The 144,179-nt window shown below is 47.8% G+C and overlaps 1 protein-coding gene across 1 annotated transcript; it reads right to left on the reverse strand.

The window, feature by feature from the left end:
• Nucleotides 1–10,700: 10,700 nt before the first annotated feature.
• On the reverse strand, nucleotides 10,701–108,798 carry Igf2r (insulin like growth factor 2 receptor). The gene is made up of 48 exons (XM_052750850.1): nucleotides 108,482–108,798; nucleotides 84,292–84,431; nucleotides 77,495–77,619; nucleotides 76,515–76,613; nucleotides 72,823–72,955; nucleotides 70,387–70,516; nucleotides 68,552–68,657; nucleotides 64,339–64,501; nucleotides 64,027–64,192; nucleotides 63,102–63,205; nucleotides 60,342–60,506; nucleotides 57,961–58,101; nucleotides 56,765–56,908; nucleotides 55,748–55,885; nucleotides 55,065–55,212; nucleotides 54,241–54,418; nucleotides 53,358–53,473; nucleotides 52,766–52,934; nucleotides 51,696–51,875; nucleotides 49,888–49,989; nucleotides 48,436–48,537; nucleotides 46,590–46,785; nucleotides 40,349–40,513; nucleotides 39,614–39,757; nucleotides 39,351–39,526; nucleotides 39,086–39,173; nucleotides 38,169–38,384; nucleotides 36,345–36,475; nucleotides 36,079–36,176; nucleotides 32,713–32,849; nucleotides 31,591–31,784; nucleotides 30,364–30,490; nucleotides 29,647–29,766; nucleotides 29,142–29,398; nucleotides 28,586–28,804; nucleotides 26,479–26,628; nucleotides 23,867–24,028; nucleotides 22,384–22,591; nucleotides 21,982–22,128; nucleotides 20,973–21,207; nucleotides 20,296–20,432; nucleotides 19,220–19,334; nucleotides 17,946–18,092; nucleotides 17,232–17,419; nucleotides 15,761–15,947; nucleotides 14,972–15,115; nucleotides 13,847–13,916; nucleotides 10,701–12,412 (listed from the first exon to the last, which is right to left on the reverse strand). Exons 1-48 carry the CDS (start codon nucleotides 108,631–108,633, stop codon nucleotides 11,996–11,998), a joined length of 7,476 nt encoding a protein of 2,491 aa, XP_052606810.1. The 5' UTR covers nucleotides 108,634–108,798; the 3' UTR covers nucleotides 10,701–11,995.
• Nucleotides 108,799–144,179: the final 35,381 nt, after the last annotated feature.

Genomic DNA, 144,179 nt, shown 5'->3' on the forward strand with positions numbered 1-144,179 from the left:
CAGTGAGCAACTGAGACCCTCAGCCCTCAACCACAGGAACTGAATCCTGCCAGCAGTCAGGTAGGCTCAGATCCTCCTCTCTCTTTAAAAGCTCAAACACTTTCAAAATTCAGTCTCTTTAAATATTCAGTCTCAGCCGGGCAGTGGTGGCACACGCCTTTAATCCCAGCACTCGGGAGGCAGAGCCAGGGGGATCTTTGTGAGTTCGAGGCCAGCCCTGTCTACAGAGCGAGATCCAGGAAAGGCGCAAAGCTACACAGAGAAATCCTGTCTCGAAAAACCAAAAAAAAAAAAAAAAAAAAAGTTCAGTCTCCATGCTGAGGTCCATGGCACGTGCTGACGCTGGAGACCATGAGGAAGTCCCTGATCCATGCTCCCGCTGACTGTAGAGGGGAAGGAAGCTACTTTTGCAGTGGAGCTGATGGCTGCAGACCCACAGCTGAGGAAGAGGGATCTAGAAGGCTTCCGTGGCAACCCCTGCCCCTATTCCCCTCATCCCATTCACCCCCAAAAGAGTAACAGCCTAGACAGAAAGCTATCAAAGAGGACTCTTAAAAATTGTGATAAGGATGCTGAAATGTATCTATCTACAACTGATGGTCTCTGCAGGGGCGCTGGTGTGGAAAGACTCAGTTTTCTTTAGGGGGCTGGCCACTGAAAGTTTGACCATGCTCCACTGAGTATGTGGGCAACACAAATTGGACTTGTTTTTTGTTTGTTTGTTTCCTTTGGGGGGGACTACAAGGGTTGGGAGACAGACCTGGAGGGATTGGGAAGTGAGTATGGTCAGGGTTCATGCTGTGAAATTCCCAACTAATCAATAAAAATATTATATTAAAAAATAAATATCCAGTCTTCTTTAAAATCCGATGTCTCTGTGAGGCTGGACCTGTTGATACTGCGGTGGGCATCCATTTAGCTTCAGGTTGTCTTGTTTTTGTGTATAGTGGCATAGCATTCTGCTGACATTCTTAGTTGTGGAAAAGGGGGGAGGGGTCAGCTGGCATGAGAAGTGTTTGGATTTTTTTCTTTAGTTAAGTGCCGTAGATTTTAAACTCTTTTTAGACAAACTGTAGAACTCACCATTGTCAGCAAAGCAAGGAACTACTGCATCAATGAAAGTTCAAGAACCCTCTGTACCTAAACGCAATTTGCAACATTCTGTTATTTTTTGTATGTTTAGAATGCTGAAATGTTTTTGAAGTTATATAAACAGTATACATTTTTAAAAACTGAAAAAAAAAATCCGATGTCTCTCAACTGTGGGCTTCTACAAAATCAAAAGTAAGTTAAATACTTTCTTCTTTCAAGAGGGAAGAACCAGGCACAGTCACAATCTGAACAAAGCAAAAGCAAACTCTATCTATAAACAACTCATTGTCCAATGTCTGGGATTCACTCACCGTCTTCTGGACTCCTCCGAGGGCCTTGGGTCACTTCTCCGGCTCCGTCCTCTGCAGCACACACAGCTTGTCCTCTAGGCTCCGGCTGGCTCCACTCCATCACTGCTGCTGTTCATGGTGGTCATCCCATGACTCTGGCATCTCCAGAATGCTGGGGTCTTCAGCTCCAACCGGGCTGCACTTTCACCAGTAGCCTCGCACAGGCTCTCTTCATGATGCCAAGACTCGACTTCTCGGCATGACGCCTTTACTCCTTGGCCTTCAACTGCTACCGAGGCTGCACCTTCACCAATGGCCTCTCTTGACCTCTCACAGTGCCGAGCCTCAGCTGCTCTCCATAACCCCTTCATGTCTTCAAAACCAGTACCACCTAGGTGACTCGTAGATTACCAAGTTCAGCTGCCAGTGCACCATACAACCTTGGCCGTCTCTGGAACACAGGTTCTCTGTGCTGACCCTGAGGAAACACTTCCCAGAAGATTTCACCTCAGTGACGCTGGTCTCTCTTAACCACCACTAATTTCTTAGCTCCAGCTGGCCAGCTTCATTTTCCCAGTAAAGGTTTTACTTTGGTGTCTCTGGTCTCTTGTTATTCACAGCCGATTCTTCAGCTCCAGCCGACCAGAACCACAGACTCTTCACACGAAAGGTCTGGTAGAGTCTCTGCTTCCCTCTGACACTTCACAAGCCAGGGCTCCATCATCCGCACTGCTCTCAACATTCTTATCCCCCACGCTGCCACAGAACAGCTCACTGAGCTTTCAACTCTCAATGGCTTTTCTAACCTAAAGTTCCATAGTCCTTCCACAATCCTCCCAAAACATGGTCAGGTCTGTCACAGCAGTACCCCACTATCCTGGTACCAACTTGTCTTAGTTAGGGTTACTGTTGCTGTGATGAAACACCATGACCAAAAGAAAAGTTGGGGAGGAAAGGAAGCCTTATATTTCCACATTCATAGTCCATCACTGAAGGAAGTCAGGGCAGGAACTCAAACAGGGCAGGCACCTAGAGGCAGGAGCTGATGCAGAGGCCATGGAGGGGAGCGGCTTCCTGGCTTGCTCATCATGGCTTGCTCGGCCTGAGTTCTTGGAGAACTCAGGACCACCAGCCAGGGGTGGCCTCACCCACAGTGGACTGAACCCTCTAACATCAATCACTAATTAAAATTATGGCTTGCCTACAGCCTGATCTTACGGAGGCATTTTCTCAATTGAGGCTCCCTCCTTCCCAATGACTCTAGCCTGTATCAAGTTGATGTAAAACTAGCCAGCATACATTGCTCAAATTATATAATTTACAGTATTCAAGGTCTAACTAAACCTTAGGGCCAGGGACGTACCTCAGCTAGCAGAGGGTTTGCCAAGCATGCGTGGAGTCCTGGGTTCAATCCCCAGTACCTCACAAACCAAGGCTGGGGACTCATGCCTGTAACTGAGGAGGTGGAGGAAGGATGATCAGAAATTCAAGGTCATCACCACTCATAGTGTATTTGAGGCCAACCTGGGATACAAAAGATCTTGTCTCAGAAAGAGAAAAAAAAAATGTTAAACAAAGCTTAAAATGTAAGTGAAGTCTAGAAATTAAGCGTGTGAGTGTATATACAATCGTGCATACACGACATACATACACATACATTTGGGGCTCTAGGAGGACACACAACAGTAGGAGCAGGTCACTGTGATGGTTTAAATGAGAAAACACCACCAAAGGCTCATGCATCTGGACACTTTGTCACAGAGCTTTCGCTGGACTGGTTCTTGCCCCAAGGCACCTTTTTCCGATTGTCCCCGCCGTAGAGGAGGCCTCTCCTCGGTGGTGCGAATCTCAGGGTTAAGGTCACAGTCTCTCTCTCTCTCAGCCTTGGACGACTTCCCAGTTGCTCTTTTCGTCTCCAAACTGCACATTTTTTCCTTTCCTTCAGCCCTGCGTGCTGCTCTTAATTATGTGTGGAGCTACAAAAGGGTCAGCAGCAGGAGCCAAGCTGCAGACTCAGCCAGCGCTATGCTAGCTTGGCGTTTCCTCCGCCAAAGAAGTTAGTCCATTACTCTCTAATTCAGCTTTATGCAGCCAGAGTTTTCTCTGGTCCCTCCCAGCCCCGCAGTCCACGGCCACTTATAAAATAATCACTCAGAGGCTTAATATTAATTACCAATTATATGGCCTATGGCAGGCTTCTTGCTAACTAGCTCTTTCATCTTAAATTAACCCGTTTCTATTAATCTATGTTTTGCCACATGGCCCGAGGCATTAACGGTCTGCTGGCATCTTGCTGCTCCTTGGGCCTCGGCCAGGCGTCTCTCCCTCCTCTCCTTTCTTCTCTCCCGATCTCTGCTTGGATTTCCCGCCTGCCTCTAAGCTGCCTTGCCATTGGCCACAACAGCTTTTTATTTGTTAGCCAATGGGAGCAACACATATTCACAACATATAGAGAGATATCCCGCAGCAGCTTCTCAGACCATGGGTAGAATGCAGCCAGTTCTTCACCAAAGTGTCACAGGAATGAATGGTCTCTAGATCAGCTGCTAACAGAGTCCTTGTTCTTCTCTGAAACAGCATGAGCTGGGCCTCCATTGTCTGCCCTAATGCCTTCCACGCCCCAACTAGAAAGCAACTACATACAAAAGCTGACACACTGACACAACCATGACCCAACAGCGAGCTGGCAGCCACACCCAGCAGTTAGTTGTCCACATGGCAACAGTTTCGGAGGTTAAAAACAAATGCCAGATTACGGGAGCCATAGGTTCTTCCTCCATGGTTTCAGGTAGCCAAGGCAGCTTGTACCTGGGCCTGCATCTCTTCAAGGAGGCAGGGAGAAGCCATTGCCTGAAGCTGTGAAGGTGAAAGCCTGGGTTGTGGTGGAGACCCCAAGATGTTGGAGATGGCAGAGGCATGAAACATCTGCCAATCAGAGCTCGGTACAAGGAGTGGAACCAGCCCAAGAGAGATGTATGTCACAGGCAGCCTTGGAAAGGAGCCATCTGAACCCTTTGAAACTGAAGCCCCGGATAGTAGACAAAGATGTACAAGATTTGGGTTTTTTTTTTCTGTTTGTTTGTTTTTGTTTGTTTGTTTGGCCTTGGTCCAATCTTTCCTCACTTTACTTCCCCCTAGTGGGAATGTATACCCGTGCCATTGTCTGTGGGAAGTATAAGATCTGTTGCCTTTTTTTTTTTCTTTTCTAGGGGATCACTACTAAGAAATTGCCTTAAGTCTCAGAAGAGAATGAACTTTTGAAGTGTTGAAATTGTTAATGACTATGGGGACTTTTGAAGTTTACAAGTATTTTGCATTATGATAGGACCATGAACCCATGGATGTCAGAGGCTAAATGTGGTGGTGGCTTAAATGAGAACTGTCTCCCATAGGGGCATGCATGTGAACCCTTGGTTCCCTGCTGGTGGTGCAGTTTGGGGAGGTTATGGAACCTTTAGGAGGTGGAGCATTGCTGGGGAGAGTATGTCACTGGGTGGGGGTGGGGTCTGAGGGTCTGTAGTCTCACCTCACTTCCCGTGTTTTTGCACATGTGCTCACTCTGTGTTCTCTCTCTCTCTCTCTCTCTCTCTCTCTCTCTCTCTCTCTCTCCCCCACCCCCCTACCACTACCCCCTGTAGATGAAAATGTGACCAGCCAGCTCCCAGCTCCCACCACCATGCCTTTCCTATCATGAAGGACTCTATCCCTTTGCAACCATAAGCCAAAATAAACTCTTGCTCCCTTAAATTCCTTTTGGCCATGGTATTCTATCACACCCACAGAAGTAACACAGCCCTACACATGCACACAGGAACACTGAGCAAACAGCTCCACAGGCTACTCAGTGTGTCCTTCTTCCATTTCTCAGATAACATTGTATCCTTCTGGGGCCTTTGATGACCTTCCTTTTTGAAAAAAAAGGGAGGGGGAAGTGCTGTGGGATGTTCTGTATGTTAAATGTGTTGCTCTGATTGGTTAATAAATAAAACACTGATTGGCCAGTAGCCAGGCAGGCAGTATAGGCGGGACAAGGAGAGAGGAGAATTCTGGGAAGTGGAAGGCTGAGTCAGAGAGGCGCTGCCAGCCACCGCCATGATGAGCAACATGTAAAAGATACCGGTAAGCCACAAGCCATGTGGCAACTTATAGATTAATAGAAATGGGTTAATTTAAGATATAAGAACTAGATAACAAGAAGCCTGCTGTGGTCATAGTTTGTAAGCAATATAAGTCTCTGTGTGTTTACTTGGTTGGGTTTGAACAGCTGCAGACCTGGCAGGTGAGAGAGATCTGTCCTGACCGTGGGCCAGGCAGGACTGGGAAAAACTCTAGCAACACACATGCAAATCCCACCCCAAAGAAAGGTCAAACGATCAACCCTGAGCAGGGCACTTGTCTTCTCTGAGCCCCCAAGATGTTCACTTCCCCGAGAGGTGCCCTCATATGTCTGTGGACTTGCCAAGGTACAGAGGTCCCACTTGGAACACACTAGAAGAGAACAGAAACCAGCATCCCTCACCATCCCCACATCCCCTCCCACCACACTGGGCCCCATGCCCACCTTTCACTTATCCGTGCATATTCTCGGCCCTGGTCAGAAGGGGAGCTGTGCTTCCCATTCATTCTGCTGGCTCAGGCCTTTCTTCTATTTGGACCAGGGACCAGGGGTTCTTTCTTAGCCTATGTGGTTCTCTTTATCTTTACCTAAGTCCGTGGTTCCAGTCCACATGCAAATGTCCAGATAGCCCAGGCAGTTTAAATTGCAAGACTCCTTCCTGAGAGGGACCCATGCTCTGATGAATTCCCAGGTTAACGCCATGTTGTAGATGAAACCCCAAAGCCAGAAGGGCAGACGCTGTGGTTTGGATGTGTTCTTCTGCCAAAGTTCAGATAGAATTTTAACTGTTAATGGTATTGAGGTGTGGCAGGACCTTTAAGATATAGTGGGTATTGGTTCTCCACCCCCATGAAGGGATTAAGGCAGTGGTTCCCGACCTTCCTAATGCTTCATCCCCTCACAGTTCCTCATGCTATGACAACCACCAACCACAAAATTGTTGTTGCTACTTCATAACTGTAATTTTGCTCTTATGAATTGTAAATATCTGTGTTTTCCAACAATCTTAGGGTCATTTGACACACACACACACACCCCGGGAGTCTCAATCACACATCGAGAACTGTTGGATTAAGGTCATCCCCAAGAAACAGGCTTAGTTACTCCAAGAACAAGCTATCACACAGCATCCAGTACCCTTTGTCCCCTCTCTTTCACATGCCCACTGGCTCTTCTTTCTGGCATGAGTGAGCAGCAATGGGGCCACACCAGCTCAATATTCTTGAACTTTTTCAGCCTCTACTGTGAGTCCAAATTAACTTGTTTCCTTTAGAAACTATTAGTCTCCAGTGTTTTGTTATATGCAAACAGACTAAGATCACAGGTCACCTGCTCTGAGGAATCACGTCATGTCTCAATAAATCAATTCACCAGACACCAGTGACCCATTTTCCAAAACAGTCTATGCATCAGCTCAACTCACCTAATGTCCAGCTAGACACAAATTGCATATGGGTGCTTTCCGCCTGTAGGAAAGTGGACCCCAGGTGCTTGTACCTCCTGGAGCCAAGGAAGGGACAAAGGGACAAGAGTTGAAGCAGCTACAGGAACAAGGGTTGCGGGGGGCCATCCCACCCCTACTTTCCCCCACAGGGTACTCTTGAGCAGGAGCAGCAGGAAATATTAGATAAAAATACTGCTAGAGAGAGACAGAAACATAGAAGAGCCTCGGGAGGACCTGGATCCTTATCCATCAGGCCCTGACTGTCTCTGGCAACAGGCTTTTAAAGGAATGCCAAGGGGTGGAGCAAAAGACCTCCCCCCAGGCACAGCCAAGTGCAGACCCTTCCAACCACCTGGCGACCTTGCCCGTGGTCAAATCATCCCCTTATGCAGCTCTGCTGTGTCAGGCAAGCTCCGATCTCACAAGGAAACTTCTGTGGACTCCCACAAAGAACAGGGGCTGGGTTCACCCGGAAAGGGAGAAGCCAGGTTTGAGGACAAGCCTGGGTCCTATGAAGTAACTGGCTTCCTAGAGTGTTCTAGATATGACCTAGGGAATCCAGGCGAGCTTCCTAGGTCAGCCCCTAGTAAAATGGGGATGACCTAGTCCTGAAAAAGGACTAGTGATAGGATTTGGGGGACACCTAGGCTGGGAAAAGTCAGCAATGACTCAGCAGGAAGTGGCAAACGGGCTTCCGGCCTGCCCAGCGATCCCTGGGGTGAGCAGTCTCCCTTTGTCCTGTCATTTTTTCCCACATTCCTGCTGTTGCCGCTGTTCTGAAGTAGTCTAATGTAACCAAGGCGCTCCTCAAACTTGCTATGTGTGGTAACTGAGGTTGACCTAGAACTTGTGAAACTAGCCCTGAGTGCTAGATGACAGACAAGCACCACCACACCCAGTTTCTTCAGTTTTTGTTTGTTGAACCCATGTGTATAAGTGTGTTCTTTCACGTGTGCACATGGTGACCAGAGCTCAACAGTGGGCGTCTTTCTCTGTCACTCTCCTCCTTACTAATTTTATTTATTTATAGACAGGGTGTCTCAGTGAACTCAGACTGGCTCACCCAGCCAGCCCCAAGCATCTCTCTGTCTGCACCTTCCCAGCAACAGGATTACAAGTGGATGCAAACACACCTGGCTTTTAAGGTTTATGTGCTGTGGTAGATGGAGTTGGAGCAGGGTAAGGAGCAGAACTCCTGGGCAGGTTGTAAGAGTTTAAGAACTTTCTAGACTGAAGGCAACTAAAGAGACGAGGCATCTGGTCGCAGCAGTGAGGCATCTGGTCGCAGCGGTGAGCACCGTCTCAGCCCCCTCACTGTGACAAAGGCCAAACCTCTCCCTCAAACACCCCCCCCACACACACACACCCACAGGACTCTAGCCTTCGTGCTTGCACAGTGTAACATGCTCACACTCACTCTAGGAATGACAGGTTCAGGTGACAGTCAGGGACACAACTTCATCTCGAAGGACTGAGAGAAGGCATTCTTTATCTCGTGTGATCAGATTGCATATGTGCCATTAAAAGAAAGACGTCAGATGCCAAAGGCAAGGGCCTTCCTCCTGTCTCCTGTGTAGTGCGTGCATCACTGGTTCCATCATCAAACTTCCCCATCTGTACCAGGCAGCTTCTGAAACTATGGCTGAGACTGCTGCCCGCCCCAGCAGCTGCTTGACCCTCCCTCCCAGGGCTACATGCAAAGGCAGCTCCATTCTACACAAACCAGTGAGCATGGTGCCTCTGGTGAACACCTTGCCTGCTTCCTTGAGCCATGTGACCACATGGTCCTGATCTGGCGTGACTACAGCCAGAACCCACAGGAAGCTTAGGTCCAGGGTGAGAGGTCAACAGAGGAGCCCTGGCCAGACAGGTACACAACAGGACATGGGCAGCCTAAGATCTAGGACTCCTCAGGGGCTGAAATGGGGCTTCTAGAAAGTCATGTTCCCAACCGAGTCCGAGGGTCATGATTCCCAAGATGGCACAGAAGGGACCAATGGGCTCTGAGTTTTTGACTTTCATCTGCGGGTATTCTAACAAGGTGATTGCAGCCCTTCCCAAGGGTCTGGCTGTATAATGCTGTATAATGCTGTTTAGTGGCTGAAACCAGGGTTTACAATGTCCCTAATAACTCATTTCTGCTCTTCCATGATTTCCTCAGCAAGGGTTTGCCTGCATCTTCCTTAAATCCCCACTCATCCCATTAGCGTTCAACACTCAAAAAAAAAAAAAAAAAAAGAGGCACAGAAAACCTTGCTAAAAGCAAAATAAAATATAAAGGCAGTTATTGTGGGAATTATTGACGCCGGCCCACTAGCCAATTATAAAGGGCGGCTTGGTCCGATGGGCATAGTCTTCTCTGGAGAGATGAGCCAGATAAAAAGTCAAGGTGCGCAGATGTGCTCTCTTGAACTGTGGCGGGCTTGCTGAAGCCACAGCTTCGTGACCTTTCCCGGACCTTTTCCATTGCCCTTTAGGGACTAGAGGAGCGCCAGAAATCAGTGTCATCGTCACAGCTTTGTTCTGTACTGTGAGTGTATCGTATTGATTTCACCTGTTAATAAACCTGACTTGATCCCAGACTTCCATCCCTCAATAGGCAGTATTCTCACCAAGAAAATCCTTTCTCTGAAAAGATTTGAATTCCTATTTGCTGTCAGGCAGGTTTTGCTAAAAGATCCTGTACCAGCAGCCGGCAAGGAGGCGGGGCAAAAGCATCCATACCTCTTAGCACCCCCTCTGCCCTGCTGAGGGCCAGAGCTAAGCCCACAAGGCAAGAGCCAGGAAAGCCAATATCCTTCTCCGCTACGGAGCTTACCAACGGGCCTCTGCAAATGCCCGTGTATGGAGCGGAGGGGAGAATGGCTAGAACACCGCCCAGATAGAATGCCCGAGGAACGGGCTAGAGATATAGCTCAGTGGCAGATCTTGCCTCATACCACAAAGCCCTGGGTTGATCCCTAATACCACAAGACACGAGCATGGTAGCACACATCTATAATCCCAGCACTCAGGTGGAGGTAGGATCCTAAAGAATCAGAGGTTCAAGGTCATCTGTGGCTACAGAGCAAGTTCTAGCCTCCACTAGATGGGCTGCTGTCTCAGAAAGGGTGTGGGGGGCAGTTTGTATATGCATGCCACAGCATTGAAGGGTTGATCTGATAAATGACATGGCCACTGACTACGAGGTGTGTGAGTAGTGTACAGAGAACACACACACTGGACACAGACAATTCACATCCTAGACATTCGAGTGGAACACACAAGATTTCTTCCCATCACAAATGTACTACTTAAAACACATGAATAATGTCTAGTATCTTCACCTGGTCAACAGAAACTTCAGACAGCAAAACAATGACTATGAAGGAACAACTAAGGTCAGCTTTCTGCTTCCAAGTCAACTCAGGTAAGACAAAGACTGATGAATTTACTCAGGACTGGACTGGACCGCACAAAAAGGCTTCACTGGGCACGGGAAATGAGTGGCAGTTTCGCTTTGGTAGATGGAAGTGCAGAGGTTTATGTTGGAGAGCGGAGCCCTCAGATCCAGGTAAAGCTGAAGGACACAGACTTGACATACAAGTGGGCCAGCTCCAGGGAAAGGTAGGTAGCTGCTTTGCAGGACACTCAGGCAAAACCCAAATGCAAATGCCTCTTGCAATTTAGACAGAAAGAAAAAACAGGCAATCAGAATGGCCACTAGCTCAGCAAGTTTTCACACTGGGGGGTGAGGGGGAAATCATTTTCACCTAGCTAATAATTTATTATTTTTTTTATTGAAATTGAATACTTCATAATACAGTAAAGTTGATTGAAAAAAATGAAAAGAAAAATCAAATTTTAAAAATACACTCATGTTTAAATCAAAAAAAAAAAAAAAAAAAGCCAGCCAAATCGGCACAAACCAAGCAATCTGCAGGGCGGTTTGCTTTTCAGTATATAGATACCACCTATGTACAGTCTACAACATGAGAAGTCACTGAATACGTCAAGAAAAGCCCACACCGGGCCGCCCTTCCATCCTGGGACTCTGCCCGGGCACAGGTCCACACACAACACTGGCCCACTGGGGTTCACATGATGTCTGTAAGTCACCCTGTACAAATTAAGGCTTCTTATAGGTCAAGTGGGTGATAAACACTCTGTCCCCTTAAAAAACGAAAAAGCACAGTAAAGGTGGTGTCGTGAGACCCTGAAGAGATGAGGCCGACAACCCAACCTAGGTGCAGCTAGTCTCCGTGTCTCCTCAACTCCCGTCACATGGATAAAGTCCTTCTCTGGGTGAGCTGCTGGGACTCACCAGCTGGCAAAAGCCACACCCAGGAGGATGCTTGCAAAGAGCTGCAGCTACAATACGAGGCACGGAGCAGGTGGGCCTTCCCAAACCTAGGCACTCGGGGACCTGTGAACATGTGTGCCCTTACAAACTGGAAAGCAGAGAGGAACACTACACTAGTGTGTGCATCAAGGACCAGTTCAGGAGCCACACACAACCGCCCCAGCACACTGCCAGCATCACCTTACATCCCTGCTGGCAGAAAAAACTGGCTTTTTTCTTTTTTCTTTTTTTTGTTGTTTTTGTTTTTTGTATTTTTTTTTGTGTTTTTTCTTTGCAAACCTGAGTAGTAATTGTCAAAGTCAATAAATAGGAGGAGAGAATTACAATGCTAAATAGAAATGGTTGAACACCCCAGAGTCTAAAGCAGCAAGGGTTTTTTAAACACAGCCCTCTGTTATGAGATGCATGTGGCCTTGGCACCTGTTGGAAGCACACTGCAGCTATGCTTGTAAGTGAGGACCTGGGGCAAAACCCTGGCACAAAGTACCGCCCTTTGGCCAATTCAAGCAACACTTGTTCCATTGACTGTAAACGGTTGTAAAGGAGTGGTGCCCACCTCCCTCATCCTCTCCCCCATTACAAAAACTCTTCCCTTTGAAGCAGTTTTTGTTAAAGGCAAAATGATAGAAGCATCATCAAGTTGAAGTCTTATTTGGTTGGAGGTGTTTGGCTGTCCCGTGGCTCTGCATTCTCCTGTAGACACCGCGGAGTTAGATGTGTAAGAGATCCTCATCGCTGTCATCATGGAAGGACACGAGCTTGGTAGAGGTTGGTGACTTGTGCTGTCCGGGTCTAGGCTTCACTCTTCTGATCATCTCTCCTTGGACCAGGCCCATCCTATCAGCTTCCCTTTCCTTAAGGACCTTGAGCTGTGGGTTTCTCATGGGCTGTGGGCTCTCTACCTCGGCTACTCTACCTGAGTGAACTTTCACCTCTGGGATGGTCAGGACTTCATCTTCACTGTCCTGGTCATCCCCGCGCAGGGAAGTGAGAGCTTCTGCTTTCATGGTCTTGGTGGTGATGTGCCCGTTCTCTTGGCCATCTTTGACTAGTCTTGGGTTTGGCTGCTGGATCTCTTCCATCAGCCATTCCGTTTCATTCTCATCGGCCTCCTCTTCCTTGCTGACCTGTCAGGGAACAATAGCAGAGACCGTGAGACCCAGCCAAGACATCCGTCTGCTGTTGACCAGCTCTCCTGACACAGCCCACCACCCCAGGGCCTCTCTATGCTGACGTGAGATGAGAACTTGCAAAGAGCCACTGGCAAGAGCATTTGACATGGCCCGTGACTAGGAAGTAGTGCTGGCAGAAGGGGGCTCTCCTGGGCAGCTGTGTAAAGGGGAGAGGGCATCTGATGTGCAAAAGAAGCCACAGGAAGGTTTTATATCAGAAAGTCGAGTTTTTAAATTTTATTTCTGAGTATGTTCAAATGTGCACAGGTGCACATGTATGCACATATGTGTGCACACATAGGAAAACCTTGGGTGTCATTCCTCAGAAGCTATCCACCTTGGCTTTTTTGTTTTGTGACAACATCTCACACTGGCCTAGAGCTCATCACCAAGTAGACTGGGCTGGCTGACCAGCAAAGCCCAGAGCGCCACAACTTCTGAATTGCCCCTGTGCTGGCATTCTAGCGTGGATCACCATGCCCAGGGTTCCCAGGTTCTAGAGGACTGGGCTCCCCGTGTTAGCAAGGCGAGCACTGAGCCAACAGAGCCGTCTTCCCAGCCTCAGTTTAATTTAAAAGGTGATCTGGCAGTATGTCTGTGGAATACTCCTTTACACTGTGTGAATATATGTCACTGTAGCTAGGCAGGATTTTGGGGGCAGAGAGAATGCAGGGAAGAAAGGTGGAGTCTGAGGAGTCGGGAGGAGACACAGAGAGAAGCTGCTAGAGGAATGTGCCGTGCTAAAAGAAGGTACACATGGCAGAGGGTGGATAAGAAATATGGGTTGATTTAAGTTGTAAGAGCTGGTTAGCAACAAACCTAAGGTAGGGGCTAATCATTTATAATAATAAGTCTCTGCCGGGCGGCGGTGGCGCACACCTTTAATCCCAACATTTGGGAGGCAGAGCCAGGCAGATCTCTGTGAGTTCAAGGCCAGCCTGGGCTACAGAGTGAGATCCAGGACAGGCACCAAAACTACACAGAGAAACCCTGTCTTGAAAAACCAAAATAAAATAAAATAAAATTTCCTGGGAGTGGCTGGTGGGACAGGAAAACTCTGCCTACATATGTCTGAGGGCTACAAACACATCTGTGTCCTTTGGCCTCTTTTGAAAGTCTGTCTCGGAAAAATTACCCAGATGCTTGGTGCACAGAGACTTCATCATCGGGGCTTCTTCTAAGAGTTCCCAAAAATTTGGAAACAGACTATCAAACAATGTGAAGGAAATCAGCCACAACCATACTGAGAGAAACTCAAAGGCAGGAAGGCCACAAAACTGGTGTTAGAGTGAGGTTTCCCTCCCAATGCCACTCTCCCAGCATGCAGGAAGGCTCAGGCAGCACTGGGAAGTGCTGCAGGGAGCAGCTGCCCCACTCAGTGGACAATACCTTTGAGTACTTGTAGGACACGCCCGAGCTTCTTCTGCAGCAACTGGTCAGCTTGTTTATCACAATTTCCCTGTCAAAATGGAAGCTACAGTAAATAGACAGAAGAATAAGCAGAGACAAGGGACCCAGCTGGCTGGCCCCAAGTCCAGTCTGTGCAACTCCTAAGGGCTGTGTCCCACATACACGCCAGGGCAGGGCATTTGGAACGACTAACAACCAACTGTGACAGTACAGCTGGAACCACTGGGCCCAGCGTCAGCACAGAAACGCCAGTCTTGCTCCACCTGAGACTCCCAATGTCAGCAGCAGCAGGAACACACCTTCTGTGTGCCCAGACTACTCTGATGGTGGCCCCCACAGATGCGAGGATGGCTCTGCCTGAGCCCCATCCCTCCCTCTGAGTTCATTTCTGAGCATGGCTGGCTCCATTCTGTACACTCATCCACTTGCCCAGGACCTCTCTAATGGGTGACATAAAAATCTGACTGAGCGGGCGGTGGTGGCGCACGCCTTTAATCCCAGCACTTGGGAGGCAGAGCCAGGCGGATCTCTGTGAGTTCAAGGCCAGCCTGGGCTACCGAGTGAGTTCCAGGAAAGGCGCAAAGCTACACAGAGAAACCCTGTCTCGAAAAACAAAACAAAACAAACAAACAAAAAAAAAATCTGACTGAAAAAAAAAAAAATACGGTCATATGACAAGCCCTTCACCTAGCAAAGCAAGGCCAGCAGGAGAGTGCACCTAACACTCAGCGGGTGCTTAATGCTCACTTTGTGTGATGTGGGGAAGGAGGGTCAGCTGAACAGTAAGAATCTTTTATGAGCATTATTTTTGTAATTTCTTATCAGTCTTTGGACTTCACACAAGGTCGATGTGTCTTAAGACTCACCAGCACCAGTCTGTGATGTGCACATCCAGTGTGAACTTGAACCACATCGGCACCTATGAACACTGCCAAAGTTCTGGGCAATCTCATGCCATGTCATGGAAATGACCTTTAAAGGCAGTGGTACCCACTGCTTAGAATTTTTAACCTAGATGTTTGCTGTTGCCAGGCTCCAAACCCAAGCCCATATCCAAGAGTTGATGAACTGCTAGCCCAGCCCAGCCCCTCCTACCCACTTTACCTTCTCTCCTTCTTATAAAGCAGCACAGCGAGCAAACAGCCGATCAGCGCCACCAGGAGAAGGCTGAGGACTGCCCCGACCGCCTGACTCCGCTCAGAGAGTCCCTTATACTCTGGCTCAGGATTCTCCCCATCAAAGGCAAAACTAGAAAGACATCACAAAGAAAGGAAGCTATATCAGGAGCTAAGTATAGCAACACTTCAAGGAACCCAGGGCCCAGGGAACCAGCCCTACTGAACCCAGCCCGGGACCCGCGATCCACTAGGCTTAGAAAATAGCATCTAGAGTGCTCTGAGAATGCGTTTAAGGTAGGGGCCAGGCCTACTGACAGAAAGTACTGCTTTAGACATCAGGAAATACTAGGAGTTGAAGACCAGCCATGGACATCATCTCCTGTGGGTCAGCCTGTCACTGCAGAACCCTGCAGGCCAAGCAAAGGCAGGGCTTCTCCTGTACCGGGCCATCTTAGGATCTAGTCCTAGGGCTTCTGGGTAGAGGGAATATCTAAGGTACGAACACTGTAGAGCCTACTGGCTCTAGCCCGGCTGGCCTAAGAACACTACTATGGAATGGAGTAATTCCGTCACGCCCACTCAATGGCGCCAGTCCCAGAGGAGGAGGAGGAAGCAGGATGTCCAGGATGCTCAACACACAAGGGAAGCAGCAGCTGTACATGGACACAGGCTGACTTTCCCTTCTGCTCAGGAGGACTTAGCACAAGGACTTGACACTTCAGAGCTCTCTGGCCTTCAACAGTGGTGGGAAAGGGACACAGGATGCCACACTCACCTGAGAGGACAGACAGCCGCAGTGTACCAGGAGAACAGGTACTGGCAGTCAGCAGTCTCGTGGCTGAACTCGGGGATCCCTTCCTCCACCAGAGGGTCACAGTGGAAGAAGATGGTGGATGAGACAGACTTGGTCTTATCTTTCCCGCACTTGGAGGGTGAGGTAAACACCACATCCAGATCACCATCTGGAAAGGAGACAACCACAGCTCCATTACCACCCACCAAGTGGATACTTCCAATGTCCCATGTGCAGTTTAAAAACAACCTGGCATCCCAAGCAGGCAGAGTAAAGATTTTGACCTCATCTAACATGAGGTCTGGCCCTTGTCCTTGGCTAGTGAAAAGATTTACGGTGAGCTGACCAGGAGGTCTCGTTCTACTTGGAAAGTGAGATTGACCACCAGAGACCAGCAATTGTGCCTGGACAAAGGAACCCAGAAGTCCCGAACCGAGGCTCAGGAAGCACACCTAGCTAGCAGTGTTCCATCACACATCACAGCTCCACAGGAGGCCAGAGGAAGAGCTGTACCTGACTCCCGGTCCTTCCCATGAGCATCCTGCCATGGGTGGCTGCAATCTAAACCCTCCACTATAATCAACTGCAGGCACAGGACAACAGCTGCCAGTCAGTCCTGAGACTTCTCAACCAAATTTCCAGAAGGGAGTGAAGCTTTGGGAACCCACTGAACTAGCCCTTGGTGTTAGAGATAAAGGAGACTAGGTGGACCTGCTCTAACCTCACTCTGTCAGCTCACATTCTCTTGATCACCCGGAAACACGACATGGTTCAAAACAAGTTACAAAAGGTATATGGAGAAAGATGAGTTATTTAAAACAAAAAAGACACATGTGGCCTTCCAGAACATACTTGCGTGATAACGAGAAGGACTCTGGTACCAGCGTACAAACCTTCCCACATCTATTCTCACTCAGCTTGGTGGCATTCCTCCACTATTCCTTTTAATCCTTTTTCTTTTTTTTTAACATTATAAATTGTGTATGTAAACAAGGGAGCATGTGTGTGTGCACGCGTTTGCGTGTGTGTGTGCGTGTGTGTGTGTGTGTGTGTGTGTGTGTGTGTGTGTGTGTGTGTGTGTGTGTGCATACACCTATCATGGAGAATGCCTGGAGGTCAGAGGACAGCTTATGGGAGTTGGTGCTCTCCTTCCACCCTTTGAGTCTCAGTAACCAAACTCAGGTCCTCAAGCTTGGCAGCAGGCACCCTTACCCATGAAACTTCTTCTTCTCTAACTACTTAAAGGTTCTAAATAAGGAAGCAGCATGCATAATGCCAGGTCACAGTCATACTACGTGTCCCTGTCTCTGGCCACCAGGGCAGCACCATCTCACAAGGGGCTTTGGTTCTGGAATCCGGCTGAGATGCCCACGCAGTGGGTTTGTGGATGAGCATGCAAAGCTCTCCCTCTGAAGAGCTGCACATGAACCATTACCAGGAAGCAGCAAGTCACCTTGGATGTAGTACTTGGTCATGTCAGAGGTGCCCACTTTCCTGCTGAAGTGCTGGTCATTGGCCTTCACCTGGCAGATGCTGGCACCAGCGCATGCAGGGTTAGTAGAGCTGGTGATGGAGGAGAGCTGGATTTCATACAGGTAGTTGTCTCCATTGGCTCGCATGTCCCCAGAGGCTCTGAACAGCCTGAGGCAGAGGAGAGCACAGTGACTTACAAACCTGCCTGACAGTTCTTTTCTCCTGCATACTCTGGCCAGGAAGGCTTCCGTCATCTTCCGGCCCCCACAGTGTCACCTCCTGTAAAGACTACACCTTCTTACACACTGTAGACAGCACACGTATGCACTCTGCCCCCACATGGCCAAAGGACTCCAAGCCGGCTGCCAAGAGACGGGCCTTCACTTTCACCCAGCCCACAGCTCAGCCCAGAAGACTCCTTCTTCCCTACACTTCCTGAGATCCCTGGCTACAGTCCTGGGCTTCCCAGCGGTGAAGGGAGAGGGAGCTGCTCGTTACAAAGACTTGCCATCTGTGGTGTTAAACCATGAGAAACAGCAATACTTTGCTTTGTTTTAAGCACTACTTGGTTACTCCAGTAATAGGAACGGAAACACACGTATGACTTACCTTGCAGCACTCCTGCTAGGGAAAGTCTCACATTTTTGTTCACTTTGACTACATGTAAATGCCAAAGAGGCAATCTTGCACTTACTTAAAGTAAATATCCCCAAGGTTGAAGCTCTTGCCGGTCACAGGGTTGGTGAGAGTTCCGTTCACCATGCTCACCTCCTGAGGCCTCACGGCACAGGCAGCCCGTGAGTCCCAGTGGAAGTAGTAGGTGCAACTGTCAGTATCCACCCTGGAAGGGAGGGGCAGACACGGTCACCACTGGGCTACACACACAGAAAGGCTGCAAGACACACAGCTGGAGGGGCCTGAAGGAGCCCAGGCTGGGTTCTGAAGGGTCCTTGCAGCCTCAGCTATAGGTCCCCACAGCACACAGTGAGTGACAGCTCTGGACCAGGACAATTACCTTGGTCACCATGCTCCAGCACAGTAATAAAGGTAACATTTTCCATCAGGAGTATGGAAAAGTAGCATGGGTTTGGTGCCTGCTGACCCTGGGAACATAAGCCTGTGATTCCAGCCCCTCAGGAGGCAGAGGCAGAGGCAGAAGGTGCTAAGTGCCTGTCACAACTACAGAACAAATATCCAAGGCCACCTTGGGCACCTTAGTGACATCTTGTCTCAAAATAACAAAAGGGAGCTGGAAATGCTATATGAGAGCAGAGCACTTGCATGAGGCCCTGGGTTCAAGCCTCTGTATACCAAAAAAAAACAAAAAAACAAAAAAACTAATCTCCATAAAAAAAAGTCTTAACAAATAAAGCTGGAGATTCTGGACCTAGACTTTAAAATCTCACTTTTACAAGAGTCTCAGAAGTTAAAAAGTCCTTTAATAGTTTTATGGTTGCCTTTTCAAAGCACAGCTTCCAAAGCAGCAGCTCACATGCTCCCCCTGCTGGCCATACTCCCCCTAGACACCCAACACTGCCTGGAACACACTATGCAGTCCTTCAAGAACACCCCAGAACCTGCCTGTGGGTTCTAGACGGGCTGCTGGTGGTGGCCCTTAATTCCACCATGGCATTCATGGGCAACAACCAGCCCTATGCTGCCAGGCTAGCACAGGCCGCTCCAAAGCCAGTTCGGGAGCATGTTTCTTAAGGCAAACGGGGCTAAGAAGCTGAGGTGGCCTGGTTATGGTATATCTTGGCATTCGAGTGGGGGTGGGGTGCCTCCTGTGGGGAGAAACATCCGCACAGGACAAGACAATCCGCAGCTCTGGCCTCTAGGCCCCCAGTCTCAGTTGCAGCCCCTGCCCCCAAACACCCTGTCATCTGTGTGCATGTTTACCAGCTCCACTGTGGAAACGGGGGAAGGCATCAAAGAGCCATGGTGTGCTTGCACTGGACACTGTCTCACCTCTCGAATGTAGGCTTGCCCACAGTCTTTGCACAGGTCAACTCGATTACAGAGGAGGCGGTCTTATTCCCACCGCAAGGATAGCCTTTTGAGTAAGTGACAATGACTTTGTCATCTGAAATATAAAACAGTGAACTGGGGTTATTTCTAGGGTATCAGAGAGCATCAGGTTTTAAATTTACTGTGAAGACAAGTGCCGGGCGGCTGTCCAAAGGTGTCTGCCATGAGCAAAGACAGCACTGGCCCACACCACCACTGCCATGGCCATAGCAAGACCATGAGCTTCCTGGTTCCTCAGCAATGCTAAACCAACTCCACAGCTACACCTGCAGGTCTAATCCAGCTCCACAGGACTCTCAGGTTTGGGGGAATAGGATTCCTAAGATGTAAGTGTGCCCACCAGGGTTCACATATTGGGGTTTTAATTCCCAGAGAGAGGCACCTCTCTGGCCACTTCTGAGACTCGGGCCACCTGTCTGGGGACCCTGCCAATTGGTAGAACCTGGGTTTGTGATTAGCTCATGGTGATTCCCTCAGAATTCTCTCTCCATTTCAATATCCATGTCACCTTGTAGCTCGGTCAGCACAACTCAGAACCCCACTCTAACCTGACAGGCAGGGCAAAATGTCCAAACACCTCACAGAGTCTAGTCATTTTTAGCTAAGAGAGTATGAGTGTCCTTTAACAAGCAGATATATCTTCCTTTCAGTGACCAATGGAAGGTGAGCTTGTATTCAAACTATTAAAGAGTCATGCTTGAGGAAAGACACGCCAACCTGGACCACGTCCTGTGCAACTGTAGATTTCTTAGATGTATGCAGACATAGATTTAGAAACCAGGACATGATCGCCAGAGGTGCTTTAAACAGACAGGCTGGCCATGCCTCAGAGCATACAGAATGGCATGTGCTTTCATGTTCCAAAGTGGGTAGAAATGCTTCAATTAGTCATGGAGAACAGTCTGAAATCTCCACCAAAGCTCACATACTTTCCCCATTACACCAGGGACAGCCTCGCCTTGTCAATCTTGATGCAGGAAATGAATCAAGGACGAGAACCCCAGAGCCTTCCTTACCTATGACATCCAGCTTCTGTGTATGAACAAGCCCCAGAACCTGGACTTCCCCGGATGGACTCTTCTTGCAAACGCTGGCCCTTTCAGAGCAGTCCAGGGGCCCTTTATAGACGCCTTGACACAGATTGATAAAGTACCTATGGATGACATGAAGGGGCGGGAAGAGAGGGAAGTGAAATCCCTACCCTGAGATACTCCACGCTGCCTTGGAAGGTGACTTCTAGAGCAGCCTTGGCAGAGGAGAAGGAGCCGAGAGTAGGTAGCTACAGAAGGTAGCTGCCTGGGCAGGCTCACATGCAGACATGTCCCCATGTAGCCCTGGCCCAGTGCAGAGAGGAGAGAAGGCTGTGGAGACACTCACCCAAGTCCTCCAAATCACAGTCCTGATCTGCAGCAGGACCTGCAGGGCTCAGGGTGCCTGGCAGAGCAACTCCCACATGGAGCAGTCGGGGTAATTAGCTCAAAAGGCAAAGGCAGACCTAAAGACCTGGCAAAAATCTTAGAAACCTCATACTGCCCTCAAACCTGCGCATCAGGAAGTCCTTCCCACCTGTCAGTGAGTTCACCGGAACTCCCCACACTATGTCAGAGCCACTCAGTGACACTCTAGACCACGTCTCAGGCATGTGATGTTCCTATCTGCAAACCTGAGGGACCATGAGCAGTGGTATACTCACGAGGTTCCTTCATGGACTAAGTCCCAGGACCCTGTAAGGGATGAGAGCAACCGCAAGTCATAGGTTTTATGCTTCTGAATGAACTTGCACTCCATCTTCTTCGGAGGGCAGGCAAGTTTTGTTTTCCACTCAAATGTCACTTCACACCCACGAACTTCACTGAAGACTTCTGGCTTCCCGATATCCTCATTTTCGTCACATGTAAATATGATGGCAGACATCCGGTGGCTGTCGGCTGGAGAGCAGTGGTAATGGTCAGACCTAGGGTGGGGCACATACCTGGACCTCTCCCACCTCTCTCCTATCTCCTGGCCATTTCCCAAGTGGAACCCCGGCCATGGTTTGTCTCACTCCTGCAGATCTATCCACGGAGTCTCAGTTCCCTCACACCCCACAACACCTTAAGATTCTTCCTGGGAAAGCATTCAACATTTGATCACATACTGATGGCGACGACAAGAATTTAAAACTCCAGTGCCACCCATGGGCCACAGTATTGTCTGTAACACAAGCCTGGGAGCTAGTCATCTCTCATCAGTCAAACCACTGTCCTTGATCACTTAGAGAATGACACAGATGTTCAGGCTTTGGTGTAACTCTTCTTCCATCCTTAAATTGTAAAGCAGCCAAGGTGCTAAGTTTGGCTCTCCATGAACACCACCACCCCACAAGTGGTGTGTTCAGTGACTTGACACTCACTAGCCACACTGCAGACCCAACAGAGAATAGTCCAGCTGAGGAGTGACTCTGAACCAGAGCCGAATGCTGGTATGGGAGCACAGTCACTCCAGCTACTCAGTGGGCCAAGCTGGCCACTCAGCATGCCCATTCTCAGTACAGCTCCTCTGTGGTTTACATATACATTTGCCTTGCCAATCCATGGAGCAACTAAAGCGCTTTCTGTAACTAACAAGAACAAAGCCTGCACAACAGAGGCAGGGCCTTAATTAACTTGGCCATCCCAAGAACAGCTGCCGCCCCCGACCCACACACTCAGCTGCCCACTTACACTGTCTGCAGAAGCCCCATTCGTGGTCACGTTCGTAATCTGCAGTTTTGCTGCACCACAGCTTTGCCCGTCCCTCCAAAGCACAGTCATCGTATCTCTTCCCTTCGTACATGAAGGGGAAGACGCAGGGATCACCATCTTCCGTTTCTGGAAGGAAAGAAGCAAGATCATTTAGATGTATCAACACCTTACTAGACGCCACTGCCCAAAGTCACCCAACAAGGAGTCTAAGAAGCTGTCTCCCAGTCTGACAGCCAGGATTCACCAAACAAGCGGCAGACAACAAGCATGCTCCAGGAACGGGCATTCCTACCAGGGAGGGGACTATGGCAGGATGCAGTGCTCACAGATTTGAAGCTTCACACCTCAAGTCCTTGAAATGTACCCTAATGTGAGATTTACCTGCAGGGCAAGGATCACCATTCATATAACTCAGAATGACTGCTTCGTCCTGGTGCCTGTAATCCAGCTGCATCGATGCTAGGCGTCCAAAAGATGTCCCTTTGTTCCCAGAGAGCAGACAGACCCCACCATCCTTGCAGCCTCCCTGGTCTAAGCCAGCTGCGGTGGTGCACACCCCTATGCTGTATGTGCGAGAGTCCCGAGTAACCTGCACAGACAAACAGCATGTGTGGCTCCCAGTAAAGAAAGAAACATTACTTCAGTTCATGGTCCTGTACCTGGACAGCACCATGGCTCCCTGCCGTCTTCCTGGGCCCAAGGCCACCTCCAGAGGCAACCAGGAATGCCTGCTGGCACTCTAGGCAGTTCCCTCTGGCCACTAGAAGGTCACAATTCCCTCACCCCAGGCTAGTCTCCATCCCCGACTTGTTCTCTCCCCTGGGCCCAGGCAGCCAATGGGTACTGCCCCACTGTCCTCTCTGGCCGGATCCTGCTGCTCTGACTTCCAGGCTCCCCCTAGTCTTGAAACTAGTATTTCTTCAGCTGGGAAATAGGACAGGGTAAGGAATGAGTCAAGTAGCTGAGCAGATGTGTGGTGATATTTTATCTGTATGTTAATAAATAAAGTCTGCCTGGAGATCAGAGAACACAGCCAGCCATAAACAAAAGTCAGGCAGTGGTAGCACAGGCCCTTAATCTGATCACGTGGCAAGCAGAGTCTCTGTGTGTTCAAGGACACACTAGGAAACAACCAAGCATGGTGACACATGCCTTTAATCCCAGTACCGACCTGTACAGACAGGCAGTGACAAGGAAGTGAGGTAGCTGGGCTAAAAGCCAATGAGAAGACAGAACAGGAAGGCAATAAAGGCACAGGTTAGACAGGAAGAAGCTCTCTTGGGAAGCTATGGCGGCGTGGTGAGCTAAGGTTAGCTGGTGGCTCTCACTATTTCTCTGATCTCTATGGCTTTCACCCCTGTATTTGGCTCTGTGTTTCATATTTAGTAAGACTGTTCAGAAATCATCTACACAAATGACTCCACATGTAAACATGGGCCTTGCCTTCCTCACTCACTGTGGCCATGTGCGAGGGCCCTGTGCCCCAGGTACCAACTCCTGAGAAAAGTTCAGAACTCACCAGCTGTCGGGCACAAGCAGGTACTACGGTGCTGTAGTCCAGTCCATACACTGGGATGACTTGGCAATGACTGCACACCCCACCCTCCCAGACACACGGCTGAAGAGCTCTGCACAACACCACGTCACTCACTATCTCTGTGAAGGGCAAAATGCAGTCTCTCTACTTTGAGCTCAGGCTGGCAATTCTCTGTGGATTTCTGTAACCCTACTAATCTTGTCCTGGCCTAGGGGTGTGTGGTCCAATGCATATCCCCAAGCCACCTTGCCTGTCATCCACCTGTTCTACAGAATTTCGCTGCCCGCCTCACTAGTCGGAGCCCTTGGCTACGGAAGGCAGCCTTGCCTTGAATGTGCTCGTAGAGAGGCTGGTCAGGTTGAAGCTGTACAGCAGTTGCTCATCCGTCACAGCACAGCCCTGTGCCTTTACTTCGTCAGGACAGACGATCGGAGTCTCCCATTCAAACACAAAGTCACAGTCATTGGTCCTTATCAGCTTAGGAGTTCCCTGTGGCCAAGAAGAGCATGAGTCTTAAAAACCAGAGTGTGAGTACAAGATCCACCAGACTCTTGCCTGGGAGCAGTGAGCACACACACACCCCTGCCACACACTGCACAAGCAAGCACACCAAACCAAAACAGGTCTGCATTCTGCCACATCTGGACACCAGGATACTTATGAGGGTGAGATATAATGCAGCCATGTACTACACAGGCTAATGAACTTCGAATCGGAGCATCTCTCTCTCCCTCACTCAACAGCAGCAGAGGGCAGCCAGTTGTTTGGGAATTCCATTGACACTTGCTGATGAGATTTTTTCTGAGTCCTATGAGGAAAGAGCTTCTACTACAGAGAGCAAACACTGGGAAGGACAATCCTTCAAAGCCTCTCCCAAAACACCAACCACCTAGGGTACTGGGAATGGCATGAGTCCCCTCAGTGCATCCCTGCTGCAGGCCGCAGGAATATATCATAAGAACTCAGCTGGTTATGGCAAAGTCACTACCTGGAGGAATCAGGGAATTCCTCCAGAGGAAGCCAAATCCCAAGGAGTTTTTGGTGTTACTTGGCTTGTTATATATCAGCTGTATTCTGTTATGAAAATCATCAAGTGTGCCTTCATAGTTTTCCCAATTGACTTTTCCCTAAGAAGGGCTAACAGTGTGGACTGATCACTCTCTGGACATACACATTCCAGGTATTTGGAGAACAGCCTCAGGAAAGGCTTTCTCTGGAATCAGATATCTCCCTTAGCCACTTTCAAGGACTAGCAGTAATAACAGTCCACATGCAAGTCTCCTGATTTAAGACAAATTCCACAAGGAGACACCGCCTAGGTCAGGTGGATGTTCAGTAATAGCTTTACACAATTTAGCTCGGACCCTCCTTTCTTACAGCCTTACTAACTTTATAGACCTCTAACTCCTTATCTAACCACTTCTAGGAATATTTGGATAACCTTCTGCGCTGACAGCTATGCTCAGCCAGAACCCCAGTTCAAGCCTCCCTGTAATTATCATCATTAGCAGCATCCGGCCAGGTCCATCCCCAGATGGAGGAGAGTACTTTATCAGAGATACCTCTGTATTCTCTAAGAACAGACTTAACCATCCAGGTTACCTGTTTGAGAAGGCCTGGCGGATGTGCCAATTAAGCCTTACTTCCTCCTTTCCCAAACCTTACCTCCAGTTCCAGATCTCCCTTTAACTATCACCAGTGGCATCCAGCTGTACACAGGTTGCCTAGCGACTGAGCATACTTCCCCCCACCCTGCAGGAAAACGGCAGATAGCTTGGACAGATAGGAGCCACAGGAAAAAAGAAGACAGTTTTATTTTCTCCCATTGACTTAGCAACTTACAGATTCTTAACATTTTCTACCAATCACGTTTAAGATTATAGTTGAGCACATATAAGAGCCCTCTTCTTAGATATTACCTGAATTTAGCCTTTAGTTAATTCATTTCCCCATTGGTCACTTCCCTTTGGGGTTGCAAATGATAATTAACGGTTATTGCCTCCCTATGTGATTCTTATCACCCTTCCATTTGACCCTGGAAGCCTGGCTTGATATACCAGGACTTCCAGGGCACGGAGAGACGGAGAAGAGAAAAGAGAATGGAAGAACTAGACGGGTAAGAACTTGAGAGGAACAAACTGAGATGGGGAAAAACTAGATTGAAGGGCTAGAAGAGAGGACTAGAGGAACGAGATAGAAGATGAGGAAGAGCCAGATGAGGAAGAACAAGTTGAGGAAGAACGAGATGAGGAGAGAGAAGGAGATGGGAGAAAAGATGATATGGGAAGGAACAAGATGGATGAGAACCTAGAGGGGGCAGAACTAGATGAAGGAATTAAGATAGAACCTAGAGGGGACCGCAGACAAGTGTAGAGAGAAATCAGGCAAGGAAAGACCTAAATATGAGAGCAGAATATAAGCTTGTAACTGACACCGAATAATAAAGTATATGGACTAAGGAGTTTCATGTACATAGATTCATTTCTTCTCATCAAAGGTTAATTATCAGCTGGTTGTAGATTCTTCCCGGACCCTGGGAGGGGACTATCGAGGGGCTGGACCCCCATAGTCCCTGATACATCCCAGATGTCAGTAGTTCAGAGATGAGAACAGTTTCATTTGCTCATCTGGTCCTGACAAATAATAAGGCTATATAATGAATGAAGGTAGGTACCCTTAAGTCTGACCTCCTAATCAGAAAACCAATCACCTCATAGTTTAAAAAAAAGGTATTTCAACTTTGTACTGCATTCAGAATTAGTGCTAACTAAATGTGGCTTCTATCTGCAAAGCTTCCATGTTTTGAGTAACAGAAAGCATTTGTGTTAACTCAGACTTACTCACGCCCCAAGTAATGTTGTAAGTGGTTTCAATCTATCACTGAGGCAGGCCCCACAGCGGTGCTGTGGGTAAAGGTAACAGGTGGCGGGCACACTCACCATGCTGACCCCTCTCTTGCAGTGAAAGGCAATGAGCGAAGTGTAGTTCATATACTTGTCCGCTAAGCAAGGAGTAGTGCTTTCAAAGTTCAAGTAAACTTCATTGGCCACAGGGTTGAATATCGGAGGACCTGTGACTCGGCCAATGTCCTGGAACAGAAGGAAGCAAACAGTGCTTTATAACCATCCCAAGGGGGGCAGGTTAGGAACTCACATGGCACTGCAGTGCATCATCCGCCTTTAAAGCAGCACTTTCTGCTCTCTCTCTGTGACTGTCAAGCAAGCAGGTCGCCAGCGTGCAGACACCAGAGAAGCTTGGATGGGCACCAAGGCTGTCTCCACTCATGTTCAGCTTCCAGATTCTAAGCACTAGGGAGTTCTCCCCTCATTCATAGCAAGAACGCCACAGTCCCCAACCCCAGAAGGAGAAAGGCAGGAGCCTGATGATGTCCCTGCTGGTGTCCTGATAACCACACTGCCCTGAGATTGCTCCTTACTCAGCTCAATGGTGCCTACTGAGTAAGCCCACATAGGGGACAACTCTTGTTCACCATATATCATTGCTCAGGACAGTGGCTGACACACAGTGGCTCTTCAGTAAGTACTTTTAAGTAAGTAAATGAATGAAAGACAGATGGACTGGAAACATGCCTATATGTATGTGTATTATTAGTGTGTGTGTGTGTGATAAGTGTTGTGTGCGAGTATGTGTATACCAGTTATGATCATGAGTGTGTGCATATGAGCATGTATATGGTAAGAACGTGTTTTTTCTCAGGGTTTTATTCTCAGCTACAAAGGTCTTAAATCACCACTATGGGGCATGTTAAGACCACACAATATAATACCTTCACCAATGAAAGAACTTGAGGCAAAATGTTAATCTTACAAAGAAGGGCCAAGCAGAAAAACTCATCAGACTGGACCTCGGGAAATGATTCGCAATCAGAATGACTTGTCGGGATGCTACTGAAGAATTTCCTAGTAAAACATGGCCTTGGTCCTCTTCTGCACAATACTACACTTCACATCACTTTCAAAGGACATCTGATGTCCCACACAGAACTCACACCTGAAGTGACTTTAGAGCTGACACCACTGAGAGTGCTTGGCAAACCCACGCATACATCTGAAACACCCAAATCTACACCAAATGGCTTTCAAGGCTGAGTCTTCGGTTATTAGCATAACTGTCTTTGTCCTTCATTCTAACTCATCACTAAGGAAGGAACCTGCATTTCTTAGGTGTTTTAACTACACAAGTATGTGAAACAAAAACACAAGCTATGCCAGTGTTCTCCTGCTGCTCTGTGTAAACATCTCTCTTGGTCAGTTCCAATCCTGAGGCTCCTGACAGAATACATACATAGAAAGCATACCCAGGAGGCTGGAGGGAAGGCCTAGTGTTTAAAAGTGCTCATTGCTCTAGCACAGGACCTGGGTTCAGCTCCCAGCACCCACATCAGGCAGCTCATACCCACCTGTAACTCCAGCTTTCAGGAATCCAGTATCTCTGCCTCTGCTGGATACCCATACCCATTTGCATATACCCATACATGGACATATACACATAATCAAAAATAAAATAAAAATCTTGAAAGACAAAAATGTATCTGGGGTCTGGAGAGACGGCTCCGGTTAAGAGCACCGTCCACACTAACCAAAAGCACCCTACAACACTTTTACAAGCTAGCCCCTGTCATGTGACCACCAACCTGCAAATGTATGAGCGGACTGCCTGCACCTTGAGGATGCTTAAGCTCATGGCTAGCACCAACATCAGGGAAGTCACAACTGCTTGCAACTCCCCACAAGGGATCAAAACCCTACTCCCCACAGCATCTACATACATGTGGCATACACTCACACATGCACGTATTTTAAAAAAGCTCATCAAAGCACTGTGCAATCTTCCTGCAGCTTCGACTTCCTGGCCAGCACTGCTGGTTAGCTGCTCCATACACTTTTGCACTAATCTTCCCGAGCCGTCTGAGCCTACACTCACTACTCTTTCTGCTTGAACATGCCTCTGGGAGCACAGCGCCCAGCACACAGGCTACAACTAGACACTTGCAAAGATTCCCAACCCTTCACCTTATACACTTACTATCGGGGGCCCGTCCACAGGAACTTTGCACACTGCGGCACCTGCAGGGCAGGGCACTCCATGCATGGGATTCAGTGGCTGGCAGATGTTGATGTAGAAATCAGGACTGGTATCCGAGGTGCCATCCTCACTTTCATCATATGCTTCATAGCCACCAGTGCGATGGATGAGAGGGGACAGGTCAATCATTGAGCTTCCATTACGCACAGTACATTCCGTCTGTTTAAAAAAAAGAAAAGATTACATTTAAGTCTGCAAATAATTTTCCTCCAGTGACCATGAAGAACTTAAAAAGCTAAAGTCAGGTATGATGGAACATGTTTACAGTCCCAGAACTCAAGGGGCTGAGACAGGAGGATTGCCACAAGTTCAGGACTAGCCTGGGCTACACAGTGAGTTGAAAGCCAGCATAGGATATAGTATGAAACTTCCACCCCCAAGAGAAGAAAAAAGGAAGTAAGATTAGCTCAGGCTACCCAGCCTTGGACAGTGGGGGAGCAGGGAACTGGAGACTAGGTGCAGCTGCGTGACCCGGGCATGCTCGGCCTCCACTCACCACTTGCTCGCAGGCCAGGGGTGTATGCCAGGAGAAGAAGAGTGTGCACGTCTGCTTGTCCAAAGAGATGAGCATGGGCCTGTTGGTAGGGCCAGCCTCAGGCCGGCACACGAAGCTGATGACACTCTTGTACCTCAGGCCTGACTTGGAGGGACACCGGGACCCTTCCTCATACACCAGCTGCAAGACCTGATCCACGTAGGTCAGCCTCTTGCTGGCCTTGCCCACACTGATCCTGGTCTGTCCAAAGCAGGCCCCTGCACCAGACAGGGACGAGAAAAGCACCGTAAGGGGCCAGGGGCTCATTTCCTAGGAAAACTTCCTGCAGATCCAGTTAGATCTCAGCATGGCATCCCAGTCTGGTGTCACTTGTCATGCAGCCCCGTGCCCCCTAACCAGTGCGAGGGGTGGTAGTGTGGGTCTTGGAAGTGGGGAGAGGGCTGAGGCCAGCCCTAGGGACAGCAGGGAGGGACAGCAATCAGGCAAAAGAAGCCATGGCACTCACCCACACCAGAGCCGCAGTTCTCGTTCTCATCACAGATGCTCATGTAGACCAAGCCCCTCTCACTGTAGGCGGCCGTGACACCAGTCCTGCCACTTAAGGAAGTCAGGTCAAACAGATGGCCTGCAAGGTAGAGGGAGAGTGAGCTGAGACTCAGGAGGGTGTTGCCTGCCAGCTCAAATCCCATCAGCGAGGGTCCCTCTCACTCTTCAATACCACTCCTGCACACCAAGAGTACCCTAAAACATTCCAGCCAGCAGCACCGGTCACCTGACTACCAGTCTCCAGATGCAGGAGAGGGCCTCTGTGTACCAGCAGCACCAGTCACCTGACTACCAGTCTCCAGATGCAGGAGAGGGCCTCTGTGTACCAGAGCAACCACTCGGGTTCCCGAGGGCCTGATGCATCTCTTTGACCGTCAACAGCCTGCCACCCATGTTCCTCTTGTCACTTAGCAAAAGGAAGGGCCTTCTAGTAGCTGCCGCATTGGCTGAAAGGTGCCTGGCCCTGCAGGCCCCGGCACCAGGGGAGCCAGCAAGGCCATCCGGGAGCACAGCACCAAACAAGATGGAGGCTGGCTTCCGGAGGAGCAAGGGGCGCGAGGTAGCTTCCTTCTAGAATGAGCACAAGGCTCTGGGAAAAGGCCAAAGATGCCCGAATATCATCAAATGCATCTCCTAGATCCCTCCCTGGGCAGGGCTAGTGATGCCTGCCCCTCACCTGTGCTGGGGTTGGTGACTTGGCAGTCATCATGTACGTTGCTCTTCACAGGACAGGCAGCGGGTGTAGGCCAGGAGAAGGTGTACTCGCAGTCCTGCACTGCGCTGATGAACAGAGGCCTGGAGCTCTAGGGTAAGCAGAGAGGTCCCATTAGAGTAGCTGCTGCAGCAGGGGTGCCTGCCCATGCCTGCCCATGCCACAGGAAGGTTGCTGGGCAACGTCAAGCACAGTAGGTCCTGGGGTGTCTCTATGGGTAAGCACAAGTCAGGAAAAGTAAGGGTAAGGTACCCGTGGGCCTCAACAAACAAGTCAGCAAAATACCAGGGGCAGAAGCCAGCTGAGAGAGCTGACATTTCCTAAGGATAGCCCCAGGGAACCCAGGCAAAGGGACTCTGTGAGCAAACACAGACCTAATGCTTAGCTAGAGAACTAATGCCTGTTCCAGTCAAAATAAAAGGATCCACCAACAGAGTGGGCCACTAACACTAATGCTTCTGAGGCACTGGCTACCGCTCACTCCTGGCCTCAGGCATTTCCCACCATTATGGAACTGAGACCACTCACTCGACTGTACCCTCCTCTTTCCTGTACAGCTCTCAGCACTGACACATAGAGGCCCCACCACCCTCCAGTGTATGCTGGGCCATAAGGCATTTGCTCCCTCAGAGAAGAGAAGGAACCAAGCAGGAGGCCTAAAGCTCCCCAACCTCCACCCCTCACTCCCTTTGCCTGCACACACAGATCCTACTTTCCCAATGCAGATGTGCCCCATCACACACAGGAGCACAGGGAGTTCCTCCCTGTCAAAGATAAGCTCCCCATGGCATCCACATCTGCTGGATGCCAACAGCAGGCAACCAGGGAAGGAGGCAACTCAGAAGAAGACCAGCCCAGCGAGGCATGCCTAACACCTGACACAGGCACTTCTGGTCTCCTTTCTACATCTTGTTGACAAACACAGGACAGACAGATAGCCAAGTGTCAGCTGCCCTTCTAATCTTTAAGGAACCAGACAAGACTCAAAGGAATCAACTAACCCTGTGCCTGGAAGTATCTAGGTAACTGCCTACGGAGTCAATGAGGAGTCACACGTTCCCAAATCACAGACCTTCTCAAACAGCATACACCATAACCATGCCACTTTGAGCTCTTCAGCTTGCGCCCAAAGGAAGCCTGGTAGTGTCAATGGCCCACGATCCCACATTCTTCTGGAAGCCATTAACTCACCACCTGGCTGTCACTGCAGGTGAAGCGGATAATGGTGGACCTTTTCCGAATCTTGTCTGGACACAAGTCGCCGTCCACATACTTCAGGACAGTCACACCAGCTGTCCACTGAGGACCATCCTTCACCTTGCCAAGGTTCACAGGCTTGGAGCCGTCCAGCAGCAAACACACAGCTGCCTCTGGAGGGCACGGCTCTGCAACAAAAGACACAGTGTCTCCTGGGTGAGTGCAGTGGAAAGCGAAGCTTTACCTGAAGATTGTTCCAGAACTGCACACCACCACCACCACCACCACTCCAAGACGACCAGCTGTGTCCTCCACCAGTCACACAGATTTGACATTCATTTTTTGCTCATTTAAATGCAGCATAACCATAAATGGGCTGGGGCCAATGTGAGGTATGGTGTACGTAAGACCAAGCCCCCTCCCCATCATTTCTAAACACCATGTATGATAAGGCTAAGAGTCCTCAATGCCAGGGCCTACATTCTCACTCCTTAGTCAAGATCTTACTAAGAACTTCACTGACTTCCTATTCTCCAAGCACCTGGGCCCGATACCCTGAGGAAGGGCCCGCCCTGCACCAGAGCCACAGGCTGCCCAGAAGAACACAGCAGCAAGGGTAAGTAGGCCACGGCCTCCAGCATGCTGAGGATGAAGTTCAAGAAGCAGCGCCTGAGGTGACAGCATTTGTGCTGTGGGTGAGGCTGTACCTCACTCCCCCAAATCGGTGGCCTTCACCTTCAGCATTCCAAGGAATTCCCTGGGAAACTATTGGTCACACAGTACCCTCTAGTCTCCACTCTCGTCCCAGACCCTGGGGGAGCTTACCCTAAATGATACAAGTACCCTGTAGGATAAACAATGGGCCACCTAAGGCTCTCTAGTCCCCTCCCATCTCCTATCCTGCTTTCTTTCTACCCACAGCCAGGTCCTCATGATCAGAGAGGGTACTATGTTCCCTGCAAAGTCCTTGGCAACAACTGAGCCTAGGCAACACGGAGATCAGTCACCAAGGCCCTCAGCTCCTCTCCCTGCTGCTTCTAGGCCTCTCCTCTCTGTCTTCTGTCCCAGAAGGTTCACCCTGGACCACCACCTTACAAGGGTTCTCTTATTGCTCACCACTGCCAGGCTGTGGAGACAGAGACTTGCACACATTGATGAGGTAGTGTTCAGTGGCCCCAGTCCTGGTCACGGCCTCCCAGTTGTCACTGTATCTCGACAGTGAGGAGAGGTCAATGGAGTTGCCAGCCCCATCCCTGCAGGGAAGAGAACACCATGGTTAGGGTCCAGTTAGCTCCAAGGACATGTTTGGCACTTTACTCAGAAAGGCTCCAGCATCAGTCTATCCCTGATGTCCTGTGAGTCAAACTTTACTGAATGAAGGACAGAACTTTCTCTCCGTATTTATACAGAGTGAGCAAAACGCAGCCTTGAGCTCTGATGAGTCAAGATTCCCTTCAACAAACGAACTATCTGAAAAGCCAAGTCTGGCAAATACTGTCCACACACAGGCCAGTGAGAAGTGGACATCAGTGGTCAACAGAAATCACCAACTGACACTCAGAGCATCTGCAACTCACAGACGTTCCCAGGAGCTGCCCCACCAAGCCACCTGCGATCTAGACCTGAGATGAGGATGAGTTTGTGTGGGCCTTCTGCCTGGATGACAGTCCAGCACTACATACCTAGACACAGGAAGCTATGGAAAACTGGCCAGGTGTCACATGCTCACCAATGTAAGCAAGATAGGGCACGGGGGCCAAAAGACACCAGGTCTAGGTCCAGGTGAGGACAGGTGAGCACTAGTTCAGGGGATCTCTATATTCAAAGGAGAATGAAAAGGGCCTGGTCATCCAAAAGTAAAGGCTAAGCCAGCAGAGGTGAGCAAAACAACAGACGTAAAGGGGCCACTCTTACAGCGTTACACGGTTATTATGGGAAAAGGCTGCAGATAAGAGCTACATGTTAAATAGTAGATGACTAAAAGAGCTAAATGGGCTGGGGAGGGAAGAAGAGCAAGGAGAAGGGATCTAAGTTTGGAGTTGGTTGAAAGTTTAGACAGGGTAGCCAGACAAAGCCCTTTCCTTGGGGGTAGGGGAAGTATACCTGTTCACCTATGTTTGTGTTCATATAAGTGTTTGTGTGTATATGGAGACCATAGGTTGACAGTGGATATCTTCCTTGACTGTTCTCCATATTTTCTTGAAGCAGGGTCTCTTGCTGAACCCAGAGCTCACCGATTTGGATATATAGTTAGCCAGCTTTCTCTGGGGATCATGCCTCTGCCTCACGTGTCATACCCACTTGACATGTAGAAAGGTACTGAGGATTCTAACTCAGGTCCGCAGGCTTGCCTGGTAAGTGCGCTGTACCCAGAGAACACTCTCTGGGAGGGTGATCTCTGAATGAACCTGAAGCACTCAGAGCAAGCAGCACCCTGAAAACACATATCACAGCAGAGATGCAGCCAGAGCAGAGGCCCCGTGGCACTGAACACCCGTCATGTCTAAAGAATGGGAAAAAGTAAGCACTGTGGTTGAGCTGAGTGAGGGTGAGAAAGGGAAACAGCAGGAGCTGAGGTCATCACCAGAGGAGCACCATCGTGTCGGTTCTTGAGTCCCGGGAGGAACTTCAGCCAGCAACTCCTAGGAGATGACCGCACTGCAAGGCAGCCTCAGCCACCAGTCTGGTTGACACTGTCAAAGGACTCTCTCCTGTTCTATCCAGGGCTTGAAAAGTGCTGTGTGGCAAGTACAGAAGCAGTAGGGACATTGAGTGGCTATGCAGAGCTACAGACAGTGGAAGAGAGCAAGAGTCAGCCAGGAAGTGAAGGGACGGCCAAGGAAAACAGCCGGAAGCAGACCTCAGTGCAGTCTAACAGCCAAACAATACGGAACTAGAGAAGTAACAACAGAGGTGGCAGGCCTGAGGCGGCAGGGTCAGGTCAGTGGGTCATGGTCAGCCCTGGAGATCATGAGCTCAACTCGCTGTGAAGTCAAGACATCCAGAAGGCAACCCTGTGCTTAACAGACTGTTTCTCTTGTCACCAACCCCTCCATGGTGCAGTGCAACTGTTAGGAGGAGGAATGCTTTTCTGAGAGGTTCTACACAGCCCAGGCTAGCCTTCAACATAGGATTCTCCTGCCGAGATGACTTATGTGCGCCATACCACATCACTCTTTAGAGTGTAACAATTATTTAGCCAGCGCTACACTGTATAGAGTATCCTAAGTAATCTAGAAATGGCTTAATGTATACAGGGGACGTACACAAGTCACGTACAGACCACAGTACTTCACATGAAATGTACACATCCCCAGATACCGCAGGGGTTTTGGAACCAGCCCCTGCCCACCACATACAGATCAATGGATGAGTGGACATTTTTCACCTTTCAAGTGTTCAACAGCATTGGAGGCTGACAACAGAGGTAAACACACCATTCAGAGTTATGAAAAGTTCATAGAAAAGGCTGCATGAAGACCAGAGTAAGGCTGGGGCACAGATCTCACCTCAGCCGTTTTTGTGCTGGATGAATTTACTACTCTATATATGAACTGCTATTTTAATTAATAATGGAATTTCTTCTGGTTTCATTTCTACAGAAATACCTTTAGGAAGAGCTTTATATGCCCAGAAAAAAAAATCACAATTTTACTCCTGGAAAACTAAAGTCAACTTCAAATGGCAGTAGGAAACAGTACAAGCATCCTGGTGTCTGCACAAAAGAACAATTCACATCTGTCAGAATACAAAGTGCTCCAATTCGGTTCACATGAAAACATTTTGCCATTTAAACCAGAAAAGGTAGCATTGCCAAAACAATGATTTTGAGTCATACACAAAATTAATGAATGTGTGCATTTACATACTCTAAAGCAAATCACTCTAGCTACATAAAACAGATTGATAGCCAGGGCACGCGAGGGAAATAGAATCAGCCTGTCCCCAGCATGTGGGGATTATGCAGAATGGGAAGGACCCAATGTGTTCCTAAGTGAGCCTACAGAAATCCAGTTGTGAGGGGAAACCTCTCCCTAATCTTGGCAGCATGCTGGAGTCACAAGAAACCAACTGATAGAGACCAGGAGGGGCACCAAGAGCCAGCAGGACAGAGCTCCCTCACCCACCAGGCACCAATGTGTGTGGCTCCCTCATCAAACACTGTAAGTAAGGGTCGAGAAAGGGCCCACTGTCACCTTGGCCCTGGCTCCTGACATGAGCAGTGTCTTAAGGAACGGGTAGACAAAGGGCAGTGGACCACTCCATTGCTTACAGCCCTAAGAACCAGGAAGGCTTTGAGGCTCTGCTTCTGTCCCTGTCACCTCTCTATGTGTATCTGGTGCAACCAGTCCCAAATGCGGCCATCTGGAGCCAACCTTCCCAGTAGGAAAAGACGTGAATGGACTAACCTACACACCAGCTGTGAAGCCAAATTTTACTGAGGTAGGCTGACTCAAAGAGCCAACAGACACATGAACTTACTGGACAGAACACTCCGTCACGCTGAAAGGTGGGCAGGCATACTGTGTTCGCCACTCAAACAAATAGGAGCAGTCGAAAGTCTCCTTCAGAAACACTGGCTGCAAAGGTTAAGGTGAACATATATAAGCATGGGAGCACAAAGCAAGGGTGGCTATGCAAACGAGAATTCTGTAAATAATGCATCTTAGGCTCTGGGAGTAGACCAGCCCGAAAAGACTAGCAGCTGGAGTGGGGATGGGGGTGGGAATGGGAAACAGCAGGCTCACCTTCTGAGTAGTCCGGTCACAGTAGAAGTAGATGGTGGTGGAGCGCTGATACACCTGGTGGCAGGTGTCCCCCCCAGTGTAGTTAATTTTCAACAGTCCATTTTCGTAAGTCAGCTTCTGAGAAAGGAGCCCTGTTCCAGGAGAAGCACATCCGTGGGATTGGTGACAAGAGCCCCCGGGCTGTCACATCACACACTCATGGTGCTGGACTGCTCATCCTGCCCACATTACATGCAGAAGGATTGAAGATGGCTGCCCACAGTCTCAGAGTAACCACGGATAAAGTGGTATGTTGTCCTCTACAACCTGAGAGATGCCACCTTCACTATGGCTCCCATGAAGTGCTCCTGTTGCTCACAGCAGCCATTTCTGCCTCTTTTAAACATTGTTGAGCTGATTTAAATCTCATCTATCTGCTGAGATGGCTTAAGAGACTTACCAGTTGTCAAACAAGGGGTCGGGGGATTGTTGGCTAACTGAGACAGGGTCTCACAATGGATCCTAAACTGGCTTCCAACTCAAGAGTCTCACATGTCAACTCTGAGTGTTGGAATGACAATGGCAAGCAGGCACCACCATGCCAAATCATTCTAATCAGTTTTAGATTTATTTATTATTTTATCAGTGTTTTGCCTGCATGTATGTCTGTGCATATGCATATCTGATGCCCTCAAAGGTCAGAAGAGGGGGTCAGATACCCTGGGACTGTGTTACAGATGGTTGTCAGCCACCTCGAGGGTGCTAGGAATTGAATCCTGGTCCTCTGCAAAAGCAGTCAGTACTCTAACCACTAAGCCATCTCTCCCAGTACAACCTTGTCAGTTTTATAGCTAAACCTTCTACTAAATATGACCCCTGTGAGGCAGCCCTAAGATATACTGCTTGCAGATATACATTACTGTCTAGTTCAATGTCTCCCATAAGCTGGCATAAAGAAAAAACTATGGGCTTAAGCCGGGCAGTGGTGGCGCACACCTTTAATCCCATCACTCAGGAGGCAGAAGCAGGGAGATCTCTGTGAGTTCAAGGCCAGCCTGGGCTACAGAGTGAGTTCCAGGACAGCCAGGGCTACACAGAGAAACCCTGTCTCAAAAAACCAAAAAAAAAAAAGGGAAAAACTATGGGCTTAGGGTCAGAAATACCATGTGGTAGTCCCATACAGAGCCACCTTGCAGTTCATAGCCCACTCATCTGAGTCCTACCTCAAAAAAGCCTAACTTTTACTTCTTCTCTCTCTTTTACAAACAGCTAAGCCCAGGCCTGCTTTCCCACTTGCTATGCGCAGCAGCCTGCCCGCCTGCCTTGGGGCCGCTTCCTAACCCTCCATTGCTGAGTATGCCAGCATAAGGCAAAAGGCACAGATTGCTTTCCTCTTCTCCAATCCCCTTCTCCTGGCAACTGCCATGATTTCCAGCTTGCCTCGACCTGTTTTTTTCTTCCAAACTCTAATCAAATTGTCTTCAGTAAGCTGACAAGGTGGCTCAGTGGTTAAGGGCACTTACTGTCAAATCTGATGACCTAAGTTCAAGCCCCAGGAGCTACATGGTAGAAGGGGAGCCGACTCCTGCAAACTATCCTCTGATATCCACTTGTGTTCAGTGATACCCATCCTTCCTCCACATAAACTGCCCATAAGCTAGGAAGGGAGGAAGGGAGGGAGGGAGGGAGGGAGGGAGGCAGGGAGGGAGGGAGGGAGGGAGCTAGTTTGCTTGGTCGTTTGTGTTCTGGTTGAGTTGGCCCGTTCGTTCCTCCTGTGTTAGAGAAATGTGATCTTTGGTATTACATCTTGATATTTTACAACTCAAGAAGAAAAAACAATAGTACCTGTCACTTTCTGAAATCCCTGTGGTCCTTTCTTTTCCTGGCATGATGAGACTACCATGGATCCATCATGGACAGGACAGACATCTGAGGACAGCTTCCCACAGACCCGGAAGTAGTAGGTGTACTCGCCAGCAGTGATGATGGTGTCATTGAGGGCCAGGGGCCTCAGGTCATACAAATTGCCATGCCTGGGGTCTTTCACCTGGCAGTTGTCTCCTTCAAGAACACACAGGAAGCCAAGAGAAAACGCTATCACACATGCATTCCTATTTCCAAGGGGAAAGAATTTCTTTTGTAAATAAATTTCTTACTTACTTTGCTATACTGAGGATTGAACCTAGGACCTAGCACACCCTATGCAAACATTCTATCACTGTGCTACATTCTTAGCTCTATTTACTGAGTCGAGATTGTGTCTCATTAAGTTACCTACACTGGCCTCAAACTCACTTACAGCCCCGGGAGGCAGGCCTTGAATTTATGTTCCTCCTACTTCAACCTCCTGTGAAGCTGAGATTATAGGCCTGCACCACCAGACCTGGCAAGTATCAAAAAGTGGACTACCTCCATGCTGTTTTGTTTCTGTAAAAGACAAATGACAACTTTGGAAGGAAGCCTATAGACATTACCAAACTTCAAGAAGCCAAACCCACCCTTTCTGCTTTACTGGTTTCAAGAGAGACCAAAAATCCAATCCAAGTACAGGAGAGAAAGGCCAGTGGTAAAAATTAACAAATGGCTTAGAAAAGAACCCAAGGAGAAGCAGTTATCCACCCACCGGCACCTCCTGGCCCACCACCGGCACCTCCTGGCCCACTGGGAGCCACCATTACAGGGCTTCCTATCTGAGACGCCACAGGTTAGCGTCTACTACACCATAAGTTCATAGCAGCCTGGGGCAGGAGCCTGGGGCTCACCTTCCTCTCTGACCACAGGACAGGCCTCCACTGTTCTCCACACAAACACATATTCACAGTCTTTCACGAACTGGAACACAGGTGACCCCTGCAACAGAAGCCAACAGTTTGCTTTCTTTTCTACTTATGTAACAAAAAACAAGAAAGAGCCTTGGTTAATAGTCAATCTTTCACTTGCTTCAGCCAAGTATTCAGTATTTATGGAATAGAAGACTCGAAGATCACGGGGAAATGGAGAGAGAAGAGATGCTGCACGCACACTCACCGACATCTGGGTACACTCGAATATTATCCTGGTGGAGTAGCGCTGGTTTCCACACCTGTCGCCATTGACATACAGGATGCTGAGGGATCCATTCTCAGTAGCTTGAGGACTGATCTGCACCACACCCAAGCTCAAACTTTGTTCCTCTGACAACAAGCAGGACCCCACTGCATTGCCTGAGTGAACAAGAGTGGTTAATGAGTAGGGCTGACCCTGATTCAATCAGACTCCAGGAATGCAACAGAAAGAGGACTCCAGCTCACCATGGCATCGGGGGATGTAAGGGAGAGGAGTGCAGACACTCAGGTAGAAATTTCTCTTCTTCCCGTCCAACGAGGTGTCCACAGCGGTCCACGGCTTCCTGACCGTGCTCAAGGCACTCAGGTCATACTCGTTCCCAGCTGGGTCTGGAATAGAAGGAAACACCATGGAAAACCTGTTTCCTGTTTGTTCTGGTACCACTTTCCCCACCACGTAAAGACTGCCAGGATGCAGATGGAGCGCCTTTCAAAACATAAGGAAATGCACAGGAAGCCTGCCCTACAGAAACATACCATTGTCCCTGCTGGAAAAGCCATCACAGGGCAGTGCAGAGACTGAGGGGTCAGGGGACACAGCCAGGTTAGGGCACAACTAAGGAACTTTTGGGTCTTGTGTCTTTTTTTCTTCCTTGTATGAATCTCTGACATACACATCTGTATTTGATTTTCTTTTGTACTTGAGTTTTCTTCTCAATTCCTATGAGCACCTGACCCCCAAACCATAATTTAAACCTTAACTGTATGGGGGAGGGGAGTCTCTTCAAGAGAAGCATTTACATCACTAAGCAACACTTAAAAACACGCAACAATGGCCATATTACCTATGAAGCAAAGCATACAGGCCCCATTTATAAACAGTTATCTTGCATTCAAGCATGTAGACACTCACAGACAAATAAATATAGACACACACACACGCTCTCACTCAAACCCAGCCTGCTAACTCCTAGGCCTCACCAGTCACTTGGCAATCTACTCGAGAAGGAACACAAGCCAATGCAGTTTCAAACTCAAAGTAAGTGTTCCGGATCCCTCGTGTGGAGTCGATATCCTGATGCAGAAATTTGGCGGTTCCTGGGTAAATGTCATCGTTGCAAATGAAACGGATGATGAATGCTGTGCCTGTGGAAGAAGAAAGCCACTATTCAGCAGGCATCTCAGACTCAGGACAGCAAAGGCAGCAAGAGGCTTCATAGCCATCCCAGGACCACACAGCCGGGTAGCTAGCTGCTGAGGGGCCTGATCAGGGGATCAGAAAGCACTCACATCTCTCATCAGCATTATCAGTCCATCAGAAGACAGAGTAACTTTTATTTCCTGATTTTTTTTTCTAGCAAACCCTATATACCTAACCTACTACTCCCCCTGCAAGGCTAAAAGGACCAGAAGGTGCACCCTGAGTGAGTACAGAGACCAGGGCTGGGGTAAGGGAGACAGCACAGCAGACCTTCATTTTGCAAAATCATACAGGACAACAAGACCAGATAGGTAAAGCGAAGAGACCATCGCACACCACTGTGAGTGTGCTGGCTTCTACTCTGGGCACAACAGGGAGCCACAGGAATACTCTAGCTGGGAAGGAACTCATCTACTCAAACATTTTAAAAACATCACTGCTGCACTGAATGCAGACTCTTATGTGAGGCCCACCGAGGGAAAACCAAGGCAGCTGCTGTGGCGAGGTGGGTGGGGCGCTCACCCCAGCATTCCAGAGCTCTGTGCTCAGAGCAATCAGTGCGGAGCTCCCACAAAATTGGCTTCAGTGTCTGGGAGCAGCTCCACCTCTACTTTCCGCGGTTAAAGAGTAAGAACAAAACTAGGGAAGAAGCTCAAGCAAGGGGACTGAACCCACAGCATTAGCCCAGGCCTAGAGTCTCCCTCACAGCAGTCCTTAGATGTTCCCCAGTGTTAATACAGCTGGGTCAGAAATAGTTTCGAAATTCAAGCCTGGAAAGAATATGATAGGAAAATGATCACCCAATATTATTTTAAACCAGTGGTCTGCAATCAGAGAGCAAAGTAACTACAAAATGAACCACACCGTGGCCTTGTGGCCACTGAGGCAAAGCAGATGCTCACATCCTAACAGCTTTCAGAGACTGCCCACTCAAGAGAAGAATCATGATCCCTCCAAGCTGAGCTTCCCTCCCAGAAAACTGTCCAGGGCTCTAGCACTAGCCCCTTCCTCTCAGTAAAAGGATTGCAAGAGCCCTTCTTGCAAGGCATACTGAAGCAGTGCTCGCTGGATGATCGTGTGCTCACACAGCCCTTCAAAACACCCATGTGGAAGACACTGAAGGCTGGCCTGGTCACCGCGCCCCCCAAGGCAGCAAACATATCCTCACACTTTGTCTAATTCTCTTCCCTTCCAACTCCAGCCCATCGGTCCATGCCATCTCCAGCCCACCTCCTTCCCTAGTAGAACCCCTTCCAGAACAGGCGCTCTCAACCCTGCATTTACTCTCCAAGTTTATTCGAAACATTTTCAATTAGTTTTAAATTTACTTTTATTTCTGACTGCCACACAGTAACCTCGCATTCACTGGATACACAGTCTCATTTCAATCCAAGTATACGACAGGCAGTCATTAGATGAGAGCAACTGGAGTACTTCATCATCTCCTCAACCAATTCCTCTCTGTTAGAAACACCAACATCCCTCTCTACTAGCTACTTAGAAATACAATGGTGCTGTCAACTTAACTACCCCTGTGTGCTGTACAGAACATCATTCCTCCTCACCAACACACTCCTACACCCGCTAACCAAACTCTGTCCACACCTCCCTACCCAGACTCTGCTAACTACACTCTACTTCAGGTGTAACTCTACACTGCTTCAAGATCGAGTGTTTACCACAGCTCCCACACACAGGTGTGAACAGCAGCATTTGTCTGGGTCTGACTTACTTCACTTAAGATTTCTAGTGCCATGCAAACTGCTTCAAATGAGAGATTTGCACTCATTTTTAGTAAAAGCCACTGTATACACATTATATATTTATGTGTATACACCCATCTTTCGAAGAAAACCTAAGTTGATTCCATACATGGGCTGTTATGAAAAGGCTGTAATAACTGCATTACTGCTATATGGTGTCTGGGTTCAATACCCCTGGATATATAGACCACAGTGGGACTGCTAGCGAATACAGACACTGCTTCTGCACAACTATCTGTCTTCATTTTTGGACTTGAGTGTTTATTGTTTGTGTGTGACTGTGTGGCTGTGTACGCTTGCCATGGCACACGTGGGGAGGGCAGAGAATGACTTGATGGCATCAGTTTTCTCCTTCTACCTGTATGTAGGCTCTAGGGACCAAACTCAAGTCACCAGATTTACAGCATCTGACAGTTAATGATCTAACTGAGCCAACCATCTCATTGGCTCAAGGGATTGGGGTTTTGAAAACAAGAGCTTACGTGTATTCCAGGCTGGCCTCAAACTTGCAGTCCTCCTCTCTGCCTACCGAACACTGGGCACTGCAACCACACCTAGTGCTCTATTAGTAGCTTTTCAGGAATGTCCACACTGTCGCCCCAGAGCCTGACTACCCTACCGTTCCCCTGCATCAGCTGCTGTTCTGTCCGAGTAGCAGCTCTGGCTGATGCGAGGACATATGACTGACCTTTCACTCTGCATTTCCCCCATATACTTATTAACATTTCAATGTCCTGTTCTGATCCCTGCCCATTTTTAATCAGATTGATTTTTGCTGCTGAGTCACTTACATGTTCTGAAGACTCCTTTGTCAGAAGTAATTGCAAGTGTTCCACTCCACCCGATTGACTCTCCTCACTCTGTTAACTATCTTTGTTGCACAAAAATCTTTAAGTCTGATGCAATGGATGTGTAGACTTTTCCTTTGTTGCCTAAATTTTAGGGTTTTATTACCCACCCCACAAAAAAACAAACAAACAAACAACCTTTGCCCAGGCCTGTGTTCTGAAGTGTCTCCCTCACATTTTCCTCTATTAGTTTTGTTTCCAATTTGACACTGAAGTTTCTCACTCATTTATTTTTGTATATAGTTAAGACTGAGGCTCAGATTCCTTCTTTGTACACAAATTAATAGGGACTGTCTGGTTTCTCTATGTGTATGCTCATGCTGTCTTGGTGAAAAATCCGCTGACCATAAATAAACATGGGGCTTTACTCTGGGTTCCCTCTGCACCCTACTACTCTGCATGTCTGATGGCTTGCCAGCCCCACACTCCCCTGATGCAGGAACTGCCATGCCTCCTGCATTGTTCCTTTTGCTCAAGACAGCTTCGGGTATGCAGGGTCTTTTGTGATCCGACCCATCCTCCTTTTAATGTGCGTGTACCCACCTGACTGGTTATATCTTGTACCACATGAGTGCCAGTGCCCATAGAGGCCAAGAGGACATCAGATCCCTTGGAACTAGAATTACATGTAGTTGTGAGATGCCCATGGATATTAGGAACTAAACCCAGGTCTCTTTCAAGAACAGGGATTGCTCTTAACCCCACTGGGCTATCTCTCCAGACCTTTTTCCTTTGTTAAAAACATTGGAATTTTTATTTAAAAACAATTTTTATTTAAAAAATTTTATTAAAAAAATTTATTAAAAATTTTTATTTAAAAAGATTTATACTGAATCTGTGGGTCATTGGGATCCATGAATATGGGGTGTCTTCTCTCTTGTGTATATCTTCAATCTCTTTCCTCGGTGTTAGAGACTTTCACTGTAGAGGCCATGTACTTCCTTGACTAAATTTATTCCCAAGTTTGGTTCTGTTATTTAATTTTTATGCTGCTTATGAATAAAACTGCTTCCTGGTTCCTACTGTCCAGCCATTTCTTCCAATAGGAAACATTTTTCTACTGGAAAGGGTAGAGGCTCTTGAAACTCACCAATAAGTTACAAGCTTCACGGAGCCCCTAGCTGAGGCTACAGAGAAGTAGCAGTTGAGGCAGAAGGTTCTCCTGTAGAGCTTCCTGTACGGTGTACAGCATCTCCAGTGATGCAGCCTCCCCAGGTCCTGGGTCCACTCATGGATTCCAACGGTTTTCTGAGAGGGCTGAAGTTTTTCCCTACATAACATCATCCACTGCAAATGTGACCTCACATCTGACACCTGGAACTGAGTGCCAATACTGAGTAGCAGTCACTGAACATTCTGTCTTAGTCTTATTTTAGAGCCAATTATTTCAGCTTTTCCATTCCATATGGTGTAGGTCATGGCACCTGCCTTTATTTCTACTTTTTTGGGTTTTATCATGGAGAAATGCTGAACTTTGCCATACACTGTCCTGCACTGAGATAACCATGTGTCTTACTAACAATGTAGCTAACAATGTATTATAGTTCTCAATTTGCACCATGCTGAGCCAAACTTGACTTGTGATAAGGACACGGTTTTTAGGTATTGTGAGATTTGACTTATTATTTTGTTGACAATTTCTGCATTGTGTTCATCAAGGAGACTGGTCTCTCTGGCTCTGCTGCTGCTGTCATTAGCTTGTTTACACACGGGAGTGCTGGCCTGGCACAATGAATAGAAAGTGTCCTTCCCTTTCACTCTGCAGCAGCTTAAAGTTCTTTCACAGTTTGGAAGGGTTCAGTGTGAACAATCTGGTCCTCACCTCCTATTTAGCAGAGATTTCTTACTGCTAATCATGTCACCCATTACTGGTCTGTTCAAATTCTGTGCCTCACGGTCCAGTCCTACCCAGTTACAGTACCCAGAGCATATCCACTCCATCTAGTGGTCTGATGTTGGCACAGTTGTTCACAGCAGTCCTTAATGCTCACTTGTATTCTGTGGTACAAGCTGTTGTCACAGTGCTGCATTTCCAACATCTATGAACTTGAGATGTAAAGTAGAAAAAAGGAAGAAGACAGACTACAGTCTTCAGTGCTTTAAATAATCTAGGACGGCATACTCCACTCCTTCCTGGTGTCCCCTACAACGGCTGGAGCATGTCGAGCAACCCAGCACAAAAACATCACCTCAGTGCACTCAGATTCCAGTGATGGAAAGGCACTGATGTGGGGTCAGAGGGTCCCTCTGCTGCCTATGAACAGCATGGCCTGGGAAGTAACCACACCCCTGGGCCCCTTTCCTCATCTGTAAAAGAGAAACTCAACAGTTGGCAGAGCCGAGAACAGAACCAAGACCAGTGGGTCTCACTCTGACGCTATTCCTCGTGGACCACAGGCTCTGTCCCAGGCACAAGACCCTTCTGCCTTCCAGTACTACAAATGTACAAAATGGCAGTGACTAAGTTTCACAAAAGGAGGGTAAGTAAGCCAGGTGTGGTGGCCCAAGCCTTTGATCCTGGCAAGGCAGACACACATAGATCTGAGTTTGAGGGCAGCCTGGTTTACGTAGCCAGTACGAGGAAAGCCAGGGCCACAGTAAAGAGCCTGTCTCAAAAGGAAAAAAGAAAAAGAGGAGAAGACTCACAGAGCTGGCATGAGAATTGACCAGAGAACATATGTAGTGGGTAGCTAGTCCAGCTTTGACCTGGAGGTCCTAGCCCTAGTGTGGCTTCCAGTAACTGCCATGCCTACCTATGACCCACCCCTGGGGTGAGGCCGAAGATGGGAGCCCTTAAGACCCAAGATCCGGATGTGCCGGCCCTCTTGGTTCCTCGTGATCCTGAATGCTGGATGGTAGACCGAGCAGAATTCTCCAGAGAACCCCGCTGGACTGCACCTGACCTCTCCTGGATGCTGTAACCAACCCCCTTACTGGCTCTAAGTTACCCCAAAATAAACCTCCTTTTTAACTACATGGAGTTGCCTCGTTAATCCCACAATAAACATACATATAGCATCTTAACCAAGTTGGCACACTTCGCCTGCCAGAGCTCCACAGACACAGCTGCTGTCATTATGAAGGGCTCAGAAGTGACCTTGCACTTAACTAACAAAAGACGGTGACGATTAAGTACTAACAAGCGTAACGTGTGCAGACTGTTAAACAAGAAACCATACCACCATGATCGTCACCCATTGCTTCTTTAGTACCTGAAGAAATGCAATTAACACCCCACCTCTGAAGAACTGGTGTGCAAGATAAAAAGAAGAGATGGGCAATGTGTGTGCAAGTGCCCCCGAAGGAGGAGGTTGGTAAGCACTCTATGAGAGAGTGCCAACAGAGGATTCAGGCACAGACTTGCAGGACAAGAATCTCTTCATGACAAAGCCACAGGCCTCCCAGCTCACCTTTGTCTGAGGAAGCAGCCCCTTTGTAGGTCAGGGTGAGGAATCCCTCAGTAGACAACTGAAGGCTCTTCTCCATTCCAACTAGCCTTTCTGGTTTCAAGTTCTTCAATTCTTCTGTCTTGGTTCCTGCCTCACAGCCAAAGGCTGGCTTTCCTGCCATCATCCCGCAGGCAGGCATTGCACCACAGATATTGAACTGGAAGCCAGACAGGGAAAAAAATCACCCATTTAGAGTCCAAGACTTAACCACAGACAAGAACCCTAGAACCCAAAGTACCACTGGGCTACATGTCTGGTTATCACAAAGTTTATCAACTTTGGGGCAGCTAGGTCCTACACTAAGAAAGGCAATAAAACCCAAGTCCAAATAGCAATACCTATGCAAATTTAAAGTTTAGTGCATAGTGTTCTGCGGTCTTATTTATACAGCACTCTATCTATAAATGTAAACACTGCAAGTAATTATGAACCATATACTAGAGAGTGATACAAATCACTCTACAGTGTCTTTAATCACGTGGGAAAAGTGTACACAGCTGAGTCATAACTGAAAACAAAGCAATGCCCCTGATTTTTTAAAGATGCTGATTCTATTTAAGAAGCAGATATGTAGTTATGTAAAGAAAGCAGCTCTGGGAGAGAGGCCACCAAATGTGCAGGGCAGCTGAACCCAGCAGGATGGGGGACAGGGTTGGACAGTAAGGGGCAGGAGTCTGTAGCCCTGGCTGTGATGCCAAGTAATTGGCCGGTGGGCAGTGGTGGCCCCAGCAGACAGGTGCTCTTCCAGGCAGCTCACTTCTACTTGTTACCCACTGGCCTGCTACCCGAGACCAAGAGCCACAACAAGACACATGCTCCTAACAGCGTAGTTTGTGCAGAGGCAGGGCCTCTCTGGCTTGCTTCTGGTGCATTCTTTAGATAGTGCATGGTCATCTCTCTCAGCACATCCCCTATGTGGTTCAGCACCTGCCTCTCACACTAACATAGCTCTGACCTGTTGGAACCCTAATCAACGTACCACCTGGTACAAACCACACACTGCACAGCCAAAAAGCAAGCTACACTAGAGCTGACTTGAACACTGAGACCCTTCCACGTTTCTTAGCTGAGTGTGGACTGGAGAGAGCCCTATGGAAACATGCAGGAGAGTGGGGAAGAAGAGCCTCAAGGACAACTCCTGCCCAGTTTTCCGGCTGAGACAGTTGTCAGAATCCCTCTGGGCACTAAGCTATTGTAGGGCACTCTCGTCCCACCCTCCTGTTTTCAAAGCTCCTCGACTGCCAGACTGCCAGAAGATCTTAGAGCCAATGTTTTAGGAGCTTTCTCCCTTCATCAGTTTAAATGCTATTCCTGGGAAGACTTTCCATCTTACGGCTCTGGGCACACTCAGAAACAGTCTGTAAGGGAAGAGTCTAGAACCCAGCCCTCCAGGTAGCCTCCCTGTTAGAGGGCAGTCTAATCACATCTCTTCTTGACCAGTGTGTCTCAAACTTCAGTGGGCACCAAAATCATCTGATAGGCTTCCTGAAGCCGACTCCAGGCCCACCACAGAACTGAGTCAGGAGGCCTGCAACAGGGCCAGGAAGCTAAGTTTTAACAAGGTCCTAATTAATTGTCACTCTGCTGCTGCTTCTTGGAAACAAACTTCTGGACACACAGCAGCAAGTGAGGATTGGTAACTGTTCCCATCTAACTGTTTCAGGACCATGGTGAAGATGTCACTTCACTGCCCACCCCCAACCTGGACAAGCACTAAGGATGCCTGATCCCAAAACCCCAGCTGAGGTGCCTTGAGTACATTTAGTCTTATTTAAAGCAAACTACAAGTTGACTGTATCACTCTTACCATAAAAGTCTTTCCAATGGCAGAGACCACGTATCCATCAGAGTTGTTGAGTGGGTTAAGATTAAATACAAATCCAGTGTTGGGATCCCTGATAGAGCAAGCCTATTAGAAACAAGAAAGGGAAAGAAACACATTCAAACCAGTTCCACAGGAGCAGAAGAAACACGCAGGCTCCAGATACCCACAGCCACACTTGGCGAGCTGTACTTGCCACTCACTTTAAATCTCTACAGGAGCAACAGTGTGTTCATGTACTGTACCAATGTGCGATGTGTGTGCAGAAGAATGGAACTCACCTCATGAATGCTAAGCTACTACAATACCCAAATAAGACCACTGTTAATCCTAAGGTAGGTAGAGCTATAGCGACCTAGCTGTCATTTTTACATTCAAAAAATAAATAAAACTTAAGAATTCTCTCTCATTGCAATGAATACGCCGGTGGGATATGATTGGGTCAACTCATGGACAGTTTCCTCCCTTCTTCTAAGTGCGCCCTCAGGCTCCAATGTCCATAAAGTACAGGCGAGTAGTCAGAGCCCTAACCATGGACAGGGTGCGTGAGATGCCTATTGGCCCTGACCTGAGGTCATCCCTGTGTGTATCAGTCCAGGTGTCTGCTGCCAGACTCTATTGTCTGGTAAGAAAACAGAAGGATGGGGAGTGAAACATGTCCCACCGTAAAGAATGCACACACACTACCGTAACAACAACTCACTGCAGTTGCCCAGGAGGGCAGCAAAAAACTCCGAGAGCAGTGTACTGCTACACTGCACAGGACAACATGAAGCCAGGAGAAGCAGCCCAGACAAGAGCAGCCAGCAGTGGAAAGATGCTGAAAGCAAAGAGCTAGGGCCTTCAGCAAAGGATAAGTCATCTACCATAGAGACATCAGCACGAGGCACTGGGCTACCCACTGCAGGTGAAGGAGGGCACAGCAGGCATACACGCTTTATTCTGTGGGTGAGGTCCCAGCAGAACACGTGTGCTAACTCTAGGAAGGCAAGGTCCCAGCAGACGCATGGGCTTTACTCTGTCAATGAGATCACATGAAACACAGGGCTCCATCCCGTGGACAAGGTTATAGACTTCATGGGTTTCACTGTATCAGACACTGAAATGTTCTGAATGGAGAGCCACTAGGATGCTCTGGCACAAGAGGGGCTGTAGTGAGCCAGGCGGTGGTAGTGCATACCTTTAATCCCAGCACTCAGGAGGACTAATCTACAGAGTGAGTTCCAGGCCAGCCAGGACTGTTACACAGAGAAACCTTGTCTCGGAAAACCCCCCGAAAAAGAGGGTTGTAGGGAGCAAGGAGTAAAGCTGGAGGTGCTGGAGATCTAGGTGCCAACGGTAGGGAGGACGCAGAGGGTGATGACGTGTGAATCAGAAAGCAGGGTAGGAGGCAACACAAAGCCAGCCTCAGCAGGAGCAAGGTGACAACACACATACCTGGTCTGCATCTGTGATCGTCTGGATAGGGCAAGCAGCCTCTGTGTTCCACAGGAAACTGATCACACATTCCCAGCTGTATGTGAATATGGGGTGGGTGTTCTGAAAGGTCACAGGGCAGAGAGAAATCAGCAGGACATCCGCACAGCAGCTGAGCACCAGAGCAACAGGCTAGAACGCACTGACTGTCTACAGTGGGTCGGCACCTAATGTGCATTTCCTCCCAGCAGCACAGCGTTCTCACTATCCTGTAGGAGAGAGCAGTCATCTCATGTGCCTGGGCCTTAGCAACATCTGAGCTCTCCCAGCAGTAAATGGGAAAACTGGGGTCCAGACAGCTTGAATCGAAGCAACCAGAAAGCTACTGTACACAGTTGTAGACAGCAGCTGTATTTAGGCTTGTGTGTCAGGGAAAGGGCTGAGAAGCAACAGGAAGGGCCACAAGGAGAGCTTCTAGGTGGGGCACACACTGTGTTTGTGACTCAGGTGCTGATTACACAGATATGCTAATTTGTGGCTATTACTGGCTTCTAATTTGTGGGTTTCAGTGAGAAATCTCCTCCACGAGCGGAGCCGAGGAGCCGAGAGCCGTGACCCCTTCCTTGAATGCCACCTCCGTCACAGGCGGCAATGGCTCACTGTTAGTGGGACAGCACACCCGAGACTACATGGAGAATTTTACTGGTATTTTGTAACTGATCTCAGCCCACAGCCCACATAACAACACTCTCTACCTGTAGGCCCCACCCACACTCTCCCCATCAGCCCTAAGAGCAAAGCAGAAGTACCCTGGTTCCCCACGGTTAATAAAGTTCCAGGCTTTAGCCTGTGGTACACGCTGTGAACCTGACCTCTTATTTCCTTCATTAGTCTTGCCGGGGCCCATACTGTACACCAGGCCCACAGGCATGACCAGCTCAGCCACTGTGGGAAAGTACTTGGAAAACTAAGAAGGATCTGAAAGAATTTTCTGGAACTAAATGGCATTATCTAAATGACAGCAAAAAAAGAAAATGAGTAGTCGATGATAGGACTCCTACACATCCGGGACAAGGGCTGCCAAGAGCAGCTGCAGATGAAACCTGCAGCTGTCCACCCAAGTGATCAGGCTCATGGAGATCAAGGGAGTGTGTCTGCAGCCCACGGATCGACACTGTCCTGAGGGACCACAGGCCCAGGCTCAACCAGCCAGTCATTTCATACCCTCAGAGATCTGAACAAAGGAGGACAATCTTCCTGTCTGTGGGATACCTGGACACCAGGCCTCACATCCACTGGACTGGGCTCCAGCAGAAAACAGGAACATCCAATTCCTGTCAGCAAGTCAAACTCAACACTCATAGCGAGTTTCAGGACAGCCTGCGACCCTGATACCCGCCCCCCCCCCCAAAAAAAAAGCAGGGGAGGGAGAGAGGGAGGGAGGGAGTAAGGAGGGAAGAAAACTAGCAACAAGAAGTTTTGGAAAATAAAACTTCTAGGTATAAGACAGGCACTACAGCCCGCACCTTTAACCCCAGCACTTAAGAGGCAGAGCTGCATGAGTTCAAGGCCAGTCTGACCAGCCAGAGCCACACAGTGAGACTCAAGTCTCAAACAAACAAAAGCTGACCAAAAAAAGTTCTAAACACTTGGTGACAAGTGAACAACACTAATGATGGACAAAATGTTTTGGTAACTCAAAAATGCCTAAAATGACGAATTTTATGCCCTAATATTTTTATGCAAATTTTTCTTACAAGTATAGAATTGCATACACTGGCCCCCAGTGTTTTTCTGCAGGTCTTACCACACCCCTGCACAGCACTCACCACGATTCCCCGACCACAGACAAGATGGATCCTGGAGCTATAGGTGGTTAGCTGGCCATCGCTGGTGGTGCAAGCAGAGCCGTTCACATACTCTAAGACGAGGCTGCCACTCTCCTCCACCACAGGGCCGGTCTTGGCAACTCCCAAGTTACTGATGGATACAGTCTCAGCCAAGGAGCCCTGCAATAGAGTGTGCATTAGGCTTCTCCTGGAAACAGCTGCCTTGATTCCTCAGGAAATCAACTTGCTACTCACAGGAATTAGAGCCTATGAAGTCACCACTAACAACTGTGTGAGCGGGCACACAAAGCTGAGGAAGGCCTGAGCAGGAGGGGCAGCTATACTCTGAGGCCGCTGCTCTGGTAAAGAACACATACCCATACAGATACAGCCTCAAATGCCTCTGAAGCACCAGAGCACATCACTAGCATGTGCTAACAAAAGCAAATCCTCACACTGTTTCTGCAGATGTCAACTTCTGGAGTCCATGTACAACTTTCATGGCCAACCACATATGAGGACCACAAGGAAATATACAAAAGTCCTACCAGTGAGAGCAATCAACCACAGATGAAGCACTCAACAGTCAGAGTGACATTAACCCATGCACCTGTTCACTCCCAAGCAATTCTTTCAAATCCATTTTTTACACAAGTAATCCTGGAGACCTTTGGGTGTTGAGGCTATGGATGTCTACAGAATGACTTGGGCACCTGCATTCAGGCCAGACATCACCACCAAGAGCTTCTTCCTCTGCCATGTATGGATCAAAGGTGACCAGTGGACATTTTAAGACTGAACAAAGACTCGAAGCCTGTGCAGGAGGCTCATTTTCTGCGGGCACTCTCCTCAGAGGCTTCATCTGCGCAACAGGACTGCCATCATCAAGAGTTACAGAACAACTAACTATCTTCATACATTAAACCTCAGAATCAAGAGAGAAAACATTTGCCTAGCGAGCACAAGGCCCTGGGTTCGATCCTCAGCTCCGAGGGGAAAAAAAGAGAGAGAGAGAGAGAGAGAGAGAGAGAGAGAGAGAGAGAGAGAAAACGTGAGAACATCAGACACACCTCATTCTTTTCATATCTCATCTGGCAAACAGATGCATATCGATCACAGCCTGGCACAGGGTTCAGAGGCCGACACACATTGATGTAGTATTTCCTCCGTGTGGTATAATCCCGGGAGTTTTCCATGGCGTACCAGTTTCCTCCACGGCCGCCTTCAAATTTCACTAGACTAAAAAGTTTCAACACAAAGGTATGCTTTTAAAAATTCGAACCAGCTAAGGCTGGGCTGTTAATGTTTAATCATAAGGGAATTAAAGACATTCTCAATAGAGACATACTTGAATCAAGCTATAGATGGTGACTGACCCACAGGACATGTCATAACATTGACATTCTGAAGCCCTGCACGCAGAGGACCCTTCACTGAGCTATTGTTTTAAACATGAAGCTGCACACTGAACCTTTGCTATGACAAAGATCAATTGCTGTCACAAAGGTGACGAGGTCAGACCACATCCGTCTCCTTTCTGCTCTGTCTCTCCTGGTCCTGCACCCTGAGGCCAACACAGTACCTATCACCATCAGCTCAACCATGTGCTCACCAGTGACCACACTTGAGGAAGGGCCAAGGCCAGATGCTGGCTCTGCTCACCTGGAGAGGTCATACTGTTCCATCATGGAGGAGTCTGTCACCATGCACTCCAGGGGTTCTTCTGGGCAAGCATAACTGGTGTACCACCGGAAGTTGTAGGTCGAGTTGTCCTCTTCCTAATCCCAGAACAAGAAAGAAACATGAAAGGACAGCACAGACGTCTCCATCTGGAACATCTCAAAGACCACACAGGGAACCCTGGTCCCTAGCTGAACGCTATGGAGAGTGACACAACCCTCACACATGCGCACAACAGAGAACTACTGGAGACATGCTCAGTGAGGGGTGGCTCTTTGTTCCTTCCTTGCTCTCTGGTGCTTCCTGGCTGTGAAGTAAATGGTTGTGCCCCACCTCTCACTGTCAGGCCCACAGCAATGAGTCAACCAACCATGGACTGAAACTGGGTGGCAAAATAACCCTTTCCTAAACGAAATACCTCCTATGTGTTTGCACTAGTAACAGAAAACTGAGAATGGAAAAATAAAAGGAGATAGTATGCAAACAGCTCTTTTTAAAAAAAAAAGATTTTAAGTAAAAACTACATGAAAGAAAGTTCGCTTTCTCCATCTCCTTTCACGGAGCTAAGAAGACGGCCTTGTCAAAAACTATAATGGAATCTGGCCGTGGGTAAGGGAAATGGGAGGGTAACTTTTTTAAGCCTCTGCATGTTCTCTAACAGAACAAACAGGGCTGGGGACTAGTGTTAAGATAGATGGGCTTTTGAATAAGCAGCTTAACAAGTGACTAGATACCACCTGGGCACCCTGGAAACAGCAAAACGACCAATGACATGACGGTTTGGCCAGAAGACCAGACTAGCAGTAATAGCTCAGTTTCTACTGACCCAGGTCTGCCCAGGCAAAGTACCCAAGACCTTTCCCACCTGATATTCTGGGAAGCCCACTCCAGCGTCTCGGTCACATAGGAAGGTGATGAGTGTGGCTCTCGGTGTGTGCTTTTCGTTGTTATAGGGCGTACCGTCCTTGTAGCTCAGCTTGATCATCCCATCATAGTAAGAAAGCTTAGCATTACTTATCCCCAAGTTCCAAGACTTCTTATCTCTAAAATGAATACAGAAATGTCACTCTCCAAGGCTGCACAAATTGGGCAAATGCATGCTCAGGACCAAGATACTGCAATCCCTGGGGATCTCATATGCAGCTCTCTTGACTGTAGAAGGAAAAAGGTAAAACACACACACACACACACACACACACACACACACACACACACACACACACACACACAAGGGGTTGGGGGAGGAGCCACACACACACAGTTCTCTTGACTATAGGAGAAAAACAACATACACACATACAGAGCTCTCTTGACTGTAGGCGGAGAAAAGCAACACACACACACATACACACGAGCCCAACTTTTTCTCAGCACTACTGGCTTACAGTGCAACTCAATTCATTACACCTAACACTACTCAGTAAGGAGAAATACATACATAAATATGCAAGAACTGCAAAGCTCAAAGTTCACAGAAGAGGGCATCAAATAAGCCCAGACCTCTCTCCACCCCCTCGGATAAGGCTTGCCCCTTCTCTGGGAAGTTCAGATGAGACCTGATGAGGTCTCCTTCTCAGAATTTAAATGCTTGTCAAGCAATAATGTTCAAGGGAAACCTAGCTATTCCTTAATGAAACAGTCACTAGCACAAAATACCAGAGAACAAAGCCAGAGTGAGAGATCACTTGCCTTTTTGCTACCTGGCAGGCCCCTGAGTTTGGCTGACAGGGCTGCACGGATACAGGGCCACAAACATTTATGTAGAAGTCATACTTCTCTGTCCCAACTTTATAAGCACCATTCTTCTTTGTGAGGGGCGTCAAATCAAATGAAAACCCTAAAACAAGACAAGGGATGCACATCAGGGGAGTCGGAACACCGGAGGCAGGTGGCAACAGAACGAGGACACTGAAGAAGAAGGACCCTCCTCCGCCTTAGCCTGCATTCCTGCAGCGACTGCACCTACTCCCTCGGACACTGGCCTCGCCGCCGCCGCCGCTGCCCTTTTCATTGTGCTGCGGCCCCATTCGAACCTGTAACTCCAGGTCTCACAAACAGCACAGCCGAGCAAGGTGACCAGACTACGAAGGCCTTCTTGTAAGGTCCCCTAACAAGGGGGTCTGGCCTAGGACTCATACAAGTCTTTCAAAGGTTATGTGTGGATCCCCTTTGGCTCAAGTAAATCCAGCCCAGCCACAAATTCAAGATGGGCTCTGCCACAGCTCAAGCACACAACAAAAGATGCTTGGAATTCTAATCAAGTGGCATTAACAGAGTTCTAAAGCAGGTTACCTCTAACAGTCATAGAAAGTGTTTAGCGATCTGTGGTCCCAAGTTACACGACACAACAGAGGCATTGCTGAAGCACACACCTGCCTGGGCATCAAGGACTGTGCAGTTCTCTCCCTCTGTCTTCGACAACACACAGGCAGCAGCTGTGTGCCATTCAAATTCATAGAAGCAGCCATCAGGTCCAGTAGTTCTCAACACTGGGGCACTTTCTAGATCACCTGTCAATACAGAAAAGGGAGGCGGGAAGAGATCAACACTAATCTGTTCGTTCTAAGAATTTTCCCTGGTCTAGCTATTTTAAAAACCCCAGGAAAGACAAGGTTACAAAATGGTCCTATGGAGCCAGGAATGTGGTTCATTTAGTGGAGTATTTGTCTAGCATGCACACAGCCCTGTGTTCAATCCCCAGCCCTGCACAAAGCAGGCCTCGTAGCACACACCTATCTATAATGCCAGTACTCAGAAGGTGGAAATATGTCCTAGCAAAATAAAACAAGAAACAAAATAGTCCTAGTATGTGACCTTCTCCCGTGGCTGGGAATTTATACAGAGGAAACTTTACAGGATGGATATAGAGAGGATGTGAAGCAGCTGAACTCCCAGCGGTGAAACGCTTTAAAATAGTAAGAATGTGCCACGTCAATGGGAAATCCCTAGAAATTATAAATACAACTGTGAAGCATAGAATACACAAATAAGGGCATTCTGAGAACACTAAAACACATGCACAGATGCAGATCTTAGCAAAGAGGGCAGAAACATATCAGTTCAGTGAGAGATAAGCACATTTGAGATGGTGAGATACAGGAAACATTTGAAGGCATTTATGACCCTCTGGAGGAAGTTCAGCATTCCACACCCTTATCCTCTCTCAGACCTTAAGAACAGGATGTCAGGCAGAGACTCACGACTCCTCTGGAAAATTTCAACACAATTCCCTGAGGACAACATATGGTTTCTCCATTTCTAGGCTGAAATCTGATCTCATCAGCAGAGACTAGAACCGGGGGTGCTCAGCACTCCCCCCCCCCCCTCCATCCCACCCCACTGCAGAGATGATGGAGAATGTGCGCAGGCCTCTTCTTCTGTGACAGTACCTGGTTTGCACACGAGTGTGATGTTAGTTGTTATTTTCTTATCACTACCACAGTCATCACCATCAGAATAAGAGAGCTGTATGTGTCCTTTCTCTTTTGTAGGAGGAGAGACAAATTTTCCAAGGTTTTTACTTCCATTCTTATCTGGAAGAAAGAGAGAAGGGAACAGAAGATGTGCTGGAAAAGTATCATCATGTAGACATTAAAAATTATACCAAAACTCAGCCAAATCCATTAGGTCACCACGCTCTCTTCTCAGCCCACCTGACCGACTGGGACAGAAACAGGTTTTCTTGAAAAAAAGAAATAAACACAGTCATCTAAGGCCACCTCCTGCCTTAGCAGGGACAGGTGGGGACTGGCATGCGGGATCCCCCCAAGGGCACCTTATGGTCAGGCTGGTATGTGTACCACCACCATCTGTAAGAAACACTATTCCACGCTCAGGGCCTCAGCTACCCTGAGACACAGGCTAATGGGGAGCACAGTCAAACCGCAGGCTTTATTCACAACCAAGCAGAAACACACACATGTGGCATCCACATTGAATTACTGGTCCAGATGCTTTTCAAACATGTTTATGCCTGAGTCCTTAGTAAGACAAGAACAGACTTCACTCACTTTGAGACACATCCCTGGTTCTGAATGCCAAGGGTAATCCCCCAAATCCAACAAGCTTCACTAAGTCCTCGTCTATGTTCTTCGCACAACAGACTCTTCATACCCTCCTCCTGGCATTTTCAAATGGTGCCTTAACTGACACACACCAAACCTCAATGTCTCTTAGACAAACACTTCTGTGTGATACACAAGATCAACAGTGACAGCAAGAAAAAAACTCCAAGACATGTTGCTCAGCTGAAGGCTCCTGTGGATATTTGGCTTCCCCAAGTGTGTGTGACCAAGGGCTGCTAAAAATTCAAAATTAGCTTTACAAGTACTGGTAATATATTATTCCTCAGGTTACAAAATGAAGACAGATGGTCGAGCATTTTCCAACATGGCTCTTCCTGCTTAGTTACACCTCTGTTGACCACAGGACTTCAGGGTACACTGGTTCTGACACTGAAATTGTAGAATGCTTTATTGTCCTTAGTATTTACATCCAAAGGCAAGCCACATTCTAAGTCTCGCCCAAGGAAGCAGCTAGAGTCCACACACCCTTAGAAAGAGGGTTCCCCTCTGCCGTGACTCACCCACAGCACACACAGCAGCATCTTCAGGACAGCGCCTGGCCTTGCCCTCCTGCAGCACTCGGTGACAGACGTTGATGAAGAAATACTTCTTTTCTGATTCAGCCTGGCCGCCACCCACTGCTTCCCAATTCTTCTCTGATTCTGCAACCAAACCCAAAGTCCTTGAGTCCTTGGTGACTTTTTCCTTGTGGTCACATCTTAAAACAGTAACTAAGCCAAGGTCAGACAATCCTAGCGCTCCCTAGAAAGTCATGGCGTCCTCACTTTCTCACTGAGTGTGTCAGAGACAGGCCATTCCCAGTGTGCTTTCTGAAGAATGAAACCACAAGCTTCTCCCACACCCAACAGCACAGAATCAAAGACTGAACCACACCACAAGGCCAGTGGCTGTCTGGAGCCTGGTGGAAGGGAACTAACTGGTCACATGCTCAGCTTCTGGTCCCACTAGGGCCTGTGCAGCTAAGAAAGCTACTGCCTCTTCTTGTGCACAGGCTGACTGGAGAAGGACAGAAGGTGAGGAAGATTCCACTGACTCCAAAAACCAAATGAACAGATGCTGATGGGAAATGGGGGGTAGGGGGAAGGCAGTGCTGGGTGTTAAGGACACTAGGCAAAGAAGAGTAGTCATGAGAATGTCCCACAATACCAGTTTATGGGATGGTAGGGATATTCAGATACTCGTATCTGAAATATCCCCTTGGCAAGTTGGCAGCCAACACTTAGAAGTAAAAGGCCACAGCTTGCCAGTGACAATGGCACACAATGCTTCTGGAAAGCTAGGTTCCCAAGTCCATAACCTTGAAAGACAGTGTGTGTGCCCAAGTTTCCCCCAAAGCACTATGCATTGGCTGGAGCGGGGTGTGGGCTGCAGTCTCCAGGGTGGGACTTTCTGAAGCAGCATGGAAGATTTCAACTCTCAGCTCACAGCATCCTCTGGTCTATCTGGTTGCAAATGCTACAAAAACACTCCAGATTCTTCAAAAGCCAGGCTGTGGCACAAAGTCTGCTAAGTGAATTAATGTATCTCTGCATCATCCCTCAAGATCCCAATTTGTCTTGTAACCACACTGATACTTAAAACTTTAAAAAAAAAAAAAAAAAAAGAAAGTGTTCCTGACTGCAGGTGTGACGTGACCAGTCACCTATGCTCCTGTCGCCATGATGGACTGCATTCCTTCTTGAACTATAAGCCAATATACCCTCTTCCCTTGAAAAAAAACAAAACAAAGAACAACCAGAAAACTTCATGGGGCTATGTGTGGCTCAGAAGTATAACACATGAGATGGAGGAAGGGGAGGGAGTGTTGACTAGAGACCTCCTCTAACCACACTCATGCTTTCTTTAAGATTCTAGAGCCTGGCAATCTTTCTGAAGCCCACATTGTTGGCTAGAACTACAGAAGTCTTAGTAGGGTTCTAGTCCAGAGATTACAACTCTTTCCACATTGCAGAAACCCACCCTTTCATTAGCACACATATATGGGATCCAACCTTGGCTTCCTGAAGCTATTTTAACTCCTGTAGAAATTTTCTGTGTTCCTACAGCTTCCAGGACACTTAACGACTGAACCACGCCACGAAGATGACTTAACTGCTGAAGCAGTTACCTGATAGAGATCATTTACTATGGACCCTGAATTCCTCCAACAGCACTTTTCAAACAGATGGGCCTCCAAAGACAATGGGATAGGTAGCTACAGCTGGTACTGGTGCAAGTTAATTCTACCTTAGGAGATACAAGGCCCCTACAAAGCTACTCTAGAAATCCCCTAGGAGGACCGGGTATTTCTGGGCATCAGCTCTCATTCCTACCTCATCTATTCTCAGCAGGATGCCACCCATGAAGGTCGCTGCCAGTCACTAGCCCCATCCTAGTGCTTTCCATGTGACAAACGCTCCGCCAGTCCCCAGGATGGACACCCTCACACTGGCACACGCTGTGGTGCACAGAGCGACCGACCCATGCTGGACAACCCTCCCAGATCTACGGACCAGGAACATGCTGATCACTTTTCAGTGAAAGCAAAGAGGCAGCCATAAAAGGGCAGAAGCACTGGGTGTAGACACTGTGGAGACCAGCTCCACCAGCCTCCTCAGTCCCTGTGCTAAATGCAATCCCCACCTCAAAAGGCTGCCAGAGTGAACTAACTGCCTCTAAGCCCAGAGCACGAGGCCTGGCACCGTTGGTCCCTGGGAGTTCTAAATGAACTGGGAAGGTGAACCAAGACAACACAACTAGAAAAGGGGGGCTCAGAGGCAGGTAGTCCACCTCTTCACTCAGTGTTCCTTATTGTCTGTGCTACTGCTAGACGGGAAAGGGGGCCATGACCCCAAACCACTGGGTCAACTATCCTGTGGTTCCCCAAAAAGAAAAGCAATACCTGAGTGTCGAGCCAACACAGACAGGTCATAACGGTTTTTGCCATCCATGGCCCCGCAGAGGAGATCTTCCTTCTCTTTGACACAGGCGTATTTAGTGTCCCACATGAAGAAGTAGGTGCAGTCCACTTCACCTGTGAACACAGGCTCTCCTCTCCCGTTGTTACCTACACATGCAATGCCACAGGAAAGCATACAACTCAGTGATGGGACCCAAATGCAGGAACTTTTGAAGAGCCAGGGAAGAAGCAGAAATCAGGATGAATGGCAGCTGTCTAGCTGGTTGTCCAGGGATTAGAATGACTTCATTGAAGCTGGCAGGCCACATCGCCCACAGGCTTTACGGAAAGCTGCTCATAGTATCTCAGTGAAGAGATGGAAAGAGAACTTTGTGGGGTAACATGTACAAAGAAAAGAGGACAGAGACCAGAGCCCCAGTTCCAAGAGTACAGACTACTGATGAGCAAGGCCTGAGGTTCCCCAACACCTGCACCATGGAGGCAAATGGAGGCAGAAGCACAGGCATCCTGTGCAGTTACTTCAGCTAAAGCATGGCAGCATCTCCCATCACCCCACAAGTTCAAGGCACCTCCCATGCTGTGGGCACCCACACTTGCAGCCTGTCAGGACATGTGTCTGTCAGGTCCCACTAGAGTTAACACCACCCCGTCCTCCACCCACAGAGGCCCCATCCATTGCCCAGAACGGCATAGCTCTCCTCTTCAGAGGCCACTTCTTCTGAGCCTAGGATGGAGCAAAGCATTGCCCCTCCCTCTAGAAACCCTATCCCTTGGCCTTTCCCAGCTGGTGGGCCACAGGCACAAAGCTGCCCTTTTTTTCTACCTTTAGTTTCATAATCCCAGCTAGATGCACCTCCCACGTGTCTGCCTGCATCCCTGAGGTGTGGTGTCTGGGCAGTTTTATGTTCTGAAAAGGCCTTTGGCAATGAATTCCAATCTTAACTCACTCAACCTTAGCTCTCCATGGTCAGAGCCTTCAGTCACCCAGGACTCCTCCATCCTCCTAGGTCCTCTGCTGACTCATCACTCCACCTTCCCAGCATCCACAGTGAGGGCAGCCTGTGCTTTAAGACCTCAGCTCAGCTGCAGTGAAGGCCTGAGCAGAACTACAGGAGCACCCGACAACGTAATTGAAGCCAGAGGAGAGACCAGAGGAGCTGGCACCAGCCTGGTGTCTGCTGGCTGAGGACACAGAAGTAACAGCAGGCTTCACGGCCCAGGGATCAGGGACAGAATAGGATCCAGAACTAGGAGAAAGTTGCCGAGGGCCCATCCCGGTAAGGACGGAGAGCAGAAGAAGGGATGCGGGTGTGGGGAGGCACCCGACAACCGCTCTATTTCTCTTCCTCAGCCACAGGCACATCACAGCCCTACTGAGATTCCCCGTGACTTCACCCTGTATGAGATGGAGTCAGCCTCTCTGCAACACGTGACTTTTACCAGCCTTTTCAGGCGCCTGTCTAGGCAAGTAGCCACAGGCCTGATCACAGCTCCCTAGTCCATGCCTTTGAGGACCCCACATCCTGGGCCCTGCAGCCATTCAGGCACCAGGCTCACTGTCCCCATCCTGTAACCTCTGCTCTGGCTGCTCTCCTACCCCACTGACCTAGATGACCTACAGCCTCCCTGGGTAAGGGCAGATAACAATAGACTTTAGCTTTAGTACTTTACCCTATACTTAGCCATAAAAACCCTTATCTCTGTTTTCAGTCTGTTTACTCCCTGAGAACCATCTGTCACCCTCAGGCCCCTGTGGAGAGGGCCTTAGCAAACAGGCATGGAAACATGCAAGTACTGTGAGTGATAAGAAAGAGCCAATGAAAGACTCCAGTGGAAGAAGAGGGCCCCAGTGACCCACAGCCCTCAGGGCCCTTTGCTTAGAAACTAGCAAGTTTATGAGGACTTAACTCCAGGCACAGTGGTTGCCCCCAGATCCTACTATGAATCATGCAGGAACCAGCCACGATCAAACCACCCGAGACTGACCATAGAAACATACAAAACAAACACCCTCAAGGAGCAGCCCTGAGAGCTTGGACCAGTTGCACACAGATGAGAATGGAAACCAGGCCCAGTTTCAGGAAGAGAGCCCAGTACGGAAGCAGGTCAGCCAGGGGTGCCTGGGGCATAGCCAGAGGTGCTTGAACAAGACAGATCTCTAAAAACAGAACCTTATCTCCCTACCAGTGCTAGGGATGTCTGAAATCAGGATGTGATGAGCACACAAGCCAGTGACTCGGGGAACCCTCTAGTCACCCAAAGGGAGTCATGCCTTCAGCTGGGACTCATTCACCAGCACCCCAAAATTCCCAAGTTCAAACTCTACCAATCTATCACTCTGTAAAAATTCTTATGACGAGAAAGAAGTGGCTCACACGTGAAGCTGCTAAATGAAGCCACCTCTGCTCTGCCGAACGAACGGGCCTGCTCTGCTGAACGTGCCTGCAGCAGAATTTAAGACACAGACTCTCTTCAGCAAGCCCAGCACTGGGCAGATTCCCAAAACAAACATGGAGAGCAGAGGACGATGGAAACAGGATGTATGTATGCATCCTGGAGGGGAGTGGGGGCAGGGAGGAGGACATTCCTGTAACAAGAGAAGCCTGGGGACTGGAGGCAGCCAGCCCCAAAGGCAGCCAACTCACTCCCCTGTTCAGAATCGACTTCCAAGAAAAGACACACACGTACACACGCAAGCCCCTTAACACAAAGCGGGGGGTTGGGCAGTGCACACTCACTCACCTGCGGTTTTGTTGCACCCAAAGTTGATGACACTCATTCGCTGGAAGCCGGAACTGCACTCATCACCTCCAGAATAGATCAAGGTGAGGTCTCCATCTGAGTACCTAGATTTTCGTGAACACACAGTGCTTTACTGAACCAAGAAACTTGAGGTTTCAAAAACTGCTTTGTTAAGCCTTTTGCACACCACTCACAAATCACTACTGACATAAAACAGCAGGCTCTCCAGCCAGCTGGGCAAGCGTCCTGCGGAAATGAGTTCCAAATGTGCAGGCTGTCGGCCTCTTGCTGTAAAGTAGTAAGGGACCAGAGGGAGGGAGGCCACTTTGCTGGCAGCAAAAGACTGCTTTGGCTGTCACTCGGGGACTTTATGCAACATGAATAATGTCCACACATTAAACAGCCTCGCTAGCAACTTCCAAAGGCGCCATCTCGACAAGATCTGGTGTAAGACTCAATTTCAGAAAACTGCCTCTTCTTACTGCTTTTGGGAAGCCAACTGCCAAGTTAAGGTCCTGAGAATTACATTAAGTGAGGTTTTTAGCTCCTTAAAACTTATATATAATGCTAATGGTATTTCAGGTTCTCAAACTGCCAGAGGAGATTTAAAAAAGAACAAGAAAAAAGAAGACTTATCAGAAACACAAATTCCAAAAACAATAGCCATATAAACTGTTAACTACCTAAATTCCCTACAATATGGTTCTCAGAAACAATACATCTACAAACCAATAGTTCTAACAGATGTACCCTTATCAAAGGCAGGAAGCTGCCCAACTGCTCAGGGACCAATGGCAACTTGCCCACGTCTCAGAGGAAGACGTGCTAGGCTCTGACTGTCTTGTGCTCTGGGAAATGGGAAGAGGAAGAGGGAGGGGAGAGCCATGGGCCACAAGTACACACAATGCACTTGAGAATCACCCACCGGAGGGTCTGGTTCTGGTGTCTTCCTGCTATTTTGACTTGAGTGGAATCTGTCTTCTTCACTTGACAAACAACAGCATCTTTGTTATTACAGTGTGGGACCTTTGTGTTCCCACAGACATTCATGTAAAACGTGTACTCTCTTCCATCAGAAACATAGAGGGACCCTAGAGAAAGGACAAACAAGGGAGTGTTTGTTCACACCCGTCAGAAAGTGTGGCATTTCTTTTAAGCAAACCCAAGCCCATCTCTCCCCTCTCCCAGCTGGGCTCCTGTGAGGCACAGGACAGAACAGAGGTAGCCACACACATACCTTCCTGTTGGGCCAAGGGACTGAGGTCAATATTGATGTCATGCTGCTCACTGCTCAGGGAGCAGGTTTCACTCTCCAAGTAGTCTCTGTGGCAGGCGTACTCGGTAACCCACTCAACCTCATAGCGACAGTTGGAGTTGGCAGTGAGTTTGGGAATGGTGCCCTACAGGGAGCAACCAGAGTGTTAGAGGCAGTTCACAATCACACCTTCCATGTTCTGGGAAAGCCCAAAGACAGGCTGCTAGAACTTGGTATTTTTCTGTTCCTTGTCCCTGGCACATTTTGAACGTCTAATTCTATTTACTTTTACTAAAACTCGGGTTGGGGGGAGGGGGGCATGTATGTGTGCAGGTGCACTCACCTGTGTGTACATTGGGAAGCCACAGGTCAACTTCAGATGTCTTCCTCTATCAATTCACACCTTGTTTTTTGTGGGGTTTTTACAGGCAGAATACCAGATGAACCTGGAGAGTGCTGCTCTGCTAGACTGGTTGGTCAATGAGACCCAGGGACCTACCTGTCTCCTAACACACCCAGCACTGAGGTTACAGAAATGGGCATTTGGGGTTCAAACTAAAATCCTCATGCACAGAAAGCACTCTGCCCACTGGGTCATCTCAGCATAATCTAAAACTTGTTTTTAACCTTTTTTCTCCATTTGACTTGGAACAACTGTACTCACTTATAACCCTACATCCTTTCTTTCTGATGACCGTTGAGGGACACACAAGCTTCGGTTAGCAAGTCCACTCTAAACTCTATCATTGGAGAATCAGTACAACCCTGGTAAGCATTATGGGTGGTTCCAAACCATAGAGCTGAGGGAATACTGCCATCTAAGAGCACCATTATCCATTGCCCTCAGAACTTCTCTGACCAGCTGTGGTCCTGCATACCTGTTACGCATGCCAGCACTCGAAAGGCTGAAGCAGAGGCATTGCAGATTTAAGGTCTGCCTGAGCTGACCTACATACATGGCAAGACTCTCTCAAAAGAACAAAACCTGGGCTGGGAAACAGCTCAGTCAGTAAAGTGTTTGCTGTACAAGACAGAAGCCCCGAACTGAACGCCAAGACCATGGACCAAGCCGTGTGTGACAGTGTACACTCTGTAATCACAGTGCCGAGGAGGAAGCATCCCTGACCTGAGGCCCAATGGTTGGCTAACCTGGATGAATCTGGCAAGTCTCAGGTCCCAGTGAAAGATCCTTTCTCAAAATAACAGTGTAAACAGCTCCTGATGAACAATACCCAGGTCCTCTGTCCGTCATACACAATACTCTGCGCACATCACATGCATACCTCTGTCGCTGACATACACACACCTCAAAATGTACACTTAAGAAGTTCTTCTGGGGCAGGTGGGATGGCTCAGCAGGTAAAGGTGCCTGCTGCTAAGCTTGGCAGATGCCCTGGGTTCCATCTCTAGGACACACATGGTGTAAGAAAACCAAGTTGTCCTCTGACCTCCACATGTGACCCTTACACAGGCAGGTGCAATTAAACAAATGCAATTTTAAAAATTCTTTTAAGAAGCTGCTCTGGATGAAGCTCAGGTTTCCCCAGCCACAGCAAATGTACTCTGCCATCTTGTGCTTTGATCTTTGGTGGAAACCATGGAGGATAGCTAGCAGGTTCCCAGCTCATGAGTCATACCTCCTTCTTACCCTTGGGAACACTGGTCCCAGTACCAGCTGCTCTAGGCACCTTAACCCCTCAAGTGTTTTCTGCACACCTGATGGAGGCCAGTCATGGTTCACACTGATCACATCATGAGTTGGAAGAACTGCAGCCACAACCCTCCTCTGCTTGACTAAAACTTGATGCTTCTTCCCACCATTAGGCTCTGTACAGCCTGCCAAGGAGCTGCTGAGAGTCAACACCAGAGACCTACACACTACACAGTTTCATTCATATGAACTATCCAAAAAGGGCAAACCCACGGACAAAAAGCAGACTCATGTGGTGTGTACATTGTGAGAAGAGGAGGGAGAAAATAATTAATTGCTAATAGGCAAAAGCATGGAGGGGGGCATTTCTACAATTAGAAAGGATACACAATTATGTAAAAATACTAGGATCCATTGAATTGTATAACAAAACAGATGAATTTTACAGTACATAAATTCAATGATCTTTTTTAAAAAAAAATAACAAGATTAATGTGTATTAGATATCAGTTGCCAAAGCATTCAACAAGCCAACAAAAAATGCATAAACAAACTTCTCAAGGGCAACACAAGCACACATTCTGTCGAAACAACACCTTGAAGAACCACCTCCAGGCCCACAAACAGCACCAAGAAATGCCTTGGATCTCTTAAAATATGAAGGCGAGCAGACTTCTGGTAGTTAACCATTCTGGTGGAAGCTTTCTTTCCAGAATCTAGCAGCATTGCTGCCTAGAGAATCTCACCAGGATTAAGATTCCATGTCTACAGATACAACTACAAAGTACACATGAGCCTTCCTCAACATACACTCAGAATGCCAGAAAGGTACCCATTAAGCAACAGGATAGCAGATAGCAACAGGAAAACCAGATAGAGGTGCTCAATGATAAGCTGAGCCTCGACTGGCTTGTATCCCTGTGACCTCCACGCATGTACCAAGCAGGCCAGTGACTGGCCTGAAATCAGAGCAAGCTCCAGGTTTGCTCAGCAGTAGAATTCAGCCCTCTATTTCTACTACAAAATAGTAAAAGAAAAAATCAGGTGACCCACACCAATCAGGGGCAGAGGCCAAAAGGTCTGCAAAGATAAGACAAGCCTCAGAAGGGTCATAAAAACCCAGGCTTCATTCAAAAGGCTCAGCGGATGCTGGTCTCCAATGCACCTCAGCACACGAGAGCTATACACGTACTCTAGCAACAAGAGACCCTTCGGGTGACCAGTCTCCCCAGATCTCTGGCTCTGACCCTGTGGGGGTGAGTGTCCGGCACCCTGGCTGACCTGACTAAGCACAACTGAGACTATGTCAGCTGGCCTCCAACCTTCAAGGGACATCTGCAGTGGAGCCAGCGTCCACTCACTGTCCTGCCCACCAGTGGGTGTGGACGTGGGGGTTTGTGAGCACTGGGCCTTCAGACTTGCAACCTGCTTGGTGCCACCACCTCTCCCAACTGTCCCCGAGTGAACTCTGAGTCTCGGTGTCATCACTTAGAGCTGGATTGTCAGGTTGTTGGATTTATTTCACCTGAGGTGCCCCCCTCTTTTATGATGTATGGACAATAAACTATGCATCTGAAAAGGACATCTGACTATTTGCCTCTCTCCAAGATTTAAAAACAGCTCACCAGTAAAATAGCTGCTGGCATGCCCAAAGCCCTGATTCTTAACCCCAGCCACAAGCAAGTAAATAAATAAAATGAAAATTAAAAGCAGCCAAGAGACAGATTTATGGCTGTGAGTGAGAGGGATGGCAGGCAGGAGAGGAAATTGGGAGCAGAGAGACAGCGTGACTTTCTCCCTACAAGATTCTCAGGCTTCAGAGCTAGGAAGATAGCTCAGTATGTAAAGCTATTCCCATGTCATTTTCATCTCCAGAACCCACTGTAGTGCACACCTGTAATCCCAGGACAGGAAGGCAGACACTGTGGTGCACACCTGTAATCCCAGGACAGGAGGGCAGACACTGTGGTGCACACCTGTAATCCCAGGACAGGAGGGGCAGATGACACTGTAGTGCACACCTGTAATCCCAGGACAGGAGGGGCAGGCAGACACTGTGGTGCACACCTGTAATCCCAGGACAGGAAGGCAGACACTGTGGTGCACACCTGTAATCCCAGGACAGGAAGGCAGACACTGTGGTGCACACCTGTAATCCCAGGACAGGAGGGGCAGATGACACTGTGGTGCACACCTGTAATCCCAGGACAGGAGGGGCAGGCAGACACTGTGGTGCACACCTGTAATCCCAGGACAGGAGGGGCAGGCAGACACTGCGGTGCACACCTGTAATCCCAGCACTTGGGAAGCTGAGGGTCCACAAAAAGATCCTGTCTCTAAACTAACACACACAAGGAAGAAAACACTGGCCGCCAGAGGCAGCTGAAGCTCTTAGAAGCTGTTCCCTACCGAGAGTCCAAGGTCCCTTTAGTGTGTCACCCTTCCCGGCACCCACCCACGTGTCTCAAACACAGACACACGATCGTTTGCGCAAGTCTGGCTGAGGATCACATCTTCAAAGTCACTTAGAGACAAGTCACTCACCTCTCTCCGCTCAGATGGGCACACAAATGTTATCGTCACTGCAGGGCTGTGACCATTACAGAAGTCTGGCTTTTCTGCCTCTTCCTTCACATAACTCAGAACAAGCCTGCAGAAGCCATGTGGAAAAATTGTATTACAGAAGTGCAGATTACATTCAAACCGTTGCATTGCCCTGAGCAGTCAGTACATTTGAGGAATGGAGTACAGAGGAAAACAATAAAATGGCATTGTTCTATTTCCATTTTAAAAAAGCAGGAAAGTATAAACTTCAGAGTCTCTTCCTGTTGAAAGTCAAATGAATATACGATGGGTATGCAAACTAAACACCCTAAAGGAAGCTGTCGACATAACAGAGACCACTTTCGTAAGGGACCTACTAAAGCAAGATCAACCCAGCTGAGAGGCCTAACACGTTTTTCCTCACAAGGTTCCATGATCTTTCCCTAACAAAGAGCTGTATGTCAACCTGTCAGCCTGTGGCTGGTCAAGATGGCGGGCACAGCAGCCACAGGCTAGGGCTGCTGCACCCAAAGCCCAACCCATGTCTCTACCAAGGAAGCACTCACAGTCGTCAGCAGGCTCCTGCCTCACCTGTGGGCCATGCCCGTATCACCCATGCACCACCACACAAGTGCTGACTACAGACAAGCCACGCTCTGCATGGAATCCTACATTCCCTGAGCCCTCAGCCACCACCTGGGGCCCTCAATCACCACCCTGTCACTCTGGACAATCCCTCCCAACTCCAAATAGCGCAGCCCTGACAGACATGCTCCAACAGGTGATTACTAGGCCACAGGGACATTAAAGAGGTTAACAAATGATATCCTAATGCTACAGTTCTGTTGTTGAGAGGACATGAGAACGCAGACCAGAAGACTTTGTGAAGCTACAGGGAAAAGATGGCCTCTAACAGAACAAGGAGATAGGCCACATAAGAAACCAACCTGAGTTTGAGGACAGCCAGAGCTCTTACACAGAGAAACCCTGTCTCGGAGAAAAGAAAAAAGAAAAAAAAAAGGGGGGGGGGGTGCGGAGAACCTGTCTGGGACTCTTAGTCTCTGAAATTGCAGCTGAGGAAATAAATTCCTGCTGTTCAAATGCCCCACTCTGTGGTATTTGCTTATGGCAATGTGAGCAAGTTGACGCAGACACAGAACACTCTCAGCTTTTTTCCAATTCAGGTCCTGCTTTAACAGTACAAGTCTGCAGTCTAGTATTGCATCAGTCCCAACAGGTCAGAGAAAAAAGTCATGCTCCTGAAGTTGAGGCCGCAGGCAATACAGGAACCTGCACACGTAAGAGAGTGGTGGGGGAGGGTGTGCACCGTGTCCCAGACAGAAAGAAACTGCGTGCAGGAGGGCCACCAGCAAACTGCCCCACCTATCTCTCCAAAAGAAAGGCTACAGATAACCTGACGAGTGACAGAAACTGAGCAGGATCAAGAATTCCAAGCTACTTTAAGCTACACGGCAAGACTGTCTCACAAAGCCAAATGAATGTCACCTAGTAAATAAAACAAGTGAGCACCATGGAAACCAGCTTGAGACAGGACAGTGACCAACCAGCCTGCTGGAAATAGGGTGTGCTTCCCTGGCTCCTACAAGCCAGGTTCTTTCTGTTTCTCATCTTTTACCAGTATTAACTTACCAGTTATTAATTGTACATAACAACAGGTCTCACAATGACATTTTCACACATAAACACAGCATACACTTTGATCATGCCAGCACCCCCACTACCAGGCTTCCATTCCCTTCCCTTCTCCATCAGTCCCCCTAAAAGGCAGGCTCTTGCTGAGGACCTAAAATAAGCCAAGGTGGCTACAGACTGACCTGTCCTTGCTTACTAGCTTCAGCCCCTCCTTGGGCCGGCCAACATCAAATGCCTGGTTTCCCCTCAGCAGACAGGCGGCAGTACCAGCAGGACAGGCTCTTAGCTGCGTGCTTGGGTCTCGAACGGCGTCTGCAAAACATCACAGACCACTTTACAGCGACAAAGTTAGAACTCATGGGAATCCTTATGTCCAGGCTTCTAAACCAGCAAAGGGACTTTCACATCCACCCGTCATGTTCTGAGATTCCACATAATATGTGGGCCAAGAAGCACCAGGCACCACTCTGCCTGGCACACAAGGGACCCGCCTGACAGACATTCCTTTGTCACCTGTGGTTACGAATGTTCACGTGTGCCCTTAAGTCTAACTTTAGCATTGTCCCTTTTTTAAGTTTGAGTTGCTAGAAAATGAGGCATTCTAGGGACAAGACTCTGTAATGGAAAGAAAGAAGCCACAGACAGGTCTGGGCTCACATCCTAAAGGATGACTCCCTCCTTCCATTCCTCCCTCACTCCCTCCTTCCCGGCTTCCCCTTTCCCCATTAGACCTTGGACCACACTGTGCTTACTCCTCCACTCGGTACTCCTCCTCCCCAGCCCCAAGCTCCAGAAGGCAGAAACTTTAGGATGATAAAGGCTCTGATCGAACCGCTAAAGTAGCCAAGCCATAGCAAATTTTGGTTTTTTGTTGTTGTTTTTGGTTTTGTTTTTTCAAGACAGGGTTTCTCTGTGTAGTTTTGGTGCCTGTCCTAGATCTCGCTCTGTAGACCAGGCTGGCCTCGAACTCACAGAGATCTGCCTGGCTCTGCCTCCTGAGTACTGGGATTAAAGGCGTGCGCCACCGCCGCCCGGCCATAGGAAGTTTTGAACACTACTGCACAAGTAAGGAACCAGCAGCACCTCTCCAGACTTCAACAACTACCTCAGTCACAGTGGGAGGACACCCTGCCTCCTGCCAGCCCTCCAGAAACCCAACCCACTAGCCACGTACTTCCACACACAGCAACTGCTGTGCTAGGCTACTGCATCACAGGGGCTCGATGTTGGATACTCTGCCTCCTGGCTGCTCCCCAAACCCAACTGGACTCAAAACAGCCGCTTGCTTCCACACGTAGCAACTGCCATGAGGGGCAACTACTTCACGGAGCCGTGATGGCAGGCAGACTGCCTGCTTCCCAAAGGCCAAGGAAAGGCAAGTCAGTAAACAGCAGCCACGGGTCTAACGTGGGCATGAGGCTTTAGGGACCTTCAAAGTTAGTGTGAGGCAATTTCCTGGGGCTAAAGAAGGAGCAGCGGAGGACACAGGACCACCTTTAAAGACCATAAAGGCCGTTTTCTCCTAAACTGCCAGAAAATTGGAAAGAAAAACTAAGGTAGTTATTGAATTAAAATAATACTCAAAGGGGGTTGTTTTTAAGGAACACAAATTTGTTTTCCAAATAGGATTTAAGAACTAGAAACTTCAATGTTTTCAAAACTGAAACATCACATTTTTGCAGAAGTTTACAACCCAACTTAAGTTACTTTAACCTCGCATGGAAAACTTGAAATCACCACTGGTCACTGGCAGTCCTGGGTGGAGTCTAATTATTACTGTAAACTGTTAATCAGAATATACAAGTAAGATGGAATGTGTCCGTATACAATATAAAGAACTGTAGATCAGTTATATTCCCACCACCCACTAAGTGTCATGCACTGAACTTGGTTTTTTCCCCAAAATTTTTCTAAGACCAACATCTCATAAATATTGGAAAAGAAACGTAAGGAAAACAGAAAAATCTGGCCTCTTTCCTTCTTTCCTTCCTTTTTAAATTTTCTTCCTTGGCAGTACAATTTCTTTATGGCACAGTTGCAGCCAACACAGCAGAAAGACCAGTCCTGGTCTATAGGGCTTCCAGTGCTGAGACCATGAGGGAAGCACAAGAGTCCAGAGGCTTAGCAAGTAATAAATAAATACACAGTACAACTGTACAGCCCTCGGAGATAAAGGCCTTCATTTACAGCCTTTGGTTATCAAGGAAAGATATGCTGGCCTCTCACAGTTCTACAAAGAAAACCAGAAGTCATTCCCATGCCAAGCACACATCACAGACACATTCTCAAAGCCTGTGTTATCCCTCAGTCCCTTTTACCCAGCCTCCACTCAAAGCCGCAGGACTTGAGTAAACACAGCAAACTGAAACAAACCTCACCATGGAGCCCCAAACCCCCAAGTATCTGGCAGAGAAAACCTCCACAGAAGCAATAGCTTGAGTGGAATTTGCAGGGTTGGAAGAGGGTAGGATCAGCCTTGCTGAGGGAGATGAATGCAGTTGTCCAGAGGACACCTTTAGGACAACAGCTTTCTTAGAGAACTAATGGCGATGTGCATGTCAAAGGGGCCAGGGCATATAATGACCAATCCCCACCCTTCCCCCTAAAAAGACTCTTACCTATGTCTCTACACACGTTGATGAATAGAGATGTGTCAGCATCAGAATCGTCTACCAGGTAGGCACCACTCAACCTGATCAGTGGGTTTAAATCATGCTTCTTTAACTTGTCATCAAATGCATAGCAGGGCACCTGAGGAAGCAGAGGACAAGTGAGTCAGCCTTCTTTCATCCCACAGCTTGGGGCTTGGAGATCACACACTTGTGATGGACACCACACAACAGTGATTTCTATCCCTTAAGTACAAAATAAACATGGTTCTGTCAGGTGTGGTGGCAAAACCCTTTAATCCCAGCACTCAGGAGGCAGAGCAGGAGGAACTCTGTGAGTTCGAGGCCCACCTGGCCTACACAGTAAGTTCCCAGGCCAGCCAGGGCTACATAGTTGAGACTTTGTCTCAAAAACCAGTTCCGTCTTCCATACCATTTCTAAGGTTTTTGTCCCTTCTTAAGGCTGTGTGTCCGTAACTACCTCCTCTCACCTACCATCACTCATCTTTCACCAGTCCAGGACCACTTCCTTCAGTATGCTACAAAATCCACAGCCTTACAAGTGCCTCTCCTCATTGCTGAATCCCCCTCAGCTACCTTCCCGTCTCTGCAACTCAGGAGAAAACTTCCTCAACTGCCCCTGTCCTTGGTCTCCTCTTCCTAGCACTGTTGTATCCGGTGCCTGCCCCTCACCCCACCAAAGCCATACCTGCCCAGTGAGTTTGCCTATTGCCAGAACTGAAGCTCATTTCTTAGGCCTGTGATAAATGACCATAGCCTGAAGCCCTTCATTCCCCTTTCCCTTTGATGCCTGTCCAGAGGAACCTGTTTCCTGCTGCTCCTCCCCCCACCCCCCACCCGGGGGGCATCCTGGAAACCTCACCGTCTTCTGACTCTAAATGCAGAGGTGGTTCTAGTGTGAAGGTTCAGTCAGGGGAAGGGGCTTACCACACAAGCCTGGCTGGAGACCTGTCTTTCATCACTGGAACCCACATAAAGGTGGAAGGTGTCTCTTCACAGCAAGAGAAACCCTCAGACAGAGGCTTGAGGTATCCTTATTCCAGTCTCATTGACCACCATTCTCTCATCTCTGGGAGCTAATGACTATTTTATAATCAAATATCAAGGGGTCCACTATTGTCAGCAAAATCCTGTCCTTCAGAGTTTGACTCTTTTTTTTTTTTTTTTTTTTTTTGTTTTTTGTTTTTTGTTTTTCGAGACAGGGTTTCTCTGTGTAGCTTTGCGCCTTTCCTGGAACTCACTTGGTAGTCCAGGCTGGCCTCGAACTCACAGAGATCCGCCTGGCTCTGCCTCCCGAGTGCTGGGATTAAAGGTGTGCGCCACCACCGCCCGGCCAGAGTTTGACTCTTACATAAACAAAAACATGCAAGTCTAAAGATGTACCCAGGAGTGAAAAGGCCAAGGGAGTAGCTACTGGTAAAATTTTATTGGAAACTGCACGAAAAGAATGTATCCCAAAATAATAACTCTTTCCTCCCCAAGCTGCTACTAGTCATGGTATTTATCACAGCAACAGACAGCAGACTATTACACTGCCCAATGAAATGGTCTTAAAATTCACATTCTCTACAGTCATTTCAAAGCACATTCCCTGTAAGAAAACTTCCTAAAATTGTATCTCTTAGATGGCAGGGGATGGTACAACAGTTAACTGCATAACACCCAGCTCTCAAACCTGCAGGAAAGTTCTGTCCACTGATCTTTTCCCTAGACTTGACTTCAGAGATTTCAGAAAGAGCTAAGAGATCCTATCAAACCCCACACTCTTCTACTTCACTTTAGAGTGGCAAACTCTAGCCAAAGATAACCTTAAGCAGTCTATTATACCCGCCCTGCTTCTCTAAGCCAGGACTCTCTGATAAAGGGGTCGGGTGGAGGATCCTGTGACTGGAAGGAACAGGCAGAGGGGAACTCCAGCTGAACACCACATTCCCCTAGAAGAAATAGCAAGAAGGTTGCCTAACTGGGTTGCAGTCAAAAGCAACCAAGGTGCTGACATCCCGCGCTCAGAAGGCTGTAGAAGGAACTCCAGACCGCTTTAAAGAGCCAGAAAGAACAGCAAACCCACACCCACAAACCAGTGTCACCACACAAGCAAGGGAACACAGCAGCATTCACTCAGAGGGCCACGAGCTATTGGCTGTGAGGGTGGAGACCAGCAGCAGCCCTCCAGCCAGGTGAAAGGAAACCCGTGGCAAAGGAACAAGGTAGCAATGAGTGGAATGGAAGGCAGGCAGGGGTCAGGCTGGGGGGAAACCTGTCCCCAGAAGCCTTAGGGGGTTCTGTTCAAGAGGCTCTGCAGGCTCCCGTCAGGGACGCTAGCCATCACTCCATCAAGGCAGAGAAGACACCCTAGCAATGCTCCCCAGAACTGGAGCGTGGCCAGAACATCGGAGGGGTCTGCTGGGGATCATCCCTACCTCTTATCCTACCTATTACCACACTGTGCAGAGTAATGGAGGCATGCTAATGCATACATCAGTCACCATGCAGCCTGGGAGGAGACAGTTTTCAGGCTTCCCACTGAGTTAACACGTAGGTGGTGTTTTGTGCCCTATTCACCTCCCCTTCCGAACTCTAGCCAGGCTCTGCAATTTTTATGTCTCCCAAGGTGCTAGGATAGGGGATTCGGAGACAGAATGCTTGAAAACTGTCTTAAAACCTCTACCAGAACCTACTGGATTAAGCATTAGTCTAAAAGGCACCATTTGGGCCAGCCACCCGCTGGCTGAGGAGATAGCTCCAACAATGAGAACACAGCCAGGTGCAGTGGCTCCCACCCATCTGCAGTCCCAGCACTCAGGAGGTACAGTGGTTTAGTTACTTTCCTCATCTTGGAGGCAGCCTAAGGAGGGAGGGTTTCATCTGGCTCTCAGCTCACGGCTGTAGAGAAGAGGAGTGTGCGGCCACTGTCACATCCCATCCACAACAAGGAGGCAAAGAAAGACAGGTACTGGTGCTCAGTCCACCAAGCGCAAGAAACAAATGCTCCCACCCACATTTAGGATCTGCTTCCCCACCTCAGTTAATTCAATCTAGAAACCCCCAAGACATAGCCAGCAGGTTCATTTCCATGGGAATTCTAAATCTGTCAAGCAGACAGTCATGTTTAACCACCCCATGAAGGCAGAAGGATTACAAGTTTAAGGTTCTCCTCAGCCACATACCAAGTCTGGGGCCAGCCTGGGCTACATGAAACTCTGGCGATAAAAACTGGCAGAAAAAGAATCATCAAAGTGAGATCACCATGGGTAGGGAACAGGCGCAGGGGAAGATGAAGCGGTCAGACCCCAGGGCCCCAGAGGTGCAGGGCAAAACCTCAACGCAGGCCTGACTACACATAGAGTGTGCACCAACAGAAGCCAGCCTGGCAGACAGTTTTAACAATTAAATCTCAGAGCATCTCTGTGCAAATGGACCCCGACATCCACAAAAATAGGCTTTCACCCCAAGAGACTGCAGTAAGTATTTGAAATCTCCCACTGCCCTCGGTACAACCTTCTATGAAGTTTTTTTCTTTTATTGAAAAAAATTTTTTTCATGGAATGTTTGGATCATGGTTCCCCTCTCCCAACTCTCCAAATTCTTCCCCACCTCCTCTCCCATTCGAATCCACACCCTTTCTGTCTCTCAAGGTCTCCAGAGTGGATTTCAAAACCAAATAGTCTTGGACCCATTACCTCTTTATTAGCTTTAAATATGTCTTTCTTGCAGGCTGCAGTAGTCCTCCATTCAAAGTAATGCACACAGCGTGTGGCAGTTACAAATTCGGGAGTTCCCTATTTAAAAAAAAAAAAAAAAAGTCACCATACCACTTGATAACACAAGTTTTTAAACTTAGAATACTGTAAAATCCAGTGAAACTAAGGGTGTAACATGAAGACGTGTAATTGCTTTACATCAACAAGGTTACCAAGAACCTCCCCCCAAATGGAAAAGTTGGGAGAGGAGAGTCTCCAGACATCCTGTCTACTGACTGCCCAGCTGCCCCACTTTCCCAAGCAGAGTAAACTCATGGGAAGTTATCCGGCTTCCTCTCAAGAGCCCAATGTTCTCTAACCAAAAATCAGCAAAATCAAAGCCAGAAAGTATGATCTCATACATCCTGTGAGGAGGCCCCTAAGGAGCCCATAGTATCTGAGCCTGTGCAGACTCATAGCCCCTGCCCCAGGCAGCCCCTTCTGGCAGCCAGGGATGACTCAGATCAGTTTACCCTATGTAACCCTGCACATCAATAATTAACTTCTACCTCCCCAAGCCATGTGCAAAGCCCTAGGTTCACCTTCAAACCCTGTTTTTCATACAGTGAATATCAAACCCTTAAGAGCAATAAACAGAAGTAAGTCAGCAGCTAGCTTACTCTGCAACATTACCTCCACAGTTTATGCTGCCACAGAGATTTTAAGATCTCAGTGTGTACAATGAGCAGTAGTGGGTTGATCCAAAATTAATATTCATTCTACCTCAAGTTTCACTTCAATTCTAACCATGTTTAAGATTTGCTTACTTAGTGGTTCTGGATGGTGGTGTGATATGAATGTGAACTGGTGTCTGTGTGTTAATTTTGGCCATTTATTTCTCCAGTATCAGGACTTCTCTAACAAGCATGCCAGAAAGGGAGAATATTCATAACAAGAAGCTCGCAGAGGGCCCCACTCACCAGGGTCTTCCCACACAGAAATGTAATACTGGTCTGGGTTTTGTGCTGTGAATCTGAAGGCCGGCAGTCCGTGGTGGTGTTGAATTCCAGGAGGGATCTGGATGAACTTCTCAAAAGTGAATCACCTATTTGGAGAGGGTGAGGATGAACATACAGTGAACACACATATGGCATATAAGGTCTTCTGCTTACAGATAAGCACTAGGCAAATCAGGAGTGTTAAACATGCAGGATTCTCTCTTCAAATGGAGAGAGATACCCTGGCTTCCGGCCCAGAAGGCTGGGAACAGAGGTGGTTAATAGTTTGATGACTTCTGTACTATCTGTATGGCCAGGCCACACCAGCTCCCCAGACCCTTATCCTCAGCATTATTTACCTTGAGACTGCTTCCTTAATATATAGATTAACTCATCTTTATGGAAGATGCCACTTGCACTTTACAAGAGTTTCAATGTAGTCATGTCTTAAGCTTTGTTATGCACACAGGATTGAATTAATTATCACCAGAAAACTTTTTTTTTTAATTGTGTTTTGCTTAAATGGGCCTAAAATTAACTGTAAGACCTTCAAAGTTTGAACCAACACACCAGTTTCTGGCTAAAATTTTCTGGTCTTTCCCCAAGTCTTTCCTGACCAGCTCAGTGGGCAATTTACATAAACACTTTCAATGTTGTGGAAGAGCCTTGGAAGACCACCAGCATCATCAGGCTCCAGGCCAAGAGGTGTAGGGTAAAAGGGCCAGCCAAAGAAACACACCCTGACCCTGAGAACAGAGTGAAAGAAACACACTTTGGCCCTGAAACCAGAGCCAAAGAAACACACTCTGCCTCTGACCAACTCAGCACAAAAACCAACCAATCCATGAGCAGAAAAACTAACCAATCCGTTGAGCACGAAATCCAGCCAAACTTTGAGAGGTGAGGTGGGGCAGAGCAGAGGGGTATTAAGGGACACAGTTGGGGTAGAATTTAATACTCTCCACCCACCTGCTAAAGCGCCAACATTTATCTATCCCTCCTCACTCTTAATGTGGAACAGGACAGACAGGACTGCCTATCACCAAGCAGGTACCCTGCGGAACTCGCAGCACAGAGGGACTGTGGTAGTTGGCCCCCATGAATGTAATTGGCCCCCATGAACTCATAGGGGGTGGCATTATTAGGAGATTTTGGCTTTGTTGGCTCAACTGAATCACCACTGGGTCAAGGAAGAAATAAAGATATGAAAGACTTCTAGAATTCAATGAAAATGAATGCACAACACACCCAAACTTATGGGACACTATGAAAGTAGTACTAAGAGTAAAGAAAGTTCATAGCACTAAGTGCCTACACAAAGATTTAGAGAAATCTCACACTAGGGACCTCCTGAAACTAAAAACTGTTCTGTAAGGCAAAGGACATGGTCAATAAGACAAAATGACAGCCTACAGAATAGGAAAAGATCTTCACCAACCCCACATCTGACAAAGGGCTGATCTCCAAAACATATGAAGAATTCAAGAAACTATACATCAAAATACCAAATAATCCAATTTTAAAAATGGGGTACAGATCTAAACAGAGAACTCTCAATAGAAGAATCTCAAATGGCCAAGAAAGACATTTAAGGAATTGCTAAACATCCTTACCCATCAGGGAAATGCAAATCAAAATGAATCTGAGATACCATCTTACACCTGTCAGAATGGCTAAGATCAAAAACACTGATGACAGCTTATGTTGGAGAGGATGTAGAGTAACAGGAACACTCCTCCACTGCTGGAGGGAGTGCAAACTTGTGCAGCCACTTTGGAAATCAATATATGGCACTTTCTTAGAAAATTGGGAATCAATCTATCTCAAGACCCAATGATACCACTCTTGGGCATATACCCAAAAGATGCTCAATCATACCACAAGGACACTTGCTCAACTATGTTCACAGCAGCATTATTCGTAACAGCCAGAATCTGGAAACAACCTAGATGCCCCTCAACCGAAGAATGAATAAAGAAAATGTGGTAGGTACATTTCACACTCAACGGTTAAAAAAAAAAAAAAAGAACAACCCACAATGAATGACATAAAATTTGCAGGCAAATGGATGGAACTAGAAAAAAAAAAAATCATCCTGAGTGAGGTAACCCAGACCCAAAAAGACAAACATGGTATGTACTCATGACTCATAAGTGGATACTAGATGGAAAGCAATGGATAATCAGACTATAATCTACAACCCCAGAGAAGCTAGGTAACAAGGAGGACCCTAAGAGGGGCACACATAGAAGGGGAAATAGGAAAAAGAAAAGGGGGGGAAATAGATAAGATCTCTATGGTAAACTGGAAGGGGGGAATAGAGGGAGGGGGAGGGGGAGGAACAGGGATCAGGATGGCCAAGTTGAGGGAGGGACGGAGAAGGGGGGGCAATAGAAAGAGGTATTCTTCCCCCAACACCAGAAAGAGTTTCTCTGTGTAGCTTTTGGAGCCTGTCCTGGAACTCGCTCTGTAGACCAGGCTGGCCTCAAACTCAGAGATCTGCCTACCTCTGCCTCCCGAGTGCTGGGATTAAAGGTGTGTGCCACCATTGCCCAGCTTAGAAAGAAGTATTTTGATAGAGGGAGCCATTATGGGGTTAGGGAGAAACCTGGTACTAGGGAAATCCCCAGGAATCCACAGGGATGACCCCAGCTAACACTCCTAGCAATAGTGGAGAGGGTGCCTGAACTAGCCTTCCCCTATACTCTAATGAGTGACTACCCTAATTGTCATCATAGAACTTCATCCAGTAACTGATGGAAGCAGATGCAGAGATCCACAGCTAAGCACTGGGCCAAGCTCCTCGAGTCCAGTTGAGAAAGGGAGGAGGGACTATAGAAGCAAGGGTGGGTCGGAAAAACCAGAGAGCAGATCCGACTTAGTGGGAGCTCACGGACTCTGGACTGATGGTTGGGGAACCTGCATGGAAATGAACTAGGCCCTCTGAATGTGGGTGACATTTATGTGTGGCTTGATCTGTTTGTTGGGCCCCTGGCAGTGAGACCAGGGTTTATCCTTGGTGAATGAACTGGCTTTTTTTGGAACCCATTCCTTATGGTGGGATACCTTGCTCAGCCTTGATGCAGGGGGGTAAGAGGTTTGGACCTGCCTAAACTTAGTATGCCACACTTTGTTGACTCCCCAAGGAAGGCCTTACCCTATCTGAGGAGTGGAGGGGGTGGGGGAAGCGGGAGAAGGGGAGGGAGGGGGAACTGTGGTTGGTATATAAAATGAAAAAAAAATTAAATTAAAAAAAAGAAAAATTTGGAACTTTTATACATGATTTTATGAGGTTGGAATTTTATGAAATTCAAAATGATATATATAGAGAATGAAAATTCAAATATTCAAAAAGTATGATGCAAAGAAAAAAGAAAGAAAAAGAAACTAAGACAGGGGCACAGGGCCTAGAGCCGTTGTAAGGCGAGGGGTCTCGCTGAGTAGCCACGGAGCTGCCCCAGAGCCAGGCCTGCCACCCGCTCCCCTGCGGGGCCGGGCAGCTGTCGGGAACTGACAGGAATTGACACGTTGTTCTTCGGCACCCTTTGGCACTGGCTGCGTTGTGTAGGGCAGAGAGGCGTAGGGCAGGGAGGACCCCCAGCCCCACAGGGCGGCCAACCCTGCCCCAGCCGGCTCCACTCCATGGCCGCCCAGCCCGCCCTGCTGGCGCCACTAGATTCACGCCCTTCCTGACTTGTTCCCGGGTGTCTCAGGCCTCTCCGGTCCCGAGTGAGTGCGACGCCTAGTGGCAGCGCCAACAGCCGCGGCCACTCCTAAGCCCCGCAGCCCACCGGGTCCTGGCTCTGGGATGGGTCCCAGGAAAGGCCTCATCGTCCAATACCAGCCTCCCAGTGACCAGCCCTTGGGCCAGGAGGGGCTACAGGCTGGCCAATCAGGAAAGGGTATACCCCACAATCCCACCCCGCCTTAAGACATAACCCAAGCCTGCCCCGACTTGCTCTGACGTGTCCAAAGATGGCAGAGCCAATCAAATTTAAGTGTTGCTTGCTTAGCCAATCACGTTCAGGATGACCTCATTCCCCCAACCCCTCCTGGCGGCCTATAAAAGGAGCTGCGGGCTTCCTGGCAGACCCCTGAATGCTGGACCAAACAACGTTCTTCTGCAGACTGCGTACATCAGCAGTCTTTGTTTTCTGGGGTGTTCTGCCGACTCTAACAAGGGGACGAACTGAGCCGCAGGCAGCAGCGCGGAGAGGGAACTGGGCAGAGCCGAGCCGCGAGGGACCAGGCTGGACCTAAGAGACTAGCAGCGCTGCGGACCGGCGAGACAAGACGTGCCGTGCAGACCGAAGAGACTAGCGAGACTAGCGCGCAGACCGGCAGACTGAAAAGACAAGCCGCGCAGAGCGGACCAATGGATCAAAAAACTAGCCGCGCTGAGCGACCGGCAGACTGAAAAGACAAGCCGTGCTGCGCGGACCAACGGACCACAAAGACTAGCCACCCTGCGCAGACCAACGGGCCAAAAATATTAGCCGCGGGACCGGTGGACTAAAGAGACCAGCCGCGTTCCGCGGACCGGTGGACTAAAGAGACTAGCCGCGCTGCGCGGACCGGGGGACCGGTGGACTAAAGAGACCAGCCGCGCTGCGCGGACCGGGGGACCGGTGGACTAAAGACACTAGCCGCGTTCCGCGGACCGGTGGACTAAAGACACTAGCCGCGTTCCGCGGACCGGTGGACTAAAGAGACTAGCCACGCTGCGCAGACCGGTGGACTAAAGAGACCAGCCGCGCTGCGCGGACCGGGGGACCGGTGGACTAAAGAGACCAGCCGCGCTGCACGGACCGGGGGGACCGGTGGACTAAAGACACTAGCCGCGTTCCGCGGACCGGTGAACTAAAGAGACTAGCCACGCTGCGCGGACCGGTGGACTAAAGAGACCAGCCGCGTTGCGCGGACCGGTGGACTAAAGAGACCAGCCGCGCTGCACGGACCGGGGGGACCGGTGGACTAAAGAGACTAGCCGCGTTCCGCGGATCGGTGGACTAAAGAGACTAGCCGCGCTGCGCGGACCGGGGACCGGTGGACTAAAGAGACAAGCCGCGCCGCGGACAGGTGGACCGGTGGACCAAAAAGACTAGCCGCGCTGCGCGGACCGGTGAACCAAAGAGACCAGTCGCGCTGCGTGGACCGGTGGACCAAAGAGACCAGGCGCGCTGCGTGGGCCGGTGGACCAAAGAGACTAGGCGCGCTGCGTGGACCGGTGGACCAAAGAGACTAGCCGCGCCGCGGACCGGTGGACCAAAAAGACTAGCCGCGTTTTGCAGACCGGTGGACTAAAGAGACCAGCCGCGCTGTGTGGACCGGGGGACCGGTGGACTAAAGAGACCAGCCGCGCTGTGTGGACCGGTGGACCAAAGAGACTAGCCGCGTTCCGCGGACCGGTGGACCAAAGAGACCAGCCGCGCTGTGTGGACCGGTGGACCAAAGAGACTAGCCGCGTTCTGGGAACGGTGGACTAAAGAGACTAGCCGCGTTCCGCGGACCGGTGAACTAAAGAGACTAGCCGCGCTGCGCGGACCGGCGTACCGAAAAGACAAGCGGCACCGCGGACCTGAGAACTAAAGAGACTAGCCGCATAGCACGGAACGGCAGGCCTTTTTGAAAAGACTAGCTGCACTGCGCGGACCGGTGGACTAAAGACACTAGCCACGCCACGTGGACCGGCAGACCTTCCTGAAAAGCTAGCGCGTGGACTGGAGGACCGAAAAGATGCACCACACACGTGAGTGTGTCCCCATTCCTCAGCCCCTCTAAAGGCAATTAACCTTCATTCTGTGTGTGTGTGTATCTCCTGTATGTGGTAGCCAGTGGAAGTCAGGGTATCACAACCCCTGAAGCTGATACAGTTGTGAGCTATCATCCAACATGGATGCTGGGGGGGGGGGGGACGACAACACCGGTCCTCTGGAACAATTGTGTTCTTAACCACTGAGCATCTCTCCAACCCTAAATTAAATTTACCATTTTTAACTATTATAAAATTCACCTGGGTGTGGAAGAGATGGAGGCTTTCTATGAAAGCATGGCCAGCAGGTTACACAAAGTTCAAGCCTACACAGGGAGAACACCACTTTTTAAAAAAATTTATTTATTCATTATATATATAAAATATATTTATATATATATAAAATATATACATTATATATATAGCGCGTTATATATGTATGTGTGTATATGTATGTGTGTATATGTGTGTGTGTGTGTGTGTGTGTGTGTGTGTGTGTGTGTGAAGGCACCAGATCTCACTGTAGATGGCTATGAGTCACCATGTGGTTACCGGGAATTGAACTCAGAACCTCTGGAAGAGCAGCCAGTAGCCAGTGCTCTTAATCTCTGAACCATCGCTCCAGCCTGAGAACACCTGTCTTTAATTTAAAAAGAAAAAAAAATCTGGGCAGTGGTGGCACATGATTTTAATCCCAGCAGAGGCAGAGAAAGGTGGATCTCTGTAACTTTGAGGCCAGGCTGGTCTACAAAGAGAGTTCCAGGACAACCTGGGCAACTAAGTTCAGTTCCCAGCACCCATGCATGCCTGGGGACTCACAACCACCTTAACTCCAGCTCCAGGTGATCTTACATCTCTTCTGGCCCAGCAGGTACCTGGACCCACAGGCAAACACACAGACAAAATAATCTTTTAGAAAATGTCTACTATTAGACACTATATTAACAATCTATATTATATATAAACCATACAGTTGTGTACACTGTTATAGCCATGTAGTATGTTTACGTAATGGAGCTTTACTTACCCACTGATCGAAAAGTTTTTGTCTTTAAGTCACACATACAAACAGCACTTGTCGGCCCACACCCGGGAAGATCCACATTTCCACAAACACTGATTTTATAAACAGCATTATTTTTGGAATCAACAGCTTCCCATGTGTAGCTGGAAAGGAAGAAAGACAATTTGTCAATGTCATTGATCTGACAATTTCTCTCCAGTTGGAAATTCTAGCCATATTTGCTTCAACTACTATATATAAGAAGGCACTTTCATTAACTAAAAATACCAAGTCAAATGTGGCAAACATTTTGAAAAGTGGCCAGGAGAGAATCCACCAAGTGCCACCTGGCTAGGAGAACCTCAGAATGCTCAAATCCATCCTTATTCTAAGAACATTAATTCATTAGAGCAACTACTTGAGTCACACTGTGTGAGATGGGACCAGTCCAGTCACCCCAGAGTGCTGAAGACCCAAAAGACTGTTGCGTTTTGTTTTGAATTATTATTTTATATGTATGGGTGTTTTGCCAACATGCATATCTGTACATCACATATGTGCAATGTGTCCAAGGAGGCCAGAAGAGGATGTCAATTCCTCTGGAACTGGAGTTACAACTTTTGGGAGCTGCCATGGGGTGCTAGGAATCAAACCTAGCTAGGTCATCCCCTAGAACAGCAGTCAGGGCTCTTAACTGCTATGCTATCTCTCCAGTTCTTCCAAGGGATTGTCTTTAACTCTGAAGCTTTTTTACTTTTTTTTTCTTTTTTCTTTTTTTTTTTTTTTGGTGGAACTTCTGACGCCCCTGTCTCCATCTCCTAAGTGCTGAGATCACTGACTTGCACCACCACACCTAGACTTAACGTGGTCAGGGGACAAATCCAGGCCCTAGTTGCATATTAGGCAAACACGCCACCAATTGAGCTCCACTCCCACCTCAAGTTTTTTATTATTATTAAAACTGGCTATAAAGTGTTAAAGCAGGCCTGCTTCTGACAGACTACAGTCTGGACCCAAACTGACTCGCAGCTCTGCTAAGAGCTGTTGTCAGCCTCACAGTGAGACAAGGTCTACTTGCAGGCTGATGAGCTACGACGCTATAGAGCTCTGCAGAACCCACTCTGACTGTCTGCTGTCACAACCTCAACACCTGGAACAAAATCTTGGGGTTTTTTGGTTCTGCCCCAAGTAATTATGCTAATCTTCTACTCTTTCCTAGGAGAATGCTTTGCCCATTTTATAAACTGGGGTTCATTTCCTCAGCAAGGGTAAAAAAGAGAAAAGGGAGAGAGTGGGTAAGAAGTTTCTTGAGAATGTGCTTCAACACGCAGGGCAGTGGTGGTGCACACCTTTAATCCCAGCACTTGGGAGGCAGAGGCAGGCAGATCTCTGTGAGTTCGAGACCAATTTGGTCTACAGAGTGAGATCCAGGACAGCCAGGACTGTTACACAGAGTACCCCTGTTGGGGGGTGGGGGGGAGACACACACACAAAGAAAACCCTGGTTAACTTTCAACAGTTCTGATGAAAGGAGGGAAGGAGGGCTAGATCAGACTTGCCAGGATAAGCCTACCCAGAGGTAGAGTAGGGGTTCGGGTGTGAGACAGCTCCCACTGTTTCCAGTTGATCATAGGTGACCCTGTGAATAGTGCCTCACAGAAGTACCCAGAGACGTGCCTAGGGTTTCCCATTCCCAGGCACCAGGGCAAAGGCTGCCCCAAAGCCACTAGGACTGTCCGTGCCCTCCCTGACTAGAACTTACTGCTAGGTGGCACTCCTAGCGTCATGGGCAAGCAACTCACTTAACCTTGGGCCTGGGGTCCAGTCGGAGCCCCTGCCCAAAAGCAAGGGTGTGTAAACATCTGGCAGGTGACAGAGTGTCCTGGGAATTTGTGGCCACTAAGCTACTACAAACCTGAAAAACTGGTTACTTAAGTGCCAGGCCTTTGGGGTGACGTCAGGCTTTAAAGCAGTGATTACTCAACAAACAGATTAGTTACCTCCAGAGCCATGAGGATCATGCATGAGAAAAATCACTCAAGCACGCTTGCTGGCCCAGAGAAAATCATCAATAAAGCCTGTTTCTTCTTCCTCTGGCTGGGGGGGGGGGGGGGGGGGGGGGGGGGGGGGGGGGGGGGGGGGGGGGGGGGGTGTTGTGGTAATTTGTTTCATAGTGTATCCTTCTGTCTATGTATTCCCTATACCCCAGTGCTGGGGTTACAGAGGCCCAGCCACGGGGGTTTCCTAAGTATTCAATAAGAAAGGCAACAAGGTATAGAATGACAAGAGTCCCAGGCCCCATGGAGGGCCTCTTCCGGCCTATTCCGGCAGGAAGGAAGGAAAATAAATGAACATATGCACAAGACAAGCTCTGATGGAAACAGTCGGTGAGGACACGCCAGTGGACCACTAAGAATATGGCACAGCTCCATCAGGCTGAGAAATTACCCTGAGCCCTGACAGACAAGCAGTAGCGGCTTCAGGGATGGAGGGGAAGGAAAGGGGAGAGCAACTGAGCCAAAGCTGGAAGACTAAGAGGTCAGCAGCAGGTGGGAAGCCACAGGCGGGGACAGCCACGCCTGTCCTGAAGTAAGCAGTCTTGATTATACTTGAAAGTAAAGGTCACAGCACACAAACTTTCCTTAAAACTTTTAGCTAGTAATTTGCAGGATATTAGTACATTTTTATTATGGTGAGTTACAGAGAAAATGCTAATCTCTCATTTGGGAGCTGTGATTAGTTTTTCCAAGCTGGCAGGCAGTTCATGGAAAACCGTAGCCTGCCATCATTACTGCTCCTCACAGCCCAATGACTGAAGTACCTATGGGTACCACAGAAAAGAAGTCAGCAGTGAGAATCAAATCTAAAGAAATCCAGGCAGAGAAATAAAAAGGGGGAAGTGAACTACACAGAAGTCAGAGAGGAAAGGCTGCTTTCTGAACGGCATGCTTTTTTGTATTTCGTACAAATTTATCAAAATGGAAGTGGTGATGTAAATAGGGAGGGCAGATCCTATTACCTACTCAAGTCTTTGAACAGTTTCTTTGGAGTTGATTTAAGGGTTCACAGGCGGCAGCCCTCCCCATGCAGATGTCCTCAGCCATCAAATTTAACCCACAGCTCCTGGGAACATGTGCTAGCTCAGCTTAGTCACACCACTTAGGAGCACAGAAATGGTCACAGTGTCTTCTGAACTGAAACCAAACGATCTGCAGGCTGTTAGCACTTGAGAAGGTCTAATTCAGCGAACATTACAGCTGCTTAAAACAATCCAGAACATTACAGCTGCTTAAAACAATCCAACAGGCCTGGCACCTGTGCACTGTCGCTCAACTGAAATAACATTCCATGAAACTCACAGGAGACTAGTTCTGCAGTAGAGTGAAAGTGAGCTAACATGTAGATAATGTGACCTGGTACTATTACTTTAAAACTACTTTATAGTTCATAGAGACAGAAAAATTAGATGTTATCTCAAGATGGAGAAGAAAGGAATACAGAGCAATGATTTCCTACGTACAGAGTTTACCAGTTCATCTCTGTCAACTGGGGGATTGCGTAGATTCAGAAAATAATCTGTCTACTGTGAAGGAGAATTTGTGAAAAGAAGCTATGTCTGCAAAGTCTTACTGACTGACTGAAACCTCAGTGCCCGGAACCTAATTAAAACTTATCTTGGGCTATCTTTAGCACCCCTAAGGAGCCATTCCTTGCACACCACTGTGTCAGAACTAACATCCTGAGATAAGCAGATAAAAACCTTTGGAATGTATCTACTTGACAGAACCTTATCTCCACCAAGGGGCTAAACATGCTATTAGAGACCTATAGCTTTCTCATGTTTCCACCAGTGTATTTTTAAATGCCTTGATGTGTTACTTTCTTTGTTATAAAAACTTCTATTCCCTTAAAAAAAAATAGTTAGCCTGAGACTGGTAGAAATACATGACAGCACTTTTCAAGCAGTGCTGCGTTTAATAAGGAGGGCTGCATGTTTGAAGACAAGTGTGATGGTGCAGTGATGCACACCCAGGCAGCCAAGGAAGGAGGAGCAATAGTTAAGGACAAAATTGGCTACAGAGTGAAGCCTGGTCTCGCCTGGACTAGCTAAGAGTCCGTTTCAGGCCACGCATAGTGGTCCATGCCTTTAATCCCAGTGCTCGGGAGGCAGATCTCTGTTGAGTTTGAAGCCAGCCTGGAACAGTAAGAGTTCCAGGAGAGTCAGGGCTATGGTGAGTCCTTGCCTCAAGAACAAAAAGAAAAAGAAAGCAAAAAACAAACAGTCCAAGTCACATTTAAAATTTTAAACTTAAATGAATATAAATTATTGTGTGATAAATTGACTGTGTTCTGACAAATAAAGCTTGCTTGCAGTCAGAGGGCAGAGCCAGCCACTAGCTGACCTAAATTAACCATAGAGATTTGGAGGACTGGAGACAGAAAATAGTAAGGCGGGCCAGAGAGAGGCTCTTGGCCCTTTTGGACTGAGGAACGGTAGAGGTAGGAAGTGACTGTGCCTGCTCCCCTGTGTCTTTGATCTTTCAGGTTTTTATCCCAATATCTGAGGCTGCAACCATTCTTACAGTGGAATCTGTAAAAAGTTGAAAAATCAGCATGGTTGTTATCAAAAGTACCTGGGAATGAGGGCACTGGAGACTAAAGTGTGCAGTTATATCTCTGAGGGACAAACTGGTGTGAAAATTTATCTTTTAGAAAAAAATTCTATTTGAAACAAATATGGATAGCCAAAATTAAAATTCCACCCCACAGCAACAGTTCACTGCTAAACAAGAAAGGCACCATAAGCTGAGAGGCCCCCAGAAGTCCACCCTTTACCAAGTTCACACAAGTGCAGACTAAGAAAAGGCAGGCAGGGCGGACAGTCCATTAGCCTGAAGCCCAAGTTCTGAGGACACGGCCATCAGCTATGTTCACCGAGGTCTCCATCACACCTGAGTAATGCACAGACCGCTTCAGCAGTGCGTGCATCCAGACAGGAGTGAAGTCCAGGGGCCATGCTCACAACTCCTCTACTGTTTACTCACAGTCACGGGCTCCTCGCTGAGTTCCATCTCATTTGAGGGACTTCAATGGGCAGTGAGAAGGTGGGGCAGGGAGAAACAGAAAGGCCAGGGATGCAGATGGTCCACTGAAAACACAGCCCGGAACCTGCCCGCTGCCCCACCTCATTGGAAGTAGAACTGCCCCTCTGGGCACTAAACTACCTAGAGAAACCTTGGTTTTGAAAATCAGCAACAGTGCCTGAAGTGGGTAGTGCACACCTACAATCTCAGTCGTCGGGAAGTGGAAGCAAGGGTATCGCCACAATTTTGAGGCTAGTCAGGGCTAAAGAGCAAGATATCAGTTCAAAAAGAAAAGGAAGAAAAAGTTTAAGAAAAGCAAGCCAAATCCCCAATTTCCCATCTCATTGTAAAAACTAGTTTATAGGCTCACTCACCTCTGAAAAGCCCCAACTCTAGAAACCCCATGCCACAGTGGCACTGTTAAGCAATGGCATGTGAGTGGGGTCCTTAGCACGGCTTCGCAGTATCTGTGACCTGACACATGTTCTCTAGACTATAACTCCTGCCTCCGCAACCCTAGCCAGCAGGGACACAAATAATCCACAACCCCTTTTTCCAACATAGTCGGTATTTATTTCTTGTACAGAGAAAAAAGACAGACTCGGCTAAGGTCATCACTCAGCTGCTACAGTGCTTACCTAGCATACTGTGTGGTGTGCTGCAGGGGTTTGAATGAAAAATGTGCCCCACAGGCACATGCACTTGAAGATATGATCCCTAGATAGTGGTGCTCTTGGGTGGGTAATGAAACATTAGGAGGTGGAGCCCTGCTGAAGGAAACATGTCACTGGGGGACAGGCTTTCAGAGTTCACAGCCACACCCAGCTTCCAGTTTGTTCTGAGCTCCCTGCCTGTAGATGGAATGTCTGTAGATGGAATGTCTCTTGCTCAAGCCATCTACTGCCATCTTCTTCCACCATTACAGAGTATCCCTCTAGAACCTAAGCGGAAATAAACTCTTCTGTAAGTTGCCTTGGTCACAGCAACAAAAAGTAACTAATCCAAAGGCCCTGAGTTCCATCCCAAGTACCGTATGTAAACCAGGAATGGAAGTACATGCCCTGTTAATCCCAGCACATGGGAGATAAAGTCAGGAACTCAACACAAATTGCTCCATTACAAAGAGGACGGTTCTGGGATACAAAACTGCTCTCTTCAGTTAAGTTCTGCCACAACCACCTGAAGGTCGCCTGCACTTCAGTTCCAGGGAACTACTACTTACAAAACCATTAGGAAGGAAGGAGGGGGGGGCCTGAGGAGACAGTTAAGGATAGAGCCTGTTCCATACTAGCATCCATGAGGCCCTCCCTCCAGTCCTCAGTACCAGGGAACAGGAGGGAGAGGAGGACACCAGGCCACTGGGCTGTGTGTCTCAGTACAAGGCTCGTTCTCCCAGCACCAACCCTAAGTGACACCCACCCCAGCTCTGGCTCCATCTTTCAATTCCTCAGCTTAGGAAGCAAAGCACCAAGACTCAGGAAAAGCCTGAATTCCTCCAGTGCCACCTAGCTATGAAGTGGCTAAGCCAGGAACAAACCCAGGTTAGCTGAGCCCCAAGAATAAGAGCTATATCACTAGGGTCAACTGTCTCAGTTAGTCTAAATTTTTAATGTATTTTAAATTTTCCAGAAAATATTTAGTTTCAATGACAACACTGAAAAGCTCTCTAAAACTTTGAGTTCAACTTTGTCTCACATATGTACGCACCCATGCACGCGCACGCACACACGCACGCACGCGCGCGCACACACACACACACACACACAAACACACGCCATTAAGATGACAGATGTGACACAGATACTTCCAAGTTCCTGTTTTACCTCATAGCCAGCCATGCACAGTACCATTTTAGTCAATAACACACCATTAAAGTCACCCTTTTATAGGCACGCCCAATATAACTCCCTTTCCTGTGTATGTCAAAACTCATGGGGACCTCGGAGGAAGGCAACTTCTCAGAGTGTCCTCGGAGGAAACCCTGGGAGCAACACTAAGCCCAGAGCACATGGTGCTAAAGAGCAGGCTTCATGTGTCCTGGCCTAGAGCTGCCAAACTACACAACAGACTCCTCACCCCGGCAGAGTTCCTTCCCTCTGGCCTGGTTATTGGGGTCTAAGCTAGTAGAACTCTGAGCAGAGAATGCATCCTCTCTCCTGCTCTCAGACTCACTCAGGCCCCTTCCTTTAGATGGACTACATACACACAGCCATCAGTAACTTGGAGAAGGGCAGACAGCACACACATGACTTTGATGAGCTATCTCTGATTTAAAAGTGAATGTGGTGTTGGAAACACCTTCCACAGGACTGGTTAACAAGCACATGGGCGAAGTGCATACTTCACTAGAAAAACTGAGCACAGTTCAGTCTGAGAGCAACAGTACTCTCCTGAACTTGCCTAGCAGTCTCAAGCCACCTGTGCCTCAAGTGGCTATGAGGTTCCACTTTAACCTCATTTGGTTTAAATTCCAGAATATCCTCAAAGATGTTGCCAATCTACAGACTGTCAAGAAAGGCAAAGACAGGAAAATGCTCCTACTACTCTGGCAAGTGCCACCCACCAAACTTACCCAATGGTGGCCAGGCAGCCAAGGGCAGCGAATCTACCCAGGTGGCACTTGAGCCAATTCCACATGCCTGCCCAGGAGCAAGAAGGATCCAAAGACAAGGCTTGAGTATGCTCTGAAACTCTGATGGTAGGATCATTGCAGGACGACCCCACACAGATTCTTAGGGAAAAAAAAGTCCCAGAAGCACCTAGTGCAAGTGTCAACACCTCTCCAGGAGATAGAGGCCTAGTATACACAACAGAGAAACACAAGAACCTTGTCAAAACTAGAGGGAAGCCGGGCCATGGTGGTGCACACCTTTAATTCCAGTACTTGGGAGGCAGAGGCAGGTGGATCTCTGTGAGTTCGAGGCCAGCCTGGTCTACAGAGTGAACGGTCTCAAGAAACCAAAAAGAGGGAAGGCAAGGACACCCGAGTTTCTCCCTTGACCTTTCCATCTGCATACCTGCGCACACACAAACACAACAGGGTAACTAGTATGTGCACACGAATACTTCTATAGTCAAGCTGTTTGTATGCCAATCCCTTAATGAAAAATCCCTTAGAAACTTAGTGGGTCTCTTTCCTGTGAACTTGGTCTCTTCCTCGTTCACATTTGGGTATCCTCCTAGCTCCCAGCTCCTATGAGTCTTGAGATGACAGTTGACAGTCATGTAGCTGGTAAATATTTAATCACTGGCTTATAATTATCAGCACACAAAGCAGGTATGACAGAATCGGTCATAAAATTAACAAGCACATAATGAAACTGTAATTTAAAAAAAAAATGTTGGTGATCCACACAGCAAGACACACATACAGTGCTAGCTAGGGTGCTTTTCTTAATCCACAGTGAGCACAGGTCTGACTCATGGAAACTTTCCAACCTCAACTTCCAAATGTGATTCTGCTTTGGAGGTATGTACCCGAATCCTCCAATAGAGTGTGAGGGCTGTCACCTGTTCACCATACCTTATCACGTCTCAGCTCACACATGCAGCACACTGGCCTCAAAAGCCAGACCAGGTCTCTGAGAGATCAGGAAGAGACACTGTCCCAAGTGGACCTTGTGGGCTGTGTACCTGAAGAGACAAAATCTGGCCTGGCAGGGTGATTCACCCCTGACCAGACAGTGACACTGGGAAGCACATGAGTTTGACACAGCAGGGCTCAGGATCATATAGGAAGTACTTCACTTCCTATTCTAACCAACCACAAGACTGTGGATCAAGATAGGAAGCCTGCTCAAAGAAAGAGAGGGTGATCATGGGAGTGTCAGGCATTAGTCTGCTTTAGAGCTACACAGGATCTAGAAGCAGGAATCAATAGGGTAAGGAAGGATCCAGACTCAACCCCTAAATCAACCATGACACCTAAGTCCATTTCAGAGGCTAAGGAACCAGGGCTGGCAGGCAGCCAGGGCCCAATAATGTCTTTGAACCATGTCATAGTGAGTTATAGCAGAGGCAGGATGAGAGAGAGGAACCTCTGAAAAAGAACCATGATCACAGTGAAGACCACACAAACCTGGGCTCGAATCCTGTCCCTGCACTCCAGCCTGTAGGCGGGTAGAATTCATTTACTCTCTGAACCCCAACTTCCTTGTCCACAAACCAAGCAAACCCAAAAGGTCACGAATAGGGAGGAACCTAGATGAGGAACAGCACTTGAGAGCTGTGATTTAACAGAAGGTTTCAGATTGCTTAAGAACTGAGTTCACGTTCACACTCACACACACACACACACACACACACACAACTGCCACATGACACCGGCAAGGGGCTGAGGAGGGAAGGGAAGGGCAGACCCTTGTCCTGGGCCACACCCACCAGTATGCTGAAGAATCTAAGCCTCCAGTTAGAACTCCAGGGGCACTGAGACACGGCACAAAGATGCACATACAATGCTAGACAGCCTGTGCATGACTGTGACAAACATGTGAGAGATAATTTTAGAGGGAAGATCTACTTTGGCTCTTGGTTTCTAAGGTCTCAGTACATGGTCAGCTGTCCCAATGCTATGGCCTAAGCTGAGACCAAACATCACAGCAACAGGAATATGTGACGGGAGAAACTACTCACTCACCTCATGGCATCCACAAAACACAGGGAGGGGAAGTGGGGAGAGTAGGACACACAGGCCCGGGAGGATGGCCTCCAAAGATGTGTCCCTAATGGTATACTTCCTCCAACTAGGCACCACCTCTGAAAGTTCCTATCCTCTCCCAATCATTCTATGAAATTATGAGTGTATCTGTGAATTAAACCCTTGATGAAGTCAAAGCCCTGATGTAGGCAGAGTTTCTATGTCCCAGCAGCTGTTCCCAAGTTACCACTTAGAAACTTAATATGAATTATAAATGCTCAGCCAACAGCTCAGGCTTATTACTAACTAGCTCTTACAACTCAAATTAACCCATTTCCATTAATCAATGTGCTACCCTGAGATTCATGGCTTTTACCTCTCCTGCATGTCCTGCTTTCTCTCCATCTGGCTGGAAACTTCTCTGACTCCACCCTTCTTCCCAACATTCTCTTTGCCCTGAAAATCCTGCCTAGCCATTGGCCAATCAGCTTTCTATTAACAATGAGAGCAATACATATTTACAGTGTACAAAGATTGTTCCACAGCATCCTGATAAACCAGCCACCTCTCAGTGACTTCATCTACCACTAGAGACCAAGGTTTCAAAAACATAAGCCATTGGGGGGAAGGGAGAAGGGACACACTTCATACCCAAAACACACACACACACACACACACACACACACACACACACACACACACACAAAGACACCAGACCACAGAGACAGACAGACAGCTTCTTCCTGTTTTTCTCCTCAGGACAGGACAGCAGCTGAGCCTCCTCAACCCTCAACTATCTAAATCCAAGCACTAGCAGCTACCACCACAGAGTGGCCAAGTAAATCTGAACTGCCCAGTAGCACAGGAGCTAGGACTCTGATTCTCACAATTTTCACTATAACAAATGACACCAGCCCTCCAAGACACAAAGCCACCAGGAACTGCCCAGAACGTGGGTTTGCCCAGCTCAACTCCACCATACAGGCTGCAGGATAGTGTTGAGTCCTCAGCCCTATTCCATGTCGGTTTCCTGTGTCTAGGTAAATCAATGCATTCACCTGTAACTAGGATTGTGTTCTCATCCCAGACAGTAAAGATCTGGATGCTCTCTTGCTTTACTCCTAACTTCAAGGAGGAAAGAAGGGTGCAATGGAGCTGGATTAAAGCTCAGTGGTAGAGCATTTCCATCAATGTGTGATAGCCTAGGTTTGTCCTCAGTACCCACCCACCCCCACCCCCACCCCAAAAAAAGATCTGTGGTGGGAAATGGTACACAGGATCCTAGTTAGAAAAGAAGGAATCTAGGGATGTTGCTCAGTTGTAGAGTGCTTAACTATCATGCTCAAAGCCCTGGTTTCAGTAATGCCCAGCACAGTATAAACAAGAGTAGTGACATACAACTGTAATTCTAGAACTGGGCAAGTGGAAACAAGAGGGTCAGATGTTCAGGATCAACCTTGGCTATATAGCAAGTTCAATGCCAGTCTGGGTGACAGGAGACTATCTCAAAATGACACACCTGGGGCACGCCCTTCGAGACTTGTGAACATGATCACTTAATCCTCATTGTTCCCCAAGGAGCACACACTCTCCCCCATTCTTAGAGACGTGAAACTACAGAGCATGGATGTAACTTGGAATTGCCATGCTCTCTGCCCCAAACATAGCCACTTCCCACTGCATCCTGGCAGCAAAACTGTCACCAGCTTTAGGGACCTGAAAGACAAGCCACTCTGCACAAAAGCAAACCCATCAGACTTTTGGGGTTTGGGTTTGTTTCTGAGACTCACTCCTTTCAGTTCAGACTGACCTGGAACTCAGGGCAATCCTCCTGCCTGAGCTTGCCAAGTGCCACTGTGCCCAGCTTCTTAATTTCCACATCCTCTTGATCCCCCAATAGCTCCACAGTCATTAGTCACCTCTGGGACCTAGCCTCAGGCTAATGCCATCTCTCCTGCACCCAGCTACACGGGATTGAGCAGGCTGCTCCCACCACACTGACCCCTTTGGTCTCAAATAGGCAGAGTCCTGCAAGGCTCTTTCTTCCCTGTTAGATGCGGGTTACCCCCTCACTTCCTTCCAGGCTCCCTTTACATTATCACCTTTCAAAAGAACTTAGGCACAGTGGACCCTTGTCTCCAAGCCCTTTCAGACCCCCCCCTTGCTCCCCTGTGAGCCCCTCAACCCTCTCTCACATTATTAAGAATGCCAAGGCCCATGGCATCACCATTGGCCCACACTGCCTCCTCTAAGAGTCAACAGGAAGAAATGTTGGCTGGCTTTCACTTCAGAATGGAAAGCAGCACATCCACGGCTGGCCAGGTGAGAGGAGGGAGCCCAGGGAACAATAACGATGCCTCGGTGGGTACTGACTGCCCTTGTCACTTCTGTGTCAGTTCTGGTCCGGTGGCTTGGTGTGCTATCTGCAGGCCAGTCGAGGAGTAGGGAGTTTTTCCACACAAAACATCTGCTTTAAAATGTGTGGCTGATAGCCAGGCCTGTCAGCACAGACTTGTAAAACCAACTGCAGTGGAGGCTAAGGTAGGGAGATCACAAGCCTGGGGGTTGTCTCAGGCAACTCAGTGAGACCCCTGTCTCAAAGTTTTTGTTTAAAAAAGAGGGGGGGATTGGCAATACAGCTCAAGGGCAGAGTGCTTGCCACCTTATAATCCAGGCCCTAACTTCGAACCCCAGTATTGCCCAAAAAAGGGAGTGAAGACTGATTTTGGAGTCAGCTGGAATTAGAATAATCTTACATCCAGTCAAATCCACTCAGTAGCCCCATGGAAGCTCTGCGACAGCACATACCCAAAGGTTCAGCGGAAAAGGCCACCTCTGGACTTACCTCCCACCTCAGGACTTACCTCTGGACTTACCACTGGCCACTGGAGGTGAAGCAAGCTGGAGGCCCCTGTTGACTGGCTGCACACCGCCTGCCTAACTTTCCCTGGTGTCCCCTACCCTAGATCACAGCTAGGCCAGCAGCTCTAACACCTGCATGTCAATCAGGCCCTGAGGAACTTGCCCTCCAGCACTGACTGAGCAAGGGGAAACTCCTGCCAAAGGCCAGTGGCTGATCTGGAAGGCAGGTTTCACACCCTTGGGGACAGGACAGTGACATTTTCCTCCACGCTATCAGAGACCAAAATAGAACATGACACAGTCTTGGCACCTCAAAAACCTTGCAGTTGTAGGCTAGGTGAAGTGACCAAACATTTTCTCACTAACTTCTAGGGCTCTACCTACAGCAGACAATCCCAACTCCCAGGGAGCCAGGAAGTCCAGCTGATGGCAGGGGCCACTGGTGGGTACCTAAGTCAGCCAGGCCTTCCCGCTTCCCACTATAGATAAACAACCACAGGGCTTGGAAGGTCATGCCTTTAATCCCAGCACTTGGGAGGCAGAGGCAGGCTACCTTGATCTACACAGAGACACTAATTAAAAAATAAAACAAAAAACCACTACCTCCTTCTGCTTCCAGGAAGTGGGATAAAGCAAAAAAAAAAAAAAAAAGACACAGGGCCCAGCCCAACATGGGGCACCTGCCCCAACCCCACACCTACTGTGCCAGGGAGTAGCTTTTTTGTGTGCTGGGAAATAGCCTTGCAATCTGCTAACTCAGATCTCAGAACTCTTGAGTGTGAGGTGGGACTGCAGAACCACAAACCCACAGTTTAAAACCTTTTCAGAAAGGATCCTTTTCTTCCGAAAAAGGAAATTTCGACAAGCAGGCACTCACTAACTGAGGCAGAAACTCCTGGGCCACTAAGGGATACCACAGAGACAGTGACTTCTAAAAGTGGCTTCCAGCCAAGCATGGCAGCTCCAGTCTGTAATCCCAGCACTCAGGATGCTGAGGCAGGAGGATCACGAGTCTGGGACTACAAAGAGAGCCAGTCTCAAAACATAAGTAAGGTAACTAATTAACTGTGTGTGGAGGAGGAAAAAAGACCCAGAGATGGCCTGACACCAGGTCCACCATGCAGAACTGTCTCAGGCAGAGCCTACACAGACTGCCAATAAGCAACACCAGTGCTCTACCAACTGTCAACAGGGGCAGCAGCTACCTCCCGGCAGGAACAGCACTACTGGTGGGTGTCCCACAGGAGAATAAGAAAAGACCTCCTCAGGCCAAAGACAGACCAGTCCCTGGCTTGATCTACCCATCTCCCATCTCCCCCAAAACAATTTATAGCCAAGTTCCAACAAATGCTCCAGCCCTGCCTTGAGCAGCTGCATGGGACAACAGATGTCCAAGATGAGATCTTCAGTAAACAGCACAACCAGGAGCCACCCAGGGTCAGGGCAACATGAGCATAAGATAATAACCAAAGAAAAGGCCCAAGGGAAAAAGATAGAGCCAGGCAAACTTGGCATGGTACTACTTGCTTGTAACCCCAACATTCAGGGGCTGAGGTAGGATCATGAGTTCAAGGCCAGTATGGGCTACATAGTGAAACCAGGTCTCAAAAATAAATAAAAAAAATTGCTGGGTGATGGTGGCACACACCTTTAATCCCAGCACTCAGAGGCAGAGGCAGGCAGATTTCTGTGAGTCAGTCTGGTCTACAGAGTGAGTTCCAGGACAGCCAAGGGTTACACGTGAAACCCTGTCTCAAAAAAACAACAAATAATAAATAAATAGATAAATGGGATGTTCAGGAGGCAGTAGCAGGTGGATCTCTGTAGGTTCGAGGCCAGCCTGGTCTATACAGTGAATCCCAGGACTGCCAAAGCTATGTAGAGTGATCATGTCTCAAAAAGGGCATGGGGGGGGGGGGGGGTAGTGGTAAATGCCTGTAGGTAGAGACAAGAGGATTAGAAGATTTAAGGTCATCCTCAGCTACATATCAAGTTTAAAGCTAGACTTGGTACCCAAGACCTCATAAAAGATAGGAAGTTGTGAGTCTGTCTACATGACAAGGGAATTGCAGAGCCCCTAGGAGACTGGCAAACACCAGAGCCATGAACAAGGTGTAAACAAGGATCAAGTGGAACAGGAATAACTGAGGGCGGAGGAAGCTGGGCAGCACAACTAATAACTCTGATCTGCATTCACTGGCCACAGTGGAAAAGATTGATAAACCCTAAAATTCATTTATTGACTTGTCAGCACACTTTACCATAAAGAAATGACTGAGGCAGGCCAGATTCTGGCTCCTAGTTCTGAAGATCTGAGGCCAGAGCACCACAGTTTCCAGTACATGCAGTGTCACACTCATCAAGTATGGGGGTACACATGCACCTGTGGCTATTCCTCAGCCACAGGCTCCACACTAATGATCTCATCTAACCCTAATCACCTCCCAGAGGCTGCACCTCTGAACACCACCCTCCTAACACCTCAGGATGGGTATTTACATTTCAACAGTAAAGCTTTGGAGACCTAGACCTACATCTAAAGCACAGCACTTGGAAGTCTGTATAGGGTTAAATACTAGAAAATGGAATCATGAAGTATAAAACCACTAAGAGTGCTGTGAGCCTCAGGGGAAAACACAAAGACAGGTCTTTTTCTAACATTTCTTACATTTTATTATTTTAGGTGTATGTATGCATGCCTAGGTGTGTGTGTATGTACAGGTACCACACTAGATCCCCTAGAGTTGGAGTTATATAGATGGTTGTGAGTTTGCCTGATGTGATTACTGGGTATCAAACCCACATCCTCTGCAAGAGCAGCAAGCACTCTTAAATAGCTATTTCTGTAAAGCCTAAAGACATTCCAAGCTGGGCGGTGGTGGTGCACGCCTTTAATCCCAGCACTTGGGAGGCAGAGGCAGGTGGATCTCTGTGAGTTCCAGGACAGGCTCCAAAGTTACACAGAGAAACCCTGTCTTAAAAATCCAAAAAAAAAAAAAAAAAAGCCTAAAGACATTCCTTAATATAATGTAAATTAATTTTAAAGATTTAAGTTTTCGATTAAACTAAACTAAACATATTAGTTAGAAAGTTAGTGAGTGGGTATCAATAAAACAGAAAAAAAGTGATAATAGTGCATGAAACAGAATACTAGTTGTGGTTTGGGAAAAAAAAAAAAAAAGGCCCCCAAAGGGAGTAGTTTTATTAGGAGGTGTGGCTTTGTTAGAGTAGGTATGGCCTTGTTGGAAAAAGTGTGTCATTGTGGAGGTGGGCTTTGAGGTTTTATATATGCTCAAACCACGCCCAGTAAGACCACTTCCTATGAGTCAAGATGTTGGATTCTCAGCTACTTCTCCAGCACTATATCTGCCTGCATGCCACCATGTTGTACCATGATGATAATGGACCAAAGCCTCTGAAAGTATAAGCCAGCCCTAATTAAATGTTTTCTTTATAAGAATTGCCATGGTCATGGTGTCTCTTCACAGCAATAGAAACCCTGAGATAGAAGTTGGTACCAAGAGTGGGGTATTGCTTTGATGGGCCTGACCATGCTTTTGTTTGAAGGAATGTGGACCTGGGGACTGTGGATTAGAAAAGCAGTTGAATGATTTAAGTGCTGCTTAATGGGTCATCCTAGTAGGAACATGGAGGACAGTGATGCTATGAGTGATTTGAACTGTGGGGGGGGCTGGTTCAAGAGGTTTTAGGGGAGAAGAATTTTAATATGTTGCTTAGAGATCATTCTTGTGATATTTGGTGAAGAAAGTGGCTGCTTTTTGTCCTTGTCCAAAAAGTCTGAGGCTAAAGTGAAGAGTTTTGGATTAATTCCATTAGCAGAGGAAATCTCAAAACAGCCTAGTATAAACTCTGTCGTGTGGTTATTAGTGTTAACGCTGATAAAGATTTATAATGAAAAGGAGCAAGCTAAACAAATAAAAATACAAAACGTACAGATTGAGAAAAGGAGAACCAGGAAGTGGAACAGAGCTAAATCCTGTGTTCAAGGAGATAACGGATAAAGAAATGGAATAAAGGAAGTAGTGACCTCAGGGCAAGATCCCACTCACCTATATTTCCAACTTGTGAAAAGGAATTAATGAAAAGCTTACAGCTAGGTATGGTGGTGCACACCTTTAATCCCAACACTCAACGAAGGCAGAGGCTGCAGAGTTTGAGGCCAGCCTGGTCTATAAAGCAAGTTCAAGGACAGCCAAGCTTAGGCAGTGAAGGAAACCATGGAAAACAGAAAGCTGGTGAAGATGTAATTGAACAAGGGGACCATGTTCCAGCTCCCTATAGGAAGCAGCAGAACTTGGCAGCTTCAGCCACGTGGTTCTGGCTTTAGAATTAAAGATAGAAGAAAAGGTCTATGGAATTTGCTTCTGAGACGTTGGAAAGCCACTGAGGCCAGGCATGTGTTGGGGTGTGTCCCTGAATGGAGGCCCAGAGAGGTCATTGCATGAAACTGTGAAGGAGAACCCTAGATTGCCTTGGAGACCCCGAGATATTAAAAATGCCAGAGTCGTGGGATACCTGCCAAGGAAAGCTGCTAACAGGGAGTGGAACCAGCCCAAGATAAAGAAGTGTGTTGCGGTCAACAAAGATGAAAGGACTTGGAGATCTGAAGAGCACTTTGACATCAGACATGGAGATGCAGAGTTTGGAGTTTGCCCAGCTGGTTTTCAGTCTTGCTTTGGTCCAGTATTTCCTCACTATGTTCCCTTCCCTATGTTTTGGAATGGTAATGTATATCCTGTGCCATTATATGTTGGAAGTGTGTGATCTTTTTATTTTGATTTTATAGAGGATTACAGTAAAGAGACTGCATGAATCTCAGAAGAGACTTTGAACTTTGGATTCTTAAATCAAATTTGGTACTATGATAGACTATGGAGACTTTTGAAGTTAAACTTTTTTGCATTATAATATGGCTATAAGCCTTTGGGGGCCAGGGAGTAGAATGTGGTGGTCTGAAGAAAATGCCCCCCAAAGGGAATGGCATTATTAGGAAGTGTGGCTCTGTTGGAGTAGGTATGGCCTTATTGGAGAAAGTGTGTAATCGTGGAGGTGGGCTTTGAGGTCTTAATATATGCTCAAACCACACCCAGTAAGACAGATCACTTCCTGCAAGTCAAGATGTTGGACTCTCAGCTACTTCTCCAGCACCATGTCTTCGTGCATGCCACCATGTTGTACGTATCATGATGATAATGGACTGAACCTCTGAAAATGTAAGCCACCTCAATTTGATATTTTCTCTTTATGAGAGTTGTCATGGTCATGGTGTCTCTTCACAGCAATAGTAATCCTAACTAAGACACTAGTTCTTCTGAATTGACTAAAATGTAAACAAGCCTTTGGTAAATACAGTGAAGGAAGATGTGCACAAGTTAATGTCAAGAATGTCTTAGGAGCTGGAGAGATGGCTCAGTGGTTAAGAGCACTGGCTGTTCTTCCAGAGGACCCAGGTTCTATTGCCAGCACCCACATGGTGGCTAACCATTGTTTATAACTCCAGTCCCAGGGGATCCAACACCCTCTTCTAGGAACTCTAAAGACATTAAACACACATGGTGCACAGACATATATGTAGACTAGACACCTCATACACATAAAAATTTGAAAACATCTAAAAAAAAAAAAGCTAGGTGTGATGACAAAAACCACTGACTGCTAGCACTTGAAGACTAAAGATGTGGATCACAAGTTGGACAGCCTAGGATAGACAGCAAGACCCTGTCTTTAATTAATTTTTAGAGAAATTTTGAGGGTGGGAAGATGTCTTTGCCAGTAGAGTACTTACCTTATAAGTGTGAGAAGGTAAATTAGAGTCCCAGAACCCACGTTAAAAAGCCAGCAGCATATTGATAATCCCATAGATGAAGGGGATCGGAGTAGAGGAAGCAGGAAGATCTCTGGAAGCTCAGAGGCCAGCTAGCCTGGGTAGAGTACCACTCAGTGAGAGAGCTTGTCTCAAAGAAAAGATAAAAGGCACATGAGGTTGTCCTCTGACCACACACACATAACACCATAGAGGCAGGGGTGCACGCGCGCGCGCGCGCACGCACACACACACACACACACACACACACACACACACACACACATCATAGACACAATACATACACATGCACACACTTGCACGTGCCCTTTCCCTCTCTCCCTCTCTCTTCATCTCTCCCCAGCTCCCCCCACCCCCAGCAAAACACAGATTATCAAAACTAGCTAAAGAAAAGACAGGAAATCTGAATAAACAAGAATGTAAACCTGAAAGGTAACAAATGCTTGTGACTCCAGAGACTGAGGCAGGAGGATTCCAAGTTCAAGGCTTGCTACTCTACACAGGAGACTCTGCCTCAGCATAAATAAATAACTGATACCATATTCAAGCTCCTCCCCATATTCTACCCCTCCTTCCCCAAAGTACCAGATTATTAGAACATTACTGCTAAATTCTACCAAAATGTATGGAATAGAAAATGTCTAGTTCATACAAAAACTGATCCCAATGCATTTAAAAAAAAAAGTTGACTGATTCCATAAAACTGTCATATTCCTGATAACAAAAATGAGTTGAGAACACAGCAAAGAAAAATTACAGCATACCTTTAATCCCAGCACTTGGAAGGCAGAGGCAGGCAGATCTCTGTGAGTTCGAGGCCAGTCTGGTCTACAAATCGAGTTCCGTTTAAATTACACAAAGGAACCTGGGGGGGGGGGGGGCACAACTCAGCCAGCATACCACATCCAGGACAGCAAATAAAAAAAAAAAAAACACGTTCAGGGGCAAATGAACCCTCACCTTCTCCTCACAATACACAAAAAATTTAACCAAGATTCTAGAATTAAACACTGGAGAAAAATCTCTGTGACCTTGGGGTACTCAGTGATTCCCAAAAGGAGAAATTTTCATAGTTAGGGGGTTCATCTGAAATATCTGGAGACATTTTCCTCTATGTCACCCAGGTGAGGGTAAAAAGCCTTGGCACCTGCTGGGTCCAGACCAGGAGGGCTGCCTAACACTCTGCAATGCACAGGAAGGCCTTCCAACAGTGAAGTTCTGCCATGAGCTAAGATTCCTTAGGTCTTGTGATTAGAATGAGAATGGCCCCATAGGCTCTCATAGTGACTACTTGGTCCCTAGTTGGTGGTGACATTTGGGAGGCTTAGGAGGTATGGCCTTGCTGGAGGAAGCAAGGCAGGCTTTCCTTTACGCTACAGTTAAAGCCAAGATAAACTCTTTTAGCTATAAACTGTCTTGCCATGGTGTTTTATCACAGCAACAGAAAGGGAAGGGAGGGAGAGAGGGAGGGAGGGAGGGGGAGGGAAACACAGTACACATATCTAAGAAAGGACTTGACTCTGAACACCTTAGAAACTCTTAAATTTCTGCAAATATGTGATAAAAACAAACTGCTAAGGGGTCAAAAGACAAATTATGATCTACTAAATAAATAAATAAAGATGCTGTTTTAAGATCTGATAGAAGGTAGAGGCAAAAGGACCAGGAGTTCAAGGTCACCCCCAACTACACTACAGTGAGCTGTAGTGAGGGCGTATGAGACCCTGTCAAAAAAAAAAAAGAAAAACATAACGTCACCATAATTAACAATCCTAGCTAACACACACTTATGGTTAAAAGAAATGCATGCACACAAATGGATGCAATCCAGGCTAACATGTGGCCCAAATTAGGCATATAAGCATTGTTCTTTTGGAAAAATTGCAGGAGGGAAAAAAAAAAATCTCCCTAGAGATAGCAACTAAACTGACTGCAACTCCCAGCTGGCTTCATTATTCTCTTGTCCTCAATATAATAAAAACTCTCCAGCATTCATACCCAAACAATTTGGAGAAAACACATCCTGTATAAATTTTTCAAAGTAGGTACCCACTAGACCAAGCATTTTATAATCAGTTCCAACTGTTAAGCTTTCCCCCATGAAGAATACTGTAAACACCTAAATCAAGGGTGGAAATGTGCATTGAACATATGTAACATGGCATCCTGCAAAGTTTAAAGTAGCAAGAGCGTTCCTCGGTCCCGTCTGGTGGTTCTGCATGGCCTGGCCGCTGTCCCTCTCCTGTTCTCAATTACCCTGCCCCACTGACCTTCACATGTTCCCTACACCAGACTATCCAGGTCAGTGCCACCAACAGGTCTCACAAAGTAAGTTCTTTACACACGAGCTCTCTACTAGCACACCACACCCTGAGAGACCCCTGAGTAACTTCTTCCACAGCACATTGTCCTCCAGACATTTGACAAGTATGAATTATCAACCAAGCCAAGTCATGCCTGGAATCCTGGCTACCGAGGCAGCAGGATGGCAAGTTCAAGACCAGCCTGGGCAACTTAGAAAGCTTTTGTCTCAAAAGGTAAAGGCAAAGGGCCGCAGCTGGCAGATAAAGGACATCCCTACCAGGCATGAGGCCCGAGGTTCAGGGCCCAGTACCAGTGTGTGTACGTACAGTCTCTTCAGAGAGAAAGCAGTTGTGAGCCTCTGCCATGTCTGCTGTACACACACATCCCAGAGCAGGCCTGCCTGTCCACTGTGCAAATATCCAAGACCTGCTGCTTAAATGTTCCCTCCACTTGGGTCCCTTCGCTCCTCCCCAAGGCTAAATGCAGTAGAAACTGCACCCCATCCCAGTGGTCAGAGCACGAGCTCATCTCAAAGCTCGGAACCTGACACCCCAGAAATAGGCCAGAATTTCCCTACTGTGCTCTGAAAATTAGCCTCTCTTGGGAGAGGCTGAGAACCTATGGCTCGAGCTTAGGAAAGCCCTGTGATGCCTGGGCACGCCAATACCTTTACAGAAATAACAACTACAGGAATTGCCCTGGGCACCAAACCATACCACGTCCATTTATTTATTTATTTTAGCAAGGAAAAAGTAGTCTGTTTCAGTTGGTTTACAAACACCTGGAATAGTCCTCGTTACCAACTACAGGAGTCTACTGTTCACACTCAGGAGACCCATGTGGGCTACTTACATCTCAGCCATGGAGCCTGTGAAGAGAATAAACAAACGGCCAAACACACCATGCTCCCTTGATACTGATGCGACTTATACTGGATTTAGAAAGCATTGCTAACCTCCTTCCTTATACATGTGATCACCTTAGGGGACTTGAAGGCGACTTTATCTCACAGTACTCAAGTAACTGCCCACATTCCCAGGAAGTGGTTAAAAGCATGAAGAAATTCTAAAGGGCTGTGGGTATAGCTCAGTAAGAAAACAGCTGCCCAGCTTGTCCCAGGCCTGATCTGATCTCCCAGAACACAAAACTAAACAGGAACACACATGACAAAGTACATACTAAGTTTGGAAGAAACACTAAAATTGGTTCCAAGCAAGTTTCTACATACAAATGGAGCATAGTGACAGGCAGGGACAGATGTGAAGGACTGGGAAGATCACCCTCCCTGAGGAAATCTAGAGGAACAACCTTAGAGATAGTCTAAGACTATGGCGGGCACCTCTAACAAAGCCTTAGACCATGGCTAGCACTGGCAAAGCCATGCCACAGTGATAGTGGTCCCGGTATGCAGCCACAAAGGCCATTCTACCAGGTTAAGTACCAGTACTCCCACCCCCCACCCCCATGTGATGAATGCCAAAAGCTAGCTCACTATAGTGAGATGACCGTGCACAAGAGTGGCCCTGAGACACCAGTGTCTGTCTTATCAGTTCTCCTGGACAACTTTTAACCTATTAAGAAATAAACTCTAGGCCAGGTGGTGGTGCACACGTTTAATCCCAACACTCGGGAGGCAGAGGCAGTCGGATTTCTGAGTTCAAGACCAGCTACAGAGTGAATTCCAAGATAGCCAGGGCTACAAAGGGAAACCCTGTCTTGAAGGGGGGGAGGAAATAAAGAGAAAAGAAAGAAAGAAACAAACTCTAGGGTCCTGGAGGAGAGATGGCTCAGCAGTTAAAAGCCCTTGCTGCTCTTGCATAGGACCCAGGTTCAATGCCCAGAACCCACATGGTGCCTCACAGCCATTTTTAACTCCTGTTCCAGGGATACCATGAAGGCATGTGGTCAACAGACATACACACAAACAAAATACGAATGCACACAGAATAAAGTAAAAATAATTTTTAATTTTTTTTTTAAGAAATGAATTCTCCTATAGCCGCAGAGTGGTCTGGAGATGGGGGACCCAAGTTCACTTCTCTGCACCCAGACAAGCCGCTCACAACAACCTGTAACTCCAGCTCCAAAGGATCTGAGATCCTGTTCCATCCTCTGCATGGCAGATACATCTCTCTCTTTCTGTCCCTCTTTAAAAATAATAGTGTAAAAATAGAATCCTAAGGAATCCTAAGGCTGTAGGTCAGTGGTAGATTACTTGCTTAGCATGCCTGACCCAGGTTCGATCCTCAGTACCACCCCCCTCAAAAGAAACAAATTCCAATTAACTAGTAAGACCACGTCCACAGCACTAGCCCAGCTGTGTTAATTCTTAGTCACAGCAGTCCTTAATCCAAAATTTCCTGTTCTAAATGCCCCCCCTATTGTCTAAGGGGCAACCTTCCTCCATATTATGAAGTTACAGGGACAGCAGTTTCTCTTCGGGCAGCTAATTGGTCTATAAACCGCAGTGCAGCAGGCGCTCCCTCCAAATACTCTCCAAAATGGGAAAAAGAAGTCTGGTCTGCCTCATTCGCTCTACATTAATGATTCCTACAAGTTGTGAACTTCGGGTGAGAACGAAACTCTCTGATACAAGGGGGAAAGAGGAGCCTGTAACTAACATCAGAAACTTGAAGTTTGGCTCAGAAATATCTGACTCGCTTATGAAAGTCAAGGGTAAAAGCTGGCTTCAAGATTTTCAGCCCGCTTCCTTCTTAGCCAAGTTTTAAAAACAAGAAAAGGTTTGACTTCCCATCACCCTAAAGAGTACAAAGGAGGCCCTTCCCTAACTCCTGGTATTGGAAGTTCCCTAGGCCCACAAGTCTGTGTCCAACACCAACAAACTTCAAGGAGACTGGAGATTATACAACCTTGATTCCCAGAGCAGAAGACTACTAGAATAATCCACTCTGGAGACAATGACATCATGTGAGCGAGCAACCAGACAGGAAGCTGACTGGGAGAACTGAAGGGTAAAGTCTTGAAAGCCAACACAGATGACCACCCCTCAACCCCCATCAAAAGAAAAGGCATCACCCACTGACAAAGAGCAACTTTAAATAAGGAGAAAGGAGAACTGCCACTGACAGGATCTATCTGAAACCACCACAACCCAACTCCAAAGCCATCGCGTGGGCTCGCACTCCCTGGAGAGTCTGCACACTGGAGGGGACCTCTCTGAAGCCCCGCGGCTGGAACTTCAATGAAAACGTGCGTGCAGTGGGACAAAAGCCCAGCCGTAGCTCTGCTCCCTGCAACTTCCGAGGGGAGAACACCCGGCCGCGGGAGTCGCACAAAGCCGCCCGACTTATGACAGCCACAAGTGGCCAGGCACGGGGCTCCGTGGGTTAGCGCCACAGCGGCGGGTCCCCGCGCGTCGCCCTGCGGCGCCGCAGCCGCCACGCGGGCAACTTTCCCGCGGGGGCGGGGAGGGGCGGGCGTCTGCGTGTCCCCCGGCCCGCGCCCGCCACGCGGGACACCCACCTGCACAGAGCGGCCAAGTCCGGGGCCGGGGCCTGGGCCTGCGCGGAGGCCGGGGCCACCACGAGCAGCAGCAGCAGCAGCACCGGCAGCGGCGGCGGCAGGAGCGCGACGCGCGGCCCGGAGGGCACGGGTCCCGGCTGAACGGCCCGCATCGCTCGTGGCGTGGGGCTCACGGCGGCTGGCCGTTCCAGGCCGCGTCTGGGACACGGTCGCGCCGCAAGAGCGGAGGCGAAGCTGCAAGCAGAGCGGGAGAGCGAGAGTGAAGCCTAGGGGGAGTGCGGCGAGGAGGCGCTCCGCGGTGGCGACCGTCACGTGAACGGGGACGTCCCGCCCCTGCCCCGCCTCCTTCCACGTGACGTCCTTATTCAGGTAATCTCCGCCCAGCCCCGGGTCACGTGAGCTCCGCACCCGCGCGGGACAGGAAGTGTTGCGGGCCGGGCGCGAGCGCCAGGTACCTACTCCAGGCCTGGACGGCGTAAGGGGTGTCGCCTCAGAGCCCAGACCTCAGTTTCCCCGTCTAGCACCCTGGTTGCGTCGGCGCTTCCTAACTATCCCTTCCTCATTCTGGACCAGTACGGTGGCCGAGATGGAGTTAGGTGGCAAGGCCCAGGTTGCTGCTTAGTATTGCAAGTCGATGTGGGGTAACAGGTCAGTTTTTCTAGCATCCTGCACGGGAGTTTCCGGCTCACGCCCTGGAGGGCCTCCCAAGCGCTCTGTGGAAATGTGATTTCCCAAGCAGGGCTCTCTGCATCAAGTTAGGCGACACTGATGGATCAGTATGCCATGTACAGTAAACCAAAGGGTCACAAGTGACACTCAAAACTTTTAGAGACTGCTTCACTATGTGACTCAGGCAGGACTGGAATTCAGATCCTTCTACTTAAGCCTCCTGAGTGCTGGGTGTACAAGCGTGTACCACCAGTTCAGGCTATAAAGGTTTATTATTATGTTCAGATAAATCTGCCCATATTATGTACACCAGTGACCTAGTGAAAGTAAAATATTTAAATATGGGGCTTAGGAAATGGCTCAGACCGTGAAGCGTTGCATTAGAATGAGGGCCTGAGCTCCAGCCCCAGCACCCATACGATAAAGTCTGTGGCTGAATGCAAACACACATAACCTCGGTGGAGAGACAGACAGACAAAAGGGTCCCTGGAGTTTGCTGGCCAGCCAGTCTTGCTGAATCTGGCGAGGTCCAGGTACAGACTGTCCTGATAAGATGGGAAGGCAGACAGAACATGGTCCTCTGGCCTCCATGGGAGCATGCAAACATACACACAGAAAATAAGATAAATCTGCTGGCTGTGGTGGCATATGCCTTTAATCCCAACAGTTCGAAGGCAGGCATATCTCTGTAAGATCAAGACTACCCCACGGCTACATAGCGAGACCCTGTCTCCAAAGGGAAAAAAAAAAGATAAGCTATACCATGTGGCCCAGAGCTCTCCAGACGTCTACTGTGATTATCAAGAAGTGGTCCCTGGGTGGAAAGACTTTCTGGCTGTGACATATCACCTGCATTGACCACCTGGTTGATCAGCTGATCTACCTAACTAGGCAGATATTCCCCTTTCCTTCTCCACTCCATGTGCATCCCTCCTGGAGCTACCTGCGGATGGAAGAGAATGACCTGCCCCGACCAAGGAGGACCGATCTTGAGTCAAGGGTAGAGGCGTAGGTGCACCGCTAGAAGCTGAAGTTCGGGGTTTGCGTCTCCAGTGCTACAACTGATGCAAGCCAGGGTGATCACTGAAAATGTTAAAAGTTACTGTGGGTCAGAATGTGTGCTTCCTCTCAAAGTATCACTCCAAAGTACATTTTCTTTGGATAGCTAATGGAGCACCCCAAAAAGGCTCTGGTGATGAAGGCTTGCTCCCCAGGTGATGACACTACTAAGAGGTGATTGGGTCATTTGCCTTACCACAGTTTCAGTTTTCCCATAGACCATCTCAGATTAAAAATATTAAATTGAGCCGGGCGGTAGTGACGCACACCTTTAATCCCAGCACTTGGGAGGCAGAGCCAGGCGGATCTCTGTGAGTTCGAAGCCAGCCTGGGCTACCAAGTGAGTTCCAGGACAGGCTCCAAAGCTACACAGAGAAACCCTGTCTTGAAAAAAACAACAACAAAAAAAATTAAATTGAAAGTTCCAGAATTAATAATTCATCAGATTTCAATAACAATATATTGGTATAGTTGTTTTAGTTTATGGGTGGGTATGTTGTGCTCTTATTGTACCTGTTTTATAAAATAAACTTGGGGGCTGGAGAGGTGGCTAGTGGTTAAGAGCACCTGCTCTTGCAGAGGACCCAGGTTCAGTTCCCAGTACCCATAGCAGGTGGTTCACAATCAAGTCTTTTTTTTCTGGTGGGGGAGGGGCACGTGTTCTGAGAAAAGGTTTCTCTGTAAAACAGTCTTAGCTGTCCTGGAACTTGCTCTGTAGACCAGGCTGGCCTCGAACTCACATAGATCTCCTCCCTCTTCTTCCCGAGTGCTGGGATTAAAGGTTTGCACCACCATGCCTAGCCCAAACCTAAACATTGTTTTAAAAAAGACAGAAACAAGCTGGGCGGTGGTGGCACACACCTTTAATCCCAGCACTCGGGAGGCAGAGACAGGTGGATCTCTGTGAGTTCAAGGACAGCCTGGGCTACAGAGTGAGTTCCAGGAAAGGTGCAAAGCTACACAGAGAAACCCTGTCTCGAAAAAAAAACCAAAAAAAAAAAAAAAAAGGAGACATTATTTTAAGCCTAATTTGGTAGCACATACTTGTAATTCCAGCACTCCTGGAGGCTGGGGAAGTAGAATCAAAAGTTCAAGGCCAGTCTGGAATACATACCAAGACCCTGTCTAAAAACTCCAGATGTGAGTCCAGAAATGATTCTGGGCTAGAGACTGAACCTGGGGCCTAGTACACACGAAGTACACAAACTTTCATTGACTTCAACTGCTAGATTCTCATGTAACCCAGATTCACCTGGAACTCAACTGTGTAGCCAAGCATAGCTTTGGCCTTGAAATCTTTTTCCTATTTTCACCTTCCATGTGCTGGGATTACAGGTGCCATCACTCCTGGCTCCAGGAAATTCTTACACAGGAAAACTTTAAAACAGCTGTCCTAAATTAAAGGAGACTGAAGATGTAAGACAATAAAAGACAGTTCAGCATCCTTACTTGGAGCCTAGAACCAAAATGGAAACATTTTAGTACAATTTGTTGGGCATAGTAATCCCAGCTCTGGTGCAAGCAGGAGAATCAGACATTCAAGGTCATCCTTGGCTACATAGCAAGTTCCAGGCCAGCCTGGGCTATATGAAACCCAATATTAAAAAAAAAAAATAAGACAAAAGTCATTAGAAATGTCAGGCGTGATGGTACATGCCTTTAATCCCAACACTTGGGAGGCAGAGGCAGGCAGATTTGAGTTTGAGGTTAGCCTAGTCTACAGAATGAATTCCAGAACAGGATAAACAGGGCTACCCAGAGAAAGCCTGTCTCAAAACCAAAAAAGAAAAATGCTGTCACAGGGAAGTCCGGAAGAGGTTAGCACACAAAACCCTCTTTTGTGGGTTGAATTATGTCTCCTACTAGCTACTGGAGCCTAAGCCTTCTACTGCGCGGAGTGTGTGTGTATTTGAAAGTAGGGCATTGTGTTGGCTTATCCGAGATAATGTCTTAGAATAGGCTGGGCTCTTCAGGCAATATGGCCAATGTTTTGTAAGAAATGGGGAAGAGACATACGAAATGAGAACAAACTGAGGATGACACTCAGGGGAGGGGTGATGCCTCAGGTCACTGGTAACCCAAGAAACTCAGAGAACAGCCTGGGACCAATATCTCCTGAACCTTCAGAGAGCCAGGGCCAGCCAGCACCTTCATTTTGGACTTCTGGCCTCCAAAACCAGAAAATAAATGTCTTGTTACATCTCCCCTCCCCCAATGGCTCTCTGCTGTTACAGCCCTAGGACACAAATAGTCGCTCCAGCTCACAAACAGGCAGGCTCAGAATCCAGGTGACCCAACCACTGGATCATTATGCTGGTTCAACCTTTTTGTCCCTGCCATTTTGGCCTGACACTAGAAACACAGCTCAAATGGCAGATCACCCCAGTTTCATGTGGGGGGCAGTAGCAGGGGCAGACAAAGCTAACAGTTGCCCCTGTGGAACACTATAGCCCCAAGCTGTCAAGCTGACTGTCCAGAAGACCCTGAATCTCAAGCAGAAGCTTAAAGAAAATTCCAGAACACTGAGGAGGAAGCTGATTCCGCCAAGATTCTCAAAGCACTTTTCCATTCCATTTTCATTCCTTGCCTATGGTGATAAGTGAACCGTTTGTTTTTTTTTTTTTTCAAAACATTTGAGGGCAGATGGCATAGTTCAGTGGTACAAAACTTGCCTAGCATGTATAAGACTCTGGGTTCAATACCCAGCTTTGTCGTGAAAATTATATGGTAGGTAATATTTCATCAATGTTAGTGTCTGGGGTGAGATATTAGTATTTAGCTGTGCTGAAGAGTGGCCATGTTCTTAGGTGATGATTGGCAACTTTTGAATGCTTTAGAAAACACACATAGACAGAAAGCAGATCTTAAGAAATGCTTAGAGTTCAATGTAGGAGAAACTTACTGGTGACCTTGTACTGTCATGTTGCCTTTTCTGAAGGTTTGACTTTTTATTTTTTCAAATGAGTTGAGAAGAAGAAAAAAAAATCTTAGTGTAGAAGAGATAGCTTTGGAGATGAGCCCAGGAGAGCAGGTTGAAAATATAAAGGACATTGCAGCTGAGTGCAAAGTCACAGGGAAAAAAACAAAACAAAACATGAAAGACTTGTCTTTTATACAAGGCCTTTAACTTGAGAGAAGTCACATGGGAATAGAGGGAAACTATTTTTGGCCAAAAACAGTGCTACATCCTGATCATATAAAACATAATCCTTTCCTCAAGCCGATCAGGTTCAGACGATAGTCCATTTAATATAAATTTTGGGGGAAATGTATTCTAGCTGTTCCTAGAGGCTCTAGCTCTTTAATAGAGTGCATTTAATTAGCCGTAAAGTGGAAACACTGGCAGATGACAGTGATCCATAGTGAAGGCTCACTGTCAGGACCACTCTGATACCATCACTGCAGATGACAGTGACCCAGTGCCATGGGTCCTTTCATTCTCTTCACTTAACTTCGGTTGGTGTGAGGCTTGAAGAAGCTGACCACCTGGCCAAGGCTGTACAGTCGGAAAATGACGGTTTTCTGCAGCTCACCAATTTCATCTTCCGAGAGAGACCCGAAGTTCTTTTGCTGGGTCTGTGGACACACCTTTAATTCTGAGTTTTGCCTCTAATCTAGAGGCCTAGTCTCTTTAATCTCAGCACTCAGAAGGCAGAGGCAGTCGGTCTCTGAGAGCTCAAGGCCAACCTGGTCTCCATTCCAGGTTAGCCAGGGCAACAAAGTCAGAACCTGCCAGAAAAAGAAAAGAAAAGAAAAAGAAAAAGAAAGTTGTGAGAGACACAGAGCAAAGAGAGAAAAGGCCACTGGGATGAAGAGTCATCTTGTTGCAGGATTGACTGAAAGTTGCTTCATTAAAAGGATCAGGATTAGCAAGGTATAGTGGGCATTCTTATAATCTGAGTCCCAGTACACCCAGGGTGGAGGCAGGAGGATTGCTTTGAGTTCAAGATCACCTTGTGCTACACAGTGAATTCCAGACAAGACTAGGCTACAGTATAAAACCCGGCTCAAGCCGGGCGGTGGTGGCGCACGCCTTTAATCCCAGCACTCGGGAGGCAGAGCCAGGCGGATCTCTGTGAGTTCGAGGCCAGCCTGGACTACCAAGTGAGTCCCAGGAAAGGCGCAAAGCTACACAGAGAAACCCTGTCTCGAAAAACAAACAAACAAAAAAAAAAACCTGGCTCAAAACAATAAACAGGTGTGGTAGCCTACACCTCTAACCCCGGGAGGGAGGTGGGAGCCAGAGCAGCAAAAGTTCAAGATTATCCTTGGGTACACAGTAAGTTTGAAGCCAGCCTGGGCTACATGAGACCCTGTCTTTGAGAACAAAAAACAAACTTGCTGGCTGTGCTGGTGCACGCCTTTAATCCCAGCACACGGGAGGCAGAGGCAGGAGGCTACACAGTGAGATACTGTCAAAAAAAAGTATAAGATTCCTTTGTGTGTGTGTGTGTGCACACGCATGTGCGTGCGCACAAATATGCCATGGCATACACATAGAGGTCAAAGAACAACTCTGAGGAATCAGTTCTCTCCCTCCACTATGGGTTCCTCAGATCAAATCCAAGTTATTGGGCTTTCAGAACAAGTGGTCTTACTGGCTTATGCCTGTTGTCAGCCCAAAACTATCAGAATTAATATGAGAAATGGAAGCCAGGTGTGCTGACAGTTTTATGTCAACTCAACACAAGCTAGAGTTAGCTGAAAGGAGGGACCCCAACTGAGGAAATGCCCCGTAAGAGCTGGCTGCTGGGCATTTTCTCATTGGTTATTGATGTGGGAGGGCCCAGCTTATTGTGGGTGGTGCCATCCCTGGGCAGGTGGTGCCTGAGCAAGCTATGTGGAGCAAGCCAGTAAGTAGCACCCCTCCATGGCCTCTGCATCAGCCCCTGCCTCCAAGTTCCTGCCCTGTTTGAGTTCCTGTCCTGACTTCCTTCAATGATGAACAGTGATATGGAGGTGTAAACCATAGAAACCCTTTCCTCCCCAGCTTGCTTTTTGGTCATAGTGTTCTGTTTCATCACAGCAATAAAAATTCTGACCTAAGTCACCAGATATGGTGGCTCACACTTGCAGCACTAACATTTGGGAAGCTGAGGCAGGAGGATTTCATCAGGTTCCCATGCTAACCTGAACTCCATAGTACTAGGCCACCCAAGGATACAAAGTGAGACCATTTCTCAAAGGATGAAAATGTGAAGATAAAGAGTCAGCAGCCTTTTCTTCTCCAACAGCATCTATTTCCTACTTGGTAAACCTCTGGCTAGGACCAGAATCTTGGTCTGTAGCATGGAGCGGAGAAGAGAATGGGCAGGCACAGCTTGCTGCCTTCCTGCAGAACCCTTGTCCCCTTTGCAAAGGGCACCTCCAGATGGACAGTGTGTGGTCCTTGCTTCACAGCCATGCATACAACCAGAGCCAAAGTTGCTGCCCCATCCTAACAGTGTGACTTGGTAGCAGTGACCTGGGGCCTTCTGTCAATTTTTTTTTTTCTCCAATAGGATAAGATACAAGAGAGTGTGTTATATATACTAAAGAACTTTCTTGATCAGACTGGCCTGTGAGCATGTCCCTGTGGGCGTTTTCTTGATTGCTAGTTGAATGTAGGCAGTACCATCCCTAAGGAGATGGCCTGCAGTATGCTAGACAAAGGAGGGAGCCAGTCAACAGTGTTCAACCCTGGTTTCTGCTCCAGGCTCCTGGCCTTGAGTTCCTGCCCTGATTTCCCTCAATGAAGGACTGTGACCTGGAAGTGTAAGACAAACCCTTTCTCCCCAGATTGTTTGAAGTCATGGTTTATCACAGTAACAAAACCAGAACTAGAACACCAGCCAACCAAGTGGTAACAAAATGGAAAACATCAAAGTCCTGGCCCACACTGCTGACCACTTCCCTCAAACCTTAGAACCTCGGAACCTCAGACCAATAAGCAACGTTTGCCGTGCAGGAGAATCAGTACATTTGCTGAAGCCACATGTACTGGTAATCAGCTGCCAATACACCCTCATGGCAGATAGTAAACTTGCTTTTAGTTTACCTAAAGGAAGGTGGTGTTAAGCTTTCTAGCTTTCCAAGGGCATCGTAGAAGAGGGTCTCCTGCAGTTCTGGGCACATCCATCCATACCCGTGTGTGCTGGTCATCTGTTCCGGACTTGATGCTACACAGTGGCTGTTGTGTGACTTTTCCTGACAAGATGTGAACAAATGTCTACTCACTCCAGGTAGTGCACTGAGGGACAAACCAAAGAAATTACCTGAGTGCAGCTTGGAGAGCTGGTGACTTAACAGTGGTGTTACCTACAGGACCTGCGTCACCAAGCACACTCCACCATGAAAGCTGCATCCCTGGATCTTCCTGAAAAACACGCAGGCAGCCCCACTGGAAAACCCTCTCCCTGAGTCTGTTTACTGCTTGGAGGACCCTGGGGTGGGGGCCTTGTGAACCTTGCACGGACCAGAGCTTCCTGGATCTTAGGAGGCCCCATCCTTCCTCCAGGAGGGAGTTTGTCAATGGAAGGAAATAGCTAACAACAGCGTCTACTGCAAGCACAGACCGGCTCCAGCACAGTTGATACAAGGCGCTTCTGTTCCATGTAAGGTTGAACTACAGCTTCCTGTGGGATCTGAGCCCCTTCTACACTGTCCATTTCTGGGCCACCTCTCTGCACTGCGTCAGGGGACCCACATCAAGTTTCTCTGTATCTTCATACATACTCCCCTACTAGTTCCTTTTGTGATGATTTATTTATTTTTATTTTATGTACACTGGTGTTTTGCCTGCACGGATATCCGTGTGAAGGCATCGGATCCCCTGGAACTGGAGTTACAGATAGTTGTGAGCTGCTATGTGAGTGCTGGGAATTGAACCTGGGTCCTTTGGAAGAGCAGCCAGTGCTCTTAAGCATTGAGCCACCTCTCTAGCCCTCTTCTGTTAATAATTCCGTCTTTGGGGACTTTAAATTTCAAATGAAACACGACTTTAGTTCAGTTTTCTACTCGGGTTTCAATTAGGTTGTAGGGCAGAAAATTCTCACTCAAGCTCTGATGTTTAAGGAGACAGTTTGCATCTTCTTCATATCTGAAAATGTACTATGTAAATAGTTAATAATTTGTTATTAAACTTTCCTCAGCCAGGGATGGTGGCACATGCCTTTATCCCAGCACTCAGGAGGCAGAGGCAGGCAGATCTCTGTGAGTTCAAGGCCAGCCTGGTCCACAGAGTGAGTTCCAGGACAGGTACCAAAGCTACACAGGGATGCCCTGTCTCGAAAAATGAAACAAAACAACACAGAGGCAGGTGGATCTCTGTGAGTTCGAGGCCAGCCTGGGCTACAGAGAGAGTTCCAGGAAAGGCCCAAAGCTACACAGAGAAACCCTGTCTCAAAAAACAAAAACAAAAAAAATTTATTTTTTAGGCCAGGCAGTGGTGGCACACGCCTGTAATCCCAGCACTCGGGAGGCAGAGGCAGGTGGATCTCTGTGAGTTTGAGGCCAACCTGGTCTACAGAGCTGGTCCAGGACAGACTCCAAAGCTACAGAGAAACCCTGTCTCAAAAAAACCCTAAAAAAAAAACAAAAAAAACCCTTTCCTCAGGAAGTTTTCGTATACCCTTTACCTAACTTCCCCCAATGGTACCAACTCACAAAATTACATCATAACCACAGTTTAGAGCATAGATAGTAAAAATATCTACAGCTCTTTTTCAAATCCCCCCCCAGTTGTTTTTTTTTTTTTTTTTTTTTTTTTTTTTTTGTGTGTGTGTGTGTGTGTGTGTGTGTGTGTGTGTGTGTGTGTGTTTCTGACAGATACACTCCTGGACTCCCAGAACTTGGGAGACTTAGGCAAGAAAATCAAGAGTTTATTCAAGGCCATCCTTGACTATATAGTGAATTTGAGGCCAGCAGGGATATCTGAGACTCTGTCCCAAGCAAAGCAAAACAAAAAACAGTTGAAACCCTTCAAGGTTCCCTTTATGACCACTTCCCCCAATCTCCTGCCACATCTCTAACCTCTGCTTACCACTATCTGCTTTCCATATCTAAGGCTCGGTTTTCTGAAAACCATTATGCAGGATGAGCAGCGCATACACGCAGTCCCAGCTACTCAGGAGTGGAAGATGAGGGGAATCGCTCGATCCCATAAGTTTGAGACGAACCTGAGCAACACATAGTGAGATTCTGTAGAAATACATATGCACCAGTAGAATCATAGCATTTTCAATATGCCTTTCTAGACTTGCTTTTCCCACTCAGGAGAATTAAGATTCACACAAGTTTTCCTAGGTATCAGTAACTCATTCTCTTTTACTGCTGAGCAGGTGTTCCCCGGTGTGGAGACACTGTGGTTTATTCGTCATCTTCTCTCTTGCCATTACAAATAAAGCTCTGTGAATATTTACGTGCAAGTTTTTGTAGGTGCATAAGATTTCATTGACCTGGAGTATCCAAGAATCACATGGTACACAAATTTTTTATTTACTTATTTGTTTGTTTATTTTTGAGAGAACACCTTTGCATCGCCAAGGCTAAGCTGCAACTTACTGTGTAGCCCAAGCTAGCCTCAAACCCATGATCCTCCTGTTTTGACCTCAGGCTAGGACTACAGGTATGCATGCCCACATCTGAAATGAGTGTTGTTTTATAAGAAATTGCAATTTTTTTTTTATTTATGCCATTCATTGTGGTGCGATCCTATAAACCCAGCACTCAGGAGGTAGAAATAGGAGAATCAGAAGTTCAAGGTCATCCTTAGCTATATAGCATGTTTAAGGCTAGCCTGAAGTACCTGAGACCCTGTCTCAAACCACTTCCCACAAAAGAAATTGCAAATCTGCATGGTGGTATATGCCTTTACTCCAAGCACTTGAGAGGAGAGGCAGGTGGATCTCATGTGATTCAAGGCCAAGGGGCCAGCCTGGTCTACAGAGTGAGTGCCAGGACAGCCAGGGCTATGTCGAGAGACCCTGTCTCAGAAAAGAGAAAATTAATTGTAAATCTATAATCAAATACATGTAAATTAAGACCTTATATATCTAATACACTGTTATCCCTGTACAAATGGAAAAAATAAGTTTTAACACTTCTAGGCCAATAAAATTATGGTACAATATCAAATCAACATGGTAAATTGGGAGACTTTTTTCCGAAGTTGACAGCGTAGCTATAGTTTCTAGAAAAATCTGTTTCTCAGAGTAGCAGTTCTGACATTTGTCCTGAGGAGCAGTGTATGACATATTCAGTTTTTCACATCCTTATCAATACTGGGCATGTTTTTTGTTTGTTTTGTGTTTTTGTGGTTCCTCAGTTTGTAAAACTCCCCATCGTGGAACCCAGGAGCTCCCAAGGGCAGATCTGGGGAAGATACCTCCTGAGAAAACTTGCTCACAAACTTTAGCCAGAGTTAGATGGTGTATTAGACCTCCATACTGACCACCACCATCTTCTTTATTTACAGCAAAAATCGTTGGTGAGAGAAGTCCCTGGGGCTCCCTGAGTGACCACAAGCTGAAGACCTAAGGGCATTGTGTCTGTGCTTGCAGGGTGGCAAAGACAGGAAGCCACGCCCCCCTGAGAAACTCGCAGGTCTGAGACAGAGGAGGGAACAAGACTGACTGGTCAGTGTGCCAGGCAGGTCGCTTGAATAATTACCCACTGGGAAGGCAGGGAGACAGCCACCTATAATTCTAACTCTTTCTGCAGGAAGCAGAGGGATTCCCAAAGGAAGTGTTTTTATTTGGAGGAGAAAGACTGGAAACTTAATCTTTAAAACTTCATGAATAAGGGAAAGGGAGATGGCTTGGTAGGTAAACACACTGCCACCAAGCCTGACAAATGCTGGTAGTGTATGTGCGTGTGCGCATACTGGGTACAGACAAGAGTTGGGGCACGGTAGAGTGTTTAGGAACTTGGAGGGGTTTTGTTTTTTTGTTTGGTTGGTTGGTTTTGTTTTTTCGAGACAGTTTCTCTGTGTAGTTTTGGTGCCTGTCCTGGAACTCACTTTGTAGACCAGGCTGGCCTCAAACTCACAGAGATCCTGCCTGGCTCTGCTTGGAATTAAAGGTGTGCACCACCACCACCCGACAGGAACTTGGAGTTTTGTTAAAGGAAGTGAAACCCTGGAGACTTAGAGTCAAGTCACCACATAATCCCGTTTTCACCGTAAGTAGATCACAGTGGCTTTGAGATCTCTTCCCTCCACCGACTAGCTCACTTGTTTTCGGGTGCTTTTTTCCTAGAGTCTTGCCCCCTAACCAGATGTTATATATAAGTTCCACTGACCTTCAAGTGATACTGAGATTCCAAGCCCCATGATGTCAGAAGGTGACTGTATCAGTTGCTTGCTGTGACTGTTATACATATTCTGACCAAAAGCAGCTCTCAGGGGAAGGGCGGTGGTGGCGCACGCCTTTAATCCCAGCACTTGGGAGGCAGAGCCAGGCGGATCTCTGTGAGTTCGAGGCCAGCCTGGGCTACAGAGTGAGATCCAGGAAAAGCGCAAAGCTACACAGAGCAAGCTGGAGGCAGGAACTAAGCAGAAGCTATGGAGGAATGCTGCTTACTGACTTGCTCCCCAGGGCTTGTTCAGCCTGCTTTTTTGGTTGTTCTTTTTGTTGTTGTTGTTTATTTGTTTGTTTTGGTGTGTTTTGTTTTATTTTGAGACAGGGTTTCTCTGTGTAGCCCTGGCTGTCCTGGAACTCACTCTGTAGACCAGGCTGGCCTTGAACTCAGAGATCTACCTGCCTCTGCCTCCCAAGTGCTGGGACTAAAGGAGTGCATGAATAAAACTCAGGACTGCTTGCCCAGGGGTGGTGGGCTGGACCCTCCCACATCAATCCATAATAAAGAAAAATATCCCACCTACACGCTAAAAGGCCAGTCTGATGGAGACATTTTAGTTGAGGTTCCCTTCTACTAGATGATTTTAGCTTGTATTAAGTTGACAAGTAATAATAATAGTAATTCTTTAAAAACTAACCAGCAGCCAGGCGGTGGTGGCACATGCCTTTAATCCCAGCACTTGGGAGGCAGAGGCAGGTGGATCTCTGTGGGTTTAAGGCCAGCTTGGTCTACAGAGTGAGTCCCAGGAAAGACTCAAAGCTACACAGAGAAACCCTGTCTAAAAAAAAAAAAAATCAAAGGAAAAAAAAAAAGTAACCAGCACTGTGACCTTATTTGGAAACGTTCCCTAGCATGAGAAAAGATCCAAACTCAGTTCAAAGTATGGCTGGGTTTGGCAGCCCCTATCTGTGAACCCAGCACTGAGGAGGCTGAGGCAGGGAGATTAGAGTTTGGAACCAGCCTGGGCTAAACAGCCAGACCCTGTCTTTAAAAACAAACAAACAGGGGCTGGGGAGATGTCTCAGTAGGTAAGAGTCCTCGTTGTGAAAGCAACAGGACCCAAGTTCAAGTCCCCAACATGCATGTAAAAGCCTGATACAACCACATGTGCCTATAACCTAAGTGTTGGGAGATAGAGAACAGAGGATCTTGGGAGCTTGATGGCCGTCCAGCATAGGAAAAATGGCAGGCTTCAGATATTTGCACACATACACACACCCAGACAGAGAGAGAGTTAGACAGACAGACAGACAGAGATAGGTGTATATTTTATCTCAGTTATTTATTGAGGAAACTACTAGATCTCCTCTGACCTCTGTATGGTCTATGAGCATATACTCATGGGCATACACACACACACACACACACACACACACACACACACACACACACACACACACATACACACACAAATTAAAAACAAAATTGGAAGTCACACCTAATCTCAACACTTAGGAGGCAGAAGCAGATGGAATTGGAATACAGCCTGGTCTACATCATGAGATCCTGTCTCAAAAGAATTTTTTGGAAGTGTGGTTAATACTGAATATACATTGTTTTAATACTATCGAAATAAATATGGGTCAACATTTCGTCTACATGAAAATGTTATATGTGTGTGTCAGTGTCTTACATGTAGTAGCCCTGGCTGGTCTAGAACTCTCTACAGATCATGCTGGCCTCAAACTTGGAGTTATCCTCCTGCCTCTGCCAGGATTACAGGCGTGTGCCACCACACCTAGATAAAGTCATTTTTTTCTGTCTCTCTTTTTATCCCACTGGTTATTGAAATGTTCTGACATTCCAGTTGGTGTTTGTATCTTTTGAAAACTGGGTGTCAGTACCTGCCTGCCCCAATCACTAATTTAAACAGTGATGTCCTACCTCTGGGCCATGCTCTTAGAACCAGGCACATGTAAGCCTGCGTGTATGAAATGAGGAAGAACATTAGTGGAGTCTGTGGGTCATGGTAGACATCTTTTCCTTTTTTCTTGCCCTCTCTCAGCCTCCCTGCTTTTTAGATTATTTTATTATTTTATGTGTTTGAGTGTTTTACCTGCATGTATAATTGTACACCATGTGCATGCCTGGTGCTTAAGAAGGCCAGAAGGCATCAGATCCTCTGAAACCCGCATAGTTGTGGATGGCTGTGAGCTGCCCTGTGGTTCCTGGGAACTGAACCTGGGTCCTCTGCAAGAGCAACATGTGCTCTTAACCACTGAGCCACCTCTCCAGCCCCTTTTCATCCTCACATGAGTCTTTTTCTTCTGGGTGTCTGGATATTTTGCCTGCATGTATGTCTCTGTACTGTGTGCATGACTGGTGCCCGAGGAGGCCTGAAGATGCCCCTGGAATTAGAGCTACAGCTGCCATGTGGGTGCTGGAAATAGAACCCTCGCCCTCCAGAGGAGCAGCAAGTACTCTTAACTACTGAGCCGTCTCTCCAGCCCCTGAAATAGTTGTTTGTAAGCGCTGGATCAGTTGTTGCAGCCATTTTTTCCCACAAGTTTAAGTCAGCAGTATTCAATTTGTTAGGCACTGTCGGTAGACATGGCCAAAAATGGCAGCTCAGTTAAAGAAAGTCTCCTGGCAGACCTGGGGACAGTGGGCATCTGGGCTCCCGTCTCTGCCCTGCCAGATCTGGGGTTGGGGTATCTGGACTCCCTTCTCTGCTTCCTATCAGTCCTTTGACTTTGAACTGGTTGTTTAACTTAATTCCTTTGCTTCATCCAGAGCAAAGGCCAGCAAACTCATCAAAGGGTTGGTCAGACCATAAATTGTTTAGGCTGTATGGGGCGTACCGTTTTTTGTCATCCTCAGCTCTGCCCCTGTGGCATGAGAGCTGCCATCAGCAATGTGTGAGCATATGTGCGTGGCTGTGGGCCAAGAAAACTTCACTTTTGAAAACAGCCAGCCTGCCAGATACAGTCCCATGTCTGTAGCTTGCCAACCTCAGATCAGATGACGCCCTCCACCCCCACGGAAGAATGTGGAGGACATTATGGTTGACTGTTCAATGTCTGTCACACTCAAGCTGATAGCCTAAGCCAAATGAAGATGTTCCAACCCTTGAGCACACTTAAGCCTGTGTGTGAGAGATGTGGGGAGAGGATTATCTTCTGGGAAGATAGAATCCGAGCTGCCATGGGAAGCTGACCTCTCCCATGACAGGCATGGGCAAGAAGCTGACAGAGCTAGAAGGGACTGGCACTTCCATCCGCCTTGGGATGCTTTGATCACAGGACTAGCAGAGGGGAATCTCCCTGGACCTCTTTTAATGTGAGCTAGAGAGCTTCACCGTCTCTTCATTAACTCGGAATTGGGTCATCTGTTATTTCAGCTAAGAGCATCCCTGGTGGAAACCACGTTGGAAGAGTAGTTACGAGATCCGATGGGAAAGTGTGTGACTGTGGCATGCTAATTAAAAAGCTTGCCACTGAAATAATCAGCAGGCACCTCACCACTGAGGCCGCATGCACGTGCCTCTAACACACGTATCCCATTGAAATGGAAGCCTTTCATCTCTCTTCCATAATTTTTCTTTAATTGCAAATTCTTGGTTCTCTTTGCTTGAAATTCCCAAGCCACATAAGAAATAATGTAGTGAGAAGAAAATAATGATTACTACTGTGAGGAAACAGCATTGACCTAGAGGCCACCACAGGTCTTTTGCCCCCTCTCTACCTCTTCCATCCCTCCCCCACCCCCAGATTGGCCTCTAGCTCACAGAGAGTCTCAGATCTCTGCCTCCTGCGATCTGGGGTTACAGGCATGAACCACTGCATCCAAGTCTGACTATCAGATTTCTGCTTCTGAATAGTCCAGCATAATGTCAGCTCTTTTAAGGAGTTTTTTTCGCTGGATGCCATTGTGGATGACATCATGGCAAAAGTGTGTAAGATCTGGCCAGACAGGAAGCCTGGGAGGGAGACAGGCCCAGGCATGTACCTTTATAATTACACTCTCTCAAGAGCCAAGCAGAGTATCATGAACCCTACATAAATTCCTTCCTTGAGCACCGGCCCCTATGGTAATATATAGATCCCACCACATCTTAAAAGTCACCACACTAGCTCTAGGCTCCAGATTTTGTGAATTGTCACTCATGATGGTGTGGGCTTGGTGCTGTAGCTGTCTTTGAGTCATTTCTACTCTTGCAAGAACCCCAATAAAACTTTGTTTCACCAAAAAAAGAAAAAAAAAACACCACACTAAGGACCAAACTCCCACCATGTGAGACCTTCAGGAACAAATCAGATCCAAACCACAAGAGACTGAGGTTGCTTATTGAACCAAAAAGGTTAGATAAGCCAGGACTGGTGGCAGTTGCCTAAAACCACGCTCCTTGCAGGACTGAGGCAGGAGAATGGTTTCTAGCAAGTACCAAGCTAACTGGGACTAGAACCCTGTCTTACTTTTCTTTAAAGGAAAAAAAAAAAACAATAAAATGTGCTAAGTATAAAATCAAAATACATAGCCCCACCCCAGAGGTTTAGCAGGGGGGAAAAAAAGTGTTGGTTTTTTTCCCCCCATTTCTTTTAAATCTTTCCATGATGACCTAGATCTATGGTGCTTTAAAATTTGAAGCAAGGAAATAAATCCAGCATAATATGTCATAACTTGCATTGCTTATAACTATGTTGGACAGGTCCTATAACCAGGGATGAAAAACAAATCACAACTCCAATTCAGTTTGTCAAACTCTTCAAGGTAACAGCAACCTGGGTGCATGGGTGGTTGACAGTCAAGGATACATGCCAGGGATCGTGACCTTTATCCATGACGTTTCCCACAAGTTTGAGCCACTTGTGTGAGGATGTAGAATAGGGAGGTAGAGGGGTCTGGAGTCGTATCCAGGACCATGAGACTTCAAAGGCATTTCAGAAATCTCATCTCAGAGCAGAAACTCTGAGGAGTGGGGAGCCTGCCAGCCCAGCTTGGTTACAGAGCCCTGTCAGCTGCAGAACTCAGTTCAAGGGTTGGGCAGGGTGTGGGAACCTGGAGAGGCAGCTCTGACCCTTGAGCAGTGACAAGCCATCCAGCCAGTGAGCCTGCAGAAAGAGCTGGGGTCAGGGCACAGGACTCAGGCCACCTGTCTTGGTCCCTAGAGGAGGGTGGTGCCAAGCTCCAGTTCACCCATGTCTGATTAACAACAGAATTAACCAGTGGAATCCTGCTTTCTGACTCACAGTTTCTTCTTTTCCAGCAAGCTCACTCTCTCCCTTCAAGCCCAGCACGGAATGCTCCTCCTCCATCTTACCCGTGTAAGCCCAAAGCACTCACTTCCATCACCTGTCACCCACACTGGCCACACAAGGGTCAGCAAGTTCAAATAAATCACCCGGGCACCTGACTGCAGTGCAGGAGAACAGGGTTTCTAACCAGGGTGCAAAAATAAACCTTTCCTCCTCTGGAGGGATTTAACCCCGGTACTTTTCCACAACCTGACAGCACAACTTGGTGTTAACCTTGTGTTCTGAGAATCTGGGGACTTGTTTAACCAATGTGAACAGAAATTTGCTTCTTTTCTGTGTTGTTCACGATCTCACCTTTGGATTTCTTTCTTTCTTCTCCTTTTTTTTTTTTAGAGTCTCCGCCTTAGACTACTAGCAATAGTGGAGAGGGTGCCTGAGCTGGCCTACTCCGGTAATCAGACTGGTGAACACCCTAGCTGTCATCCTGGAGCCTTCGTGCAGTAACTGATGGAAGCAGATGCAGAGATCCACAGCCAAGCACCAGGCCGAGCTCCAGGAGTCCAGCTGAAGAGAGAGAAGAGGGATTGTATGAGCAAAGTGGGGGAGGGGTCCAAGATCATGATGGGGAAACCTACAGAGACAACCAAACCAAGCTAGTGGGAACTCGTGAACTGGACCAACAGCTGTGGAACCTCCACGGGACTGGACTGGGCCCTCTGCGTAAGCCAGACAGTTGTGTAGCTTGACCTGCTTAAGGGGCCCCTGGCAGTGGGATCAAGATCTGTCCCTGGTGCATATGTGGGCTTTTTGGAGCCCACTGCCTATGGTGGGACACCTCACATGGCCTTGAGGTGGGGGCGGGGGGGGCTTGGACCTGCCTCAACGGAATGTACCAGGCTCTGCTGACTCCCCATGGGAGGCCTTGCCTTGGAGGAGGTGGGAGTGGGGGGTGGGTTGGGGGGAAAAGCTGGGGGGCAGGAGGAGGGAGGAGAGGGAGATCTGTGGTTGGTATGTAAAATGAATAGAAAATTTCTTAATAAAAAAAGAAAATTTTTTTTTTTTTTAAAAAATAGAGTCTCAAGTAGCTCAAACTGGCCTCAAACTCACTATGTAGTAAGAATAACCTTGAACTTCTGATCCTCCTGTCTCTACCTCCCAAGTGCTGACATTATAGGCATGTACACCATTCCTGGTGTGTATGGTACTGGGAGCAAACCCAGAACCTTGCGCATGCCCAGTTAGCGCTCTACCAATGGCGCTTCATCCATAACCCTTATAATGCATTCTTCTGGTGAGTCTAGGTGAGTCAGGCCTGTCTGCAGTCCTCCTAAAATTATTTGTTAAAGAAGCGAGGGTAGAGGATTTTCACCAGGACAGACCTACAGACACTTCCATGGGAAAATAATGTTCTATTTAATTTTTTAAAACAACTATTTCTTATGTATATATGTATATATATATATACATTATATATATAATGTGTGAGCCTATGTGAGTTTATGTGCACCACCTTTGTGCAGGTGCCCGTGGAGACTAGAAGATCAGGGCTTCAGACCCCCTGGAACTGGAGTTTCGGGCCACTGAGAGCCACTAACTTGGGTGCTGAGAACCTAATGGCTGCTCTCTGGAAGAGCAGTGAGTGCTCTTGGCTGCTGGGCTGTCTCTCCATCCCCAGGGTGTTTCTTTCATCTCTACGTATGTACCACAAAATGGTCCCTGCAAGCACCTAGTTGCCTCTTTCTGCACCTGGGAGCTGCGCTTTGCCGTCAAGCAATTCTGTCCTAGGGCTGGTGAAACACTCCAGTGTAAGCACCCAGCAGTCCTTCAGATTTCCTGTTTCCCAAGAGCATGCGGTAGGGGCAATGGTTACAGCTCCCGCAGGGCTGGGGCAGGGAAGCTGATGACCCCTGTGTCCTGAGTCTTTTCTGTCCACAGATTCCATGCAGATGGTGAGGTTGTTCCCATAGCAGATCTGCCACCAAAGGGACAGGAAATCTTGGCAGGAGACACTTGAGCGCCAGGGGAGAGTCTCCTAGTGACCTTGGCCTCCAGCCAACCATTCCCCCCTACTGAATAAGGAAGGCATCTTAAGCAGACTCTGTCAAGATTGATGGGACTCAGGCCTTCCCAGCACTGGAACTTAGGGTGAAAGAAAGAAAGCAGACACATCTTATCAACTGGAACAAACCGGCTTTGATGCCGTTTAATCATTGACAAGAGAGTCCCCCTTCCTGGAGCCTCATAGTCACACAGGAGACCAGCTAATCCGGGTGTGTTTACTGAAGGCATTTGATTTCTCTGGCAAGATCCTATCAAGTTAACTAAGATTTCCATGGAATGAACAGTGCTTGACAGATGAAAAACAGAAGCAAGAAGACCCTAAAGTATTGGGAAGACTCATGGGGCTGGCATGGAGTTAATCACTTGCACAAATATGTAGAACTGGTCCCAGTGAGGCCCAGAAGCAATGGATGAAGTCCCTGATTTAGAGGTGTCTCTACAACAGTGGGGTCCACACAGGCAGAGCAATGGATGAAATCCCTGATTTAGAGGAGTCTATAGAACAGTGGGGTCCACACAGGCAGAGCAATGGATGAAATCCCTGATTTAGAGGTGTCTCTACAACAGTGGGGTCCACACAGGCAGAGCAATGAATGAAATCCCTGATTTAGAGGAGTCTCTACAACAGTGGGGTCCACACAGGCAGAGCAATGGATGAAATCCCTGATTTAGAGGAGTCTCTACAACAGTGGGGTCCACACAGGCAGAGCAAAGTAGCATCAGGACAGCCACTGTTGGTCTTGGCCTCCAGACTAGCCCACCTACAGCCTCTAGGGAGCCTGGCCCACTTAGAGCTGGGGGTGTGGCTCAGGTGACAGACTGTTTTCCTAGTGTTCATGGAACCCAGGGCTCGAGCCCCAGGACTGTGTAAACCGGCTGTGGTAGCATGTACCTGTAATCCCAGCAGCTGTAAGTATCCCAGGCTGGCTTCAAACTCCCTAATGGAGTTGAGAATGGCCTTGAACTCTTGATGTTCCTGATTCTATTTCCTAAGTGCTGGGATCCCAAGCATGTGCCACCATAGTTGGGTACAACAGCTAAGGTGCTCTCAAGTGGGCTGTCCCGGTCAAGACACTTCCTGATGGAAAGCCTCGTCTCAGAGTTCACCCTCAGGCTACAATATCCCTGAGGCAGCAGCATCTCCAGAGGCCTGTTGTTGCCTCTGCGTTTTCCTCTTTCCCTTGTATATCCTGGACTCTGTCATGGATCTCCAGTTTGATGTCACCTCTCACTCAGACACTCTGCTCTACTGGGATGTTTTTCTGGAGTCCATAGTTAAATTTTCAGATTCCCAAGGACAGACAAACAGGGCCTGCTGGGGCTGAGGGCCCAGTTCGTACAGAGCAAACTCATGCTCTTTTTCAGAAGCCTGCCTTTCCTGTATTCACTTTCAGTCAACGTTTCACCACATTTATATTTATTTATCTTACTCTGTGTGTGTGTGTGTGTGTGTGTGTGTGTGTGTGTGTGTGTGTGTGTGTGTGTGTGTTTAGAACACTGACAATGCTATGGGATGCAGGAATAAAACTCCAGGGCTACTGCTCTCACTATGTCATCATAATATCTTCCTTTCCATCTGTGTCTTAAATTACACAAGCTGAGTTTTACAAATAAACTATTTTAACAGGGACAGTGGCCCCTAATCAAAGGCTTCTGTGCCAACCCAGAGGTTTTCTGCCGCAGGACCCTCCTATGTGAGACTTTGTTTTGTTTCTATGACAGGGTCTCATGTACCCTAGGCTAGCCTCCAACTCACTATGTGCACAGACTGACCTTGAACTTCTGACCCTCCTGCCTCTACCTCTGGAGTCTGGGGTTTCAAGCAAGTACCACCATGCCCCTCTTTTCAAAGGAGGCTGTGGTGATTCCCTAAAACCCAATGCTGTATTCCTCGGTTATCACCCTATTTCCAAAGTATCTCAATGTCATTCCGTTTATTCAGATCTCTTTATATAGATTACACATGCTTTTGGTCTTGCAATTTAGATTTTTTTTTTTTGAGACAGTGTTTCTCTGTGTAGCTTTGTGCCTTTCCTGGAACTCACTCTGTAGCCCAGGTTGGCCTCAAACTCACAGAGATCCGCCTACCTCTGCCTCCCAAGTGCTGGGATTAAAGTTGTGCGCCACCACCACCAGGCTAGATTTTTTTTTTTTTTTGAGGCAAGTGTCATTATCTAGCCAGGGCTGGCCTCAAACTCATGATGCTCCTATCTCCATCTTCCTATTGCTGGGGTTATAGGAGTGTGCCAGGCCACCATAGTAGGTGTAACTGTGTGTACAAATTGTCCTTATTTCAGCTTAGTTTAAGCTCACTGAGAGCAGGGATTGTATTTTATTTTCTCTGGAAGCCTAACATTGCTACACATAGCAAACAGACAGTTATTGAACATTTGAGGTCATCACGCACACAGCACCAAGACTGATCTTTGTGGTTTTGAGACAAGGTCATGCTATGTAGCCCAGGCTAGCCTTAAACCATGAGTCTCTTGCCTCCATCTCCAAGTGCTGGGGTTATAAGTGTGCAGCCCCATTCACAGCTTTAAGATTGACCTAAGAGGCTGGAGAGATGGCTCAGTTGTTAAGGGCTCTGGCTGCTCTTCAAGAGGACCTGGGTTCGATACCCAGCATCTGCATGGCAGCTCACAACTGTGTGTAACTCCGGTCCCAGGGAATTTGATGCCCTCTCCTGGCCTCCACTGGTAACATACACACACACACACACACACACACACACACACACACACACACACACACACACACGGTACATATAGGCAGGCAAAACACCCATGCAAATAAAAGAAAAACATGTACTAAAAAATTGATCCTAATATAACTTGCTGTTTGTTTGTTTTGATTTTTTAGAGACAGAGTTTCTCTGTGTAGGTTTGGCTGTCCTGGAATTCACTATGTAGAACAGACTGGCCTTGAACTCGGAGATCTGCATGCCTCTGCCTCCCGGGCGCCGGGACTAAAGGTGTTCACCACCACCACTGGGCTTGTTTGTTTTGAAACAGAGTCTCACTCAAACAAGCCTCTGTCTCCTGAGTGCTGGAATTATTGTAGCATGAATCTTAGCAGGTCTTATTAAAACAAATCCCGAGCCAGGTATTGGGGTGAATGCTGGAAGATCAGAGAAGCAGAACAAGCCACAGCTACCTCACCTCGCCAGTTCCTCAGTTGATCCTGTTTCCTCAGACTGGAAGCCTCTGAGTCCTTATCCAAATGAATCTTAGCTGAACTGCTGCTCAAAAGCCTGAAACCTTAACCAGCCAAAATGCTTCTAGTTTCTGGTCCTCATGCCTTATATACCTTTCTGCTTTCTACCACCACTCCCTGGGATTAAAGGCTCGCTTTCTGGGAATAAAGGCGTGAGTCACCATGCTTGGCTGTATCCTTGAACACATGGATTTCTGCCTCTGGAATGCTAGGATTAAAGGCGTGTGCTACCACTGCCTATCCTCTATGTTTAATATTGTGGCTATTCTGTCTCTGACCCCAGATAAGTTTATTAGTGTGCACAATATTTTGGGGAACACAATACCACCACAGATTATGGGTATGTGTTGCCACATTCTGCTATAAATTGCTATTTGAATAATCTGCTCTTCATAGAGTACAATGATTATTAGTAAAGAATCCTGGAAGACTGAATGTTTGTTCTTTTCAGAAAAAGAAGTGACTATCCAGGTTCCAGTCCAAACAAACAAACAAACAAATAATAAATATCCTGATAACGTGATTACCACAAGATGGCAGGATAATATCACAGTTCAACCTTATTGTAGCCTCTTCCTAGACATCACAGGCTACTCAATAGACATTCTCAGAGATAGTCTCACTCCGTAGCCAGTGTGGCCTTGAACTTTTAGTCCTGGGGTTAATGACATGTGTCACCATTGCCGGATGGAAGTGCTTTTTGGAAGAATGTGTGTAACACGAATCTTAAAAGGTCTTATAATAAAAAACCCAGAGCCAGACATCAGGGTGAAAGCTGAAAGATCAGAGAAGCAGAACAGCCAGCCACTAGCTTACATCTACGAAATCCTCAGCCTCAAGAGAGCAAGTTCCTGTTTCCTCACGCCTTACATACCTTTCTGTGTCCTGCCATATTACTTCCTGGGACTAAAGGCCTGTGTCACCACTGCCTGGTTCTGTTTCTCTCTTGTAGCCCAGGTTGGCCTTGAACTCACAGAGATCCAGACTGATCTCTGCCTCCCGAGTGATAGGATTAAAGGTGTGTTCCACCGCAAACTGGGCAGTGGTGGCCCACGCCTTTAATCCCAGCACTCGGGAGGCAGAGCAAGGGGGATCTCTGTGAGTTCGAGGCCAGCCTGGGCTACAGAATGAGTTCCATGAAAGGCGCAAAGCTACACAGAGAAACCCTGTTTCGGGGGGGGGGGGGGGGGGGGGGCAGGGGAGAGGGAGGTGTGTGCCGCCACTGCCTGACCTCTGTGTCTAATTTAGTGCCTGGCTCTGTCCTCTGATTCCTCGGTAAGCTTTACTGGGGTACACAATGTATCACCACAAATGTGTGCTGTAAAGGGCCAAACTCGCTCCCTTTCTGCTTCCTCCCATCACTGACAGATGCCCAAGGAGAGGCCTCTCTCAGAATGGGAGCTGCAATGAGGAGGATGGACCTAGGGACCTGTCCTCTCCAGACCTTCTTTTCAAGAGAAAGGACCACCAGAGCAAGTGCCTCCTTTCCTGAGGAACAATAGACAAGCAGTGTCCCAACTCTCCATGATGACGTCATTCAGTGGAGACTCTGTGCTCTCACTCTAAAATTTGATCTTTCCGCAGATTAAATCTCACACATTTAATCTTTCCAATGACCCTTTGACCTGAGCAACTTATTGTTTGAGACAGGGCCTCACTTTGTAGACCAGGCTGGCCCTCAGCTCTTCGTGTAGCCCAGGCTATGTTAATATTCTAATTCCCGCTGTTTTCAGAGTGGCAGTGGCTATCCAGGTTGCTATCCAGGCTATCTTCAGAGCTTACATTGCTGTACAGAAAACACAAATTTGTGCCTAAGAAGAACACAAGGTCACACAAGGTTGACCCAACCAACCATGAGCCATGTGGATGGGCAACCAAGAGACAGCCATGAATGCTGAAAGCTGAGGAGCTCTGTCCCCAGCAAGGACAGGATGAAGTCCATAGGACTACTGCCCCACCAAGACTCTAGCTAGATAAAGCCTTCTCATTTTAGAAGTTACCCCAAGAAAGGTGCCAAGGAGAATAACTGGCTTCTACTCTCCAGTAGGTTGAGGCTTAAAATAGAAATTGAGTTCAGTACCATAAAAGAAAAGGGGGAAATGGCTCAGTCCATTAAGTGCCTTATACAAACCAAAGGACCTGAGTTCAATTCCCCAGGACCCACACATAAAACAAAGCAAGGCATGAGATCATGTGCTCATAATGGCAGCAATAAGGAGGTGAAACAGGAGATTCTCTGAGGTTCCTCAGCCTTTCAGATCAGCCTTTGGCTCCACAAGTACACACACACACACACACACACACACACACACACACACACACACACACAAGAAAAGAAAAAAATCAAGTCCTTGCGTATCCAACTTGGGAGAATGAAACTATCATGAGAATGTCTCTTAACATTGGGAAGGACAGTGACAGGCTTAAAGCCCGTCTGGACTACATAGTGTGAGTTCTAGGCAAGCAAGGATTGATAACAAGACCCTCATCACAAGACAAGAGAGGCAGAGAAGCAGAAAGAGAGAGACAGACACAATATGTGGACCTGCCCTGTAGGTGCAGATGCCGGGGTTCATAATCTCCCCAACTCAAGCCCATACATGCAGGGCCCAAGGACTTGTGACTGCTGAGCACATGCTAGCCCTAGTGCTGATACTCAGGGCTCGGACCACACTTGTGCAATAGGAAATCAGCCTGCCAGGAAGCCCTGGAGGCTGAAGACGGTCTGTGGATCCCCTACGGAGAGGAGCAGCAGCACAGCTAGGAGACTGGCAAGCCTCTGGACACGCCGCCTGCACTCTGCTGTGTGACACACCCTCGCTATCTCGCTGACCTGACCCCTCTGCAGAAGGCTTAGAGGCAGAAACCCCTCCTGCTGCTGCAGCCCCCTTTGGTCTGCAGCTTTTGGCGTCATCTTATCTTGTTTTGAGAAAAGGAATTTTGTAATAAAATTTTCTTAGTGGTGGTTCAAGTGAAGAATTTTCTTATTATCTTTTAAAAAGCTTTGAGGGGTGGAGCTGGAGAGCTCAGTGGTTCTCTTCCAGAAAACAGGCATTTGATTCCCAGCACTCACAGTGGGTGGCTCACAAATCACCTATAGTTCCTGCTCCAGGAGATCCAATGCCCTCTGTGGCCTCTGTGGGCATCCACACATGTGTACATTCCTACAGGTAGCTACATACGCATGGACAGACACGGAATACATCTTCAAAAATAAAAATAAGCTTCAGAGGACTATGGAGATGGTTCAGTGGACATGCTTGCTTGCTGTGGAAGGATGACGGTGCCTCCCCAGCACCCACATTAAAAGAGCTCAGCATGGTCCACACAGGTGCTGGGGAGGCAGAGATAGGGATAGTTGGGGCTTGCTAATCATCAGTCTAGTAGCAAAATGAGCTCCAGGTTCAGTGAGAGACTATCTCATGTAAGTACTACGAGATAGTCGATTGCATTACCAGAGCTCTAAGAAAGGCCCTGCCTCAAAAAACTAGGGTGGAGAGTGATAAAGAAGACAGCCAACATGTGCATGCACGCGCGCGCGCGCGCGCGCGCGCGCGCGCACACACACACACACACACACACATTTGAACACATGCACACACATACAGACACATTCAAACACACACATTTTGGGGCTAGACATGTAACTCAGTAGAGTGCTCCCCTAGCACCCAGGAGGCCCTGTGTTGATTCCCAACAACACATAAGCCAAATGTGGCAGTCCTTCCCCAATCTCCACCAAGCAGTCACTGGTATTTCCATCACTGTCAAAGAGTTTGCATTTTCTAGAGCTTCATATAAACGGAATCCTACACCACTGTGTAGTCCTCTGTCTGAGTTCATCCACTCAGCGGAGTTCTGTTGAGGTTCTCCTTGCTTTTGCCAATGGCTCACTCATCTGTATCACTAAGTAACTTCCCACCATGTGGATGTTCCAGGGTTGATCCCTCTGCCTGTCTTTGGATATGTACTGTCTTTTCTTTGGACTGATAACCTGGAATTGGGTAGAGTGAGTATATGGTAGACATGCCTAAGATTCTGCTCAACAATGATACCTTGAAGAAATGTCCCATCATTTTTCATTCTCATGATCTGTATGTGAGACAGAGCTTTTCCACATCTTTGTCAGTATGTTTTAATTTCGCTTATCTTAATGAGGGTGTAGTGGTATTCCATTGATTTTGGTTTGCATTTTATTTAATTATGTCTAGTATTGAATATTTTTATTTGCCATCCATATATCTTTTGGGAACAGTAGGTTTTTGTTTGTTTTGTTTTTGTTTTTTGTTTTGTTTTGTTTTTTTTAGCTGAGGCTCAAACCCAGGGCCTTGTGCTTGCTAGGCAAGCGCTCTACCACTGAGCTAAATCCCCAACCCTCAGGGACAATAGTTTGAGATAGGTTTTACTATGTAGACTAGCCTGGCCTCAAATGTATATTAATCTTCCTCCCTCAGCCTCTCAGGGGCTAGGGTGACAGATGTGTACCATCATGTCTAGCCATATACCTTCTATGGTGAAGTATTTGCTTAAACCTTGCCTCATTATAAAATTAGATTAATAATGATAAAAAAAAAAAAAACCCAGCTCATCCAGCCTGGAAAGATGGCTCAGCAGCCAAGGGCATTCACTGTTCTTGCAGAGAACCCACAGTCAATTGCATTACTCTGTACAACTGGCACACTGTAATTAGAAAGCCTAGAAAGCGTTAGACAAAATGCCAGGGAAGTGGGGTTTATAGGGACTTCTAAATGATCTGTACAATTTGCCAATGAGCATACAACTGGTCTGAAATGAGAATCTTTAAAAAATTAAAGTAGCCATTTAGAAGACCAGCCAGGGAAAGTTTATTGCAATTGCTGTAAAACACTAGATTCTAGAAAACAGCCGTCCCTTTAAAATCTTCCCAACCGCAAATGGCCATTATCCTTCCACCTTCCAGATGCTCATGTCTGACTGTGAATGTGTGTTTATTTCTTCAAGCTGTAAAATGGTTCTGCCAGGGCTCCATGAAGCAGAAGTGTGCTTAGGTCCCGCACCCACCCACCCTTCTGGGCGCACACACCCTCTCTTGAGCTTTTCTTCCCCGCTGACTTTGGCCAGGCTGCTTTCACTGGTGTCAGAGAGACTGCAAGTCCCTTTGGAAGAGAGCCTGGTCAAACTTAGCGTCTGTGGGCTGTTTGAAAGCACGGGGAGAGATTTACAGATCTCAGCCATCTCCAGGAGTTGCTGTGCTTTGTGTACAAACGGAGTACGTGTGCACATCCACCCAGGCACTGAGAATTGGTGCCCTGTTAACAACAGCATTCCAATAACACCCATCTCATACCTGGGATGAAACCTCAAATTCAAGAATTCAAAAAGCCCAGGGCTCTGCTCCATGTGGACACCAGTTAGGTTTCCTGGGTATAGCTTTGCCCAGGAAGACGGCAACCCAGTACACACAGTGTTAAAATATCAGGGTACCTAAACCCCAAGCACAGCAAGGCTTCTAGCTGAGTGGAACCCATGACATGTTAGTCTGCCCTGGATCTCACCACTGGGCTCGTGACCACAGCCAAACAAGGGACTCAGGATAAAATCAGTTCAGAGTGTAGGACAGGCACAGAGCCATCCCAAACCTTGGAGGTGCTTCTTGGATGGACCAGGAAGACATCAAGTATTGTCCAAATCCATCTGTCTGGCCAATGCATCCATCTATGACAAAGGTGGAGAATTGCTGGAGGGGCTAGGAGTGGCCCCTTGGACACCCACCTCTGGAGTGTATGCCTTTGCTGGAGTGTGGGCAGGATGTATGACACACTGTGCCAACAGTCGCCGCCAGAAGTGACAGAGAATCTTTCCATGATTAGGCATCCACGTAAATAAGACTCCATTTTGTGAGTGACTTGCAGGACTCTCCCTCACTGGTCTTGAGGAAGCTGTTCTGAAACGGCCGCAAAAGAGAAGGCCTACCTCTTTACCATGGCAAGGAGCCACGGGCAGAGTAGTGACTGAGAGCTGCTTCCCATCAGAAGCCAAAGCTGCGGCTGGAGGCTAAAAAGGAGTGCCCTCGACCTGCAGGAGCCCGGAAACAGATCTCCACCTTCGAGCCTGCCTCGGATGAATAGCAGCCTGTGTCAAGGCTAGAGCCCAGAACCCAGCTGAGCCAAGCCCAGGCTTCTGGTTACAGAGACACTGAGGCACCAGTGTGTGATTGTAAGCAGCTAAGTGCATAATCATCTGTCTTGTGGCAAGAGCTGTCTAGTAAGGAGAGGAAGAAATAACATGGTCTGCGGGTCTCACGCTTGCACCCGCCCTCCTTCCTTAGCTCCTCAAATATTGGTATTACAGGTATGTACCCCCCTCACCCCCCCAGCCCTCCAAATCCCCCCACCCCCACTCCCTAACCTTCCACCCCTCACCCCCCGCTCCTGGCTGGAGTTTTCTTCCATTTTGCTTTGTTTTCTTTTTCTTTCTTTTTTTTGGTTTTTCGAGACAGGGTTTCTCTGTGTAGCTTTGCAACTTTCCTGGAACTCACTCTGTAGACCAGGCTGGCCTCGAACTCACAAAGATCCGCCTGGCTCTGCCTCCCGAGTGCTGGGATTAAAGGCGTGTGCCACCACCGCCCGGCTTGCTTTGTTTTCTTACACAAGGTTCTTCTATGTAACCCTGGCTCTTCCAACTTTTTATGTAGACCAGATGGCCTCCAACATGGCGATCCTCCTGCCTCTGCCTCCTGAGTGCTAGGACTGCAGGTGTGCCCTCTCCTACTCCCACTGTCAGGGAGCAGAATCAGAACTCTGAAGGCCCCAAAGGCACTAAGTTATAGAATAAGTTACAGAAACAGGGACAGGTCCTCAAAGAAAGTGTGGGGTCTCGTTTCCGTGAGTAAAAATAAATAAAACGAGTCTCCAGACAACACCAGGTAATAACTGCCCACCCCAGGGAGGGCGACAGCTTTCTGAGTCACCCAGGCACGGCAAGGCTGAGGTGCTGCCGCCAACCCCCTCCCATGAGCACGTGGTAGGATTACTGTGACTAACATTCCTGGATGGTTTTCACGGCTCTTTTCTTTTAACCTCTTTAGGAGTGTTGAGCAAGAAAACGTGAAACCAAAGTTAAATAATTAACAAAGACAAACAGAAGGTTTTGCTTTCTTTTTAATCATTTAACTGTGGAATGAACCTTGCTATTTGGGAAAGAGGTGGTTACCTGGCCGTCCTTTTCAGACGTTTCCAGTGGGCTTTTGTACAGTTCTGACTGAGTCACACCCTCTGCCTCCCGGGGACCTGGATTAAAGGCACCCTGTTTTGTTTTTGAGACAAGGTCTCGCACCATAGTCCAGGACAGCCTAGAAATTACTATGTAGTCCAGGCTAGCTTTACGAACTTTGGCCATTCTTTCTGCCTCAGCCTCCTAAGTATTGCAGTCATAGGTATGAGCCACCACACCCTCCTGTGTTCTTCAGATTCCTATGGAAAGTCCCCTTTGATCACTTTTCTCTAAATAAACAGAGACGCGGGGAATGGGCAGTTTGACTCTTGTACTCTCACTCACCACCACCACCACCACCACCACCACCACCACCACCACCACCACCATCTCCACCTCCACCTGCCCCTGCTGCCTGAAAGACGCAGCATCAGCAAGGGCTATTTGGAAACAGTTTGTGCTGGATTTTTTTTTGTTTTTGTTTTTGTTTTTCAAGACAGGGTTGCTCTGTGTAGAGCCCCGGCTGTCCTGTAGACCAGGAACTCACAGAGATTCTCCAGCCCCTGCCTCTGGCCTCTGCGCCACCACTGCTCAGCGTGCGCTAGAGTTTTTAGAAGTTTTTTTCTTTTACATCCTGACCACAGTTTCCCCTCTCTCCTGCCCCCACCCCGCCCGCCCGCCCGCCCGCCCGCCCCCCACCCATCCCACATCTGTTTCTGTTCAGGAAAGGGCAGATCTCCCGTGGGTATCAGCAAAGCCTGGCGTATCAAGTTGCAGCGAGACTAAAGTACCTCCCCTTGTACGAAGGCTGGGAAAGGCAACCCAGTATGAACAATAGGGCCCCCAAAGCCAGCCAAAGTGTTAGGGACAGCCCCTGCTCCCACGGTTAGGAGTCCCACAAGTTAGACCAAGCTGCACAGCTGTCGGGGAGTCCTGCTGAAGAGAGGGAGGAAGGATTGTGCTGGGTTTTTTTTTTTTTTTTTTGCTGTCACAAACCTTGCTCAACGCTGATCACATGGGTCCGAAGGGAAGCACTCTCCCTGGTGGCCCAGTGGAGGCATTGCTGTAACTGTAACGGATGTAAAAGGAACAATGCCAGAATGGACCCTTCATTTGCGTGCTGATCGGAAGGGATCGGTGCACACATCCCTCCTCTGCCTACACAGGGCAGGTTGTTCAGCTCACCTGGTAAGGTGGCTAGGAGACACCCTTCCTCAATGCCCGCCCCCCAACAACAGTAGGGACCATCAAAGCCTTCTCTTGGGGCTTCTTCTCTGTCTTTTCTTCCTTTTCTTTTAAACAGAGGGTGTGTCATATAGCCAAGGCTAGCCTCAAATTCCTGATCTTCTTGCCTCTGCCTCCTAACTGCTAGGAGTGCCACCACACCTGACTTGGGCAGACTCGTGTCTACTTTTCGTAGTGCAGGCTGAGGAAAAAAAAAAAAAAAAAGAAGCAGAAACTGGTGTCACCGGTAACTGCTCCTGTAGAGGAAATTGCAGCCACCAGGGTGAAGAAGCATGACTGAGGGAGATAGCCACAGTCAGGGTCATAGGCTCAGCAGCAGTGGAGCCCAGAGCAGCAGGCAGGAAAGATCATTTCCTTGACTTCCTCCAGCCTTCTCGCAGACCCCACAGTTAGCAAGACTTAAACCCCCCCGTAGAGCAGAAGACATGCTCAGAGCCTCAGCATCACATGTCAAGGTCAAGGTGCAGAGAGCAGATTGTTGAAAGACGGTGACTTGAGGGCCAGCACTAGGCTGGGGCTGGGGCTCAGGAAGAAGGACACTCGTCTTGCACGTAGCCGGGGCCCTAGGTTCAAGGCTCAATCCCTACTACCACACACAAACAAAACAGAACTGGCAGCCCTGGCTATCTGGACCCTGGGGCTTACGCTAATCCATGCCAATTTAACTTGTCTGTTTGGGAAACCATATGCACCTGAAAGATATCAAGCATTGTCCTAGGGATATCCCTGGGATTCAGAATTTGGTGTCTGGACTTTGCCGTCAACCTTAACTTTTTAATTTCGGTGTGGCTTAAGTATCCACAGGTCAGCAGAATCGAGCGTTCACATGTTGTGTGCAACCATCACCATCCATCTTCAGACGTGCTCACATGGAAAAATGAAAACTCTTGGCCCCTTAAACACAAACTCCTCATCCCACCCCACCCCCGGCCTTGGAGGCACCGTTCTGCTCCTTTCTGACTCCATGAGTCCAGCCACTCTGGGGAATTCAGGTAAATGGAATCATACAATGTTCATCCTTTTATGACTCACTGGTTCCATTCAGGATTCCTTCGGAGTTCGTCTCCAGTCAAGCACATGTCAGGACTCCCCTCTCCTCGAAGGCTGACTCTGTATGTATATTAGAAGCTGCAGTTTGCATCCCCCACGGCACATACGGACCACATCCTGCTTACCTGTCCGTCTGTGATAGGCACCTGTACTGTGAATCAGGATGCTAGCAACACAGATGTGTGAGCATCTCTTTGGGTCTCTGCTCTCAGTCCGTTAGGAAATGGACCTAGAAGAACTGCAGGATCACATGGTACCCTAGGTTTAACTTTTGGGGGGACCCGGCAGGCTGTTTTTCACAGTGGCTTTATTTGTTCCTATTGCTGTTGTTAGCTGAGCACTTGGGCACACCAGGCTGAAGTGGTGTGGGCAAGCAGGGGTGACGGGGAGTCCATCTGGACTCTAAGACCCCCAGCTCATGCATCAGTGACAGAAAGAACCCCAGGATGGGAACACCATTAGCCTGAGACTTTTCCTAATTAGGGACCCTTTTCTTTTCCTTGAACAGTTGTTTCCTAATGAGCCAGAGACGACCCTGTGTGATGGTCTTCAACATCTGTTGTTTATGCCTGTCTGCCAGGCTAGGACTCAAATACCACCGCTACCAAACTGAAATTCTTGCATACTTTAAGTAAAGGCCATACAAATATGTAGAGCCAGCCTACTTTACAAAGCCCACAAAACTGTGCCCAACATCTGCTAACCCTACACAAGGCAAATTCTGTTCTGTAAGAGACATTGTATTAGTCCGGCTTCTCCAGAGAAACAGAACCGTTAGGATGTACAAACATGTGAACATATAATAGACATGTAGACACAATATATTGTATATTAGTATAAGTAATTACTTGACTCAGTCAGCAGGCACATAATTTCATGCAGAGACATCCTCATACAGTACAGATTAATATTCGGCTAAATGCTCCAGCTCCTTAAGAGTGGATTCCACCAGTCAGCCTCCATAGGTTCACAACTGCCCTGGTCTTTTGAAATGCTCTAGCCTAGAGCCTCCCCGTGACAAAGGCAGTCTCCTATACTCCTTCTCCCGGGGAGTTGCCTTGCGCTTGCTTTCTTGGAGTGGCTGCCCTGATTACAATCCCAGAAGTTCCTTTGTTAGGAGCAGCTCTTTAGCTAGCCCTGCCCCAGCACCGCCTTGAAACTTGTGCAGCAACAGCGCCACCTCGTGGTCTGCCTTCTTCCCGCCTCAGCCCCAAAATCTTGAATAGCCCAATCTCCAAGACCAAAAGAGCCCTTTTCTCCCTTCCTACCCCAGCCACGTGCTTGAGAATAAGCTGCTCTCAAATCACCGTGTCCTCTGCACCAAGTCTGTTCTCAAGCCCCCTGGATTTATATCCTTGTCCAGGGAATTCTGAATCAAGGTTGGGGAGTGGGCACACACAGGGCGAAGGATAGCCTGAAGTATTCATGCTTAGCGCAGTGCATGGCGTGTAGACCACGTTCGATGAACGTCGGAGCTAACCGAAACAGGCACGGCAAATACTATTAGACTGACCACGGCATGCGAAGGATGGATTTTTTTTCCCCAGCAGGCCCGGTGATTGCAATAGTATGATATGAAAGACACTCAACCATATTTATTTCTTTATTGTTTCTTTTTAAGCAAGACTATAAAGCTCTGGTTTCAGTAAAACTTGCAAACAAAACAAAACAAAACAAAAAACCAGGAGGGGAAAAAGTTCCTTCCTAACCAAACAGTCAAGATCTCTAAATTTAAACAGTGAGTTTTCCCCTCCAATCCCTATTTGGTAGGAGGCTGCACTATTATGTAACCTTGCCTGTTGCCAAAACAGAATGTAAATTAGCAAAAGGTAAAAAACTGTATGTTTAAAAAAAAATCTTAATTCTTTTTGATCCTGGGGGAAAAATGAAGAAAGCAACTGCCCTTCTAATCTTTCATTTGCCTTTTTATTATTAATATGTACATTTGGAATGCTTTCCCTTCACGAAAATATGTTAGAGGGAGAGTTAATGTTCTTCATAAGATGACAGGCAGAACCTGTCAAATGCTATTTACAGCTTGCAGCAGAGAGCCGAAGAATAATTTATTTGGCTTATTAAGTTCTGCCTATGCCCAAAAACCAACGAAACTCCCAACCCCTCAAATTCTGAAATGTCAGAACCCTGTGATTAAATGTCTTGATATCCACCATCTGTCTGAGGCTATCATCTGTGAAATGTGTTTGCGTTGCCAAATGCAATCTGCCCCAGTGCTCTGGGTGGTTGGGATTTGCTCGTGGTCCAAAGTTATCTAGCATCAAGAGGCCTCCTGGAAGGATGCACCCGAGCAAGATGAGGCTGACCAGACATAGACAAGACTTCCACGCTGCAGCTCAGGCTCAGAGGGGCTCAGCTCATTACCAGACGCTACACACACCACCAGAGATGGTAAGAAACCGCCCTCCATGGAAGACTTCTACATAGCCTGGAGATCGGTGGGCTCCTCCAAGTGTCTGTGAACAGGGTTGCATTCCCATACAATTGATCTCTTTGAAGCCCCCGGCGTATTTTTGTGGATTCCTAAGAAGGAGTCCACAGCCTTCAGTAGCTGAACAAATGATCAAAGGGGTCGTGACAATTATGATACTTAGTGTCAAGGATTCAACCCCAAACTATCATCCATACAAAATAACGGGGGATCACAAACAATACAAGGCCATGGAGTTTTTGTTCATTGTGGGCACTTAGGAAGCACAATTCGTGAAACAAAACATGAGCACTTTTGGGGCGGCAGTTCTGGCTTCTGCAACCCCAGTAGGCTAGGCTCGGCCACCCATCTCTAAGGCTAACTGGTGAACAATGGCAAAGATCAGAGAAAGGAGATTTGATCAATGCACAATGGGAAGGGGACAAAAGAGAGCTCTGGTGACTCCAAGTTCATCTTCTGAGTGTTGGCATGAGCTTTGGAGTTACCTGTTTGTCGCTTTCTCCTTTATATTTTTCTTGCCTTTTTTCATAGTCTCTTAGTATACGTTAAGTGCCACCATGCCTGTTTTTTTTTTTAAAGATTTATTTATTTATTATGTATACAGTGTTCTATTTGCATGTGTCCTTGCAGGCCAGAAGAGGGCAAAAGATCTCATTACAGGTGGTTGTGAGCCAGCATGTGGTTGCTGGGAATTGGACTCAGGACCTCTGGAAGAACAGCCAGTGCTCTTAACCACTGGGCCGTCTCTCCAGCCCACCATGCCTGTTCTTAGGCACGGCTGGCGAGGGGACCCAGGGCTTTGTGATGCCAGGCAACCACTCTACCAGTGGAACTGCGTCTCTGGCCCTCAGGTACCATCATCTTTGTGTCTTCAGCCTTGAAGGAGAGTGAGATAGATTGGGCATTACTGGTTCTTACGTAGACACACCTTGAGTGACTGACATGCCTGTCTGCAGAGGTGAGCAGGGGACCCTAAGTGAGGGAGTCAGGTGCAAATGCAGACAGAGCACCCGGCTCTCACCCTGCCTTCAGTTATCCTCTGGGGCCAAATCAGTCGCCAGCGGTTTTTGTTTTTGGGGTTTTTCATAGCAGAAGTAATTTCTAAATGTGTGTTTTATCACTGTCTGTAATAAAAAGAAAATTAGAACACACTTAGAAATGCATCCAACCGGGCGGTGGTGGCGCACGCCTTTAATCCCAGCACTCGGGAGGCAGAGCCAGGCGGATC

Source organism: Peromyscus californicus, unplaced genomic scaffold (assembly GCF_007827085.1).
Source record: "Peromyscus californicus insignis strain IS unplaced genomic scaffold, ASM782708v3 Scaffold_22__1_contigs__length_63687245, whole genome shotgun sequence".
Lineage (NCBI taxonomy): Eukaryota > Metazoa > Chordata > Mammalia > Rodentia > Cricetidae > Peromyscus > Peromyscus californicus.

Bases quoted from the DNA above. Each gene is read 5' to 3' on its own strand.
- Igf2r (XM_052750850.1), bottom strand. From the start codon at position 108,633: ATGCGGGCCGTTCAGCCGGGACCCGTGCCCTCCGGGCCGCGCGTCGCG. The intron at 53,474-54,240 runs GTGGGAAAGGTC...TTCTGGGATTAG, and splicing joins TGGGCTTCCCAGAATATCAG to GAAGAGGACAACTCGACCTA. The intron at 48,538-49,887 runs GTATGTGTGTTG...TGTTTCTAATAG, and splicing joins CGATCACAGATGCAGACCAG to GCTTGCTCTATCAGGGATCC.